At 42.2% G+C, this 144179-nt stretch overlaps 2 protein-coding genes across 7 annotated transcripts; both read left to right on the top strand.

The window, feature by feature from the left end:
* Nucleotides 1-72154: 72154 nt before the first annotated feature.
* On the top strand, nucleotides 72155-72310 carry LOC114096814 (large ribosomal subunit protein eL39). Its single transcript, XM_027940396.1, has one exon. The coding sequence runs from the start codon at nucleotides 72155-72157 to the stop codon at nucleotides 72308-72310; it is 156 nt and encodes a 51-aa protein (XP_027796197.1).
* Nucleotides 72311-82312: 10002 nt separating this feature from the next.
* Atf7ip2 (activating transcription factor 7 interacting protein 2) lies at nucleotides 82313-130568 on the top strand. 6 transcript variants are annotated; one of them, XM_071605309.1, is made up of 14 exons: nucleotides 82313-82382; nucleotides 96705-96781; nucleotides 101389-102221; nucleotides 103162-103242; nucleotides 103845-103969; nucleotides 107832-107966; nucleotides 110332-110430; nucleotides 112989-113149; nucleotides 120791-120864; nucleotides 121993-122054; nucleotides 122764-122830; nucleotides 128258-128343; nucleotides 128935-129110; nucleotides 130528-130565. In XM_071605309.1, exons 3-14 carry the CDS (start codon nucleotides 101399-101401, stop codon nucleotides 130556-130558), a joined length of 1920 nt encoding a protein of 639 aa, XP_071461410.1. In that variant the 5' UTR covers nucleotides 82313-82382; nucleotides 96705-96781; nucleotides 101389-101398; the 3' UTR covers nucleotides 130559-130565. The 6 variants fall into 6 exon arrangements, with proteins under 6 accessions (XP_071461410.1, XP_071461411.1, XP_071461407.1 ...); XM_071605310.1 differs by lacking the exon at nucleotides 128935-129110 and having other exon boundaries at nucleotides 130528-130568; XM_071605306.1 differs by lacking the exon at nucleotides 130528-130565 and having other exon boundaries at nucleotides 128935-129926.
* The last annotated feature ends 13611 nt before the right edge of the window (nucleotides 130569-144179 follow it).

Below are 144179 nucleotides of genomic sequence, written 5' to 3'. Positions count from 1 at the left end.
GGCCTGGGGCAGAGGGCGTGCAGGGCTTCCGTGCCCTCTTCGGGAACACTGCTTTCTCAGCACCTGGGTGGGTTCACCAACCAGGACTTCCCAAACCTCATGGTTCAAGAGTTTCTAGAGTTCAATCTCCAGCTCTCTCTCCCCTCCAGGGAGGCCAGTGGTAGCACCTCTGACCACTTGTTCTTCCTGACGACCAGCCCATCCTGACACGGTCCTGGGGACCTACCACAAACCACTTCATTAGCCTAAACCACTGGATGTGGGGACAGCAAGGACTCTCCTATTCCTTACCTAGGATATTCCAAGGGTTTTAGGAGCACTGTCCTGGGAACTGGGGACAAAACCCAAGTATATTTCTTATTGTACCACACGTTGCCTGTTTTTCTTCCCCACCAGATGTTGAGTGGTCAATGGATGGGGCTCGGCGCTTTGAATTCCCTCTGCCTGGTATACAGTAGGGGTCAAAACATGGTCCTGGTGTTACTCTCTTCCCATCATGGTGGCTCTGTGGTTGCCATCCTAATGTCCACCTCTGAGCTGTCTAGCTCCTTCAGTGGCGCGAATCATTGAGCAGGTGATTTAATGGACACTTTCAGTCCCCTTCTCCCTAGGTGCAGAGAAGGCCCCTGACCTGCCCACAGCCTCCTAACGCTTCAGAATAGGGTCCGAATGTCCCCGTGATGGAATTCTCTTTCCACTGCATCCTCAAGGACACCCAAAGGACCTGGTGGATGAGGTGAAATCTCCCAGCCTGGAGGCAGACCCCAACTCTGGCTCCCAGGCTCCTCTAATGCCACCTTCTCTGGCACCCCTTGCCCCGGGGCTGTGTGAGACGGGTTGGATCCTGTGGATCCAGTCATGCGCTCTGCTCCTCTCTGTTATGGGGGGACTTCTGGGAAACTGAGGCAGAGCAAAGGCCGGCCTTCAAGCCCCGGTTCCTGGGACCGAGTGTGGAAGATCACAGGCTCGTGGCTCAGAATAACAGGCATGAGTGATTAGAAGGGGTAGGAAAGGGGAAGGGGACACTCTAAAGGGACAGAGTGGGTCTCTCAGAGAAGAGAGGGACGGTGTACCTCTCCTGCCCTCCAGTTCCATTGGAGATCCCAGAAAAGTTTCCAAAGGTCCATATTTTGATGTTTTGGTGGCAGCGGACTTTCAGGTCTGCACTGTGCATGACAGCTCCAGGTCACTTTGAGTCCTGATGACGGACTCTAATTGGAACTTTCTTACGGATTTTGTGGTTAAAGGGAATTATCCTTATCTCCCTGAGTTCCAGGATCTGGTCTGTGTAAGGGTCACAAAAGTACCCCCCATACACTTCGGGGTAACTTGTGTCTTCTCACGGGCGTTTCACCTGTCGATAAAAGTGGTTTGGAGGAATGCAGCCTATCCATGGACTTGAGCCAGGCGGCGCTGCAGGTGAACTGCCTTTTCAGAGTAAAAGCATGTGGACCAGCACAGTGGGCCTGGTTCATTATCCTCTCAGCCTTATGCTCCCACCTCTCACGTCTGTCTGTCCCCTGTCATCTCCACTGGGGTTAGAAGCAGCCTCAAATCAGCCAAAGACAAAATCAGTCAGAGCACTGGGCTTCTCCTTATAAAAGAAAACCAAAAATACCCCAATAGCCCCCAAGGTCAATGAGATGTGGAAGAGCAGGGCAGACATAGATAAATGTCCCTGAGGATGAGGGATCTTTTTTTAAATGTGGGAAGAATAAAGCAAAGGAAAAGGCACCATCTGTCTCACCTCAACCTCTTCTGTTTTAATGGATGAAGAATCTGGAGTTTTGGGTCAAACCTCTCTCTTTAGAGCAGGTGGCCTCTACGGGACAGGGGACTCTAAGAGCAGAGACCCTGCAGGGCCCGGAGCCTCTCCCAGCTCAGCACCAACAGGAGAGGCCCAGGGAGCAGAGGCCGGCACCCGGGTTCTGCCGAACACTAGCAAGTGCTGCCCACCTCCCACACGGGAGCACATCGCACACCCCTGCAAGGCACGTCCTCCTGACACTGCCATGTCCACGGCACTGATGAGGCCACAGGAGCAGGGCCAACTTGTCTTGATCAGATCATTTGTGGGAGAATCAGGGCTTCAATCCTGAGGGGCTCATTCCGAGCCCTCTGCTCTGCAACGTTGTGGTGGCTGGGGGTTTTGATTGGTTTTTGATTGTCCTTTGTTTTGTTGTTGTTTCAACTGAGAAATTGTTTTAGATTTACAGGAAAGTTGCAAAGATAGTACTGAGAATGCCCATGTACCTTTCACCTGGCCAAGTCCTACAGAGCTATTCTGGCATGATCGAAACCAGAAAATTAGCCCAGAACAGTTCACTATAGACATTATTCAGTGTTTCTGCTAATGTCCCTTTCTACCATCTAAGATTAAAAAAATGTCCTTTATTCTCAGGTTCAGTGACCAGGAGCCTGCATATAAAACTGATAAGAGAAAAATTAGCAAGAGAAAAGCTAGATTTTTTGATCACATGTATATGTATAAACATGAGTGTTCACAGATAAAAGTGTGACTCAGAGGGGTGGCTGGGATTGGGGGCTGCACACCATCTTATAGGTGAAGGGTGAGAGGAAAAAGGGCACTTGTAGGAAACCAAGGACTTTTTTGGAAAGATAAATGGAAGATATGATATTTATTTATTTTTTTTTTTTATTTTTTATGGTGCTGGGCATTGCTCTAAAACACACGTGCCAAGCACAGTGACACGTGCCTGTCATCCCAGTGACTCAGGAGGCTGAGGCAGGAGAATTACAAGCTAGAGGCCAGCTTGGGCAATTTAGCAAGACCCTGTTTCAGGATAAAAATAGGAAGGGCTCAGTGGTAGAGGAACCCTGGGTTCCAGCCTCAGCCCTGGGGAAAAGAATACAAAAAGATGGACACTCATCAGCACCCGTTTTGGTCTTCACCCAGCCATCCGAGGGAGGTGCTATTGCAATTCTGTCATCCCTATTTTACCCAGGTGAGGACACTGAGGTCCAGGGAGATTTTCAATGTGCTCAAAGAATTAGCATGAGGCAGAGGCACCACTTGAGCACAGCTGTCATGCTCCAGGGTTCTCGGTGATTTCTCCACTGTGGGTGGCCTTCCACCATGTCCTGTGCTCAATGTCCAGGGCATACAGACTTCCAGGGGCTCCCAGGAGGTAGTTGTGGTGATTGCAGCCTCCAGCGAGTGCTACTAGGTTTCCTCACACTTATGTTTATCTTAGTGTTAATACTGATCATAGCTATCAACAATAGTCAGTTCAGTGGGAGAGCACTGGCCTCCTGTGTGTGTGTGTGTCCCTGAGTTCCATCCACAGCACTGCAAAAATATAAAATAATGGCAAGGCACGGTGGCGCACACCTGTAATCCCAGCAGCTGGGGAGGCTGAGAAAAAAAGATCACAAGTTTGAGACCAGCCTCTGTAACTTAGAAAAAAACCTGTCTCAAAACTTAAAAAAGTGGGGCTGGGGATGTGGCTCAAGCGGTAGCGCGCTCGCCTGGCATGCATGCGGCCCGGGTTCCATCGTCAGCACCACATACAAACAAAGTTGTTGTGTCCGCCGAAAACTAAAAAATAAATATTAAAAAATTCTCTCTCTCTCTCTCTTAAAAAAAAAAAAAAAACTTAAAAAAGTGAAAAGAGCCAGGGATGTGGCTCAGTGGTTAAATACCCCTGGGTTCATTCCTGGTATCATACTAGTAACAATAAAATAAAGTAACTAGCCGGGCACCAGTACTATGGCGCACACCTGTAATCCCAGCATCTCAGGAGGCTGAGACTGGAGGATTGTGAATTCAAAGCCAGCCTTGGCAATGGTGCTAAGCAACTCAGTGAGACCCTGTCTCTAAATAAAATACAAAATAGGGCTAGGGATGGGGTTCAGTGGTTAAGTGCCCCTGAGTTCAATCCCCAGTCCCATAAATTAATAAATAAAGTAACTGTTTTGTATCCCATATATATTTACAATTATGTGTCAAGTAAGAAGGAATTTAAAATATAATAGCCAACATTTATTAAATGTATTACCTGTTGGGAAATAAGTGTCATCTATGTATTTATAAATTTTGTTTACTTTTATTTGTGAACCAGGTCCTCGTGCATGTTCGGCAAATGCTTTACCACTAAGCTACGCCCCAGCCCTAGACATGGGTTTCAACATTACTCAGTACCTATATTTCATAATGCCACACTCATTCTTGGAAAATATATTCATTCACGATTCAATGAAATGTTTATTGACCAAACCAACCGCCCTCTACATCTTCCCTGTTTTCATGAAATTACAAACTATGACTCTCATCTCCTAAATGGCAAAGTTGACTATTTTTAAATATCCGTGAGTCCATGCTGACATAAATAAGTGATTGAATAAATAAGAGGGGACAAATGGAAAACATATCCTATGCAGGAGAATTCCAGTAAATCATGCACACACTCCCCCCTTAAAGGACACGGAACATTGCCCCCCCCCCACCCCACTGTAAGTGTGGGTTCTGCAGTGACTATCCTCCAAACAGCACAGCATGAAGAGGGGGAGAAAGTAAGGAACACACTACCTCAACCCAGCGATTAAGACCAATGTTGACCATGACATGTCATGTCAATAATATGTACCTTTGACACAAGACAACGAGAATGGCCCTTTTACCTATATTTGCACTATAACCAAAGTCTACTCATGAGAAAAACACCAAATTCCAATAGAGAAACATTCTACAAATTACCTGACGAACACTTCTTAAAACTGCCATCAAAAACAAAGTCTGAGCCAGGTGTGGTGGCACACACCTGCAACCCATAAACTTGGGAGGCTAAGGGAGGAGGATTGCAAGTTTGAGGACAGTCTCAGCAACTTAGTGAGACCCTATCTCAAAATAAAATGAAAAAAGGGCATGGAGGTGGCTTGGGAGGCTGAGTTAGGATGATTGCAAGTTCAAAGCCAGCCTCAGCAACTTAGCAAGGTCCTAAGCAATTTAGCAAGACCCTGTCTCAAAATAAAAAGAAATTAAAAGGGCTAGGGATGGGTCTCAATGGTTAAGTGCCCCTTTGTTCAATCTCTGGTACCCATAAAGGTGGGAGAAGGGATAACTGGGGATGTATCTCAGTGGCAAAGCACTTCTAACTTCAATCCTCAGAATTAGAAAAGGGGGGGAAGATAATAATAGAGGAAAATGGGTGCTGGGTATATGTTTCCTCTCCTCTCTTCAGACTTTTTCTTTAAATCTAAAACTCTTCTTAAAAAATAAAGTTTATTTCCAAAATTGGCCATTTTTGAATCTCAAACATAGGACATTAATGTAAAATATTCCTTAAAATATTTGCATTCAAGAAGGAGCTTCAGAATAGACCACATGACTAAAATATAGCAAAAGATTCAGAGAAAACTGATTTTGTTGCAGAGTAAGAAAATAATACCCTGTATCTATTCAAAGATACCAGGAATCAAGGAGGAGCATTCTGAGGAGAGGAAGATTGTTTCAATCAGTCTCCTGCTGCAGAAACCATGAACATAAAAATGCAGCGATGCTATGAATCTCTCTTAGAGAAAGGAGAAGTGATCGATAGTTTTCTGACTAGCTGCTCTGCCCGGCTGAAATGACGCTCATTCCAAGGGGTGGAGGGAATGAGCGGCCAATGAGAAATCTCAGGAATGACTGAGAGAGCCGTCATCTGGGGAACTTCCAAATCAGGTTTGACTGCTGGTCGATATGGGGAACAGTTGTTATATGTCATTTCTTCCCCAGAAGATGGAGCTTTGGTCTAAAATATGGATGTAAGACAAGTCGGCAAGCTGGGCCCAGAATGATAACGTTCAAAGGAAATGCATCAAATGTGGTCTAGATCAAGGAAGATTTCAAAAGCATTTTAAATCTCCTTGGAGATGAGTTCCTTTGACCTGATTCTGTACCCGTCATCAACATTCATTGCTTCAACTGTTTTTATCCAGGCAAAAAGAACATTTCCGTGGGAGTCATAAAAATGATCATGTATCATCTTATTTTTATATGGCATCTCTCTTCCCAGAAGCCCAAAGGCTCCCTATTAACTTGTTCTGTGGTTTGTATGTTGAAAGAGGTGACATTTAAGTTCACTGTTCCAATGGATTTATTATGCAGATATGAATTGTATGCATTTCCTCCAAAATATCCAGATGCAAAATTCATCTCCTGTGTGTTATTCTAAGGGACCAACATGACTCAGCCCTAACCTCAGCCACATCTTTCTCATGTGAATAAAACTCTAGGGAGGATCCTGATTGGAGTACCTTGATTTCACATGCTCATCTTTGAGCTCACCATAGTGGTCATGGGGCAGTCTCATCAAAACGCTGGACCATATGCAGAGCCAGCAACGTCACTAGTCACTACCTACCTTCTGTAAGGTCAAGGAATCTCAACAAAATTGAATTCTGTTAGACAGGAAGACAGGAGAGAAATTGAGGTTTTTAGGCAATATACAGTATCTTCCATGTTACCTGTATCAGCTATCACTGCGTAACAAACTACCTCGAAACTCAGTGACCTCAAATGGCATGCATTTAGCATCTATAGGTCAACTGGATGATTCAGAGGGACTCAGCTGGCCTCCCCATACATCTATGAGTGTAACAGGGGCTCACTTTTATGCTTGGCTAGTGGCTGCTCTACCAATGTAATTGATTTTTTAAAAGGACATGTTTCTTTCTCTTCCTCTCTCCCTGCTCCTCCCTAATTTCTCCCCCTCCCTAATCTCAGGGGAAGGAGGATCACCTTTCTTCTCCATCCTAGTTATCTGCCCCTGAGCACACAGCCACCAGAGGAATTTACTAATCCAGATTTGGGGGATGGTTGAGAAGATCTCAGAAATAACTATCTCCCAAATTAACAAAGGGATGAAAACTTCTACAGCCTTTGAATCACCTCTTTAAAAGCCCCCTGGCTCCTGCTGATGGGTAGAATCACAGCCTCTGGGACAGGAATCTCCTGTGTTTCTTCTTTGCTAGAAAAAGCAATAAACCTTGTTCCTTTTTCTCAAAACCGTGACCTCTTTATTGGGTTGCATTGGGGACAAGGACTGAGCCTTCAGCCACACACAGAGACACCAAAATTAACAAAAATCAATAGTTATGACCATTGTCAGTGCCCAGTTTTAGAGTCTCTGTGGAAACTCACGAAGAGACACAAATCTTGGCTTGCACCTTGGATTGCATTAATGACTACTTTAAAAGCACATTCTACAGAAAGGTTAAAATGGAAGGATATTCAACATCTTGAATTTTCAAAAATACTGAAAACCATTTTCCTTCCTCCCCTCCTCCTCCCTCCCTCCCCTCCTCCTTCCTCCCTCCCTCTCCCTCCTCTTTTTTTTTTGGTACTGAGGATGAAACCCAGAACTTTTCACATGCCCAGAACTTTTCACATGCTAGCCCAGCACTTCACCACTGAGTTATGTCCTCAGCCCACAGATGGTTTTTCAATAGCAGGGACAGAAGCACAAACCAGAGTAGCTTAAGCATTAAACACAGAAATTTCGACTCAAACAATCGGAAAGCTTAGAGGCACTGAATTCAAGCATAGTAGATCTAGGTGCTCAAATAATATGATCAAATGTCCCTTTTCTTCTCCTTTCAACCTCCTCAACCTCCGTCCTCCTTCTTCCTCCCACTCTCTTGGATAACCACTCGTATTTGCTAGCCTCTTGGGCAATTTCTGTGCTATTGACCCCTGGCAACCGTGTTTAGAGTCTAACAGTCTCCAGCTCCTGGAAAGAGCTCCCACTTGCTCAATCGTTCTGGACAACTCCTGAATTTACTGCCGTGGCTTCTGTCATGTGCCCATCAACTTGTGGCATGGGGCACAAGGGTCAGGAGGCAAAGTGGTCTGGATGGCTGCGCCTCATTCATGTTCTCATCCCAGAGAAAGATTGGGTGACGTAGTGTTCATTTCCACAACTGCATGATCCAGGAGTAGGAGGGAGATGGTTCATTATCTGGAGAAAATCCCAGTCTATTAGGGGACACAAGGCACGTTCACGTAAAAATATAATTATGAATGGGAACGTGCTCAGTGTCACAAGAAAGGGAAAGACCAAGTTAAGGATCTAAGAGTTCAAAGGAGGGTGTAATTACATTTGATTGGTATCACAAAGATGAACACCTTACCTTCCTGGAGGACTGGAATTAGCCAGAGATTTTCCTCAAGGACAGTTTCCTTTTTTTTTCTTTCTTTCTTTCTTTCTTTCTTTCTTTCTTTCTTTCTTTCTTTCTTTCTTCTCAGTAAGTGGAACATAATAAACACATGTGGATAACTCAGATAAGCCATGAAGTGGGAGCCTAATGACGTTTATCACCCACGACTTCTATGAATATCTGCTGAACCTAGATATGGTGGGCTCCAGGGACATTCCAATGGGGAAGACCGACAGCATCCCCACTTCCACGGAGCCCAATTCTGTTAGGAGCAAAGGACAATAAATCAGTGAATGGAGAGAAGCATAAGATGGCTATAATTTGTCGAAAAGAAATAAGAGGCTGACAGTTGAAGGGGCAGGGAGTGGAAGAGGACCTCTGGCCCTTGGTTGGCAGGGAAGGACTCTCTGTGAAAGTCCCGGAGGAGGGAAGTCAAACTTGGGAGGCTCTCACCTGGAGGAGGAGCATTCTAGACAGAGGGAAGGCAAAGAGGGTGACCTCTCCAGGGGTAAGAAAGGGAGGGACTGGCACAAGGTAAGACTGGCAAGAGAACCGAAGGCCAGGTTACGTCGCTAAGACCAACAGAGCTGGACAGCATGGATGGGGTGTGGCAGACAGAGGCGTGACGTGGGTGGGACAGAGATAGGTGGCCTAGGAAGCTGTGGGAGAGATGCCACGGAGCAGGAGGGACCTGCGGGCATCCCTGACTAATTACAAAGTGGACGGAGTCTGAATTCCACCCACCTCAGCTCGTCACCATGTTGGCCAGCCCAACAGATGACAGAACAGTTGTCTGTCTTACAAAGGGGAATGATCCTCATAGCAACAAAGAAAACACTTCCTGTCTGTAGGAATTGGCTTGACATGGCCTTGGCCGCGGCCGCCATCCCGCCAGCTCACCCCCTCCATTGCAAACTTAGAGGACCAGGGCTGGGGGTGGGGGTTGAGCTCACAGTCTCCTGCGCCCACTGCCGCCTGGACCGTCTAACTGACATCTGAGGTGGAAACAGGTTTCCAGAAGGCCCAGGCACACTCAGGCAGGAGGACCTTTGTAGCTCAGGTCTGAAGCCCTCCCTCCTGCTCTGGAGTGTGGTGTCCCTCTCTCCCTGCCGCAAGGCACCCTCAGTCTGCTGGTCCCTAAGGCCTAAGTGGGCCTCTCAGTCCTGGGCGCCCGGCCTCACCTGCCGACCCTCCTGCGGCCTCTTGTTAGGTGCCAGGTGATCCTGAAGCAGCCCCTCATCACACCCCTGTCAACAGGCCACCAAAGCATGTCCTTTATACAACCCTCTGCTCACAGTGTCCCTTGTTCCCCTTCATTGACTCGGTACAATGTGGCCATTTTTCATAATGTCGCGGGCCATTGTCTGAAGAGTTCAGGGTCCTAGGAAAAGCTACTTATTCTTTTGAGCAGAGCATGGAGCCTCTTTCTAATTATAGCCCTTCTGAATTCCTTGTCCTTTCCTTTAAATAAAGCGTCTGGCCATATGTTCAATGAGTAGTATTCTAAGTTTCATATCTTGCCTCGTTTTCTTTGGAATCTGTCAATGTCAGAGCTTTTTACAGTGTTACCGTAAAAATGTACTGAACTTTGGTTGAGAAAACTGGCTTTTCTGAAGATACAGTGACTTTAAAAGAGGCTGTGTGGGAGTCTGTCCTGTTTGCAAAAATAGCGAAATCAGGACTTTCGGCTAATTCCCTACTTAGAATTTAGCTAGCTATTCGTGCTACCTAGACTGCATTTTGTTTGCAGTTCAAACTCAACTCATACTTTCAAGAAGTAAGTTCATGGACTTTCTCACCACAGACAGCAGGAGTTGGAGAAAAGTAGGGTCTCAATTAAACAATGGAATATACAATATAAACATGGAAATGGACATAATTTCCTGAGATTACAGGACACTGGGTCCAAGAATTCGTTTCAACATTCTTATGTTAAATAATAGAGGAATCAGACATACCAGGCATGAAACACTTGGCTGCTTTCTCCAGGGAAGGCTTGCTTCTAGAAGGTAAACCTGTGAAGCCACTCAAATAGGTTCTGTTCAGATTAGCTCCAAGATTCAGGCACAGTAACGCATTCTGGTAATCCCAGCAGCTTGATGTATAGTGTGTGCATGAGGGGGTCACATAAGGGTAGAAAAATCCCACCGGAATTCAGAGGTCTAGGTGGCATGAGTGCATAAAACGTGGGGTTGCGTGATCCTGAAGATATTGAAATTCCCTTTCCTAGGGTCAATTTTTCCACTTCAGTTGTGATCCCTCCACATTTTTAAACATCATCTAGCCTTGTAAGCATGCTCAAAGCTTACTCTCTATGAAAGCTCATCATATGGCACCATTTGATTGCAAAAAATGACCATAATTTTTTTTTGGGGGGGGAGTTGGACAAAGGATTGAATTCAGGGGCTCTAAACCACTGAGCCACGTCCCCAGCCCTATTTTGTATTTCATTTAGAGACAGGGTCTCACTGAGTTGCTTAGTGCCTCACCATTGCTGAGGCTGGCTTTGAACTTGCAATCCTCCTGTCTCAACCTCCCAAGCGGCGTGCTCCACTGCACCCAGCTCAAAAATTGACCACAATTCATTGCTTCTCCAACTAATAATACCCTCTGCAATGTAATGTTCCAGCTCATCCCCAAAAGAGATGGAGTCAAGTTGAGAACTTCCCTTCAATCTGTATTGGCCAAAGAAATGAAGCAAATTGAGAATCCACTTGAGTTGGCCACTCCTAATAAGCCCAGGGTTGCTTGCAGGAGAAGAAGAGACTGTGGAGGCGTCATTCAAAGGCTACATTCCAAGTGGTCTCTGTCTGAGGTGTAATTCAAACGTTAATTTAGGAGACAGTCATTTCTGAGGTCTAGGTAGGATGGCCTTAGGCCTGAGCCTAAGCAACTCCATTTTAAAAACACCAGGCACACCCACGGAGCCCTCCAGTATGTCCACAAACAAGTCACTTCCCCTCACCCTAATAAACAGAGTGAAGCCCCTGGCAGGCTGTCCTCACCTGATAAGAGGAAGAGGCAAGAAGATCAGGGTGGAGACCAGGAGACCAGATGTCTCTGACCTCAGGGTAAACGATGTCACTGAGAAATCCAGTGGTAGCTGGTAAGGATTGAAAGGGAGGCCAAAAGCCCCCAAATTCATTATAAATAATAGAGCAAACAGGGATTCAGCAGCTGAAACAAGGATGCCCTCGGGCTGGAGAGCCTGCTGAGGACCTGACGTCCCATCACTTGTCATCATTTCCTGAGCCTCTGCGTGATCCCCACTGCTCTCAAGCTCTGCCCCCTCACCTGAACCCTGGTGACAGCCGCAACTTCTCCCTAGGACCCTCTCCTCAGAGGTCGTCCACTCCACACCAGGAAAAGCCTGCCTGGGTTCCGGACCTGATCACCGCGGTCTGAGTGAGTGGGCATCTGCTGGACATAAAGCCTAAGGCTGGAGACTTTTGAACTTCGCCTGCAGAGGGAATGTCTGTCCTTAGACTGTCATGATTAAGTGTGTTTGCAGTGCTTAGAATTAACCTAGAATTATTTGCTGTGAATTGCTTATGTCTATGGCAGTGCCTAGCATTAAGGATTGTCGTTTTCTTGATTAAGAACCTATAGAGTGGAATTGTATTGAGTAATTTGAGTGAATAAAACATTGAAAGGGGCAGAAGCGCATGGACATTTTTAATTTCTCCCCTCAACTGCATACCTCGCAATTTTGCCCCCTCGCGACAGGTCTTCTGGTACCATCCCCAAAGTCTGGATTACTTTGTTCCTCTGATGGGTGTGATCAAGGAGAGGTACTTCTGCCTAAAATGGGGAAAAAAGGTGATCCTATTTCCCTGGAGTTTAGTTGGGGGAGGGGGGTATTAGGGAGGAGCCAGGAGAGAGGAGGAGAAAGAAACATGTCCATTTTAAAGATACATTGCAGCCAGGGGCAGTGGCACACGCCTGAAATCCCAGCAGCATGGGAGGCTGAGGCAGGAGGATCATGAGTTCAAAGCCAGCCTCAGGAAAAGTGAGGTGCTAAGCCACTCAGTGAGACCCCGTCTCTAAATACAATACAAAATAGGGCTGGGATGTGGCTCAGTGCTCGAGTGCCCCTGAGTTCAGTCCCAAGTACTCCCCCCAAAATTTTTTTTTAAATCAGTTGCAGTGGCAGAGCAGCAAGGGCTATATTCCAGGCATAAAGTGGACCTCTGTTCTGTTCCCCACTATGGATTTCTACATTCCAATTCTATGGGAAAAATGGGCATGACATCTCCAAACTCCTTACTGCTGAAAGAAGGTAAAGTTGGGGGAAGTGACCCAAAGTCCTTGTTCTCTTTCAGATGGGATATGGACAGTTATGGGCATTCAGCATCAGAGCAGTCCAGAGGTCACCATGGCAGATGACAGGTGACTGGACAAGGCATATATAGGGCAGGGATCATGCTAAGCCAAAAATAAATAAGACAGCAAAACATTATGTTTTTGTAAACAATTAACACAAAAGTAATTAGTATTTCAGCCAGTCTCTGAAAACCATGAAGACAGTAACTCAGGTCTGGGTTTGTAGCTCAGTGGTAGAGCACTTGCCTTACGTGCGTTGAAAGGATAAAAGAAATTGAAGTTAGAATGTAAAGGACCAGGTATTGTAGTTTTAAGCTACACTCAAAGCCTGACATTCCTATGGCAGTTAAGACAATTCTCAGAACCGCCCATTAGGTGTGTGTCGGAAATCCCCCCCCTTGACTACCTAGTTGCTTAACAACCCGGACCCCCTGAGCATCTCAGCACCAATCAGTTTGAATGTATACCCCGCCTTAGGACTAACCTATCACCCCCGCCCGACCTGTTCCCGCCAATGAATGTACTAATCATGTTCGAGAGTTGTTTGATTTTCCTGCGGTGTATGGTGATTTGTTGAAGGGGACTGTGATGTATGTAAAGTCCCTGCCCTCCCTAAAAAATGTATGTAAAACCTGCTCAAGTTGTTCTCGGGGCTCTTGGCCGCTCTCCCTTCTTGAGTGAGCACGGAGCCCCAGCGCGCTGGATCCTCGATAAACCCCCTTTTGCGGTTGCATGAGTCGGTCTCTTGGTGGTCTCTTCCTCCGTCGTTCGCCGGTCCCTTACAGCGTGAGGCACTGGGTTTGATCCTCAGCAACACATAAAAATAAGTCAATAAAATGAATGTATTGTGTCTATCTAACTAAAAAAAATAAAGACTAACTCATAATCATATTGGTGAAAAAACGGATCAAGTTTATCAATGTAGGAGGATAGGAAGATTTTTAGGTCTATAAAATCAGGCTCAAATTAACTCAGGACAAACTTGTGACTCTAGAGTCATTTATGATCGTTGCTATTAGGCACTCTTACACAAGAATCCTACCTCTATAGCCACCAGCCTTACTTACTTTTGGTAGAACTGACTCAGTGTACACGTTAAGTTATGTTTTACAAAAGCATTGTTGTTTCTTTTACATGTCCATGTAGGAATGTGCTTGGGCTACTCTTTCCTGCCTAAACTTGGTTTAGGACCAAGTTGGTCAAAACTGACCTTGTTCCTATCTATTCTTAAAAGTCAGCTGAGATTCCTCAAAGATCACTCTTGGGGACATGTGTGAAGCCTCTTGGCTTCTTTAGCTTTCCTCTACCAGTGGTGCCACTTGCCAGGACAAGTTGGGCTCTGGCTGACCATATGTGACTTCTCTTGGAAGCACCAGGGACATTTTTCTCTCCAGTGACCCTCCTCTTTCAGAATGTGCACTGGTTGGCTCCCTGTTCACTAGGGTCCTCTTGATCTCCCTGATAGGCAGATCAGGTGACTTAACTTAGACTTTCACAACTTTACATCCTTAGTTTTGTCCTTTTTTATCTTGGTCTTTAGCCCAAGAATATTACCAGGCAAAATACTTTCTCACGCAGAAACATTTCATTTACCTTGTAATTTTCTGTACTAAAATATATTTCCATACTGGTAACTTTCTTTTAACTGTTCTAGTTTTGAACACTGCCTTAAATTCATATTCTGAAATAATCCTTATGAATGTTATGTGTGCATTTAATTTACACAACAAATTGCATCCCAGGAGAGGGATCAGACAGCCAGGCATATACAAGAACTGTGACTTAATCTTTTCTCTGCCAGGCAGCATTCACGGGGTTGGAACACAGGATATGTCTGAGCCTGACCTGTCTGCTCTATCACTCTCATGATGCCATCAACACTAAGTTGGAAAACTGTGGGAAACTGTCAGCCATACCCAGAGTCTTCTTGAAGATCCCTTTGCAGAGGCTGCCTACAAAACATGGTTTGGCCTTAGTTTCTGTCCCCACCACACACACACCCTGGGTACAACTACTTATTCTGCCAGTCTCCCCAGACATTTAGTTTGATGGGATACTATTATAGCAAGAACTGCTTTGTTTCAGTGATGGATATCCCCTGACCAAATGGAGTGTTCTGTCAGATCTTAAAAGGGGAGACTGACTATTCCTGTCCCCACGTCATAAACTAACAGTGCTGAAACCTACTGCCACATTCTTTGTGGCCAGCAGCCTCCAGCCTCCATGGGCAAAACAGGCTGGAAGGCAGGGCAGAGACCAAATTCTCTGGCCATTTTTCTACAGCCTAGGCAGATTTTCTGGGATTTTTCCCCCCAGTTTGGGACTAGTGTCCATGACCACAGTGAGATCATCTGCTGCTTCCACGGGGCCAGCCTAAGAAACAGTGCTGGGAGTGTCAGCACTGGGTTTAAAAGATTTAAATCTTTATTAACCCTTTCTTCTGGGGTCCGGGTATCCTTGCCCACCAGAGGCAGGGCCTTTTGACACCTTCAACTTAGTTCCTGATGGTTCAGATCCCTATCATGCAACTGCATAAAGGCGTGTACATAATCTCTCTAATGTGCTTTACCCCTGACAGACCAACTTCAACATCAGGATTGTACAATAGTCTAGCTATTGTGAGTTGAGCTGCTATAAACATTGGTGTGGCTGTGTCACTGTAGTATACTGATTTTAAGTCCTTTGGGTATAAACCGAGGAGTGGGTTAGCTGGGTCAAATGGTGGTTCCATTCCCAGTTTTCTGAGGAATCTCCATACTGCTTTCCCTAATGGTTACACCAATTTGCATTCCCACAAATGTATGAGTGTACCTTTTTCCCCACATCCAACATTTATTGTTGCTTTTATTTTTGATAATTGCCATTCTGACTAGAGTGAGATAAAATCTTAGAGTAGTGGAAACATCCTAAGTGCCCTTCAATAGATGAATGGATAAAGGATATATAATGGAATATTACTCAGCCTTAAAGAAGAATGAAATTATGGCATCTGCCAGTAGATGGATGGAGCTGCATAATATCATGCTACACGAAATAAGCGAATCCCAAAAACCTAAATCCAAATGTTTTCTCTGATATGTGGATGTTAATTCACAATAAGAGGAGGGTGACTAGGGAAGAATAGAGGTACTTTAGATTAGATAGAGGGGATTGAAGGGAGGGGAGGGGGAGGGGGTAGGAAGGATAGTAGAATGAATCAGACATTATTATCCTATGTACATATGTAACTATACAACTGGTGGGATTCTACATCATGTACAACCAGAAGAATAAGAAATTATTCTTCATCTATGCATGATACATCAAGTGCATTCTACTCTCATGTTTAGCTAATTAGAACAAATTTTAAAAAGAGTTCTAAAGAAAGATTGTATAATAATCCAGAAAACCCATTCAAAGGCCAGATTGCATTGCAATGATTCTCTTAGACGGGCTTATGCCTACAGGTGGCCCATTCAGCCAAGAACCCTCTGCTCAAGAGACGACTGGTAAGATCAGTACAGAGTGACCCGTATCTTAAAGGGCCAATAACAGATAAAAGAAAAAAAAAAAAAATAACAGATGAGAGAGGATAAAAGAAACCAGGGCTGACAGACAGGGACCTTTAAAACACACAGACCTGCACAGAGAATTGCTTCCACTTACTTTGCCTTTGAAATATCAACTCCAACTGCAAAATTGTATAATAATCCAGACAGCTATTTGAAAGCCAGATCGTTACCGTAAAACACTATCGTAGACAGGCTTATACCTATAGGTGGCTCTGACAGACCAACTCCAATTGCAAGATTGTACAAAAAAGAAACAGAGAGAGAGAGACAAGCAGAGAGGATCCCCAAAACCATGACCAACAGACAGGAACCTTTAAATTGACCAGCCAAGATTTTTCCCAAGAAACTACCTATAGAATCAATGCAGTATCGGCCGCGTCTTAAAAGGGGCAGTAACAGATACAAACAAAACAGAAACAGATAATCAGGGGGAATTGCCAAACCAAAGATGAGGTCCTAGAACACATCCGAAGGGAGTGAATATCCCTAGGGTCTTGAGTCCGGCTTCGCCACGACTCCTACACCAGTAGTGCCACAGTGCCCCAGAAAGAAGGATGAGATGTTCCCAACAGAAGGAACAAATGTGTGGAACCAAAGGTCTCGGCCTGCACCTGGTGGGGACTTACCAAATGGCCAATGGTGTCACGATGTTACTGAGTTCTGTTTCCTTATTCTCAAAGTGGACCACCATGGAGCAAACTTATCATCCAGGGAGAGAATGGCAAGAGTTCCCCAAAGCTCGAGGACCTCGGGCAGGGATGGCCCCTCAGGCACTCCCTTTACTCAGCCCGAGGCAAACTCACCATCAGCTAACTCTCCTGCAGCTGGCTCTCAACAAGTTCCCCAGCCACGCTGCATCCTCAGCATGGAAGTGGGGTTCTTTGAGTCACCAAATTTGTTTCCAAAAGCTCAGTCCTTGTCCCCAGTGACAATCCAATAATGGTTTTGAGAAAAGGGGAAAAATGAAGTTTTATTGCTTTGCTAGCAAAGGAGAAACACAGGGGACCCCTGTCTCAGAGACTGTGATTCTGCCCATCAGCAGGAACAGGGGTATTTTAAAGAGGTGATTCAAAGGCTACAGTCCACATGCTCTCGGCTGGAGTTGAAATCCACTTGTTCACTTGGGAGACAGTCATTTCTGAGATCTTCTGGTGCCATCCCCAAACTGGATTACTTTCTTCCTGTGGTGGGTGTGTACTCCAGGAGAGAGGAACCTGCCTGACATGGGGAAGAAAGGTAATCCTGTTTCCCCTGAGATTGGGAAGAGGGAGAGATTAGGGAGGAGCAGGGAGAGAGGAAGGGAAAGGTCCATTTAAAAAATATATTTTAATTGTAGAAGACACTTTTATTATCTATCGATCTATCTATTTATATGTGGTGCTGAGGATCGAACCCAGTGCCTCACATGTGCTAGGCAAGTGCTCTACCACTGAGCTACAGCCTCAGAACCAAAACATGTTCATTTTAAAATCTGCAAGTAATTTCCAAGGGCTGGCCTCACATACACAAGGCCCTGGGTTCAACCCCCAGCACCACAAAAAATAAAACATTTTTTTAAAAAGTAAGTTGCAGTGGCAGAGCAGCAAGGGCTATCTGCACAGCACACAGTGGACCACTGCTGCAGGTGCAGATAAGATAAAAACAGGGGTATGTGGAGGGTGGGTGGCAGACAGCTTTGGGACTGGGGGGAAAAAACCTGTGACACTATCAGCCAGGAAAATTTGAAAAAGGATATATGGAGTTGTTATAAGTCCTTGACTTTCCTCAAAACTGACCGCAGACTTTGAAGTCTTATAAAAAATAGTTCTCGGCTTCCCACTTTCTCAGTTCTCCCTTCTCTCAAGCCTCTTTCTTTAAAGCTGCAAGAGAATTTAGTCATTTTATTCAGAGGCCAGCTGCTCTGCACAGGGAAAATGGTAACAAGCACATCTCTGAGGATAAGGACTATGGCTGGCCTTGGGGAGAAGGAGGTGGGGAAGATGAAGGTCCTTGAAAGAAGAATAAGGAGCTGAAAATGATTGTGTCTCTTTGGGGAATAAAGAGCTCATTCTAGAACAAGGGAAGTAAACACACAGAGCCTGGATTTGCACAGAAAACAGCAGACACCAGTCCTGGAACAGGGAAAGGAGGAGGTGGGGGCAGCTCCTTAGAGAGGGAGAGGGCAGGGACATGAGCTTGTGAGCAGCTGCCTCTTATAACTGGACCTGTCACCCCTTATCAGTTGAGAAATTGACGGTAGAGCTAAGACATAAAGTGCTTACCGTGCATCAGGTGTGATTGCAAGTGCCTTTCCCATATAGCCCCTTTAACACTGTCAGAGAAAACCTGACCTGGACAGCTGTTGAAGCAGCAAGACCAGATTTTTATTCAGGAACTGTTGCAATGGGGAGAAAAGAAATGGGCTCGATTTCTGAATATTACTAGGACAAGTGAAAATGGACACCTAAGACACCACATGGGAGTCAGTGGATGGAAAATTCCTGACTGGACCCGCTAACAGGATTCCTGCTGTATGCAGGCCAGGGTGATGGGAGATGGCATGCACCACGGTGGGGGATGAGGAATGTGATCAGATCTGGAGGGTGGGGGATTCTGGCCCAGCTGACTTTGTAGGATTCTTGCTAAAATCGGGTGATGCAAAGAACAAGCGAGTCCAAAAGTTGAGAGCTGCTTGGGAAGGTTCTGAACAACCCGACGAAAGTTTGGACAAGGAGAGATTCTTTGTCAATCATTAAAATGATTCTGTGATATAAATTGTATTTACTCCTGAAATAAGAAGGTCAAGGAGCGGAGAGGCCACCTAACTGAGGCACTCCACGGCACACCATCCTTGGGCAGTACTGGGCCCGGAGGGAACGGCAGGTGTGGGTCAATCTTCTCTGCACCTGGCCACTTAAGCCAGCCAAAGGTCACGTGGTGTCCTCCCTGAACCTCGGTTTCAACCATTTGGAGCATGACTAGCTGTGACAAGGAGTTAAGAATTCTCACCTCTATCCACAAGGGTTCAACGGGTGGCTACAAACAGGATTAAAGAGTTCGCATCTCTGCCTCCATTTGCCTCTGACTGCTTTGCTCCTAGTTGCCTTGGATTCCAGGAAGAAGGTCTGATCCAGTGTACATCTTGTGACGAGTGGAAGCTCCCCGCCGGGAACAGAGACCCTCTTGTCGGCCCACAAGACAGACTCTGAGATACTTATGGAGCACAGACCACACAGACCAAGGTCACCTGCTCTGGTAGCTGGGCAAACCTCAGGTGATGCAGGCCCCACCTCTGCCTTCCTTCTCCTCTTTATAAAGCCTCAAACTCATCTCAGCCCATCCAAAACAGGGCTGAGGACCTGGGTCTCGTGTCCTCCTGGTGTAGCTACACCGTTTAAAGTTCCTGTCATGCTTGTCACCATTACCTTTTCTTTTTTTCTTTTTTTTGGGTGGGGGGAGCAGCTAGAGCCCATTAGTTGACTCCTCAGAGTCAGGTCTCTGGTCTACAATGCAGCATGGCCTAAAGTCCCTATGGGGGAAGAGGAATGCCTTTCCTCAGCCACCTCAAGGGTCATGCCAACTGTTCAGTCACCTTTTTCTCTGCTGTGACCAAAGACCCCACAATTAGAGGAGAAAAGGTTTATTCAGGGGATCATGGTTTGGTTTCGGAGGTCTCAGTCCGTAGATGGCTGACTCCATTCTTCGGGCCTGAGGTGAGGCTGAACATCATGGTAGAAGGGTGTGGTAGAGGAAAGCAGCTCAAGACACTGCACCAAGAAGGAGAGAAGGAGAGGAGGAGGCATGGGGAGACAGGGAGGCAAAGACAGAGAGACAGAGAGGGAGCTCTCACCACCAGCACAAAATGCAAACCCGAAAGGCACACCCTCAAGACCAGCCTGCTCCAGCCACAGCCTGTGTGTTCTCAGTTACCATTCAGTTAATTCCTGTCCAGAGACTGATTCACGGACTGGATTAAGGCTCTCATAACCCAACCATTTTACCTCTTAACCTTGCATTGCCTCACCCATGAGATTTTGGGGATACCTCCTGTAGAAGCAACAACACCGGCTTTCCCATAACAAGGCAGGTAAGCATGAGAAAAGTGTAACGATTTATTTAACAGGTTAACATGACACCAGAACCTTCAGAAATGAAGACCTGAAGACCCAGGGAAAGACTTAGGAAAAAACTGCTCTATTATGCCCAGGTTCAACGCAGCGTAGACTGAGGAGTGGAAGTGTGACTGGACAGTTGGCCATGACCCGATGGTGCCCAGCAAGGCCTGTCTATTCATACTCTTCTCGGCCTCCAGGTATAGGGCAGGCACCTTGGGAATGAGAACCCTCTGAACTACTTGTTGGCAGTGTCGACTGGAGAATTACTTTATGGCCCGTGTCACATGGAAAGGGCAAACGTCCACATGGACTTCTTCCTCCAGAGACTCTCAATGCCAATGTGCCATATGTTGGGATACTGTGTTCGGAGCCCTGACATGGGTACCTGCTGCACAGCCACCTAAAGTGAAATCCACAGACTCCTGATTGCCTGTTGTATTAGCTATCTTTCCATGACTGTGAGATAACACTTGAGATAAACAACTTTAAAAAAGGAAAGATTTATTTTGGCTCATGGTTTCAGAAGTTTCAGTCCAAGGTCACATGGCCCCATCACTGTGGACCCGTGGTGACACAGAGAACATCATGGTGAGGAGAAGGTGGCCAAGCAGAGCTGTTTACCTCGGAGTGGCCAGGAGGGAAAGGGGAATGGAGAGGGGGAGTGAGAAAGAGGAAACAGAGCTGGAGACAAAATATTCCCTGCAAAGACACAAGCCCCTCCCGAGGCTTCTACCCCCACCCACCAGGTGGGAACCAAGCCTTCCACATATGAGCCCTTGGGGGACATTCCAGATCCACCTGTATGTAACTAAAACACCTGCCATTTAAGTGGAGAGCTCAGGAAAAACCATCTCAAAATATGCTACTCTGACCTACGAATTATTTTGAGCTGAAGACACTTGAGTTCCTGGAATCCCTTCTCTATCAAGAAGCAGAACTTTCCAAAAGAACTCAAAAGAGCTCAGTTGTCATGAGGACCCTCCCAGGAGCAATTGTATCTCCTCAAAGAAGAGAAGTTGTCAGCACAACCCAACAGATGTTTGCTCAGACTCTCTTATTCATCATCTATCTTCTTAAGGACCCATTTATCCTTCTAAACAGTCATTTGATCTTCTCCACTCCCTTCCCTTCCTTTTCCTCCACTGCATTAGACAGACCTCAAAATTATCCACCCCTTGAGTTACTCATCTCTGGGAACTTCTTTTTTGTTTGTTTTGTTGTGTTTTGGAAGGGTGCTGGAGATGAAATCTAGGGCTTCACACATGTTAGGCAAGTACTCTACCACCGCACAGCCCACCCCCACTGCTCCGTCTCTGAAAGCAGTTGCCTCCATCTTGGGACACCTCCATTGTCGTCTTGGGTTAGCTCCACTGGTGCCATCGCCATCTTTAGTTGGGGCAGCTTCCATCTTGGGACACCTCCATTGCCATCTTGGGTTACCTCCACTGGTGCCATCGCCATCTTTAGTTGGGGCAGCTTCCATCTTGGGACATCAGCAGGGGCCTGGAAAGCCCAACATCAAAGTACCTACAGGTTTGCCACTGCTGCTGCCACCAACTAGGGACATGGCCACTTCCATCTAGGGACAACAGCCAGGGCCTGGAAGATCATCACCAAGGTCCTTGCAGGCTTGGTGACACCTGAGGTCTCCCTGCTAAGTGTGCTAGTAGCCACCAACTAACTGAAGAGGCAGGAGAGAGCCTTGCATGGGGTCTGTAGGTTGGAAGAAGGTGTGAGGGCATATAGATCCCAGCTTACCCATCAACTAGCCCACTACCTGTGCGTGGGGTTCCCACGGCCAACTCGGCCAGCTCTTGCTGAGACCCGACACCAGCCTGGTCCCCAACTCCCTCCCTAATCCGGCATCCACTTATCACCTGGTCCCGTCAGTTTGGCAATCAACAGGGCTCTTGAGCTCCTGAATCTCCAGTATCCCAACTGTACCCCCCTCACCCCAGCCATCAACCTGGCCCAGCACTCACAGCTACTTGGCTGGCCCGCAGCTTAACACCTGGTCCTGATCTACCCGATACAGAACAGCTCTATATTACAGGTGCATAGGTCCAGGAGCTCAGCCCTCAGGACCTCCAGAGAGACAGGTTCCTGATTGGGAAGTCAAAAGGGCAGGGACAGAAGAGATACAGTTTAGAGACTAAATTAGAGACCAGGAATTGTTGGGTCCACAGGTATTGTAAGGGGCTAAAACCAGGCTCCTACAACACATGGGTGGACTCCACAGGAACTTCCTCAGGTGCAGAATTCCATCAGGGACTGGCAATTACTAGACCCCACCTCCAAGAGTTTTGTCTTCAAGACTAACCCTCCCATTCTAGACACCTTCAGCATCCTGAGGGTAGAGATACCAGCAAACTCCAGATAACCCCCTATTGAAAGGGAAGAAGAGAAGATATCAAACTCCAACAGAAACAATTATTCAATTTTCCTTTGACATTTTTATTCTTTCTTTTGCTGCTCTCATATATCCAACATTTGTGAAATCAAGAACTATTCATGCATCAGTGTGCGGAGGACCAGGATGTCTGAGTAGTATATTTTTTGTTGTTGTATATTCTTTTAGTTTTACATTTTTATTTTGCTTTTAAAGTTTTTTTATTTTTTGATATTTTTTCTTCTTATTTTGCTTTTCTTTATATATTTTAAAATTTTGTTTGCTTTTATTCTATGTACTTTCCTCTCACTTGTTGATTTCCCCAGAGTCTCTTTCTCTCTTTTCTCCTGCTAACATCTACTTTTTTTGATTCCTCTTTCATGCTTCTTTGATCTAACACCTCTATATTCTCACTTCCTACTTCATAAACATCACATTATACACCCCCACCCAGTTCTCTCTTTGTCCACCATTAGCAACCATAGAGCCTTTTGCAAATCTACTGTTTATATTGTAGATAATAATTGAACACATCATTTCTGCTTAATGTGGAAAAAAATACTGCAAACATCTTAATAGGAGCTATTTGGTTTAAGACTGCATATTGTTTGTACCGGAGTGGCATTAATATTGATTTCTCCCTTAAAGGTGAGGTATTTATGGAGGGACACTATAAGTCTATAGGGTAGAAACTGTAATACCTGAGATTCACACTGCTACAGAGGAAGACAAATGAGAAAACAAGGGAAGAAAATACCTCAAACAATATAAGATGCTACAATAATAGAATCCATTTGACAACACAGTAGAAGAAACATCAGAGAAGGAGTTCAGAATGTACGTTACAAAATGATCCGCAAAGTAAAGGATGATATAAGAGAGCAAATGCAGGCAGCAAAAGATCACATCAATAAAGAGATAGAGATTCTGGTGGGGGCAAGTCAAACAAAAATCCTTGAAATCAAGAGAACAATGAACAAAATTAAAAATTCGATAAAAAGTATCACCAACAGACTAGATCACTTGGAAGACAGAACCTCAGGCAATGAAGACAAAATATATAGTCATGAAAATACAGTTGACCACACAGTGAAAGTGGTAAGAAACCATTAACAGAACTTCCAAGAATTATGAGATAACATGAAAAGACCAAATTTAATATTTATGGGGATAGAGGAAGGTATAGAGTTACAAACCAAAGGAATGAACAAACTTTTTGATGAAATAACATCAGAAAATTTCCCAAACCTGAAGAATGAAATGGAAAATCAAATACAAGAGGCTTACAGGACACAAAATGTACAAAATTACTACAGATCCACACCAAGGCACATTGTAATGAAAATTCCTAGCATTTAGAATAAGGAGAGAATTTTAAATGCCACAAAGGAACAATATCAGGTAACGTATAGGGGAAAACCAATTCAGACCAAATCTTCACTTTGTCCTCTTAGGACCTGTCTTCTTATACAACTCCTAAATCACAAGGAATAAACTCAAGAATTAATAAATGGAATAGATTCAAACTAAAAAGCTTCTTCTGAGCAAAGAAAACAATCAATAATATGAAGAGAGAGCCTATAGAAAGGGAGAAAATATTTACTATATGCACATTAGATATAGCACTGAACTCCAGGATATACAAAGAACTAAAAAAAAAAAAAAAAACCTTTCTTTCTTTCTTTTTTTTTTTTTTTTTTTTGTGGTGCTGGGGGTTGAACCCAGGGCCTTGTGCATGTTAGGCAAGCACTCTACCAAATGAGCTATATCCCCAGCCACTAAAAAAACTTAACACCAAAATACCAAATAACCCAATCAATAAATGTGCTAAGGAACTGAGCAGACACTTCACAGAAGAAGATATACAATTGATTATAAATATGTGAAAAAAATTTCAACATCTCTAACAATTAGAGAAATGCAAATCAAAACTACTCTAAGATTTCATCTCACCCTGGTCAGAATGGTAATTATCAAGAGTACAAGCAATAGTAAGTGTTGGCAAGGATGTGGGGAAAAAGGCACACTCATACATTGCTGGTGGTACTGCAAATTGGTGCAACCAATCTAGAAAGCAGTATGGAGATTCCTTGGAAAACCTGAAATGGAACCACAATTTGACCCAGCTATCCCACTACTCAGTCTATATCCAAAGGACTTAAAATCAGCATACTATAATGATGCAGCCATATCAATGTTTATAGTGGCTCAGTTCACAATAACTACACTGTGGAACCAACTTAGACACCCTTCAATAGATGAATGGATAAAGAAACTGTGGTATATGCCCAATGGGATATTATTCAGCTGTGCAGAAGAATAAAATTATGGCATTTGAAGGAAAATGAATGGAGCTAGAGAATATCATGCTAAGCAAAATAAGCCAATCCCCAAAAACCAAAGCCCAAATGTTTGTTTGTTTGTTTTCTGATATGAAGATGCTGATCCATAATGGGTATGGGAAGTTAGCAAGGGAAGACTGGAAGAACTTTGGATTGAGCAGAGCGGAGTGAGGGGAGGGGAGAGGGCATGAGAGTGGGAAGGATGGTGGAATGAGAAGATGTTATCACCCTATGTACATGTACACATTGTTTGCACTGGGCCCACGGTTTGCTGAGTCCATTGCTCTGGGCCCTTGTGAGGCAGAACATCATGTCTGAAGGGAAGCTGATCAGAACATGGTGCCAGGAAGCGGAGAAAGAAAGGGGAAGAGGCCTCAGGGAGGATTAACCCTCCCAGGGCACACCCCCTGACACACCTGCTTTAGCCATGTCCTACCTGCCCACAGTTAACCACTGGGTCCATTCAAACTAGGATGGGATTATTAGGTTACAGCTCTCACAATCCAATCATTTCACCTCAGAACATTCCTGTGTTAACACAGGAGCTTTGGGGGGCAGCTTATATCCAAACCATAGCAATATCACAAGAATGAGGAGAAAATACTGTCTTATGTTTAATACCTATTGCTTCTCATATCCTCTAGAATAAATATGAGTGTAATAAAACAAAAGTCTCTCTCTCTCTCTTTTTTTTTTTTTTTTTTGGTACCAGGGATTGAACCTGGGGCACTCAGGCTCTGAGCCCTGTTCCCAGCTTTATTTTTTATTTATTTTTTGTTTGTTTGTTTGTTTGTTTTTTAGAGACAGGGTCTCACTGATTTGCTTAGCACCTCACCATTGCTGAGGCTGGCTTTGAACTTATGATCCTCCTGCCTCAGCCTCCCAAGCCCTGGAATTACAGGCCTGCAGCACCATGCTGGAAAACAACAGTCTTTTCTTTATTAATTTATCAAATGACTCAGTGTAATGGTTAATTTGAATTGTCAACTTGATTGGATTAAGAGATACTGATGATTTAGAGGTTTCTGGGTGTGTCAATGAGTGTGAGTGTCTAGGAATGATTGGCATGTGGGATAGCCAACTGAAATGGAGACACTCCCTAAGCTTGGGCAGCAAGGATAATGGCTTGAATGGAATAAAAGTTGCAGCAAATGTGAGCTCAATTCTTCTTGAACAGCTTGTTGATTTGTGGACTATCCAGCTCCTGGTCACATAAGCCAACCTAATAAGTCCTCTTTTTATAATCCTACTACTTCCTATTGATTCTGTTCCTGTAGAGAACCCTGACTAATACACCCAGATAGCCCAGTGTCCTTTTTCTCTGTAAAATTTGTTTGGATGCCACACAGCCATAGGAGTTTCACTGTTTTTCTACTTCACTAATTTGAGAAAACATCTCAGATCTTTTCTCATTCACAAGAGAGTTATGTGGGTCTTGACTAGCGTGGGACACTGGGAATTCAGAATGAAGGTGAGAAAAGAGTGAATAAGAGGGGTGGCTAAAAGCACCAAGCCTAGAACAGTGTTTGTCAAGAGGATAATAGAAACAGGGCTATGCTTGTGTGTGGCCCCACCCAACCCCAGTGCCCATTGCCATACGGGGCAGAACACAGATGTAACAGAATCAGATAGGAGTCAGAGATGAAGCCTGTGGGTTTGCCAGATCTTTGCTAGAGACTGTAGCATCCTGACCTTGACATGACCAGGGGCTGCACACCAGGCCTTGCCTACACGGGCACCGGGTATGGCTTACCACCTTCTCCCTGTTCCTCTGCATCAGCATCCCACCAAGATGTTTATGCTCTTCATTCTCAGCCTTCACCCGTTTCTGTAACCCAGACAGACCACACAGGAAGACAGCATCCTCCAGGGGAGGCCAGTCTGCAGGACAGCAATGTCCACAAGGAGCCAGTACCTGCTGCACGCTAGGGATTATGAGGTGAGTTTTCAGCATCATCGTAGGAAAGACTCTGAAGGATGATTACAATAAAGGGTAGAAAATGGAAGTCCATTAGTCACACCTGAAGCTCTCCCAATAAACCCAGAAGAGATAAGAAGAGACATTCCTGGGATGCTGATGGAGGCCCCTTAGTCAACCATTTCACAGGATTCTGATCTACTTTGTCACCATTATTAACCCAAACACAACAGAGATCACCCAGGATACAGTCCACCCCTTGATTGGCTAAAAAGATGGAAATGAACAGTTCTGTTGCCTAAGATTCCTCGGAACAGGGCATCCTGGCTGGTCTGCTAAGACACCAAGACTTCAACTGTTTCATTACTGGATTGGGGTTAATGAACCAAATATGAATTGCAGTACCTATGACACTGTAGTTATCATGTGCGGTGTGTGGCAACCACTTCCAGGCACGAGAATGGTTTTGGATCCTGGATGGGGACCCCAGAAAACTCAGAATATCCTGGTAGCCAACCCAGGATGAAGATGGCTTTCACTGAAGACAGATTGGAGGAGGCTAACTGGACTAGACTGGAGGGATAGCCCAAGGACACATGGTCCTTCCAGAAAGTGTCATTCATGGTCATAGTCAAAGGTGGTTTTCTACATTGGTGGACAAAAGCTTTGAATGTCACTGAAGATGGAGCTGAATGTGACAGTGTCACGGGGGAGTACGTGTGGCCTGGAGAAAAACTGGACCCCCTGTAGGACCCACTAGGCCCCAGGTCCTGGGTCTATTCTTGCTGGTTTCAGCAGCAGACACTGGAACATGTGGAACATGTCATAAGGAAAGTGCTGGGAGAAGACCCTAAATGGTGATCAGCTGTCCCCCTGCACATCTGGTTTCAGTCTGCCTTGCAGTTGGCTGGCATGGCTTTTTTTCAATACAATCAACACACCAGTCTTTTCCAAAGATTTAGAACATATAATGCTTCCTAGATGTGAGATGAAGTGTTGGAGCATGCCCAACAGCAACCATTTCTGTTCACATACTGGAATCCCATTCAGGGTAATCAGATGCTCATTCTATGACAGGCACTGGAGGAGTCAGGTTGGCAGAGCAGTCGACTCTGGCCTCAGCTGAGGCTGGGATGGGAGAGAGATGTCAAAGAAAAGAAAATTCATGACACTTGTTAAAGCATGGTGTCAGCGCTGGGGATGTGGCTCAAGCAGTAGCGCGCTCGCCTGGCATGCGTGCGACCCGGGTTCGATCCTCAGCACCACATACAAACAAAGATGTTGTGCCCGCCGAAAACTAAAAAATAAATGTTAAAAAATTCTCTCTCTCACTCTCTCTGTCTCTCACTCTCTCTTAAAATAAATAAATAAATAAATAAAAATAAAGCATGGTGTCAAATTGTTCTTGTTTTGTTTTGGTACCAGGGATTGAACTTAGGAACACTTAACCACTGAGCCACATTCCCAGTCTTTTTTATCTTTTATTTTGAGATAAAGTTTTGTAAGTTGCTTAGAGCCTCACTAAGTTGCTGAGGCTGGCTTTGAACTTGTGATCCTCCTGCCTCAGCCTCCTGAGTTGCTGGGATCACAGGCGTGCACCAACATGCCCAGTCATTACAATTAATCTTGTAGCAATGATATATTTCTTAGAACATCCTACATATAGTAAGAAAGAGATTACTCAAGGGGAAGGGGCATCATGGTGGATGTAGGGATCACCACAATGGACTTCTGCAGTTAGGGAGTGTTATGCTGGAATTTGGGACCCCCAAAAGACCACCAGAGACCAAGATCGATGTAAGCAGCAAAGAGGTGTTTATTGTGAGCTAGCTCGGTCCTCCGAGCGCACACACAGCAACTGGTGACGCTGAGAGGCCCTGAGCCCAGGGTTTGCAGCAGTTTTATACATTCTTTGGAGAAGGCAGGGACCCCCACATACATCATAGCATCTCTTAGCAAATCATCACACACCGCGGGAAAATCAAATAACAACTCCAAAACATGATTAGCACATTCACTGGTGGGAACAAGTTGTTAGGGGTGATTGGTTATTACAAGAAGGGGATTCGTTTGAACTGATTGGTTTAAGCCAAGAGGGGTGTATGTGCTGAACTACATGGTTTCCCAACACGTTATCAACCACCATAAACTACTGGGAGGGTCATCTGGCATCCCAGGTATTTCCCTGTCTCATGCTGATTGGTGGCTGCTAGGGGGTTGCTATGGATCCCCACCTGACTGAGTCAGGGACACCTGGCGCAGCAGATCTCATTTGTAGATAAACCACTTAGCAGGGTGGGAATGTGCCTAGGAGTGCTCTGTGGGTCTTTCCAAGGACAAAGGTGATGTCCCTTCCTTGGACAGGCTTTGCTCTGAGGTAGAGGCTGGTTTTTCAGGAGAAAGACTGGACTTAATTTTGAATACATGAGCAAGTGGACATTTACTGCCAAGGAGCACAGAGGTGGGTCATTGAATGCAAAACCACGAAGGTCAGCTTCCGGCAAAACCAACCTAACAGGACTCTTGCTGAAGGACAGCCAGGTAATCAGACATTGTCTCGGGAATGAAGGATAAAGAACTCAATCGGATATTCTAGAAATAGGAATAACAAACAGCTTCTTTCATGCTGTCACGCATCACTTAACAATGGGTAAGTGGTCTGAGATATTGCTCCTGTGTACAATGTACTCTCCTCCTGATGACATGAAGCCAATAAGCACAACCAGAAAAAATAAAGGAATGAACAAAGATTTAATACTGCAACAAGTAAAGGTACTAAAAACCCGAGTTTGTGTTGAAACTAGACTTCCAACTTCTGTTGGTGGATGGGGTCTGTGCAGGCTGCAGGCCTCTACAGGCGAGAAAGCCCCTTTTAGTGTCAGCAGCTAGGCACAGCAGGTGATCCTTCCGACATCAGCCCAGAGGGTCACAGTGGGCAAAACCACATTCTTCCCCATTATTACCCAGCAGCTCCTAGTGCCACAGCAAACCCCAGGACTCACTGCCAATTTCCTGTTGGGTTCCTGTCTGCAACTTTGAAGAAGAAAGCCACAGACAACAACAGAAGGCAAGAGTGAGTGGAGGAGGATTTATTAGAGAAGACATAGAACCCCAGTGGGGCGGGAGGGGATCTGATATCGGGACACCATTTGGGTGTGCTCGCCTAGGGGCTTATATAGTTTTCGGGAGTGAGCATTGGCCAAAATCCATGTTACGCAGACATTGAAAAAGCATCAAGGCTACTGGCTGCATCCTTTAGCCTTTGAGTTTGAGTCCTTCCTGTAACTCCCATTTGGGTACATCCCCACCTTTCATTTTCTGGGACAAAGGAGTGACAGCAATGCTCCCAACAGCTCGTCCATGGTGTATTCTTTACATGGGGGCCCATGACCCTGACGGCCTAACCATTTGACTATCTGTTCTATATACTGGGATTTTTGCAAGGCAGCGCTCTCCCTAAACCAACAGAAGCATGGGAATTTTACCAGGGGAGCCTATTCATATCCCTAGGAAAGCACAGGCAGGGGTGGACACATTTTTTAACATGCTCCATTTAAGGTGTGCTTTTTTGAGCACAATCAGTTTAAAGTCACAGATCACACGTTATAAATGGAGAGATAACAGACACATTTCTCCCCCCCACACACACACTACTGGGGACTGATCCCACCTTTTGCATTTTTTATTTTGAGACAGGCTCTTGCTAAATTGCTGAGGCTGGTCTAGAACTAGCAACACTCCTGCTTGAGTCTCCTGAGTCCCTGGGGTTACAGGTGTGTCCCCGCACACCTGGCTAGAAGAACAACATTGAATGTACACTAACAGTCTTTTAAAGGCCCATTAGCTTTCTCCCCTGAAGTACAGGCGTTTACCCATAAAGTTACGAGCCTCACTTAGTATCTAAAAATATGTAGGGCTGGGGACATAGCTCAGTTGGTAGAGTGCTTGTCTCACATGCATAAGGCTATGGGTTCAATCCCCAGCACCACAATAAATAAATAAAAATAAAAATATGTATAATTAGGTGGTTTTGTCATTATGTGAGCATCACACAGAGTACTTACACACTACGTCTCCAGGCTACTACACACCCAGGATGTGTGATGTGTATATGTGAACAGTGTAGTATATAGCCTGTTGCAAGTAGATTCATAATGAACAAAACACAAGGGAAAATCAGACATAAGAGAAAACAAGGAAGTTAAGAGAGGGAAACACAAGATACCTGGCTGGGCCCAGTGGTGCACGCCTGTAATTACAGCAGCTTGGGAAGCTGAGGCAGGAGGATGACAAGTTCTCAGCCAGCCTCAGCAATTTAGCAAGGCCCCGAGTGACTTGGTGAAACCCTGTTTCAAAATAAAAAATAAAAAGGTCTGGGAATGTGGTTTTGTGGTTAAGCACCCCTGGGTTCAATCCCTCTTACCAAAAAGAGAGAGAGAGAGAGAGAGAAAAGAAGAGAGAGAAATGAAGGTAGGGGGTGGTATTTCCCTGGAAGAATGCGTAAGGCCCTTCCATGTGAGGGCCTGGGTTCAATCCCCAGTACTGGGGAGGGAGGGAGGGAGGGAGAGAGAGAGAGAGAGGAGAGAGCGAGCTGCTAATACAGCATATTGTTTTATGGTCAACATATTTTTATAAATTGGATCATGCTTTCAAATAATAACAAAGCATTACACATAAACCAGGAAGACGGTCATTGCAATCACCATCACATATCACATGCATCATTGCATTTACCATTGTTGCAGAGTTCTCTTAGAGAGAGGGGAGACACTGAGGCTGACAGCCAGGAGGTGGTGTGTGTGAGTGGGCACTGACTAGTTCCCCTTTACACGTGAACCCCTTGTCTCCCCTACATGGGAACATAGGTTCTGAGTGGGAATTCTTTATTATAAAGTTGGAAAGGAGTTGCAACGGAGTCCTAACAGAGTTGCATAATGGAGTTGCCACAGAGTTAGGAACGCACACATGGGTGCTGAGTGTCCCACCTCGCCCTCCCTTTCTTCTTTTCCTTTGTTCTCTCCCTTTCATCTGGGAGGACTCTCACCAGATGTCTAGAAATGGAGTAGGCACATTAAATGAGCATCGTCACCAAGTCACCAACGTGGGTGCAGCACCTGGTGCTGTGGCATTGCAATGGCTCTGACATCAGCAGGCTGTAGGGATTTCTCAGCTTCATCCTAATCTTACGGAAACCACCCTGTGTATGTGGCCCATCCTTTACATCAAACGTCATTCTGCATCACACGACAGCATTTCACAACATCACAGATATACAAGGGGTTAGATATCAATACAGGGGATTCTAAGTTGGGTATGGTGACACTGCCTGCAATCCCAGCTACTCAGGAGGATCCCAAGTTCAAGGCCAGCCCCCAGAAACTCAGCAAGACCCTACCTCAAAATAAAATAAAAAGGGCTGGAGTGTACCTTAGTGGTTATGTGCCACTGAGTTGAGTTCCCAGTACAAAAAAAAAAAAAAAGAATAAATAAAGAAAGAAAAGCCAAGCAATACAATTTTATTAAAAGTGAAATTTAGACTAAACAAAGAACACACTAAAGAGAGAGAGAGAGAGAGAGAGAGAGAGAGAGAGAGAGAGAGAGAGAGAGAGAGAACGAGAACGTGGGTAGTCTCTGAACAGGGAATGGCAAAGCAAACTTAATGTCATGTCCAAATTTATTACTTGTGAACGTCTAGAGCGTTCGGGTCCCTGGGTAAGGGTCGCAAAATAACCAGGACACAGGGGATGCAGAGCCAAGGCAGCAATCGCAACTGCATGCTGAAGTTTATTTGCAAGTTCCTTTTATTCACTTCTTCTAACAAAGCAAGCAATTCTTCAATAACACTTTACCCACATTGTCCAAATATCATGCCTCAGCAGATACACAGAGCTAGATTCAAATTGTTCCTGTTTGTTTGATAAGTACCCTCCTAAAGTTCTTTGTAGACATTATCTACTCCTCTGAGGATGCATTTGTTTCTTCAGAATGTACTGTTCCCAGGATAAGTATGCAGGAAGCTTCTTCCTCTTGGCCAAACCATGCAGAACTTGTGACTTTCGATAAGGGGAAGAGAACTTTTCCTCCTCCTAGCTGAGGTTTGCCTCAGCTGACCTAAATCACAGCCACAGCTCTTGCAAAATGTCAGGCCTGAGGGAGCTAAACTCTGCACACTTAAACCCCAACAATTCCTTCTTTTTTCTTTTGCTTTTCTAAAACAGCTTTCCACAAAGTTAATATAGCGTTTTGAGATGGTCTTATGCACATACAATATATAATTATAAACAGGATAATAACTAAGCATAACACTATTCCCACTCCTCCAGCCATATGGGTAAGACTTTGAGCAATTCCTTTGGGATCTAATCCCTCTAACTGTTTTAAAAACAATTCAGCTATTTGTGCAGCATCATCATGTTGAAACCCTTTTCCAAAAATTTCAAATATATCCTTTTGTAAAGAATCGATCATTAATTGAGCTGTTTCATTACCATCGAGATAATTTTGTATGATACTCCATTTGTGTAAGCTTTGATTATATTGTACATTAGTTATACAGAAAGAAGTTGAATTCCAGTCACATTTTAATCTAATTTCTTGTTCTAAAGTGAGTATCTTTTTTCCTAACCAATTAACTGTCTGTTTTAAAATATCTATTTGAGTTTGAAGTCTAGAATCAATTTGAGTCTGGGATAGCCATAACTCATGCGAATCTTTATGCCATTCCTCAACAAATGGTTTTGTTTGTAAAGAAGTATGTAAAGCTATCCCTGAAACTGTAGCAACTGTAGTCACTGCAATAAGACTTAGAGTTACAGCAACAACAACTCCCACAAACCGTTTAGTACGTTTTAACAATTGTCTAAAAAATTCCAGAACCATCTTGGGACCATGGTCTTTGTAAATTTACAGGAAGCCAAATGTGAGAGCGCTGTTGTAACAGCACAATGGAATAACCAGGAGGAATAGAAACAGATGTATTAATACAGGTATACAATTTACAATTAAAGCATAAAATTCCCTCATCAAAAGTAACATTTCCAATTAAGAACAGGTATGGCATGGGCACACATGTGGTTATATTATATTCTTTAAATACAGTAAAATTATAAGAAGCAGCAGATTGACTAGTCCCAGAAAAAGAGCCATTAGACAAAATTACAGGTTTAGTTGCAGCAGCAATTTTCCATAAATGTGTTTGTAAATGATGAGGGTACTGCACTGAAGCCAAGCGTGGATCAGCAATTCCGTCATCACCCCAGGCCATCAATTTGTCGTTCCGAATGGTTTCATTCCATCTCTCTTTCGGTGGGATTCTGTATGTAAAAGATAAATCACAAGCAGTAATATTCCATTCTGAACAATTTTTTAAGAACATCCCGTAAGGACCCCACATGATAATATTCTGAAATATCTTTCCAAATTTGCCTAAACATTTCTGCCATATGAAAGGGGAGTATCTCAAGTCCTGATAAGTAAAATCGGGGCACTCGGGGAACATAGGGTATTTTTGTTTAGTTATATTATCCCAGGTCATATTGACGGACCATGCAGACAACTGTTGTAAACGTGTTCGAGAACTATTACTCCAATTTCCAACTAGTATCCAATGTTGCCAATCTAATTGCAAGCAAGGAGGAACACCCAAGCATATAGGTTTACTGTTATTATTCTTATAAGTAAAATTAAATGGTGTTCCATCATTAATATTCATATATGTTAAATTGTTCCAAGGGGGAGATAAAAGAGCAGGAGAAGTATATAAGGTAATATCCATGTCTCCCCAAGTAACAGGTTCCAGCAAAGGTGGATTGGGAATATAGGCCCAATAGTGAGTATTATTATTTTGTACCTCAGAAGCAGAAGACACTGTCAATAATGCACACATGGCCAGAAATAAATTTTCTGGGGTGCAACTCTTCCCTGTTCGTTGCAGCACCTTTTGCCCTTCCCCACTCAGCTTTTTAATTTGACCCCACGTAGGTAAGGGAGAGAAATTAGGACGTCGACGACGTCGGGCCCCCAAGATGAAGACGTGCCATTGCTGCCACCGGAACATCAAGCTCAGGATCTTGATTCCTCGGCTGGGGTAGTGGAGAGGGTGCCCCCCTTGGTGCCGTTCTGATTGTGACGGGTCTGGATCCACTGCCCTGGGAGCCACTGCCGGTGTCCATTTTCTGTTGAAACATAAGCATAGCCCTTTCCTCTATAAAGTAAAATCCCTGGCTGCCATTCAGCATCTGCCGCAATTTTTATCCAAATTGATTCATGAACTGTTTCTAAGGTTTTTTGCTCAAAATGTCGTTCTGCTCTTGTCAATATTTCTCCTTGTGGAAGATTAAGAAAATTTAAAATAAATAAGGCTTGATGTAACAATGCTTTAGGTTGATTTTGTAAATGTCTAAACAAGTGCATATTTAAATCTGTCATTTTCCTCCTTTTTAATTTTTTAATTTGTGTTTTAAGCGTAGCATGTACACGTTCTACTAAAGCTTGTCCTTGTGGATTATATTCTATTCCAGTTAGATGAACAAAATCATATAATTTGCAAAAATCTTTAAAATTTTTACTAGTATAAGCTGGACAATTATCAGTTTTAATCATAGCGGGAATTCCCATAATAGCAAATGTTTCCACTAAGTGTTGAATAACATGACGGGTGGTTTCTCCAATTTGAGCCGTAGCCCACAAAAATTTAGAGTATGTGTCAATAGTAACATGAACACAAGAATAATGTCCAAACAAGGGAACATGTGTAACATCCATTTGCCATAATTCGTTAGGTTGAATCCCTCTAGGTTTACTCCAGAAGGTACAATCCTAAGATGTAAAGGTCGACAAACTGGGCAATTTTTAATAATTTGTTTTGCTTTTTTATGTGGAATCTTATATTTAATGTGTAAATGTCCGGCATTAGAATGAAACAGATTATGTTCTTCTTGGGGAGTTTTCAACATCACTAATTTGTCTACCTGAGCATTACCATATGTCAAAAATCCTGGTAATTTAGAGTGTGATCTAATATGATCTATAAATATGCGAGTATTACGAGCTTGTAAAAGTTTTTGTAAAGTAAGAAAAAGATTTTGTAGAGTAGGTTTATTAGAATAGGCTACTGCAGTAAATATATTTTTAACTACTCCCATCGTGTATGCAGAGTCAGTAAGAATGTTAATGTCTTGATTATCAAAATCATTTAAAACTTGAATGACTGCAAATAATTCATTTTGTTGAACAGATTGATAGTTTGTTATTTGAACCCAATATTGATTCTCTGTCCAATAAGCACTTTTAGTTTTTGATCCATCAGTAAACACAGTAACAACATTGTCTAAAGGATATTCACTAATAATATTATTGATTACAAAATGTTGACGTTTTAACATGTCCCATAATTTGCCCTTGGGGAAATTATAGGAAATACCTCCGGTATATTCAGCCAATGCTATTTGTAGCATTTCAGTCATTTGTACCAAGTAAGTCCATTGGTCTTTAGGTAATGGGGTAATTATGTGAGAAATGTCATTGCCCGTCAAAGTTATACTTCTCTGTCTTCCTTGTTCAATTAATAATGTGATCTGGTCAGCATATGGCATAATATTTTTGGAGAATCTATGTTTTGTATGTAGAAAAGTGTTAGAGTTAAACATTTAACTTAACAAAAATAAGAAACATTTTTGATTCCTCTGTTAGATGTAGATTGTTTCTCCTTTTGCTAATGAATGTTTTTTAGCTGCAATATCACTGAGCTGAACAAATAAATCACCTTGAGTACATAAGGAAAAATAAACACATGCTAAATGGATAAACTACATCTTTATTAGATTATTTTTATCTCTAATACTTCAGAAGCTTAGAGATTTAGAGTATTCTTACATTAACTGCAAGAAAAATTAAAGGAGAAATTTTTTTTGAGATCATAACTATGAAGTCATGTGGTTATAAAATTCTGCATTTGTGTGCAAAATATAAATCACATTTACCTTTATTCTCTCTATTTAGTCTTGTCAATCACCTAGCAGGACTTAATAGATACCTTTCAAAGAAACAGAGATTGAGATGTGTTTATATAACTTCAATAACCTCATCACTATAGTAATGAGATGTAGTATCCTTTTGCTATGGTTCAAGACAACAGGGAAGGAGAGATCACAAGAAAGAGAAATCAAAATTATTACAACTGAGAAACTACTTCTCATTAAGTTTTACCATGGTGCCACCTTTATTTTTACATAAGCATGGTGGCATAATTCAAGCTCAATAAATCGGAAATCTTAATATTTAAAATTTATTTTGACTTTCATTTATCACCATATTAACAACCAAAAGAATTAGATAAAACACATAGGAAAGGGTAATATTAAACCCACCTTGTTGAGTTGATTTATTGACACATTAACTCATTTTTATATATAAAAGGGATAGTGCATCTCAGTTTGCTTACAAGCTAGGAGATCACTTAAAATTTTGCATTTCCTAACTGCAAACAGAATATAGCACTTACAACAGGTTATAAATAAACTGGTTTTCAAGCATAGAGTTAGCCCCAACGATAATACACTATTTAACAAGACCTAAGGCAATGAATTCCATTTCCAATGAAAAAAAGAACTGTGCAAACAAGCTTAAAATTACTTTTTTTGTGCCAGTGTTATAAAATGTAGCTTTTAATAAAACCTTGACCCAAATGCCATTAACTTCAGAAAAAAATTTGGTGGAGAGAAGAATGTTATTTCATTTAGGAAAAATAACCATTATCTTTTTTCCTAATCTTTAATACACACAATTTAAATATATACAGTTGCTTTAACATTTTGTATAATTCCTATGTACTGGAGCAATAACAAGGTCTAATTTTGTCCCAAGCTTCTAAAGTTATTTCCTTCAATTGCTCATGAATCTCAGGAGGAATATTAATTTGATGTTGAATGTCATCATACATACCAGTGCCAGATAACATAGGGTATCCTATGGCACGAATAACAGGGTTTTGACTGTTACCATTTTCTCTAGCCTTAGTGGCACATCTTTCTAAAAACCACATGTGCCATTGAAGATATTCAGGTTCCTGTGAAAGAGCATGGCTCACAATCTTCCAATCCTCAGGAGCAAAATTATTGTAATGAGTAGCAAAAGCATTAAGCAATGCTTTTACATAATGAGATTGAGGTCCGTACATTGTCACTGCCTTTTTTAATCTGCTAATATGATCAATATCAATCCCCTCATACCGAGGTGGATGTGCCATTCCATTAGCTGGATCAGGCCTGATTATAGGAAAAGCAAAGAAAGGAGTTTCGTCCTCATCGTCAGAAGGTTTTGAGTCCATTTCAAGGACAGCCTTTAAAGAAGCTGCCAAAAAAAGATTGGTGGCCGGAGGGGCAGAGGGCCTGGTTCCCGATAAAGGCTTAGGGTCTATTTTAGCTTCTAATTTAATAAGACGTCCCAAAACCTCCTCCATAACAAGTTTGAATTGCTCCGAAACGGAGCGATCATCAATCATCGTTTTTACTTTCATTTTCTTTTCCGTAGCAGTACCAATTAAATCAGCAGAATTTTGTGAAGAATTATGAGTCAATTGTTGCGTATCTTTTACTACCTCTTCTTTTTCACTAACATCCAGAGGGAGATCTAGAATAGAGGGAGCTAACTCCTTTTGTAAGTTGCCAATCAACCTTTCTTCCTCCATAGCTTTAAACATTGTATATAAAATAGACCAGATAGACCAAAACCGAATTGGAATTTTTTCACCTTGCCTCATGGCCTTTTCAACATTGTGACGGACCCATTTCCAATTATCTACATCCATAGATCCTTCCTCCGGGAACCAGGGATTCCATTCCCTGACCACCTTAAGACACATCTCTATAACAGAATGGGAAATGTTAATACCATAGACAGCAAGTGAATGCCTAAGAATACGTAAAAAAGGAGAAGATGAAGATTGTCCCATCACCCTGTAATATAAAGAAAAATAACTTAACCCTTCCTGACAATCCAACAGGGTCCCTGTTCGGGCGCCAATTGTGAATGTCTAGAGCATTCGGGTCCCTGGGTAAGGGTCGCAAAATAACCAGGACACAGGGGATGCAGAGCCAAGGCAGCAATCGCAACTGCATGCTGAAGTTTATTTGCAAGTTCCTTTTATTCACTTCTTCTAACAAAGCAAGCAATTCTTCAATAACACTTTACCCACATTGTCCAAATATCATGCCTCAGCGGATACACAGAGCTAGATTCAAATTGTTCCTGTTTGTTTGATAAGTACCCTCCTAAAGTTCTTTGTAGACATTATCTACTCCTCTGAGGATGCATTTGTTTCTTCAGAATGTACTGTTCCCAGGATAAGTATGCAGGAAGCTTCTTCCTCTTGGCCAAACCATGCAGAACTTGTGACTTTCGATAAGGGGAAGAGAACTTTTCCTCCTCCTAGCTGAGGTTTGCCTCAGCTGACCTAAATCACAGCCACAGCTCTTGCAAAATGTCAGGCCTGAGGGAGCTAAACTCTGCACACTTAAACACCAACAATTACTGTTTGAAGTTTGCCAGAACTGGCTTCCGCCTTCTGCAGTCTTCAACAATCTGACCTGAACTCCTCCTTCACAATAGACAGGGGAGTTTTGACCCAAGTTGGTCCTTTCGGGAACTGTCATGGCAACCATCTCATTGAGCTCAGCTTGCTCTGCAAGTCAATACTATGTTTCACTGGGCAAACTTTATCTTATTGTGCCTTTATTACTAATGAAATTTCCCTTCTGATTTACCCTGAGAAATCTATGGGTCCTGAATTCTACCTTAACAATAACCCCAGTAGACCCTGTCAGCCGTTAGCCCCATTGATCTTTCTTTCTTGAAGTATTTCATAATTGGCTAGCTTTGTTTCTGTTTGTTTTTAGAGTTAGCGCCACTGATGGTTTTTGTACAAGTTACTGAATCATTCATTAGTGTCAGAAGCTACTTAAAGAAACCCGGTGACCAGGATCACATTTCACGGCTCGTTTGTAACTACTACCTAACATGATTAAACTGACAGCAGAATTCATGAGGAAGGGGTTGAGGCAGGGCAGGGGAGAATAGAGGTACTTTGGATTAGACAAGGTGGATTGAAGAGAGGGAAGGGGATCTGGGGTAGGAATGATAATAGAATGAATCGGACACTATTACCCTATGTGCATATAGGATTACTGGATCTGTGTAACTCTACATCATGCACAACCAGAAGATCGAGAAGTTACACCCCATCTATGTAGGATGCGTTAAAAGGCAATCTGCTATGTATAACTAATTAGAACAAAATTTCAAAAGACGGTGGGGAGGTGGGAAAGAATAACTATAGAAAAAAAATTGACTTAGCAGAAGTCTTGCTAAGATTGGACAATAAAGCCATGAGCACAGAAGTCCAAAAGCGGAAAGCTGCCCTGTTGTGGAAATCACACTCAGCAAGAGTCCAGGCATCGCTGGGAGGGCTGCAGAACTCAGGTTTATGACTCCCGTGGACGCAGATGAGCTAGAGCTCTGAGACCCTGAGACAGGATTTTTATAGGGCAGTTCAAGAGATCAGGTTTGCAAGGGTGGTACTGGTTGCTCATAGGTGGGTTTGAAATTGGAGGTTGCTCAAGAAAGAACAGTAGATAGATAGGACAGGGCAAGAATTATTGTGCAGGAATTCTTGGGATAAGCAGTTGACCCAAGCAGAACAAAGGCAGAAACTATCTGCAAGTGGTATCGGGAAGTGGCCTTTATCATAGGCAGCAGTTTCTCAAGATAATCACAGAATGGCTGGGGATGTGGCTCAAGCGGTAGCGCGCTCGCCTCGCCCGGGTTCGATCCTCAGCACCACATACAAAACAAAGATGTTGTGTCCACCAATAACTAAAAAATAAATATTAAAAAATTCTCTGTCTCTCTCTTTCCCTCTAAAAAAAAAAAAAAAAGATAATCACAGACTTACCCTCCTAAGAACTGGCATTCAAACATAGAAATATCACAATTTAAACCAGTATACTCTTGAGACCAGTAATTAAGTAACACTCTTACAAAGACCAAAGCTTATTACAAGGTAATATTTCCCTCTTCAACTTGAAAAAAGGATCAAGGAGTGTGAGTTGTCCAGGAGAGAATGGTGGTACAGAATCATGGGTCAGTTACAGTATTCTGTTTCTTCCAAACCCAGTTCACTTAAATTAAATATTCTTTTTGGGGGGAGGAGGGATGTGGGTACCTGGGATTAAACTCAAGGGCACTTGACCACTGAGCCCATCCCCAGCCATTTTTTGTATTTTATTTTGAGACCATGTCCCCCTGCATTGCTTAGCGCCTCACTAAGTTGCTGAGGCTGGCTTTGAACTTGAAATCCTCCTGCCTCAGCCTCTGGAGCCACTGGATTACAGGGCTAAGCCACTGAACCAGGCTCTCGAATATTCTTCACATGACTTTTCCTGACATTCTTGCTTCTGTTTAAGTAACTTATTTTATGTTTTGTCCGTCAGGTAGTTGGGGAAATAACTCTGGCAGGGAAAGACGTTCCACACCAATATGAGAACAGTGTTACTTACATGCATGGACGTGAAGGCAGCAGAAAGCGACTGCAAAGTCTGAACAGAATTTTATATAGAAAGTGGCAAAGAGAATAATTAAAACATCTCTTAACTCTGTGACTGTGTCCCAGGTGGGATTTCTAGGACAGCCTTGGAAGGATGTGTCTACAGTTACAAGAATACAAAGTCCACAATTTGCATTGTGTAACCAAGAGGCTAGAACTCTGTGGTTTTCCTTCAGCACTGAGGATGGAACAAAGGGGCACTCTGTCAATGAGCTAAATGCCAGCTCTTTTTATTTTGCGACAGGGTCTCACTCAGTTGCCCAGGCTGGCCTCAGACTTGCCAAAGTGACCTTGTACTTCCAACCCTCCTGCCACAACCTCTCAAGTAGTTCAGAAAACAGGCATGTGCCACTGGCACACACGCCCCCCCCACCCCCGCAGAGCCGAACCTCTTGATGCATCTCCTTGGGAGGAAAGGGAGGGGAGGCAATCACCTCCGTCCCCATCCTCACCGGAAAGCTTGCTCCCCTCACCCTCACTGTGTGGTACTCCCAAGCCATCTTCTCCCTGGGTTTCCAAACACCCCACTCAGACCTGAATCAAGAAAGTTACCCAGGGCAAGTATAGGAATAGAAAGAAGGTCAGGAAGGACTGAGGGGACCTGTACATGTCATCAGTGCGCAGAGTACAAGGTACTTGCTTAGGATCTGGGCGGTCATCGGCCATCATAAGTGACAGCCACTTTTTTTTTGAGAGAGAGAGAGAGAATTTTTTTTTTTAAATATTTTTTAGTCATTGCTGGACCTTTATTTAATTTATTTATTTGTATGTGGTGCTGAGAATTGAACCCAGGGCCTCACATGTGCCAGGTAAGCACTCTACCTCTGAGCTACCACTCCAGCCCCAGATAATTTTTTTGTAATATTTATTTTTTAGTTTTCGGCAGACACAACATCTTTGTTTGTATGTGGTGCTGAGGATCGAACCCGGGCCGCACGCATGCCAGGCGAGTGAGCTACCACTTGAACCACATCCCCAGCCCAACAGCCACCATTTTAAAGAAAAGGTTTTGCTTTCCCACCCAAGGGCATTTCTGAAAAAGGCTCACCACTCCCTCATACCCACTCCACCCTTAACCATCTGCATTAGGACCCACCTGGCTCTGATTCCTGAGCAGTCCCCATAAGTGTCCCAGAACTCAAGCCTGTCCTGCCTCTCTCTCCTACAGACAGATGGCCTTTATGTGACAGCGCTGACAAATACACTCTCGTGCGGATCTCTGTCTGGTCTCGTCTTTCACTTCTCATCCATGTCTCATTCCTCGCTTTCCCTTCATTTTGGTGCTGAAACCCAGGATCAGGTTCCCCAGAGTGCCCGCTCCTCTCTTTGAGGGTCACTGAGCATCCCCTGGCCCCAGTCTGGATTCCATCGTAGTACCAGGCCCTCCATTCTGACGAACACCCTCTCTGCACCCACCACCGGACATTTCAGGTAAGACCCCTGTCTCCAGTCAATCTAAATGACTTACGGATCCTGGGAAGTGACCACTGATTGTCCAGCACTCCCAGGGTTACCAGGTGGTCGGGGACAACCCTCACCACAGGTTCACAGCTACGGCTGATCCCTACTATCAACTGAATCCATAGGTGGTCTTCTATTTGGGTCCTGGGTTTTGAGGAAAAAACACTGAGGATGATTGGGAGTTGTTCCTGGTGAGATGGCCTCTCGTCCTTGGGTTCATCTCCATGGGCTTCTGCCCCTACTATGTCGTCCCTGTCAGGCACCCAAGTGCCTCTACAGGCTCCTGCCCTGATGCTTACCCAGCGGTGGTGACGAGTCCCTGAGTGTAACCGTCCTCTCGAATGGGTAATACCATGGACTGGGGGACACCCCACCTCTAAACTCACCTCCTACGTCTGACCGCGGGCAGCTCCTCATCCATTCACGCCCACCGTCCCCTAGGCAACATACACAGGGTCCACAGATGGCTCTTCCTTCCTTCAGGAGGGAGGGAGTTCATGGGCAGGGTATGCCATAGTCTCTCTAACTTCAGTTGTGGAAGGGGCTCTCCTCCCCAGTAACACATCCACTCAGCAGGCTGAACTGGTGCCCTCATCAGAGCCTTCACTGTGGCAAAGGAAGCCTCCCTCATCATCTACACTGACTCTAAAGACGCTTTCCACATACCTCTCTCCCACTGTGCTATTTGGCAGGAGCGCAGATTCCTTACCACCCAGGGAACTTCAATTACTAGTGCCCCCTTAATCTCTGACCTCCTTCAGGCCTCAAAGGTTCCCACTGCCATTGGAATCTCACATTGTAAGTCCCACCAGACAGACACCTCCCCTGTGACACTCAGCAACAACAAGGCAGACTCTTGAGGCGAGGGCCAGGCCCTCCCACATCTGTTCCACCTGCGGTCCTCTGCCTTGCTAGTCCCCAGAAGGACTCTTGCCCACCTGGTACTCAACAGATGCTCACCTTCCTTCACACCCTTCATCACCCCAACACCACATCTTTAAAATGCTTTCTCACTTCCCACCTTAAACTCTCTCCAGAGGACCCCAAATTTCTCTCTACCCTCTCTGCCTCCTGTGAAATCTGCCAAAAAACCAACCCCACCTCCAGTCCCCGCCCACCTGCCTTCCCTTTACACTGAGCAAGAGGATATCTCCCTGGCTCTGATTGGCAGCTGGATCTCACCCATATGTCGCGGGTCAGCAGTACAAATTTCTCTTGGTACTTGCCAACATCTTCTCAGGATGGGTAGAGGCTTTTCCTACCACCAATAAATGTGCCCTGATGGTGGCCAACATTCTCTCTGAACACATTCTTACCCAATTCAGCCTCCCCTCCCCCTCCTCGTTGCATTCTGATAATGGTCCTGAATTTACTTCCCATGTTTCACGGTCTGTAGCTAAGGCACTCAACGTCTCCTATAATTTTCACATCCCCTACCATCTCCAGTCCTCTGGCAAGGTTGGACGTACCAACTGGACCTTGAAGAACATTCTCACTAAACTATCCCTTGAATTACATTTAGACTGGACTAAACTCCTTCCCTTGGCTCTTCTTAGGTTATGAGCCCTCCCAAAGAAGCCACTCACCTTCTCCCTTTTGAGCTTCTATATGGATACCTATCTCCCTCCTCAGCTCTCCACCCTGATTCTCCACTGCCCCTTGCTCCTCATCTTTTCTGGCCCCTTCTTGCATACATTAGGAACCTTCTTTGGCAATACAGTGATGCTGTTCTGGCAAAGCCTAGTTCTGCCTCTTCCCCTTCTCCCATTCTGTCTCCTGATGACCTGGTACTTTTTAACCCCCCAACAGGCCCCCTCCTCCTCTCAACTCTCCAAAAAATGGACTGGACCCTGGAGTCATTCTTACCACTCCCTCCGCATCCTGCCTTGAGGGCATCCCATACTGGGCTCATAACTCCCAATTAAAATGGCTTTCTCCACCCCTTTATACAGTGACACTCACAGGCGCTCTCAAGCTGCGTCTCTGCGAGCCCGGAACCCCCAACCTTCCTTTGGTTTCTGAGGACCAGGAGGACACTGCAGAACCAGGAGTACCGTCCTTCCCTTTTCCATTTTTGCCCTCTTCCCTCATTCTGTACTCATGATGATGAACCCAGCCTAATTCCATGTTAAGACTGGGAGCCATCTCTACACAAAGTCATGAAAAGTTAATTTCTATTTCACTATAAATGACTGAGATTTCTAAGCTTGTTTGGAATTCCTGCCAGTACCTCGAACTCACCCATCCTGGCCAGGTAATAACCCTCTCTACAACTTTAGTGGTGCCTCATAAATCCTGGCTCCCCCTGACCAGATAATGACCATCTTGGAAACCTCAGTGGTGCCTCATAAATTCTTATATTGAGATCTGAATTTATTCCCTACCTTGAAATGTTAAGCCATGTAGATCATTAGCCTACTATCTGCCTTTGTATTATGCTTGTCAAAATCCTGTTAGCTGTAAGTTCTCAAGACAACCCCCACCCTTTTGCAACTTTTTGTGCTATAAAACCTTTCTCCTGGAGATCTGGGGGGCTGGTCTCTAGCCCAGCTTAGGGAGAGATAGTCCTGGTCAGCTTCCTTTGTGTACACAATATAAGCTTGCTTCAATTTGATTTAAAATTAGAGTCGGTGGTCTTTTCTTTGCATCCTGATTCAACAACCTCCCATGGGTAACATTACCAGGAATTACCATTCCAATTTCTAGGAGACTTACAGCAACTTGCTCAAACCATACTAATCATATAACCCCAGCTTGATCCTTTAGCTACTGTGTTTCTGCAGAATTGAAGGGGCCTTTTATGCTCAAATTCGGGACCCCCCAAAGACCACCAGAGACCCAAGATCGATGTAAGCAGCAAAGAGGTGTTTATTGTGAGCTAGCTCGGTCCTCCGCGCGCACACACAGCAACTGGTGATGCTGAGAGGCCCGGAGCCGAGGGTTTGCAGCACTTTTATACAATCTTTGGAGAAGGCAGGGACCCCCACATACATCATAGCATCTCTTAGCAAATCATCACACACCACGGGAAAATCAAATAACAACTCTAAAACATGATTAGCATATTCACTGGCAGGAACAAGTTGGGGAGGGGTGATTGGTTACTACAAGAGGGGGATTCATTTGAACTGATTGGTTTAAGCCAAGAGGGGTGTATGTGCTGAACTACATGGTTTCCCAACATGTTATCAACCACCATAAACTACTGGGAGGGTCATCTGGCATCCCAGGTATTTCCCTGTCTCATGCTGATTGGTGGTTGCTAGGGGGTTGCTATGGATCCCCACCTAGCCTGACTGAGTCAGGGACACCTGGCGCAGCAGATCTCTCTAGTTATTTGTAGATAAAAAACTTAGCAGGGTGGGAATGTGCCTAGGAGTTCTCTGTGGGTCTTTCCAAGGACAAAGGTGATGTCCCTTCCTTGGACAGGCTTTGCTCTGAGGTAGAGGCTGGTTTTTCAGGCCTTGATCTTTTTATGGCCAAAAAAACATAGTAGTCTTTGTCTGTACCTACAGGAGGAATGCTATTTTTATGTCAATCAATCTGGTATAGTAAAGGACAAGATAAAACAAGTCCATCAGGACCTCGAACATGGGAAACAAGAGCTCTCCTCTACTGAAGGACGGCAGCTAATAACCCCCTTCTCCAGTGGGCACTCTGTTCCTGACCCCTCTCCTTGACACAGGCCTTCTGTTAATGCTTGCCCCCTGCGTCAGGGATTGGTTCAAGATCAGATCCAAAAAATCTCTAATCAAACTATAAACCAGCTTTTGTTACAGGAATACCAACCCCTCATCAAAAATTGGGGCACTGGGGACAGCATTCCACCACCACTCAACCTCTGTCATCATTCCAATGACATCCCACCCCCTAATGAGGAATTCCAGTGCTGCCCCTTCCCAGCAGGAGGCAGTTTATAGAAGATTGACCTATATCTCTGTTCCCCAAAGGGCCCAATAAAAACAAAAAGGGGGGAACATATGGTCCTTGCCTTCCACCTCAATGGCCATCTTAAGTGACAGTCACCATTTTAAGCAAAAAGTTTCACTTTCCCACCAAAGGGCCTTTCTGAGAAAGGTTCACCACTCCCTCATACCAACTCCACCCTTAACCACTTGCTGTAGGACCCATCTGGCTCGGGTTCCTGAGCCTCCCCCATAAATGTCCAGAACCCAAGCCTGTTTTGCCTCTCTCTCCTATAGAGAGATGGCCTTTATTTGTCAGCTCTGACAAACGAACTCTGTGTCTATCTCTGCCTGGTTTCTTGCTTACCCATCTCTCATTCCTAGCTTTTCCTTCACTGAGTCCAAATATTCAGTAATTATTACAATAGCAATGATTATTACTCATGCTCTGGGGCAAAATGTAAGAGTACTGCTAGAAAATTTGTTGTAAAATATATATTTTATATATTCCCAGAAGTAATACATGAATACATTTTTATTTTACTGTTCCCCAAAATCTATCCAGAACACACCCTCCTTCCCCCCATCCCCCACATCCTACAAAAGGGACTCTGACCTTTGTCTTTTTATAATGCAGTTAGGAAACAATGACCTACCCATTTCCTGGGTCTTTTGCATCTCAAAGATTGGCATCTGGCTCAAAGCCCTAGAGGCAGGATGGATGTCTCCTCCCCCCTTAGCTTTCCAGCCCCTCCTCCTGTCACTAGAAGCATTCTTTCAGGGCTTCCAGAGACACCTTCCCCATAAGGATGCTCAACTTCCCTCTCCACCCTCTTTTATTTGCCTAAAGGCAGGACACAGATCAGAAAAACAACAGGCATTCTGCCCCACCCCACAGGGGGAGCAAAGGTTAATGGCAGACCCTTAAGGAGGTCTTTGGATGCTTGTTTCCCTGGAGAAGAGAGCAGGGAGGGTCTACTTTAACAAGCCTCAGTAACTAGCCTTTACCTACTAGGCATTGCCTTTCCCCAAATTGCACCCCTAGGAATTCAAAAGACCTTTTCTTTTTGTAACAAGGATTTAGAGAGGAAGTTGCCTCTAAAAGCCGTGATTCTCAGGCCTGCAGATGCCCTAAGGGTAACTAAAAGCAAGCTAAAGCTTGGCATCTCTGACTTCATTTTCTCTTTTTTTCTTTATTACCTTAAACTTTGGGTCACGTCCCTGCTTAGCTCTGCACAGAGGTATGTTCATCTTTTAAGGAGTGTGTAGTGGGAAAGGAGGGTCAGGACTGGAGATCTAGAAGCAACATTTTATTAGTGATGCCACAGCCCAGAAGGATAATTCCCAAAGTTTGAACCTTGAGGGCAGCAAGTTTGGGGTACATCAAGGCAAGGGAGTTGCTGCGATCTTCTTGGAGGGAGCATTCTACATTCCTTACAAGAGAACAAGCTTGTCAACAGTCTAGGGACTCTCCTACAGTTTAGGGACTTTTATTGCACTAAGCCTAAAGGGGGATAGTTCTGTCCCTGCGACCCTTGTTCCCTACTTCAACTACTGCCATTATCTTGTTACAAGGACCCAGCAGCTGTGCTAGCCTCTAAGGTTAGTGTCAGTAAGCAGAGCTGCAGTGGGTCAGCCCATCAGCTTTAGAGCTGCTCTGTTAGGTCATATTGTAAGGGTAAAAGAAATTGAAGTTAAAGCATAAAAGTTAAAGGGTAAAAGACCGGGTGTTGTAAAGTTTCTAAGCTGCAAGGTCTGAGTTAAAATGTAAAGGATTAGGTATTGTTAGGTTTCTATGCTACCTGCAAAACCTGAAATTTCTGTAGCTGTTAAGACAATGCTTAGAACCGCCCAGTAAACATTTCCCCTGGCTGTTTGGTTGTTTAATAACTGATGGGCTCTGTGTAACTGGTCACGTGGTCCTTTAGGCCCTAAAACCAATCAGTTTGAATGTGTACCCCATTTAGAAATGACCTATCACTCCAGCCTGACCTGTTCCCGCCAATGAATGAACTAATCATGTTTAGGAGCTGTTGTTCAATTTTCCGGCGCCTCATGATGATTTGTTCTGATGTATACAAAGCCCTCCGCCCTCCCCAAGAAGTGTACTTAAGCAGTGCTCAGCCCCTGCTCGGGGCTCTGGGCTGCTTTCCCTTCTTGAGTGGGCACGGAGCCCCAGCATGCTGGTTCAATAAATCCCCTTCTGCCAATTGCATGAGTGGTCACTTGGTGGTCTCTTTCTCCGACGCTTCACCTGACCCTTACAATATTGCAAACCTTGCTAAGGTTTCCATTTTGCTCTACCCCAAGTGTTGACCTAAAAACTAACAATACAAAGTTTATTAGTGGGCTGGGGATGTGGCTCAAGCGGTAGCGCGCTCGCCTGGCATGCGTGCAGCCTGGGTTCGATCCTCAAGCACCACATACCAACAAAGATGTTGTGTCCACCGAAAACTAAAATAAATAAATAAATATTAAAATTAAAAAAAAAAAAAGTTTATTAGTCCTAAATTTACCAAACCCATCTCACACCCCCCTTAAAGACTGGGGCAAGATTTGCAGCACCCTGTTTCAAAACCTTGGAGTCAGCCTCCAAGTCTCCAGGTATCACCCCCTTCCAGGATCACAGGTCTAACAGACAAACACCCAAAGCAACAAGTGAAACTTGCCCACTCAGGGGATAAGGACGACTCAAGAACCACATGTAGAACCAGAATGGAGAGAATAACCACCAGACTACAGCTTGACCAAGGCTGCTTGACTCCTCTATTTAAACCTAAGCTCCTGTCCACACTGTTGTAGGGACAGAAGAGGCAGGGCACCAAAGACGGCAGGAAACAGTTTTATTTGGCTACAGTCAGGTTCAGAGGGCACAGCATTTGCTATAATCAATTAATCCCCTGAAGCCCGAGTTCAGGGAGTTTCAGAGTTTTATACCCAGCATATAAGGGGAGGGGCTCAGAAGTTCACAGTCTGCAGAAGGTCACATAAAAGCAGCTTTTTCTTTCACTGTTCTGGGCAAGTTAACCCTTCAAGGACAGCACCTGAGAAGGAGAGAGCTTCTTCTCCTCTCTCTTTCCTCCCCCACCAGCTGATACCATGGGCCCATTTGTAACTTATCTTAAAAATGTAGACATCTCTGTGAAGCCCAGCTCAAGGCCAGAGGCCTGGTTTGCATACTTCTTCAAAGAACTATATGGGAGAGATGTTTGTGAAAACCTAGTAAGGAGTGTCCAGCACCTGGAGAGCTGGTATCTTCTCGGCCAGTGGCCAAGTAAAACAGGCAACACGAAAATAGGAAGTTTATCTACATTGGACTCTTTTGCAGAGACTCTATTGATGACAGTCCTAAAGTCAGTCTGGGTGAAGATTTCTGAGAGGCCCAGTTAAGACTTTTCAGTGAAGAAAGGGGGTGCCACTTCAACTCTTCAAAGACAGGTCTGAGATTGTCACAGGAGGAGAAATGTCTCTGGAGGAGAGTTGCAGTGTAACAGGAGTGCACTTTATGCTTTGAATATAGCCCTTGCTGCTTTGCCACTGCAATTGACTTATGTGTGGTGCTGGGGATTGAGCCCAGGGCCTTGTGCAGGTGAGGCAAGCACTATACTAACTGAGCCATATCCCCAGCCACAACTGATTTTTTTTTAAATGGACTTGTTTCTTTCTCTTCCTCTCTCCATCTACCTCCCTAATCTCTCCCCCTCCCTAATATCATGGAAATGGGATCACCTTCCTTTCCCATCCTAGGCTGAGCTCTCTGTCCCCAAGTACACACATCACCCCTACCCAACTTGTTCCCGCCAGTGAATGTGCTAATCATGTTTTAGAGTTGTTATTTGATTTTCCCGCGGTGTGTGATGATTTGCTATGATGTATGTGAAGTCCCTGCCCTCTCCAAAGAATGTATAAAACTGCTGCAAACCCTGGGCTCCGGGCCTCTCATCAATCTTGGGTCTCTGGTGGTCTTTGGGGGTCCCGAATTCGAGCATAACATTAGAGGAGGGAAAATTTTCTTCACCTCACTGTTTCTGTGATTAAAAGATGATGAAATGACCTGATATGAGACCAGAAATATTATAGGATTATTAACTGTTGACAATATTAACTAATGAATATGTATTGGTTGGATAGTGAATGTTCCCATGACATAATGTGAACTGCAGAACTCAGACTTAGTTACTGACATAAGAGTCTACACCAGGGCGTGCACCCCAGGCCTCACCCAGTTATCACCTGCAAGCCCAACTGAACTAGGACTTAAAAACTTGACTTCTGGGGCCTGTTGGGACTAACAGGACCCAGACAGAGAGACCAAGACCTCTGTTGCTATTGTCCCCCCTGCAACAGACACCTCTGGCCCAGATCAAGTGGTAGCAGCCAGAGCATAGGACATGTCACACGTGAGCATCTGGGACCTTGAGTGTAGACTCAGTTAGGATTTAGAATTAGGATGTGTGTCTGAAGTGTGATGAGCATTAACAAAATAGATTTGATTGAATCTAACTGCACCTCAGACTGAGTCTATAGAAATGGCTTGTGACATGGCCCCATTGATTTGGGTCCGGAATGAGGTAGAACATCATGGTGGAAGGGCATGGCAGAGGGAAGCTGCTCAGGACATGGCCTCTGGGAAGCAGAAAGAGAAAGGTGGAAGAATGGCGGGAAGATGTGCCCTTCTAGGACATGTTCCCAGTGACCCACCTCCTCTGGTCACCACCCAGTTAGTCCATTCCAACTAGGATGGACTTATTGGGTGTAACAGCTCTTGTGATCTAATCACGTCACCTCCAAACATTCCAGCATTGACACATGAGCTTTTGGGGAACCTCATGTCCAAAACCTAACACCTTGCCTCCCTTTCCCTCTTCACATCTGTCCCCTCCCCTACCTCCTGGGCAGGCCAGCAGACAGAATGCATCCCTGGATTGCATTCCCAAAGTCCCAATCTTTTTCTTCTTTGGCAAATCACTTGGTAGCAAAAGCTGACTATGGTCACCTCAGGGAAACCTCAACTCGAGGGTCCCGACATGGTCCCACAAAGGAACTTAAGTATGTGTCAAAGTGATGCACAGAGTGATTTTATTAAGAGGAAGCAGATGTACATACTGTGAGAGACGGGGAGAGAACAGATGCTGGAGAGGAATGGTCTGGCTTCCCCTTAGCAAGGTATATTTGTACATGTAGAATCTGAAGCAAAGAGGCTCTGAGAGCATGTCTTGTTCTCCATCGCGTTGGTCACTTGGTGTATTAACCACTACCCACTAGGGGTTCTGTGTTTGTGTCTCTATGACCAAAAGACCAACAAGAACATCAGAGAGGAAGGAAAGTTCATTTTGGCTCACATTTCAGAGGTCCAGTACATGGTGGGCCCACTCCACTGCTCTGGGCCCAAGGTGAGGCAGCGCATCTCAACAAAATGGTATGGTATGGGAGCCCTAGTCACCTCCTGGAGCCAGGAAGCAGATAGGGAAGGGAGAAGGGTACAGGTAAGATGCATCCTTCCAGAACAGCCACCCCATGGCTCTTCAACCACCCTCCTGACTATGGTTACCACCCACTCAGTCCACTCAAACTAGGATGGACTGATTAGGTTATGGTAGTCATAATTCAATCATTTCACCTCTGAACATTTCCACATTGACACAAGAGCTTTTGGGAGACCCCTCATATCCAATCCATAGAAGATTGCTTTCTTTCTTCCTTGTTTTTGATGAAAAGTTTTATTAATTTCCCCATCTTAAAGGAGTAGGGGGAGATGTTCATCATTCTTATAACTTAAAATGAAGTAATAATATCCTAAAAATATAAATTACAGAAAAAATCTATCTGTTGAGCAAAATAATTCTTGGAATTGTTTTTCTTTAGATCAGGCAATAGGTTTTTGTGAACTTGTGGATAAGGTCTGATAATTGATTTAACAGTGTTGTTTTGAGAAACTGATGTGACTCCATTTTTAAAAAACCAGCTTCTACTTCAAGGCCTGTCCAAAGGGAAGGGCTGTGACCCTTGTCCTTGGAAAACCCACTGAGCACTCCAAGGCACATAGCCACCCTGCTGAGTTGTTCATAAATAACAGAAGAGACCTGTGGCACCAGGTGTCCCTGACTCAGTTATGCTAGTTCCTGAAAAGACCAAAGAATGTTTGTAGCCTAATGCCTGACCCTGAAGATCCATAGCAATCCCTAGCAACCACCAATCAGCCTGAGACAGGGAAAATACCTGGAATGTCAGGTACACCCCCCCAGTAGTCTCAGTGATTGATAACATGTTTGGAAACCAGGGAGTTTAGCACATACACCCCTCACAGATTAAACCAATCAGTTCAACCTAAGCCCCCTCTTGTACTAACCAGTCACCCCTACCCAATTTGTTCCCGCCAATGAATGTGCTAATCAATGTTGAGTTGTTGTTTGATTTTTCCCGTGGTGTGAAATGATTTGCTGTGTGATGTTGTGAGGCATAGAGTATCCCCAAAAACCTATAAAATCTCACTGAACAAGGACCAGGACTCACTCCTCAGGACCACTGCGTTTGAAATGGTTGTGAGTCCAGGCTTGAGTTTGCAATAAAGACTCTGTGTGATTGCATCAGATTTGGCTCCTGGAGGTCTATTAGGGTCCCATGAATGTAGCATAACAGTTTATAACCAATGTATGTCAAAGTGGAATTTAAATCTGGATTTTGTGAGGAGTTCTGGGGGTTGACCCAAACTACCAAGCAATGTTCCCAATCTTGAATTTTAACATATGTATTTTTAAAAAATAATTTTTAGTTGTACATGGACAATGTTATGCTCGAATTCAGGACCCCCAAGAGACCAAGATCAATGTAAACAGCAAAGAGGTGTTTATTGTGAGCTAGATCAGTCCTCCGAGCGCACACACAGCAACTGGTGACGCTGAGAGGCCCTGAGCCCAGGGTTTGCAGCAGTTTTATACATTCTTTGGAGAAGGCAGGGACCCCCACATACATCATAGCATCTCTTAGCAAATCATCACACACCACGGGAAAATCAAATAACAACTCTAAAACATGATTAGCATATTCACTGGCAGGAACAAGTTGGGGAGGGGTGATTGGTTACTACAAGAGGGGGAGTCATTTGAACTGATTGGTTTGAGCCAAGAGGGGTGTATGTGCTGAACTACATGGTTTCCCAACAGGTTATCAACCACCATAAACTACTGGGAGGGTCATCTGGCATCCCAGGTATTTCCCTGTCTCATGCTGATTGGTGGCTGCTATGGATCCCCACCTAGCCTGAGTCAGGGACACCTGGCACAGCAGATCTCTCCTGTTATATGTAGATAAACAACTTAGCAAGGTGGGAGTGTGCCTGGGAATGCTCTGTGGGTTTTTCCAAGGACGAAGGTGATGTCAGTTCCTTGGACAGGCTTTGCTCTGAGGTAGAGGCTGGTTTTTCAACACAACATCTTTATTTTATTTTTTTATTTCTATGTGGTGCTGAGGATCAAATCCAGTGCCTCACATATGCTGGCAAGTACTCTATCACTGAGCTACAACCCAGCCCTTAATATACGTATTTTTTGAGACAGGGTCTCACTAAGTTGCTGAGACTGGCCCTGAACTTGTGATCCTGCCTCAGCTTCCCAAGCCACTGAGATTATAGATGTGTGCCAACATGCCCAGCCTATCTGTGTGTCTTCTATCCTACTTCAAATATAGGAGACAGCAAAAGAACTTAAGTGATTAAAGTTAGAGGCTTATCACAAGTTCAAAGCCAGCCTCAGCAACTTAGGGAGGCCCTAAGCAACTCAATGAGATCCTGTCTCTAAATGAAATACAAAAAGGGCTGGGGATGAGGCTCAGTGGTTAAGCCCCCCCAGGGTTCAATCCCCAGTACCAAAAAGGAAAAAAAAAGGCATATTATCCCATTATGTAAGGCAGAGGAAATCACAAAATTGGAAAACCAAAAACACCAAATGCATTTTGAGGCAGGAGTATAGGGTTAAAGTTTAAGTCAGTGACAGATGATAGAAAAGAACTGCATGCTCATGTCTGAGACAAAAGGCAGGAAAACCTCCCCAACCACATCCATTGCTTATGACAAACAATACGCATGGAACTGGTACAAGAGCTCTGACCACTGCAAGCCCAACAGGAACAGGAGACCTTCACTCAGATGAATTTACAAGCTGAAGGACATGCCCAGCAGAGACCCAACCCAATTTTAGGTACAAGGTGATGAGATTGTAGTGGAATGGGAATGTGTGAGGGTGGCCTTACCTAAGAAAGGCCTTAGCCTAAGTAACTCCATTTCAAAACAAAACTGCAGTCCCACCAAGCACACCAGGCCCTCCAATAGGGTCATCAGGCACAGCTGATAAAAGCAAGTCACTCTTCACAACCCTGATAAAACCAGATAAAGGCAAGAGGTGAGAAATCAGGGCAGAAACCACTAGACCAGATGCCTTAACCTCAGGATGAATGAGGTCACTAAGAACTCCAGTAATAGCTGATAGAGATCAAAAGGGCGGTCAGAACCCCCAAAATCTAGTATAAATGGTGGAACAAATGAACAGAGATTCAGCCAGCCGACACTGACGCCCACATGCCGGAGAGCCTGGTAAGGACCTGGGCTGGCATCCAAGTCTTCTCACCATCTGCCTGATCTCTGCATCATCCTCACCACTCTCAAACTCCACAGCCACATCTTTTTTTTTTTTTCTAATATTTATTTTTTAGTTGTAGTTGGACACAATACCTTTATTTATTTATTTATATGTGGTGCTGAGGATCGAACCCAGGACCTCACATGTGCTAGGCCAGTGTTCTACTGCTGAGCCACAACCCCAGTACAGCCACATCTGGACCCTGGTGAGAAAGGTGAATTCTCCATAGGACCCTCTCCCCAGGCACCGTGAGCTCCACTCCAGGAGAAGCCTCCTTCGGTTCCTGACCTGATCGCTGTGGTCTGAGTAACTATGCATCTGCTGGACTTAAGGCCTTTAGATCTGGCACTTGAGCCTAGCATGCAGAGGGAATGTCTGTCATGACCCTGTCATGATTAAGTGTGTTTGCACTGCTTAGAATTAACCTAGAATTTTTTGCTGTGAATTTATTGTGACTATCGCAGCATTAAGGATTATCATTTTCTTGATTAAGAACCTATAAAGTTGTATTGAGTGATTTGAGTGAATAAAGCATTGAAAAGGGCAGAAGCATGTGGACATTCTTTATTTCTCCCCCTCAACTGCATAAGTTGCACCTTTGCCCATCACCACAGAATAGTACTGTTCTGTATGTATTAAGAGTGTTCAATATAACTGCATTTGAAATGCATCTCTAGCCTAGTTCCTCTGACACAGTTCAAGACACCAAGTATTTGGGAAGCTGAGGTAGGAGTATTCAAAATTCAAGGTCAGACATTTAATGAGATCCTGCCTCAAAAAAAAAGAAAAAAGAAAAAGAAGGGGGTGGGGGGCCCATGTGCAGTGGCACACACCTGTAATCCCAGTGGCTTGGGAGGCTGAGACAGGAGGATCCCGAGTTTAAAGCCAGCCTCAGCAATGGTGAGGCTCTTAGCAGCAACTCAGTGATTGAGTGCCCCTGAGTTCAATCCCCAGTACCAAAAAAAAAAAAAAAAAAGTAGTGGCAGAGTGCTTGCCTAGCATGTGGAAAGTCTGCTTTTAATCCCCACTACTGCAAAATAAACAGGGTGTGGTGGGCACACCTGTCATCCTGTTAGGGGACAGACAGATGAGGATGTGGAAGAGGCAAGGACAGAGGTGAGGCCTTAGTATGAGTCCCATAGGGTTGGGAAGCTGGAAGCTGGTTCCAGGGGGAATGGAAGGTTAATACCTGCAGGATACCCCCCATGCAAGGACAAAGACACCTGCTTCTCTGTTATTGGAATGTTAATACATTCAGAACACATTCCCCTCCCCTAACCTACAACCAAAAAGTCCCCAGCCACCAGGGAGATTGTCCCTCCCAGCAGAGAATTATTAATGAGTACTCCCTGAGTGGCTCCCCTGATTGCCCCTAACCGCATTTCCCCACCCGGCAGGAAAAAGGGAGGGGACAAGAGAAAAAACCCGGAAATTATAAAAAAGACAAGATTCACCCCCTCCCACAGACACCCAGCTCTGGGCCCCCTTCTCGGAGACATCTGTGTTACTATTCTTTTAATAAAACTTGTCTTCCGTGTTCGCCTTGGCTTCCCCATGTGTCAATCTTCACACCTGGGAAAGTGGAACTCAGTAATAGGAGCACAAGGTGAGGAGAATAACTCTATAAAATGGGTCTATGGTGCTGACCCCACATGCTTTCTTTACCAATTTACCTGAAGCCCTGCCTGGCCTAAATGGACAGGACCTGTCACACTCCTCTGCAAACTACAGGTTATCTGCATGTAAATGCAGGCTGGAAATAACGTTGATAAGAGGAACCCAAGTTACCTTGAAGGGAGAGACATTGTGACCCTTTCCATTTCCAGAACCTGGAAGATAGGAAATTCCTCCTAACCATAAAACCTGCAAAAAATGAGCAAGAATCCAGTTAGAAGCATTCGGCATGGGCCAAGGTGACAGCTGTCATGGCACTGTGGACTTGAGAGTCCAATGTCACCCTGCTGTAAGTCAAGTCAAGAGGTATATCTGGGCTGGATTCTCTGGAAACATCCCTGGGATCCCCAATAAAACTGTAGTGCAGGAGAGGCACACTGTCCCTGCCCTGAGAGGAACCACTCCCTCCCTTAAGAGTGTCCCCTTTCCCTATCCCTTTGTAAACATATTCTTGTCACTCTGAGCAACATGTCTGAACTCTTAGACTTGATCACAAGAATGCGGGTCTGAGGGGGGTTGTGTTGCCTCAGTTTCCCTGAAGGTCCCAGCTCCGTAAAAATCCAGAGTCTCAGGAGACTGAGACAGGAGGATCAGATAGAAAGTCCAAATCCAGCCTCGGCAACTTAAGAAGGCCCAAGCAACTCAGTGAGACCCCATCTCAAAATAAAAATTTCAGGAATGTAGATCAAGCCCTCTTGGGATATATCCCCATACCAAAAAAAAAGGAGAGAGAGAGAAAGCCCACAGATAAATGAATAAAATAAGGGAATAGTTGGCCATAAATTACTCCATTCCGAGTAAAAGTATATGGTACAAGGACTCTGTATCTTGTTTGTACAACTAAACACCATCCATCTGCTCAGCCCACCGTAAGGCAGAAATTAATAATTTATTCATGCCAATTTATCAAATTAAATTGGGAGCAGATGGGCACAGGCATAGCAAATCACATCAGAAACACCCACACAGGAGCTTACCAATCTCACCAGATGGAATCCCCGTATCTATGACCCCCAAGTGAGGAGCAGCACAAGACGAGACACTGCAGTACACTGACCCCATCACAAACCTTGCATGGAGAAAGCCACCACAGTGACAAACTTCAGACACTCTCACCCCAGCTTCAGCTCAGCAAAGAGGCAAGGTCCCTTCGAATCTTCCTGCCAGGCACACCCTTCCACACCTGGACTCTAATTGGATATTCAAACTCGCCTCCGACTCCCTGCAGTGGCTCTTTGCATCTGTTTGGGCTCTCTGCTCTGGGCAGAGTTATTTGAAATTCTAAGGCCACCTTGACCCTTTCTTAGCATTCTTGGAAACCGGGATCCACATTATGCTTTGAATGTAGCCCTTGCTGCTCGGTCACTGCAACTGATTTTTTTTAAAGGGACATGTTTCTTTCCCTTCCTCTCTCCCTGCTCCTCTCTCATCTCTGCCCCTCCTCAATCTCAGGAGAAACAGGATTACCTTTCTTCCTTGTTTTAGGTGGATTTATCTGTCCTTGAGCACCCACAAACCATAGGGATTTAGTAATCCAGATTTTGGGGATGCTACCAGAAGATCTCAGAAATGACCATATCCCAAATTAACAAGCGAATTACAACTCCAACCAAGGACATGTGGAATGTATCCAGCCTTTGAATCCCCTCTTTAAAAGCTTTCTGTTCCTGCTGATGGGCAGAATCACAGCTTTCAGGATAGGTGTCCCCTGTGTTTCTCCTTCACTAACAAAACAATAAACCTTCTTATTGGCATCAGATCTGCCATTTTAGGTTGGGAGCCATTTTTATCTAGAGACTCCTAAGTTTTGATTTAGGAGCTATTTTATTCAGGGACTCCCAGGCTCGCCTGCTGAAAGGTCAACCCCACCCCAGCCCATGACTTAACCCCTAAGCAGCTTGTGAAGGTCCTCTTGTGAGCGATAAGGCTGTTCTGTGTGCATTCTCCTCCACGGGACAGCCTTGTGGGTTTGCTCCATGCTACTGACAACAAATCCCTCAAGTGGGATTCCAGTGCGTGGTGTGCTTCTTGGACTTTTTGCAAGTGTCCTTTCACTTCTTCCTTTTTCTCAAAACCATGTCCTCATTGTTGGATTAGCATTAGGGACAAGTGTAACTGAAAGCTCAGTCCCTGTCTCCAATGCCAATCAATGCCAATTTAATAATGAGAAAACAGTTTTGAGAAAAATGAAAAAAAAAAAAAAAAGATTTACTGCTTTGCTAGCAAATGAGAAACACAGGGAACTCCAGTCCCAAAGGCTGCGACTCTCCCAGTCAGGAGGGGAAGGTAAAGACATTTTTCAAGGGTTACTAACATTCCCTTACCTCTTACATTCCAGTAGGGCAGTTAACTAGGGGAAGAAAAGATAAGTCTGTCTCCCTAATCTTCGTAGTGAGGAGGAGAGGAGAGAGAGAGAGAAAAAAAAAAAAAACATTAAAAAATAAATAAAATAAACCTTAGAGCAATGAGGCTACATTCAGAAGGTGAAGGGACAATCTGAAACCTTTCTTAGCTTTCTTAAACCTGTATCATGTGGGACACACGCTGTGTGACCAAGTGTGAGTCTTACAGATAATAGTAATTATGGTGGGAATGGACACCTACTGAACCATGAGTGATTTGGCCACATGGTGGAAGGACACACTCACCACACTACTTATGGGGTAGTCTTTCTGCTGTGTGAATCAATACAGTAGGTAATCCTTTATAGCTTTCTCTGCATTAGCCTTGGATTTCCATTCTGCAGGAGCTAAAGGGCAGGTAGAGCCAACAAAAGATCAGTGACAACTGACATTCATTTACAATAAAATAGAAACCATTTAGTTGGGAGCCTGGCCAGAGTTGCCCGGTGAGAAGCAGTCCAGGAGAAGGACTCTGCAGTAATTCAATGCCTGCAGGGGGTGTCTGTCAGTGGAGAAGTTTCGACTGGGAGTTTCCTGGGGGGTGGGGGTGAGGCCAGGTTTCAACTCCTTCACTGATCCCCAGAGAATGAAGCAGGCACCAAGCGCTGGCCCAGCATCCTGAGCCCCAGCAATTCTGGTTTTTATCCTTACCCAGTAACCCACAAAGGCCTCCTTCATGGACAGTTTTTGGTTAAATAATTAAATTTCTTTTCTTTTCTCATTTTTTTTTAAAGGATTGAACCCAGGGACAGTCTACCACTGAGCCCTTTTAATTTTCTTATTTCGAGATAGAGTGTAAGTTGTCCAGGCCAGCCTCAAACTAGTGAACCTCCGGCTTCAGCCTCACACATAACTGGGATCACAAGTGTGTGCTGTAATGCCAGATTCATGGGACCCCAATAGACCTCCAGGAGCCGAATCCGATGCAATCACACAAGAGTCTTTATTGCAAGCTGAGCCTGGACTCACAACCGTTTCCGACGCAGCGGTCCCAAGGAGTGAGACCTGACCCTTAGTTCAGTGAGGATTTTTAGGTTTTGGGGGGATATTCTATGCCTCACATCACACAGCAAATCATTTCATACCGAGGGAAAGTCAAACAACAACTCTTAACATTGATTAGCACATTCACTGGTGGGAACAAGCTGGGTAAGGGTGATTGGTTAAAGTGGTGGATACATTTGAACTGATTGGTTTAGGCCAAGAGGGGTTGCAAGAGTGTATACGCTGAACTGCAGGGTGGCCTAATCATGTTATCAATCATGGAAACTACTGGGAGGGTCCCCTGGCATTTCAGATATTTTCTCTGTCTCATGCTGATTAGTGATTGCTAGGGGGTTGCTATGGGTCCTCACCTAGGGCAACTGAGTCAGGGACACCTGGTGCCACAGATCTCTCCAGTTAAACAACTCAGCAGGGTGGCTATGTGCCTAGGAGGTTCTCTGGGTTTTTCCAAGGACAAGGGTCACGCCCCCTCCCTCTGAACAGGCCTTGAGGTAGAAGCTGGTTTCACATCAGTTTCTCAGTGCCACCATGCAGTTAAGTTCAGCATTTTGAATCTTCCTACACTTTTCCAGTAAGTATTCTTTGGTGTCTGGCATTTTTTTGGTTGAACCCAATGGTTTGTGTCCATGTTCCTGCAGCTCCTCTTTATTCTGAATGCACCATTTCAGGGAAAAAGGCCCCTCTACTGCCCCTCAACTTTAATGTGGGTTCCCCAGCTCAGTCTAGGAATAATACAGGGCACATTTACAATAAAAGCATACAAGGTTTTTTATTATTATTATTTTACTTGAGGATCTTGACAAAACAGTAAAGTCCAGAGAAGTGATGTGTTAATAGGTTTTATACAAAGAATGATAGACTTGTGGGAAGAAATGTGCCACGAGTGGATCTCTGGACTAGGTGAGTAATCCCAGGGAGGCTGCTGAGAGGTTCACAGGTGGTGTCAAGCTAGAGGAAGACAAGGTACAGCGACAGGTTCACACGGCTGATTACAGCCCCAATTGGCAGTCCTTCACCACGAAGTCTGTTTTCTTGTAACAGGAGGTCTACTTCATGCTTTGAACATAACGTTTTGCTCTGCCACTGTGGTTTATTTTTAAACTGATGTTTTTTGTCTTTCTCTTCTCCTTCTCCCCCCCCCCCCAACCTTGGTGAAAGCAAGATTACCCTTCTTCTCATCCTAGGCTGAGTTATCTGTTCTTGAGCAAAAACACCACTGGAATGAAGTGATTCAGACTTGAGGGATGGTGCCAGAAGACTAAGAAGTGGTTCTTCCCTCCAGTCTACAGGAGTACCTGACAAGGTACACCTGGAATCTAGCCTTTGGATCACCTCTTTAAGCCCTGTTTCCCTTAACCATCAGAATCACAGCCTCTGGGATAAAAGTCCCCTGAATTTCTCCTTTGGTAGCACAATAATAAACCTTCTTTTTCCTTCTTCTCAAAACCATGTCTTCTTTATTGGATTAGCATCAGGGCCAAGAACTGAAATTTGGCAACATTCTCACCCTGGCATGAGAAGGAGATTCCTGCCCAAAGTACCTGTGATGTTAAAGCATTCATTCTGTGTGTGGAGCTGCTGAATTTGGTAGGTCAATGGGGAGACAACAAGGATGCTCTCTGGGGCTGGGGCTGTAGCTCGGGCAGAGCGCTTGCCTAGCATGTCTGAGGTACTGGGTTCCATCCTCAGCACCACGTAGACAAACAAATAAAAATGCTCTCCTTATTCAAGGTAGTTTTTTTTGTTTTGTTTTGGTAACAAGAATGGAACTCAGGGGCACTTGACCACTGAGTCACATCCCAAGCCCATTTTTGTATTTTATTTAGAGACAGGGTCTCACTGACTTGCTTAGCACCTCATGAAAGAGGTGGAAGATCGAGATGCTGTCTTCCTTGATGAATACATTTCAAAGAGATGGCTCCCAAGTCCTTAAGAAAAAACATTAATGGTTTTATATACAGTATAACAAAGTTATATGAAATGCACGTGACATACTTGGAAATGGGTGAGCTGAAATCTTAATAGTACACATTAGCAAGACACTTGGAATTTCTTAAGTCCAATCTCCCTTCTGAATACCAGTAGGAACTAGGGGAGCTGAGTTGTAGAGTGCGTGACCAGCAACCAGGAGATTGCCCCAGCATCACATAAAAACTTAAAAAAAAAAAATTTTTTTTTTTTTTTTTTTAAAGTTTCTGGCCTACTGAAAGACCTAAGCCACCTCATTCTACTTAGGACCTCATTTTGCTCTGAAACTTAACCCCTGACCTACTGCAGACCTAAAGTCAGGAAATACCACAGAAAGCTCTGCACAATGCAGATGGTGATTGCCTAAGGTAGGCCAGATATCGAAATATCTGAAATTCCAGACAGCCCCCACCTAGGTGTGGTGACCAATATCTAAACCAGAAGCCCTGCAGCTTGGCACATACCCCAGCTTGTGACACCCTCGACACCCTCGCCATTTAAACCAATCACTTTTAAGTGCGTCAACCCCTTGAACTAACCAATAATCCTTTCCAGATTCTTTCCTGCCACTTGATACGCTAATCATGTCTCAGAGTTGTTTTATGATTTTCCCGCGGTGTGTGATGATTTGCTGAGATGCTATGATGTATGTGGGTCCCTGCCTTCCCCAGAGAGTGTATAAAACTGCTGCAAACCCTGGGCTTGGGCCTCTCAGCTTCACCAGTTGCTGTGTGCACGGAGAGGACCGAGCTAGCTCGCAATAAATGCCTCTTATGTCAATCTTGGTCTCTGGTGGTCTTTTGGAGGGTCCCAAACTCGAGCATACCACTACTACTCCTTTGCCTTCTCTTTGTAGTCTATAATAATGCTCAATTCTTCAGGAGATAGCCTTATACTGGGAATTTCAATGCAAAATATACAAAACACATTATTTTAACAACTATACTTTTGTCATACACCGGCAAATTCTTTAATCTCTAGAAAGACCAATGCTGAAAAACGAGAACTGCTTGTCCACTATAGGTACTATTAAATACACAGTAACCCCAGCGTAGGAACATAAAGGATGATGGCTCCTCTTACCTAATGTTCAGTCTCAGGCCTGCAAATGCCCCAAGTGTACCCTTTACCAATCCCACGGAAAGAACTTGGGGGACTCCATCCTAAGGCAGCAGGCCAGGATGAAATGGAGGGCAACATGGGCTAGTGCATGCCTACCTCACAGGGGGGGACTTCATCAGGTGTTTGTATGAGTCCATTGTTTTACTTTACCACCCTGGTGGGTCTGCTCTGATTCTCACCTAGAGATTGGAGATAAGGGGAGAGGCCAGCTCCTTCTCCATTTCCTTTGTTATCACATTCTTTAGAGTCCTTATCTCACTGCAAACTTCCCTAGAGTAGTGTTAACTGATTAGTGTTTAACCCAACACCTAAGGATAAACACACTGGCACAGAGCTCTTCGCATTTCTCTCCTCTCTTCTGGAACCACACACAGTATGCTCAGAGAAGTGGCTTGGCCATCCCCAAACAAAACACTTCTCATGAATTTCTTTCTGTTTTTCTTTTTCTTTTTTTAAAGATACTTCCAGAATGTGTTATTTTACCATTTCTACATTTAATACACCAGGCGCTTCAGAATAACTGAAAAGACCCTGTAGTTCCAGGAAGTTTTTTATATCGTCCCCCAGGACTACAGTGAGGAGTCACATGCACACAGGGAACAGCAGTTGCGATGCGATGCCCCGGCTCAGAGCTGCCTTTTCTTAGCCTTCTGCTCCAGGCCTCCCAACCAAATGCACCTGCCTGGCATCTTCTAGAGGTTATCTAACAACTCCATCCCAAGAAGTCATTTCTGGAACACACTTGTTTTCTACAATGCTTTTTCCTTCTTTGCCGTTGAAACCCAGCACCTGTCCCATGCTGCGCAAGTGTCCTACCACTGAGCAGTATCACGGCACTTTTTACTTACCTATGTTTATTTACTGATGTTTAAATTTTGGTACCTTGGATGGAACCCAGGGGCACTTATCCACTGACCCACATCCGCAGCCCTTTTTATTTCTTGATTTTGAGACAGGGTCTAAGTTGCTTATGGCGTTGCTAAGTTGCTGAGGCTGGCTTCAAACTTGCAATCCTCCAGCCTCAGCCTCCTAAATCGCTGGGATACACGGATATGCAGCATCGCCCAAGTTCAAGTCGTCTTTTAAAAGAAGCAAGGGGGAGTGGACAGCAGTCCGTGGGTTGTTTCCGCTGCACAGCCGCCCCAGGGCCAGCCGCGCACCCGCCCCAGGGCCAGCTGCCACGTTCTAAGGGCCTGCAGAAGTTCTTCCGCTTCCGGCCTCCCAGGTCAAGACCCGCGGCCCTGTGGCCACCACCAGCCCTAAGGCCCTGGGACGCCGGCTTCCGGCCTGAAGGCGGCTGTGCCCTGCGGAAACACCCGGGTGGGGCCGCGCTGCCACCCGCTCAGGTTCCAGGACCGCGCATAACCCGGCACGAAACGCGAGCCCTAGGCTTGGGCCAACTTCCGGTGAGGCCTGGCGCTCTTCCGGCAGCCGCCCTTGTCCCCGCTGGCCACTCCTGCGGCCCAGAGACCCCGAGGCCTCGGCCTTGAGGCCGTCGGCCTGACCCAGGTGGGTGGACTCGGCCGGGGGCAGCCAGTGGGGCGGGACTCCCCGGGTGTGGACCGGCCCTGGGTGCAGGCGCCATGCCCTCGTCGTGTCTCTTTTACAGTTGTCGCCGCCCACGGAGTCGCCGGCCGCCGAGTAGCCCTGCGTCCGCACCCACCTTCTCGACCTCGGCCACCCTGCAGGTGAGAGGGCGCGCCCTGCGCAGGCCCGCGGCGCCCCAGGCCTCCCTCCGGTTCCCGGGTGTTTTCCCCTCTCGCGGCCGGAGCTCGAGGCCGCGGCCTCCCTGCGGCCATGATGGGCGCCGAGGCGCGAGGTGCGACCCTCTGGCCCCGAGCTGCGGAGCTGTCGCCTGCCCGGCCTCGCCCCAGCCCAGGTTCTGTAAACCTGGGAGGTGGCTCTGGGAGGGGAGGCCCCGTGCAGGACCCCGCATCCCACTGTCCGGCCCTCAGAAGGCCCCTTTGAGACCTGGGGATTGAGTCCCTGTGTCCTTTGGACAGATGTAGAGGAGGGCTTTTTGTTTCCCCTTGTCTGGTCGCGGACCCACCCAGGACCTTGAAGGTGCTAGGCCTGCACTCCACCCTGACCCACCAGCTCCCCTTCTCCGTTACCTTGCAGTGATGGAATGTAGGTGGGAAGGCCCCAAAGGTGGGGGCAGGTGGGCTGCTGCAGAATGTGGGCAGGAAGGGATTAGCACCTCCCTGTTTGCTGAGAGCTGCTTCATTAACAGTTCCTGAGGATGGGCTCCAGCCCTTGGGGACATTAACATTTCAATTTCCCCAAGTGCTGCTCTGGTTTCCTGGATTCCATTCTCAATAATGGCCTCCATTTTATTTAGCTTACTCCATATTAGACCCCCGATTTACCTAACTACACTAGTACCTATCTGTAAATCTGGCTTCATTAGGAGCTACTTATTTAGGTTACTTTTGGTTACTTGCCAAACATCCTAAGTTAAAATAGACAATAAAAGTCTGTCCTTCTTCCAGATCATGTGTTTGATAGCAATTTCCCCTTTATCTGCCAACTACCAGTTCCCATTAATTTGGAAGGGTGCAGTAGGAGGACTCATTATTTAACTACTGAGCCATTCCCCAGGGCTTGGATAAATTGCTGAGGCTGGTCTCAAACTTGGCATCTTCCTACCTCAGGCTTTAAGAGTTACTGGGATTATAGGCATGTACCACCACACCCGGCCACTATTAAATTTTAATATTCACATACCCTTTAACCCAGCACCTTTTCTCCACACTTTTGGCTCAATAATTTGTAGAACTAGGAGATAACCAAAAAGCTTTTACCAGAATAATGCTATCAATAGAATAAAGGAGGGAGCGCATCACCTATGCTTTTCTGTTTAGAATAGGTCAAATGAATTACTGTGTGTCAACACAGTAAAATATAGCGCAGCCTTTATACAAAATGGACTAGCTCTGACGTGGAAAGAGCTTCTGGATATACCATGTCTTAGTTGATAAGTAGGATGGAAGGATAAGCCCATTTGTGTAGTTTGTATGTACATATGGATAGTCCTCCTTCCCCTCCCTCCCTCTTATTCTGCTTTCTCTCATCCACCTCCCTCACCATCCCCACTCTGTGATATATGTATATAGATGTTTAGGGAAAAGTTGGTAAACTCTTCTTAGGAAGGTTGGAGTGGAAATGTGGGTAAGTTTAGTTACAAAGAGGCATTTTAATTTTTACTATATAAAATATGCTTCTGTGGGGCTGGGGATGTGGCTCAAGTGGTAGCGCGCTCGCCTGGCATGCATACGGCCCGGGTTCGATCCTCAGCACCACATACAAACAAACATGTTGTGTCTGCCGAAAACTAAAAAATAAGTATTAAAAAAATTCTCTCTCACTCTCTCTTTAAAAAAAAAAAAAAAAGCTTCTGTGTTGTTAGAGCTTCATAAGGTTGCATACAGATAACTGGGCACCTTAAAAAAAAAAAAAAAATCATGCAGTGGCACACACATATAATCCAGCAACTCTGGAGGCTGAAGCAAGAGGGTCACAAGTTTGAGGCCAACCTTGGCAATTTAGAACCCGGACTAAAAATAAAAAAATAAAAATGCAGCAGTAACACAGTGGTAGAGCACCCCTGGGTCCAATCCAAAGTGTGTGTGTGTGTGTGTCCCCCTTTATTTATTTATTTGCAGTTCTATATAGCCACAAACTCTGGGTTACTTCTCCACATAAGAAGTGGAACTGAGCAGGCATTGTTGCACATGCCCTTAATCCCAGGGCCTTAGAAGGGTGAGACAAAGTTCAATGCCAGCCACTGCAGTTTAGCGAACCTAACAAACTTAGTGAGACCCTGTCTCAAACATAAAAAAGGCTGGGTGTGTGGCTCTGTGGTTAAGTGCCCCAGGATTCAAAACCCAGTACCAAAAAAAAAAAAAAAAAAAGTGAAACTTAAATCCCTTCCTCTTCAGTTGTGGGGTGTTCCATAACAATTTGTCCTCTCCTTTCTTGGATCTAGAATCAGTTATTTCTCTAAGTAGCTGTTTTCTTACAGTAGGAAATAATACTTAAATGAAACACTGGGACAGTTTATGTTATTAGATTGGTCATTGTTCCCTGCCTTTTTCAGTGGGGAAAGGTAGGAAATAAGTATTTCCTTGTTTCAAAAGATAAAATAGATCCTGAGTTCCCAGGATTTGGAGAAAGACTTCTTTGGAAGGAGGTGCCTTTGTGATGTAGATGAATGTGCAGTTCCCCATTCTCCTTTCTTCAATTACCTTTTTAAAGTTTAGTTGCAAGTACATACCGTTAAATAATTCTTTCATAATAAATCTTATTTTAATTGGAACAAGAGACAATTATACTTTCTTTTTCTAATATAGTTACCTGTGTATGAATCATTCAAATTAAATTGAGCCCTTGCATGACCAATGTTACTACGTTTTCTTGGTCTAGTTAAATATTTTAAAAATAATTTTTATTCAGAAAAGCAAACAAATTATCATTAAAATATTTAGCAAAAATTCTACACATATAGGAAAAATAATACTGTTTGAGAAAGGATTTAAAATGAAAGACTGAGGTCGTGAAATTCTTTCACTTAGGGAAAACTTGAGGCATGAGAGTTGGCAGGTCATTCTGACCTCTCAGGGCCAACTCCCTCACATGGAGATAAGTCCTCCTAGTAAAAGCTTTTCTTTACAGAGATTCTTTCCTAGAATTAATAACCTGAGCAATGACCATTCAACAAGCTGTGCTATTCTTGTTGACCAGTATAATTATAAGAACCAAGTTGCTGTAATTCCCTTTTTATTTTTTATCTGTAAAATCAGATCCTTTGTATGCCATTTGGCTTGAATAATAGGGTCTTTGTTTTCAATTTTGTTGTGCCTCAAACTGCCTTTTGTTTTGGGATGTAGTAAGAGGGAGAGGGTTCCCTTCCACTTCCCTGTTAGTTCTTTTGTGAGTCCTTTGGCTGAATCTAGGAGCCCCATTAATGTAAGAGCTGCTTAGCAAGAAAATAATAAGTTTTTAAGAATTAATGTGGGGATATTCATAACAGAATGAAGTCTTAAGAAATGACCAAAGCATGATGCTTATTTTAGACAAATAACAGTATATTTGTAAAGGAATCATCTTAGGATAAATGGATGTCTGGACTAGGGTCGTAAATTCTAGGGATGTTACTGAGAAGTACATGGGGGAGAATAGATGCATGTGGAAGGTAAGGGTTAAAGCATTTATTCAGGTTGCAGCCCTAATAAACAGTCTGCTGTTTCCCAGCCTTGGTATGTGAAGGACATCCCTCCCAAGAGAACTCTTGTGACTTGGTGCATGTAGGAAAAGATAGGCTGAATATCCCGTTCCTCAGTGATTTTTAGCTTGAAATAATTAATATACCAATTTGCTATATTTTTTTTTAAAGAGAGAGAGAGAGAGAATTTTAATATTTATTTATTCATTTTTTTTTAGTTTTTGGCGGACACAACATCTTTGTTTGTATGTGGTGCTGAGAATCAAACCCGGGCTGCACGCATGCCAGGCGAGCGTGCTACCGCTTGAGCCACATCCCCAGCCCAATTTGCCGTATTTTGGTTTTTGTAGTTGGTGTTTTTGTGGTGCATGCTACTAGGGAAATGCTCAACCACTGAGCTACACCACAGCATTTTTCTTTGTGTGTGTGTGAGGATTGAACCTAAGGCCTTGTGCACCTTAGGCAAGCACTCTACCAGCTGAGCTGTGTCCCCAGCCCTGATAGTGTGACTTTTTAAAAATTCCTTTCTCCTTTCCTTTTCTATGAAAAAAAAAAAAAAAAAAAAAAAACCAACTATGGTTTATTTTCTCAGTGATTACAAAGGGATCACAACTAGACTCTATTTTTCAGCGCTAACCGTTGAACCCAGGGCTTTGTACATACCAGGCAAGCACTCTCCTGCTGAGGTACGTCTCCAGGTACCTTAGCTTCAATAATATGCAGGAACTATGCTCTTACACATTTCCTTCCTTCCCCACTTTCCCCTATTGAATCCAGAACCTGGAGCATGCTACAAAAGTACTCTACCACTGAAGTACATGCCCAGACTTAAAATTTTTATTTCAAGACAGGGTCTTAGCTGGGCACAGTGGTGCACGCCTATAATCCCAGTGGCTCTGGAGGCTGAGGCAGGAGGATCACAAGTTCAAAGCCAGCCTCAGCAACAGTGAGGCACTAAGCAACTTGGTGACACCTGTCTCTAAATAAAATACAAAAAATAAGGCTGGGGATGTTGCTCATTGGTGGAGTGCCCCTGATTTCAATCCCTGGTACCAAAGAAAAAAACAAGACAAGGTCTTGCTGGGTTTCCCAGGCTTGCCTCAAACTTTCAGCCTCTTGAGTAGCACACAATACCCTACTTCTGCATTAAATTGCTGAGGCTGGCCTCCAGCTTGCAATTCTCCTGCCTCAGCCTCCCAAATTGCTGGAATTATAAGCATATGCCACCATGCCTGGCTCTTTCACCACTTTTAATATGTCATCCTGTTAGGTAGGAGTTCCGGATGCCAAGATGGTGTCAGTAGGGTACAAGAAAAATGCGACGTGGAAGACAGAACAGGGAGTTGAGTCATCACATCCCTGTTGACAATGTTCTGGTAACATAGCGACTCCTGCCACTGAGGATTTATTGCCCATGATAACTCCCACCACAGACTTGGAATTCTAAACTCACCAGCAAATGCGGGGAGCTCTCTATTAGGTCCGCACACGGAAGAACGCCTCGCAGCTCAACATAGTAGGAGGCAAGAACTTCCAGACATTCTTGTTTTGGCCACTCTGCTGTACCTGACTGAATGCCACTTTCGTCTTCACCGTCAACAAACTGTTCCTTACCTGTTACTTCTGCATGACTTGCTCACTTCTTTGTTACACCTGGAGACCCCAGCCGTACAAATCCCATTGCTCTCTTTTTTTTTTTCTTTTTCACCTGGGATTGAACCCAGGGGTGCTTAACCAGAGCTACATCTCCAGCCCTTTTAATTTTTTATTTTGAGACAAGGCCTCACCGAAGCAGGCCTTGAATAAGAAATCTTCCTGCCTCAGCCTTCGGAGCCACTGGGATCACAGACATGCCCCACCGTGCCTGGCACAATTCCATGCTTTCTGACCTCCTTGATTTCAGCTGGGAAATTGGCTGTTCACCTCTCGGAGGATCCCTGTACATGATGGGGTGCTTCTCTCTCGCTGCTTTAAAGATTCTCTTTATGTCTTTGGTTTTTGACACTTTGACTATATCATATTTGATTATATTATGTCAGCATATGGCTCATTTGTTTATCTTTGTCGGATTTCTTAGAGATTCTTGGATGCATAGATTTATATCTTTGATCAAATTTTGGAGGTTTTCAGCATTGATTTTTTCTTTTTTTTTTTTTAGAGAGAGAGAGGATTTTAATCTTTTTGTTGTTGTTGTTGTTTTTAGTTTTCGGCGGGCACAACATCTTTGTTTGTATGTGGTGCTGAGGATCGAACCCGGGCCGCACGCATGCCAGGCGAACGCGCTACCGCTTGAGCCACATCCCCAGCCCAGCATTTATTTTTTCAAGTATTCTTTCTTTCCCTTTTTTCTATTTCTTTCCGGAGACTCCCACTGTTTCTTCTGTCTGTTCCTCTGACTTTACAATTTCAGTTGACCTACACTGAAGTTCACTTGTTCTTTCTTCTGACTGCTCAAGTCAGCTGTTGCAATGTCTAGTGAGCTGAGTACAATAGCACTCCCTATAATCCCAGTGACTTGGGAGGCTGAGGCAGGGGGATCATGAGTTCAAAGCCAGCCTCAGCAACTCAGTGAGGCATTTAGCAACTCAGCCAGACCCTGTCTCAAAATAAAAAATAAAAAGGACTTGGGATGTAGCTCAGTGGTTAGGCAACCCTGGGTTCAATCCCTGGTACACAAAATAAAAACAAAAAAGAATTTTTGACTTTATTGTTATTAGTTTTATCAGTTTTAATCAAATGTGCCAATTGTTCTGGAGTCTTTAAGATCAGGTTCCAGGGCTGATTTTGGTTTTATCCCTGTTGGGATTCATGTTGTTCCATGGATCTATGCCATCGCCATCTCCCCATTCTGGGACCCTTTTTGTACATGGCTTTTACACTTTACACTTCCTCTGTGTGCTTAACTTTCCACCTTTCCTATCGCTCTTTAGTCCCTGAGTCTTGTCTTCTGTGTCCCATTTTCCAGGAGACCCATCTGTGGCCACCTATTCTGTTCTTACGTCCAACACAGTCGTGGCCTGGTGGTTCTTGCGACAGGAGCATGCTGTGTTGCCCAGGCTGGCCCCCCACTCCTGGTCCCTGTGGTCCTCTTGCCTCAGCCTCAGCTGCTCCCCAGCTGGCAGTTGGTTTATTGTTTAACACATTCTAAGTCTGAGGAATAGTCTCTATTATTTATCTAACCTATTTGCTGTTTCTACTCATAATTACAGTCATTTTTAAAGTCCTTATCTTTAACCCTAATTTATTTCATTTGTTGCTGTGATTCACTTAAGTGTATTCTTTGGATCACCTTTTTTTCCTTTTTCTTTTGTTCCTTAATGCTTAGAAATTTTTGGCTCTCTCCTTCCAACATCGTGGTATGCTCAGTGGACTCCATTCCTTACCATGTCTTCTCACAAGACTTTCAGGATCAAGCAATTCCTCGCCAAGAAACAAAAGCAAAATCGTCCCATTCCCCAGTGGGTTCAGATGAAAACTGGTAACAAAATCAGGTACAACTCCAAGAGGAGACACTGGAGACGAACCAAGCTGGGCCTTTAAAGAATTGCATGTAACATAGCTTACATGTTTATGCTTTGTCAGGGCCATTGTCACCTGCCGTATCAAGCTGAAAATGTTACTTATGTCTGAATAATTGGGCATGTTTAATTGGAATATGATTTTTCGCTTTGTTTCTAGTCTCTGCACTAATAATTAATAATAAATTTTAAAAAACCATTTTGTTTGAAAATAAAATGATTATTCTGGATGTATTCCAGAATTTAACAAGTGTTTGCTGTTGTCCCTGGTGTGTTCTGTGCTGGTGGGAATCAATCACAGGGTGTGCTACACTCACATACATTTCCATTCCATAATAAATGTGTTAAGAAGAAACCTATGTGTGTCACTGTCAGAATATTCCAGTCTTTACTTTTGCCAGAACATTTCCACATGACTGTTAAACTCCATTGGTTTTCTTTTCCCAGCCATATGTATTGGATCATTTTCCTATAAATTTATGGGGACAAGATGTCCTAGATCAATTAGGTTTGACATTAACAAATAACATCAATCCAAATATGCCCACTATTAGGGCTAGACAAGGTTTTAGGAAACGAAAAAGATTAGGAGAAAAAGAACAAGGTATAGCAGCACCAATACAAATAGATCAAGGAACAGACAGACATGGATTGGGTTTTCAGGAGGGGTCACTGAGACAATAAAAATTACTTGGAAATCAGAAAGACCAGTATGGGTTCCTCAGTGGCCCCTGACTAAAGAAAAGAAACAAGCAGCCCATGACCTGGTCAAACAACAGTTAGCGGAGGGACATATACAACCTTCCGTATCTCCCCATAATACTCCCATTTTTGTCATCAAAAAGAAATCTGGTAAATGGAGATTATTGCAAGATTTAAGAGCCATTAATAATGAGATGGTTATTATGGGACCTGCTCAATCAGGGATTCCTCAGTTGTCTGCTTTGCCAAAAACCTGGTATGTTTTAGTTATAGATATTAAAGATTGGGTTTTTTTTCAATTCCAATTCATCCTGAGGATACTCCATGTTTTGCATTTACTGTCCCTGCATTGAATCATGAAGGTCCTGATCAGAGATATGAACGGAAAGTACTCCCTCAAGGGATGGCTAACACGAAGATAAAAACACATTGCTGGAATGTTATGCCACACTTACAAACTTATTAAAAAATTATAATCTAGAGATAGCAATAGATAAAGTACAATTAAATCTTCCAATTAATTATTTAGGAGTTCTATTATTCTCAACCATGGTCTGTCCACTAAAAATTCAAATATGAGTAGATCCACTCAAATCACTTAACAACTTTCAAAAGTTATTAGGAGACATAAATTGGATAAGGCCTTATCTAGGCATACCAACAGCAGAGTTGGAACCTTTATTTGATATCCTAAAAGGTCCATCAGATCCAAATTCACCCGAATGTTAACGCCTGAAGCAAGAAAGGCATTAAAAATCATTGAAACGTATATGGAAAATATGCATTTGGATAGAATTGATATGTTTGCCTTTATTATTTATTGTACTACCAACAAAAAATATTCCTACAGGAGTATTTTGGCAAGAAGGTCCATTATTATGGATACATTTATCTTATTCTCCTAACACTATTCTTACTAGGTATCCTGAGGCTGTAGGACAATTAATACTCAAAGGAATAAAAGGAGCAAAGGGAGTGTTTGGAATTTCTCCCAATAAAATGATTACTCCATATACTATGGATCAAATTGATGAGTTAGCTAATGAGTTAAATACTTGGGCAATAATCATGTGCAAATCTAATGTTTCATTTGATAACCACTTACCATCTAGTCCTTTATTGTCTTTTTGGTCTTCTCATCCTGTAGTTTTTCCAAAAATGACAAGAAAAACACCTATCATGAATGCTCCAAATATATTCACTGATGGGTCAAATAATGGTACAGCAGCAGTAGTTACCCCTGATCAAACTTTTACATTTTTAGTACCCAAACAATCAGCTCAAAAGGTAGAGCTTAATGCAGTATTACAAGCTTTTGTGATGTTTAAAGATTCTGTATTTAATTTATTTTCTGATAGTCAGTGTATAGTTAATGCTATAGTATCCCTTGAAGATGCTGGTAGGATTTCTCCTTCCTCTACAGTTTTCTCTTTGCTTTCCACTATACAAAGTCTAATCTGGGACATAAAAGATCCATTCTTTATAGGACATATTAGGGCACATACAGGATTGCCTGGAGCCCTTAGTTTGGGCAATGATTTAGCAGATAAAACTACACATGGCATACATATTTTCTCTACGCTAGAAGAAGCTACAAATTTTCATAAATCCTTCCATGTCAATGCAAATACTTTAAAAAAGCATTTTAAAATAACTAAAGAACAAGCTAGACAAATAATAAAACAATGTCAAAATTGTGTGACCTTTTTACTCTTGGAATCAATCCTAGAGGACTGATACCTAACCATATTTGGCAGATGGACGTCACACACTTGCCAGAATTTGGAAAATTAAAATATTTGCATGTTACAGTTGATACTTCTTCCGGATTTTTGATGGCTCCCTTCATTCCGGAGAAAAAACTAAAGATATTATAGCTCATTGCTTACAAAATTTTGCCACTGTGGGCGTTCCAAAACAGTTAAAAACAGATAATGGCCCTGGGTATACCTCTACCTCTTTTAAGCAATTTTGCTCATCATTTGGCATTACTCATATAACAGGAATCCCATACAATCCACAGGGACAAGGCATAGTTGAAAGAGCTCATCAAACTATTAAAATGTACTCATTAAAGCAAAAAGAGGGAATTGGGAAGGGGTATATATCCCCCAAAGATAAACTTAAAATAACCCTTTTTACTCTAAACTTTTAAAATTTGGATTCATCAGGGCTTAGTGCTGCGGAAAGGCACATGTGTCCAAAAAATGTACATAAGCCCAAGGTACTTTGGAAGGATATTCTAACAGGACAATGGAAAGGTCCTGACCCAGTGATTGTCTGGAGTCGGGGGTCTGTTTGTGTGTTTCCACACGGAGAACAGCAGCCTATTTGGATTCCAGAGAGACTAACTAAATGAATTCTACAGACCAAAAAGAAGATGATTTGGCTCAAATCCATAACGGCTGATATCCAGAACTCCAGTTTGGCTATCCGTACATCTGTGACAGTGGTTCTCCCACACCTGGAGGCTAATGAATAATGAACACCATTAAGGCCTATTTCAAATGTAAAAAACCTTGGGGCTTGCTTGTGGGAATACCTTCAGACCCATATGCAAGTTACAGGAAAAAGGATGGGATATCCAAAGAAGAGTCAAACCCAGGTGGTAACCAGGATGCTTTTTTCTTTTTTTTAAATTTTTTTTTTTTTCAATATTTTTTAGTTTTTAGTTTTCGGCGGACACAACATCTTTGTTTGTATGTGGTGCTGAGGATCGAACCCGGGCCGCACGCATGCCAGGCGAGTGTGCTACCACTTGAGCCACATCCCCAGCCCCTAGGATGCTTTTTTCAATATCTATTTTATTGCCCTTTCCCACATCATGAAGTTCTATTTTATTTTTTGAGCTCATACACACCTAGGTTAATGTTTTTCTGATTAGTTCTATTTTTGATTGTGGAGTTTTTAAACATCGCAATGGAGATTTCACCTGTGAAAAGTTACATTGCCTTTAGTATTGTCTTATGTGTTGTATGTTATGTGTGCACACTTGTGTTATGTGTTGTATGTCTGTATGTGCGTATGTCTATGTATCATATATGAGGAGCGCTTATGAAAAAATGGATCCAAATTTTTTTTATTATTCACGTGATTTAAATGGTTTAATTTAAATTGGGGAAACAGCTGTTGAGGATTGTTTTAATATGTGAACAAAAAAGGAGGTTAACAGATCTGTTTGTTTACTTTCACCTTTCCTTTTCATTATATATAATTCTGTTCAGGATAATGTAAATTGCTCAGAAAATTGTTTTCTTAGTGCCTGCTGGAATGCTACATAATTTTTTTAGCCATCATTGCCAGAATTCCTATCTTCATCCCAGTGCCGGTGAAGACAAAGATAAAACGAAACTACAGCTTCTGCGATAGCTATCACAACAAACTGTATAAATCGATGCATCAATGAATAATGTAACTCAACAAGTGATGCTCAATCAAGAAGTCGATTTGCTTTGGGAGGAAATGGACATATTGATGGATTCGTCTGCTTTGAACTGCTTGGAGAACTTGCCTGGACTATGTATCACTTGTATGCATTGAACTCTCTGTTGGTGCAGTGACTTGTGGTAGTGCCAGGGTATTTTTGCTGATGGTGTCATCAGTGGTACAATTTTTCCAAAAGGAGTGGTCAATTGGCTTGGTGTCGTAGCATTTTGTATCCTCCTCCCTTCTGCTTGTGATGGTCGTTCAGCTAAAATTTCGGGGCCAACAGAGGTGAGGCAAAGAATCTCACCCCCCCACTGGTACAAAGGCCTATCCAAAAGTATGGCTGTATGCTGGACCGGTAGTCAGTAAGATACAATTGCAATGATACCAACCTAAGACAGCAGGCTGACGCCTTGAGGTCAGCTCGTCCGATGATGGGTAAGGACCATATGTAGTATTGGACAACCTAAGACAGGCACGGTCCCTAAGACACATGCTTGTTGTTTAATTAAACAGAAGGGGGGAGATGTTGAGAGCCACAGCCAGTTGGGATGGCGCCTGGCATTTTGCCAGAAGGAGTGGTTGAGAGGTGATGCCAGGGAGCCATTAAGATGAGGATAATTAAGTTAAGCTGTGTATAATTGCTGTGCCTGGATGGTGCTGGATTGAAATAGGCTGTGTATTCAGTTGTATATAGACCCCTGCTGTCCAGCAATAGGGCGGCTCCTGCTGCCTCAGAGCCAGCTCCTTTGGAGTTCTCTCAGAGTTCCTGTTGAGTTCTCAGGGAGCCTGGTGGAGGGAGAGAGAGTTCCCGGGGAGTGCGCGTGGAGTGCCGGTGGTGGAGTTCGGACAATAAAGGAGTTCCTGTTTTGACTTGTAGGCAAGTCCCTCATGGTGGCTCAGTTATTTGTGCCCAGCCAGACTGCAGCATATGCTTGTGGACATGATATAATAATCTGTTCACTAACTTTCTGGGTGCATTTATTTAATTTATGAACTTTTATTTGTCATCTATTATGCATCAGACAATGAAAATGGATATATAATGGTCATAAGAGGGTGGTGGGGTTATGCATATCACACTCAGCAAGAAACCAGCACCACTCAGAGGGTGGGAGCTCAGGTTTATTTCATCAGAGGACCAGATGACCTAGAGCTCTGAAATTCTGGGGCCCAAGCTGATGTCATAAGAGTGCTGTCACAAGGGGCTCTTTATAGGAAATTTTACATCATTTCTTAACTATTACAAAATTGGTGGGTTTGAATTCTTGACTTACATGACCAGGACCATGTGGAGAGATTTCAGGATAAGTAGTTCACAGGTGCAGACAGAGACTTGCCTGTGTTATCCTAACTGGCCCTTACCAAGGCAGAAGTAGCTCAAGATGGCTTGAGTTGACCTTCCTAAGAGCTATATTTCTAAGAACTAAGCCTATGAAGTTACAGTTCAGACAGCAGTTAATTGGCCTAGCAATTAAACAATGTAGCTACATTTTTACAGAGTTCAGAAAGTTAAAGAAGAAACAACTTTTCTTTCTTTCTTTCTTTCTTTTTTTTTTTTTTTTTTTTGAGGCATCTGTTGAGTCTCTGGCTTGAAGCTTGAAAGCCTGGCACAGGGCGTTTACATTTACATTTCAAGAGAGAGTAGTCAGCCTCCCAAGCCAGTTATTTACCACCCAATAGGTAGGAACCCTTGGTTAATTGGGTTCCTAGAAGAAACCAGGTCTGGATTTTCCAATGAGTGCTGATATAATACTTGTACCTTTTTACTAAGCACTTTCTGTGGAACAGACACCCTTTAAGTACTTTACCCATATTATTCTCATAGTACCTCAAAGACAAGTCCCACTCAAGATGCTCATGAGCAGTAGGAAGAGACAAGCGGAAGAGGGACAATAGTATAATAAGCATGGGACAGGGTTTACGGGTAGAGTCGTTTCAATTTAAGAAGCATTAACCAGGTGACAAAAAGGGAAATGCTTCTCCAAATATTGGAGCCACAAATGCCAACTGCCAAAGTCTTAAAATAACAGGGCATCTTCTGGAGAAGCTGGAAATCAAGAGACTGGAAATGAGAAGGGGCAGCCAGTAGGGGCAACAGTCCACAACGCTACCCAGGAGTAGATTTGCTCTCTGCAACCGCTGTATTTCCAGACTTCTCTCATGGCTTTTGAAAGAGATCCAGTAGAAACCAGGAGAGCTGGGCAGTGGTGCATGTCTGTCATCCCAGCAGCTGGGGAGGCTGAGATAGGAGGATCAAGGGTTCAAAGCCAGCCTCAGCAAAATGAGGCATAAAAAGCTCAGTAAGACCCTGACTCTAATAAAATTCAAAAATAGGGCTGGAGATGTGGGTTAGTGGTTGAATGTCCCTGAGTTCAATCCCTAGTATTAAAAACAAACAAACAAAAAACAAAACAACAACAAAAACAAAAAACAGGTACAAAATAAATTACCTAAGCCTGGAGTTTATTTTCATAGTTCACAGTGTAGAGAACCATGTAGAATCCTGACTTCTTTTGTTATAGAGTATCTTGTGACTTCTGGAATTCAATAGATAAAGCAGTGGCAATATGTGGGTTTTTTTGGGTTTTTGTTGTTGTTGTTTTTGGTACTGCTGATTGAACCTAGAGCGCTTTAACCACTGACCCACATCCCCAGCCCTTTTAATTTTTTATTTTGAGACATTGTCTCACTAAATTGCTGAGGCTCTTACTAAATTGCTGAGGCTGGCTTGAACTTGAGATCTTCCTGCCTCAGCCTCCTGACTCAATGGGATTACAGGCATGTTCCACCTTACCTAGCTATGTGTGTGCATTTTCAAGGAAGAAATATTGATAATAAGTTAGGGAAAAGGTAGAATAAACTTGCAGTTGGTAGTGCCAATTTGGTGATCTTATGAATAGCCCTTTTTTAAAAAAGAAAGTAAACACTGAGCACCTATTATGTGTTCAGCACTCTGTTGAACACTTTATGTGGCGTTAGTCTTTAGGATTCAATCCATGCAATCCAAGGGCTTAGTTTTTACTGTGGCAGGCATCACTTCTAATTTTACTTTACAGATGAGGAAGTAGAACTGAGAAGTTTATCAGTCAAGGTTCAGACATAAAGAACCACTTGAGATCTTAAATCTCGTGGTACTAAGCACAGAGAATTCAGTCTTACAAGACACTGGAAGGGCTGGAGAAGCCATTGTCACATGGTTTTCATCTGCACCTTGGCTTCTGTGGTGAAGAAAACAGGCAGCTGCTGCAGCTGCGACCCAAAGGCCTAAATAGTTCAGAAAAAGCACTCTTGATGAGCCAGTGGCCTGAGGCCACAGAGACACAGGGGCAAGGAAGAGAGCCAAAGAAATGGAACAACCATAACAAAGAGCCTCTTACAGTAATGCCTTTCCTCTCCTTTCCAGAACTCTGAAGTGCCTCTCCTTCAGAAAAATGTAAAGGAATCCAGGATCCTCGGGGCAAAAATGTGTGGGGAATGTCCTTCCCAGGACTGCAGCCTGCCCTCTGGGAGAACCGCCCATTGCAGGGAAAGGAATGCTTACTGCCATAAAACAACCAGAAACCACTTGTTATTTAACAGAAACACAGGAGGCTCCACTGGGAACTCTGGCCAGGGTCTCAGAAGGCTCAAATCCAGGCGTTAGCCAGCAAGGCTTGAGAAGGATGTGCCTCCAGTCTCCTTCAGGTTATTTGTGAATTTACTTCCTCCTCCCGTTGCCCTGTGGTCCCTCTATCTTTCAGGTGGCACCTATGGGATGAGTCTTTCTTATGCTTGTGCCTTGAGGAGTTCAAGGGATCACACTGTACTTCCCTGCAAAATCCAGACTAATCTCCATTTTAATGTCAGCAGATTAGTATCCTTAATTACATTTCCAAAATTCCTTTTACCCTGTAACTGAACAAGCAGAAGAGGCATACTAGGGGACCAAGTTCAGGGTGGTCCAAATTCAGCCTATCTAGTTCTCACTGGAAGAAAGCAAATGAACTTCCAATTTGAAAAGGTAAAAGATTTGCTCAAGGTCACTTATGTGCTCCGCATTATAAATTTTAATACTAAACATTATCATCAAATGTCTGCTATCACATTAAGAAATGTACCAAAAGCTGTGTCTCTGTTATCCCACGTGTTTCTTTAATTAACTGGAGTATTTTTGTGGTCCTCTCTGTCCGATTGAAGCCAGGGCTTTCCACATGATAGGCAAGCACCCTACCACTGAGCTACATCTTTAGCCCTTTTTACTTTTTATTCTGAGATAGGGTCTAACTAAGTTGCTCAGGCTGACCTTCAACTTGTGGTCCTCTGGCCTCAGCTCGCTGAGTAGCTGGGATTGCTGGTTTGCCCTACCACAAGTGCTTCCCTGTGGTACTCTCATAAAGGAGGGTGTAGCTCAGAGGTAGAAGATTTGGTGAGCATGCACCCTACGTTTGCAAATTGAGACTTTATAGTAAGTGTCTTGAGTACTGAGAATTAACTTAAATAATAATGGATAAGTGCTTCCTGGAGGGCCTGAAATCATTAAGAACACAATAAACCATCTATTATTGTTTTGGTTGTTCCCAGTTTAGAAAAAAAATCAACAGTGACTCTGAAAAGACATCCAACTTGCTCAAGACCATGTTCTTAATAAGTGACTCATCATGGCTTTGAATGCAGATTGTCCAAAGGTAGAAATAAAGGGGGGGGGGGGGAAATTGCATCATAGACTTAATTAACATAATGTCCAATAAATAATAAAAATGACCAGGGTGGGGTGTACTGAGTGGTAGAGTGCTGGCCCTGCATGTGTGAGGTCCCGGGTTCAATCCTCCATATAACAGGACCCTCTAGATAACCTTTTACCCTAAGTAGACATACTACTACTCCTAAAGGCTACTCCTTGTTGACTGAGTAAGTCGGAACTCCTTGTCTGGTGGCGATTTCTCCTCCTTAGGCAGTGTGACATATATATATTAGTACGTGGTTGTAGGTGGACACGATGTCTTCATCTTATATTCACGTGGTGCTGAGGATGGGACCTAGTGCCGGGTGCGTGCGAGGCGCGCGCCCTACCGCTGAGCCGACGCATTTGGGGCCATTTCTGCAGTGAGTGGGGAAGGCGACGGTGCCCTGCGGCTTCTGCATCAGTCTGCTCCAGCACACACTGCACTCTTCCAGAAGGTCCAAGGGAATCCCGCCTGACTGCGAAACCTGAAAACATACAGCATCTTCATGCACAGGGAGATGAAAAGCCCCTGCCACGTTGGTTCCCTCTGTTGGGGGAGCCTTCTTACCCACCTGGTGCTCCCTGATGCAGGCCGTCGGTCACTCTCTTGAGTCACAGGGAGGGGCAGTAAGAGAGACAAATGACATTCCTACATTTTTTGCTTGTTGGCATGCTGGGAGTTGCACCCCAGTCACGCGCTTGGCCACTGAGCTCTATGGCTGCCCTTCTTATCTCTATTCTGAGACAGGGTCTTGCTAAATTAAATCGCTGAGGCTGGCCTCGAACTTGAGATCCTTCTCCCTCAGCCTCCCAGGTGCCTGGGATCACAGGCCTGCGCCACCCTGCGCCTTTAGGAAATCGATATTTTAGAGCGAAGCTTAAAGCCTTCTAATCTGCACAGCGCTGGTTTGCGCGGCCGCGGCTGTTGGACCGGGGTGGGCCAGCGGCGCTGGGGACGCTGCGCAGCGGCCCGGGCCTGGCGCCGAGCCCGCGGGGGGCCGGGAAGCGGCGTTCTGGCCGGCGAGCCTCGGCTCCCGGCAGCCCACTTCCAGTTCCCGCCTCGACTCTTCCACCCCGCCCACCTTGCCCGGCCGCCTGTGATTGGCGGAGCCGCCGCCCGCTCGCGCTGCCATTGGCCAGGAGTCAGGCGTGGGCGGGCACAGGAGATGCCCCCCGCCAGCCGCCGCGCCGGGGTCATTCCGCTCGGCGGTTGAGGTCGCAGAGGGAGCCGGAGGTCCGCGGGGACGCTGCGCCGCTCTAGGTACGTGGCGCCCGAGGCGAGAGGCCCGCGCGGGTGGCGGTTGGCGCGGCGGCGGCTTCCCGGGCCCCGCGGAGGTACCAGTCGCGAGACCGGAGCAACGGGCGGTGGCGGCGGGGCCGCTGGGGCAGAAAGGTGTCCGCGGGGGGCCGGCGGGTCCGCACCGCCTGCGAGCGGGACGCGGGCAGTGGGCAGGAGCGCGGGGCCCGTCCGAGTGCTTTGCGAGTCATCCGCGCAGCCCGGCCACCTCGGGCTCGTGTGGTCGCCGCTGGCCGCGCCGGGCCCTCCCGCGGTCGGTACGTGGTTACGGGGTGCGTGGAGGCCGGAGGTGACCGGAGCACCTGGAGCACAGGCCGAGGGGCCCCTGCCGAGCTCCGCCGCCGGGACGCGGGGACGCGGGGAGCCCTGGCGCGCACGTGCGTTTTTGCGGATCACGGAGCCACCCGACTCGGTTCCCGGCGGCCCGGCCAGTCCTGGGAGGCGAGCCCAAGAATGGGTCTGCCCCAGGCCCACGACGCCGCTCCGTCTTCCTTCAGAAAACTCCCGGGCGGCCCAGTGGTGCCGACGTGGAGGGCGCACCTTCTCTCTCCGTAAGACGACACGAGTTGTGAGCTTTCACTCCCTGCAGGTGTATGTGCGATCCCAGGTGCTCCCGAGGCGGAGGCAGGAGGATCACACTGCAGGGCAGCCGCGGCAGTAGGGCGAGGCCCCGAGCCATGTAGGACCCCTGTCTCGGAATCTTAAAAATGAACAAAAAGTCTGGGTATGTGGCTCCATGGCTAAGCGCCCCTGGGATCAATCCATGGTGGAAAAAAAAATTTCTTGGTATTGTTAATATCAAGAAAAAGACGATTTTATTAAATGATTTATATACAAATTGTCCTAGCAATTTAATGGACTTATTCTAAATCAGAACTTCATGTTTAATTCCAAACTTTCGATTCTGTTGATATTTCAACAAAATGGACAATGGGTGCATTCAGATAGGTTGGAGCTGGGCATGGCATGATGGCTCACTCCTGTAATTCCAGCGATTTTGGAGGCTGAGGCAGGATTCAAGTTCCCGGGCAGTCTAGGCAACGTGGCAAAAACCTGTCTCAAAAACAATTTAAAAAACAGGGCAGGCTGGGCGCGATGACTCACACCTATAATCCCAAGGGCTCAGGAGACTGAGGCAGGAGGATGGCCGAGTTCAAAGCCAGCCTCAGCAATTTAGTGAGACCCAGTCTCAAAAAAGTTAAAAAGGGTTGGTCATGTACCTCAGTGGTTAAGCACTCCTGAGTTCAGTTCCTGGTTGAAAAAAAAGGGTGGGAGTGGGGAGCCTGCAGGCTGGAGATGTGTATTCTGGGGTAAAATGCCCTTGGGTTCAATCCCCAGTGCCCAAGTAAATAACTTGGAAATCATAATCTATAGAGTTTTTATACATAAGCTTATGATTATTATAGTATAATGTAACTATTATATATTATGTCATCTTATGCCATTGTTAAGTTTTTATAAGTGTTCAACATCTGGGACAATGAGACAAAATTGGCTAAGACTATGCTCATGATTTTTGCACATCTACTTGTAGCTGGTAAATGACCTACAACATAAATGTTTGCAAAACCGGTGGTGAAAATATAAAGATAAGTATAAATAACAGGAAAGCTATTGTGAATGAAAGACGAATTAAACTGATCAGCTTTTGTGAAGTATGCCTTTCATCTTAGCTTGTTTATTCCTCAGATCCTTTTACAAGTGTTGTATCCAAAGTTAATCAAATTAATCTACTTAACCCCGAGTCTCATTTGCAGATAATATTCAGATATAATCCTAAGATTGACTTTTGCCTCAGTGAAATTCATGAGCAGTGCTTAGCTGCAAATGATGTGTGTACTTAAAATTTTTTTTCTTTAAATGTTTTTTAGTTGATGTACTTTTCTTATTATTTTTTAAAATTTATATGTGGTGCTGAGATCGAACTCAGTGCCTCACACATGCCAGGCAAGTGCTCTGCAACTGAGCCACAACCCCAGCCCCTTGTACTTTAAATTCAAGATTGTCCTGCTAGAGTCTTGGTGTAGTCTTGAAATTTTTGCTCGGCTTACCTTATTGACACTCTGCTTCATCTCAACCTTCAATTCTACTATATTTTCTTATTAATATTATGAAGTTTGGCATGGAACTGGGGATCAAACCTGGGGCCTTACATGTGTTAGGCAAGTGCTTTGTCACAAGTTACATATCCAGCCCTTCAGATGTATATCATTTGATGTAATAAACTTTTAATATAATGGATAGTTAAAATAAAATAACTTTCTAACTGTAAGTGTGTATTAGATTAGTTCTCACAAGGTTGAATAATATAAAATATTAAGATCCAAATTCTTCAATCTCATTCCCTCTCTCTTCCTCCGTGTGTGTGTGTGTGTGTGTGTGTGTGTGTGTACTAGGTATTGAACCCAGGGTGCTCTACGTCCCCATCCCCCATTTACTTTTGAAACAGGGTGTCACAACATTGCTCAGCCGGTCTTGGACTTTGAATCACCCTGCCTTAGCCTCTTGAGGCTTTGGGATCACAGGTATGCTGTACTGCATGTTTCAGCCTTGGTTGGACACATTGTCGTCAGGTGATATCTAGAGAGAATGAATTCTTAAGAGTGAGGGGAGGTAATTAGAGATGACTTTGATTTTTGAATTTCTGATCAAGCATTTATACTAAATTTAACCATTAATTATATACAGGCACTTTTTAAGTGTGGCAATTTCTATTAATATATTTATGAGGCTCTACTGTGTATGGTGCTGTTGATGTGAAAAATCTTTTTTTGAATTTTAATATTTTATTTTTTAGTTTTCGGCGGACACAGCATCTTTGTTTGTATGTGGTGCTGAGGATCGAACCCTGGCCGCATGCATGCCAGGCTTGAGCCACATCCCCAGCCCATGAAAAATCTTATGTGATAAAAATGACAAGTTGCTAAGGCCTGTTCTGGTATTCTTTATTAAGGAGAGGCCCTGGGTTCAATCACCAGTACTGGGGTGGAGTGGGAGGAAGGAAAAAATAAATAACTCTAGGTGGTTTTCTACAGGTTCATTTTTATAAGTAAATATTTATTAAACATCATTTTAATACTTTGTGAGCCTAGTGCTATAGTATACACCTGTAATCCCAGATACTCCTGTATCTGGGATTACAAATTTAAGGTCAGCCTCAGCAACTTGGCAAGATTCTGTCTTAAAGCACCTGGGATATAGCTCAGTGGTAAAGCACCCCTGGGTTCAATCCCTAGAATCCACCCCACCCCCAAAATCATTGTGAAATGTTTTTCACTGAGGATATAAAGACACATCTCTGCCCTGAAAGCTTGTGAATAAAAATGCATTTGTAACAGGAAATTTAGATAAGGAAGTAGTCCTCTTGGGGAAGACATTTTTGAAGGGTCTTAAACTTGACCATTAAAGGAGTGTAGCATAGGGGGACGTGTTAATATGTGACAATTCTGATCAGTTTAGAAGAAAAGGAAGATTTGGTCAGTTCCAGGAAAAATGAAATATTATGTAAGAAATAAAATGCAATCATGATATTGTCTGGTTTTATAAAAAATAATTTACCGTAATAAGTATGGATGCATCTGAAAGTGTGATAAGCTGTAACAGGCATGTGGAGTATAGAAAAGAACTAAATCATCAATTTGTCATTGGATTAGTTCCATAGTTTTGGTGGTAGTTTGGTTATCAGACTCCCACACAAATACTCAAATCTGCAAATGCTCAAGTCCTTTAAATAAACATGGTGAAGTATTTGCATATAACTTACACACATCTTCCTGTATGCTTTAAATCACCTCTAGATGTCTTATCTAATACTATATAAGTGCTATATAAATAGTTGTTATACTAAGGGACTGTGGCAGAAGAAGGACTGCTTACATTCTGCACATGTGCAATTATTTTCCATCCATGATTGGTTGAAACTATGGATATAGAACCTACAGATATGGAGAACTGGCTGTATTTAGAAGTAGGTAAATTTTTAACTCAAGAAATTTGAATGTGAACATATTTAAATCAGATTTTAAAAATAAGTTGTTAAAATTAATTGAAAGTGATTGCCATTAGGCATTAAGGTTATGCTAGCAAACAAATGCTTTGTTTATTTTTTAGTAGCTGGGTTGAACCCAGTGGCACTGAGCCACATCCCCATCCTTTTTTTGTATTTTAGTTGGAGACAGGCTCTCACTGAGTTGCTTAGGTCCTCACTAAGTTGCTGAAGCTGGCCTTGAACTTGCAATCCTCTAGCCTCAGCCTCCTGAGATGCTGGGATTACAGACATGTGTGACCATGCCCAGCTTACAAATGCTTCATTTTGTCATGAGCATTTTATACTAATTAATTTAATACTATTACATTGATAAAATTTAGCAGAAAAGGAACAATTCTGCTAGTGCTCAGGTGACACCAATGCTACAATTCTATGGACCACACATAGTGTAGAAAGAAATAGCCTGTGCTCATGAGAATAGGAGTAGGTCATACTCATGAATGTCCCCTGGCACAAGTTGACCCCTAAAAGGAGCTTTGTCATTTTGTTGACTCCCTATTAATGCAGTCCTGTATCTTAACAATACCTTATGTGGTTAGATTAGTTGGGTTTGTTTTTTTTTTTTAGCTTTTACTTTTAAAAATTAGGAAAAAGGTAGATTATTGCCAGGTGTGGTTAATTTATGGAATTTTCCATTTAAACTTACTGGACCAGGGACAAGAAAGGGACTGTTGTATAGATCCATCTCTCTTGTTAGCGTTATATAAAAATTCTAAACAAAATATTAGCAAATCAAAGACATTATGATCAAGTGAGGTTTATACCAGAAATTAACTAGAATTAATATTTTAATATATTAATCAGTATAATACAAATTAGTGAAGAAGTGAAATCTATGGATCCATCTCAGTAGATATGGAAAAGCATCTGATAAAATTGAACCTGCATTTATAATAAATTCTTAGCTAGAAATAGAAGGATAATTCATTAATACAAACCATCTAGAGAAAGACAAGCAAAAAGTGTAGCAGAACAATGAAAACCATATATCTTGTCTATGGTTGGCAATGAGAGAGGGATAACCATATCAGATTGGAGGTTCTAATGCAATATGACAAGAAAAAAATGAATGGGAGGATTGGCAAGAAAACGTCATGGTTTTCGACATATATGATTCATTTGTTTAATAAGTGAATTTAATGTATTTGTTGAAGATGTGATTAATACAAAAAGCCCTGATTACATTTGATCACATTACATGTATATAAAGTTTTAAAGTTAAACAGCAGTGAAAGAAAAAGAACTCAGTGAGGCATGTTAAACTAAAAGTAAAACGAGTCGAAGCCAGGCACTATAGCACACGTTTCTAAACTCAGTAACTCCGGAAACCAAAGTAGGAGGGTCGCAAGTTTAAGGCCGGCCTCAGCAACTTAGTGTGATCTTATCTCAAAATAAAAGTTATGAAAAGGGCTAGAGATGTGGCTCAGTGGCAAAGTGCCCCTGGGTTTAATTCCTAGTACTGTATTTTAAGAAAAGTACACTAGAAGACATGAATGCAGTTATCAATAATGTCAAATATAAATGAATTAAACAATCCAGTCAAATAGAAGAAATTGTCATACTGGAGGAAAAAATGGCATCCAACTATATACTGTCTAAAGGAAACCCATTTTAGATTCAGAGTTACAAAAATTGTAAGTAAAGTGACAAAGATGTGTTATCAGCGACCATTAGAAAGCTAGAAAGGCTGTACTAATATTAAAGTAGATTTTAAAAAGTATTTCTAGTGACATAAAGAGGGACCTTTTATAATAAGAATGTTCTTCAGGAAAGTGTCATGATAATGTATGCACCTAATAAGAGCACCACAATATATATAAAGCAGCTGTTGGTGGAATTTAAGGGAGAAATACACAATTTAACATTTTCGTAGTGGAATGGAAATCTAAATCTATCAGCAAGAAAAGAGAAGAATTGAACAACACTGAACCAACTAGAATCAAGTGACATCTTTTGAGCACTCAACGCCTTTAACAGTAAAATACACATTCTTTTCAAGAATACACAGAATTTTCTCCATTATAGCCATGCTAGGCCATGAAACCAAGAAATTTGAAAAGAATACAGTGAAAAAAATAAAGTGCATTATTTGACCACAATGGAATGGATTTATAAAATAGTGCCAAAAGGAATTTGAGAAATTGACAAATGTGTAGAAATTTACAGACTTCAATCCCTAGGGGAATTAGAGAATACTATGAGATGAATGAGGATGAAGACACAAAAGACTCAGGAGTGCAATGTGACAATCCTTAGGAAATTTACAGTGACAAATGCCTACATTACAAAAGAAGAAAAATCTCAAATTAAGACCTGTTTTTAACCTATAATTCAGAAATAGGAGAGAAAACATCCTTGACTCAGCAGCACAAAGAAAAAAAATCAAAGATTAGAACAAAACAATAAAATAGAAAATAGGAAAAATAAAGGAAACTTAAAGCTGTGTTTGGGAAAGATCAACAAAATAAACCTTTAGCTATACTGATCAAGAAATCATTAGGGAGAGTAGATTTAAATTACTAAAATGAAAAAATGAGAAGACGATGCTACTGATTTTCTAGTTCTTAGAATTGTTGACAAAGGAATAATACAAGGGGCTGGGGTTGTGGCTCAGGTAGAGCGTTCGCCTAGCACGGACAAGGCCCTGGGTTCGATCCTCAGCACCACATAAAAATAAATTAATTAATTAAAGATATTGTATCCACTTTTTGAAGGGCAAGAAACTGGCAAAAAAGAAACAATCGAGGAATGAGAAAAACCTTGGCAACTTTTGACAGCTTGTTCTAAATAAAAAAATAAAATAACTCTTTATCAAGTCCACTTTACCAAAACAGCAGCATTGTTATTACTCCCAGGAACTGTATTGTATCCTAGTGACTACCTGATTTTACCCCCACAATTAAAGTTGAAGGAATTCTGAACAGTTTATAAAAAAAAAAAAAAAAAAAAAAAAAAGATATTGTATCCAACTACAACTAAAAAATAAATATATATAAAAAAGGAATAATACGAAATGATGCAGTTATATGCCAGGCCATTAGATTAGTGAAACAGACAAATCCTAAAAATACACAAGCTACCCAAACTGACTGCAAAAGAACATGTGAGCCAGGCATGATGGCATTGCTTGTAGTTCCAGCTATTTGAGGCTCAGGTAGGAGTATCACAAGTTTTGAGGCCAGCCTGGGCAACACAGTCATGCCCTGTCTCAAAAATGACTGTGGATATGGCTCAGTGGTAGAGCATGCTGGGTTTAATCCCCAGTAAACTACCCCCAGACACACAAGGATGATAAAGAAAATATGAATTGAGCAGGCCTATAGAAAGTGATGAGATTGGATTAAGACACAAAAGCCTAAATCAGTTAGGCTTAATTTAGAGATTCTGGTTCTTCACAAATTCAAAAGAGTAGGTATGGAACTACCATATAACCTGGTTATCCCACTCTTGGTATCTTAGATAAAGAACTAAAATCTGCATTTTATAGTGATACATGTATGGATACCAATATTTTTAGCAGCACAATTCAATAGCCAGGTTATGGAACCAGCCTGGGTGCTTCTCAACCAACAAATGGATAAAGTAAATATGATACACACAAGCGGAAGTTTTACTCAGCCTTAAAGAAGAATGAAATTATCATTTGCTGATACATGGGTAGAACTGGAGAATATCATGCTAAATAATAAACCAGACTCAGGAAGTCAGGGTGAATGTTTTTTTCTCATTTGCAGAAGCTCAAGAGAGAAAATCAGGAATAAACAAAAAGTGGGTATCATGAAAAATAGCAGAGAAGACCAACAGAGTAATGGAAGGGGGGAATCACGAGGGAAGGAGGAGGAAGGGCATGGGGAAGTACTGGGGAATGCAATCTAGCAAATGATGCTGTGTTTACGTACAGATGTCACACACAGACACACACGCACATGTATGTATAACATGTACTGGTTAATAATAACAGGGAGATCAGTGGAGCAAGCGGATCAGGGAGAGGGAATCGGGGGCGGGGGGAAAAGGGAAGGTACAGGGAAAGCAGATTGAGGCAATTATGTGCATGAATGAATATGACATGAATCCCACTCTTATGTATAATCATAATGCATGAAAATAAGTATTTAAAAATTAAGGACTACTTGCCATCCCATCAAGTTTATCCCAAGAATGCAAGGTTAGTTTCACATTCAAGAATCTCCTAATGTAATGAACCATGAAGCCACAAAACATTTTTTAAATACCAGATCTTGTATGTCTTCATGATGATAAACACTCAAAAGTAAGAAAGGTAAGTTGTAGGTCAAGAAAATCAGTGTACAAAAACCTATCATTATTGCATATATTAGTAGCATTCTACTTATAGTAATCCAACAATGATTTTGTTTTTATTTCTGGTTGTCAATGGATCCTTATTTATATGTGGTGCTGAGAATCGAACCCAGTGTCTCATACATGCTAGGCAAGCTCTCTACCATGGAGCCACAACCCCAGCCCCCAACAATGATTTTCTGACTTCATAATGAGTTTATTGGAAAGAACCTCATAGAAAGTAAGCATCTATCTACAGTTTTTCAAGTTATATAGTTGAAATATTATGTAATTATAATGTAATATAATGATATAAGTTTTTAAAATTATAGCAGGTTTATCAAAGTATTAAATGTGTTTTCTATTTACAAGTGGTTTATCAGAATGTCCCATTGTGAGTGGGGACCATCTGTACAATGAATAAAAATGATATTAAAACAGTTGGATTTATAATACTATTAAAAGGAAGTGTAAAACATTCTGAATACTATAAAATGTTACTGAAATATTAATTTTTTTTTGGTACCAGGAATTGAACCCAGAGGCATTTCATCACTGAGTCACATCCACGGCCCTATATTGTATTTTTTATTAGAGACAGGCTCTCACTGAGTTGCTTAGCACGTTGCTCTTGCTGAGCTGGCTTTGAACTCTCCATCCTCCTGCTTCAGCCTCCTGAGCTGCTGTGATTACAGGTGCATTGCACTGCCCTCAGCTAAAATTTTTTAAAAATGAATGACACACCATGTTTAAGATCAGCAGACTAGAGAGTATTAAGATAACTATATTCCCTTATGTGCTGAACATTAACTCCTTATCAGATACGTGGTTTTGAATATTTTTTCCCATTTCATAGCTTGTCACATCACTCTGTTGGTTGTTTGCTTTGTTGAAGCATTTTGATTGATGTCATGCCTTTGTCTATTTGTGGTTTTGTTGCCTGTGTTTGGGATCCTATAAAAAAATCATTGCTCAGACTAATGCCATGGAGTCCTCCTCCACTTTTTTCTAGTAGTTTTACAGCTTGAGGTCTTAACATTTAAGGTTTCTTGTTTTTTTCCTCCCCATCCCTCTCTGTACTGGATTGACATCAGAGGCTCTTTACCACTGAGCTATGGTTGCTCCTTTCTGGTTTTTGAGATAAGGTCTCCATGACTTTCCCACGCCAACCTTGAACTTGTGATTCTCCTGCTTTCGCCTCACAAGTAGCTGGGATTACAGGGATGTGCCATCACACTTGACAGTTGATGTATGTGTATGATAAATTGATAAATTGATGTATGTGTGTCGTATGAGAAGATAGCATAATTCTGTTTGTGGATTGTCTATTTTTACCAATGCTTAGTGAAGAGATTGCACTTTGTCCATTGTGCGTTATTGCCTACTTGTCAAATTTGTTGTTTACTGTCCATGTGTGGATTTATTTTGGGGTTTTCTATTCCATTTCATTGGTCTGTGTGTCTGTTCTTTACTGCAGTGCCATACTGTTGATTACTATGGCTTTGTTGTATGTTTTGGAATTAGTGTGATGCCTTTGGCTTTGTTTTTGTTTAGGATGCCTTTGAGTATTTAGGATTTTTAAAAAGACTTCTGTGAAAAAATGTCATTGGAAGTTTTGAAAGGCTGCATTGATTCAGGAGATCACTTTGGACAATAATTTTAACATTTATTATTCCAAAAATTTATAAGGAACTGAAAAAACTCAGTTGAGAGAACAAAAAACCCAAATAACCTGAATAAAAAATGACTAAGGGACTTGAATAGACATCTTTTCAAAGAAGACATATAAATAACAATAGGTCTATGAAAAGCCCTCAACATCACTAGTCATGAGGGTAAGAAAGGAAAACCACAATGGGATATCACCCATACCTTTTATTTTGGGTATTATCAAAATGATAAAGGATGAACTTGGTCAGGGTGTTTACAACGTGGAACCCTGAACAGCACTGATAGGACTGTAAATTGGTTTAGCCATCATAGAAAGAAATATGAAATTTCCTCAAAAAAATCAAAAGTAGAACTACTACTATATTAACCCTATAATCCCACTAATTGCTATACATCCAAAGGATGTGAAAAAGAAATAACTATACTTTTGTGTTCATTGCAGCAATAACAATAGACAAGATATGGAATCAGCGTTAAGTGTCCATCAGTAGATGAGTGGATAAAGAAAACCTGAGCCAGCAGTAGTGGTGCATGCTGTAATTCAGCTACTCAGGAGGCTGGGGCAGGAAGATCACAAGTTTGAGGCCAGTGCTGGTAATCTATTTAGACCCTGTTTCAGAAAATAAAAAGGGCTGGAAATACAGCTCTGTGGTAGAGAACCATTAGGTTCAGTGCTAAGTTACTAGTAAGAAAATAGAGAAAGAAAGAAAATTTGGGGGATGTGTTAGTGTATATATTTATTACACAGAACATATAAACATAAATTTAATGCAATATAAATATACATATGAATACATATACCACTGTTAAAAAAAAGAGAAGGAAATCTTATTATTTGTGACAACATGGATGAGCCAATAGGACCTTGTGTTAAGTGAAATACGCTATATGTATACAAATACTGTACGATCTAGCTTACATATGGACTCTAAAAATGTTTAACTCAAAAGCAAAGAGAAGGTTATGAGGGGCTGTGGGAGAGGACAAAGTGGATGATGTGGGTGAGAAGATATATCATTAAACTTAGGAGGAATAAGTTCAAAGGCTAGGTACAGTGGCAAGCATCTGTAGTCCCAGTGTCTCTTTGGAGGCTAAGGCAGGAATTTACTTATAGTTTGAGACTAGTCTGGGAAACAGCTAGACACTGTCTCAAAGAGAGAGAATGGGAATTTCAAGATCTATTTTATAACACGATGTTACAAGTTAAAAACAATGCATTCTTGGGTCAAAAAATAAACAAAGGGAATTAATGATAAAATTCACAAATAGCGAAATTTTTTTGTATGTGTTTGTGTATGTGTGTATTTGTGTATGTGTATATGTTGCTGGGGACCGAACCCAGGGCCTTGTGCACACAAGGCAAACACTCTACCAACTGAGCTATATCCCCAGCCCACAAATAGCGAAATGTTAATTGAAATAAAAATATAATACTCCTAAATTGTTTTACAAATTTAACATAGTTCTTTGTTCTTTATCTTCCAGTGTTACTGAGGATTGAATCCTGGGACTCAAACATGCTAAGCAAACTCTCTATAACTGAGCCACATCCTCAACCCTTTTTATTTTCTTTTTGAGAAATTGCTGGGTTTGGCCTTTAATATTACATCTGCCTACTCACCCTCCCGAGTAGCTGGGATTGCAGATGCGCACCTGACCTCAGTACAATTCTTACCAAAATCTTACCTGTCTGTGGGCCCAGTGGTGTATGCCCGTAATCCCAGCAGCTCTGGAGGCTGAGACAGGAGAATTGGAAGTTCAAAGCCAGCCTCAGCAGTGGCAAGGTACAAAGCAACTCAGTGAGACCCTGTCTCTAAATACAAAATAGAGTTTGGGAATATGGCTCAGTGGTTGAATGCCCATAAGTTCAATCCCCAGTACCTCCACTCTAAAAAATCCTACCTATCTTTGCAGAAAATGATAATCTGGTCCCAATTTTTTTATGGGAACATAAAACAATTCTAAAAAGAATAAAACGTTAAGAGAACACACAGAGATCTTGAATTCAAAACTTAGCACACAGCTGCAGAAACCAAGACTGTCCAGTAAGTATAAGGACAATCCAGAAACAAACTTGCACATTTATGGACAATTTGTTTTTGTGCAAGAGTATCCAAACAGTTCAATTGGGGAAGGAATGCCCTTTCCAAATTGTGCTGAAACAACTTGCTGTTCACATTGCAAAAGAATGAATGTGGACCACTACCTCACACCATATACAAAAATTAACCCAAAATGCATAACAGATCTATACATAAGAGCTAAAAGTATAGGCTGGGCGTGGTGGCACCTGCATGTAGTCCCAGCGGCTCGGGAAGCTGAGACAGGAGGAACAAGAGTTCAAAGCCAGCCTCAGCAATGGTGAGGCGCTAAGCAACTCAGTGAGACCCTGTCTCTAAATAAAATATAAAATAGGGCTGGGGATGTGGCTCAGTGGTTGAATGCCCCTGAGTTCAATTCTGGTTCCAAAAATAAAAAGTAGAAGGTATAAAAAAAAATGGGCAAATTATCACGATCTTGGATTAAACAGTGATTTTTTTTTAGATATGACACCAAAAAAAGTACAACCAACATGAAAAAAGATGAACTTGTATCAAAGTTTAGAAGTTTAGCCTGTGCTGCTGGTGGGAGGTGGTGGAACTCTTAGGAGGTGGGGTTTAGGGGAAGGAATTTAGGTCATTTGGATGTGCCCTTGAAAAGGACATTGGGACCTTAGCCTGTTCCTGTCTGTGTCTTTGCTTCCTGGATGCCATGAGGTGAGCACTTTGCTCCACCAAGTTCCCCCTGCCATCATGTTCTGCCTTGGTACCAGCCCAAAACAATGGCACCAAACAGCCATGAAACTGTGAGCCAAAATAAAACCTTTCCTCCTTTTAAGTTGTTTATATGAGGTATTTGGCCACAAAGACAGAAAGCTAATAACATCAGTAGCCATCAGAGAAATGCGGATCATAATGACATTGAGGCCCCACACCGATTTCACTAGGATGGCTATACGAGAAAGATAAATCTTGGTGAAGAAATGTTAAAACTGGAACTTTCGATCACGTCTAGGATAAATGCAGATTGATCGAAATGCTTGGAAATGTACTCCTGTGGTAAATGCAGATTGATCCAAATGCTTGGAAAAAGGGGAGGGGCATGGGGGCAGGAACGATGGTGGAGTGAGATGAGCTTATTACTCTAGGTGCATGTATGACTGCACATGTGGTGCGATTCTACACTGTGTACAACCAGAGGAATGAAAAGTTGTGCTCCATTTGTGTACGTCTGCTCTCATGTATAACTAACTAGAACAAATTTAAAAATGCTTTGAAAAACATTCTGGCTATTCTCAAAAGGCTAAATATAGAGGCACCATAGTAGGTGAATGGGTTAATAAGTTGTTTTCTCAGGATTGGGTTTGCTGTAAAAGCCTGTTGGGCTGGGTCTCACATTGATTCCCTGTCTCTTGCCACTTAATAACCTGCAGCACCTTGGGATTCCAACAGCTACAAGGACTCTTGACCTTGTATCATAACTGTGAGCCAAAATAAACCTGATTATAGTTTGTGCAGTCTGTGGTATTTTGTTATTATCAGCAGAAAATGTAACAAAGAGAATATATAAATTATGAAGTATAATAACATTAAAATCTTTGAACCAAAAATGTAGAATACTACCAATCACTTGAATTTGCCTTCTTGTTTCTCCATACCATGCTTCCTATACCTCTTTGCCATATTGCATTGATTTTTTTTTTTTTAATATTTATTTTTTAGTTTTAGGCGGACACAACATCTTTGTTTGTATGTGGTGCTGAGGATCGAACCCGGGCCGCACGCATGCCAGGCGAGCGCGCTACCGCTTGAGCCACATCCCCAACCATTGCATTGATTTTTTTAATAAAGAGTAATTTTATTATAAATGTCACATATAACATTGTTTAATTGTATTTATGAGTTAAATATAGTTTTCTAATAATTTTTTTCATAAATATTTCCAAAATTTATCCATGTGGTTTTGTATAGTAATAATTGATTCATTTTCATGGCATTGTACTGATCCATTGGATTAATATACCAAAGTTTGTTTATCTGATTGTATCTAAAGTTTGTTTGCATAATGTGCAGTTTTTGTTGTTGTTGTTGTTATTGCTGCTGTTGAACTGTTTTTTTTGTTTGTTTGTTTTTGTTTTGATTTTTGCCCCTTATAGTAATGGGGATTGAACCTAGGGGCATTCTGCCCCTGAGCTATCCCCCATCCCTTTTTATTTTTTGAGACAGGGTCTTGCTAAGTTGCCCAGGCTGACCTCCAACTCATGATTCTCCTGCCTCAGCTTCCTGAGTTGCTGGGATTACAGGTGAGCAACACCACACCCAACTGAACATTTTTGTGTTAAGGTACATAAGTATAAGCTTTTGTTGTGTGGGTTTGTTGGGCATCAATAAGGTATACAATGCTCAACTTTTTAAGATAGCCAAATTGTTTTCTGAATTAGTTTTTTTCCAGTTCACACCGTAAAAAAACAACGTGTAAGAATTACCACTGATCCATACCCTCTTGTTACCACTGATCCATACCCTCTTGAGCTTCCGTACTAACCATATTGGGTTTTACCAGTTTATCTATTTGGATATAGAATTATATCGGTCTTAATTTGCCCTTCCCTAGTTCATGGCATGTCTTCATTTATTTTTTGTCTATATGTTTGTATTTCTATAAAACTTCCTGCTATGTCTTGTTCATTTTATCTTGAGTTGTCTTTTCTCATTTATTATTTGATTGGTTAGCAAACAGATTAACCCAGGCCTAGCACATGCTAGAAAAGCACTGGACTGCATCCCCAGCCCTTTTTATTTTGAGACAGGGTCGTACTGAGTTGCCAAGTCTGGCCTCAAACTTTTGATCGTCCTGTTTCAGCCTACGGTGTTGCTGGGATTACAGGCAAGCACCACCACACCCCCTCACCCCACCCCAGGACTCACACATTAGGCAAGTACTTTACCCCTGAGCAACCCCCCACTCCCAGCTCTCTCATTTATTTTTAAACAATACTTAATGAACAGGAATTACAGGTATCTCTGTGCATTTTTGGTTTCTCTTTGCTCTTCCTAACTTCAGTATTGTCAAATTTATTCTCTATCTCTCTTCCTCTCAATGCTTGTTTTTCTTACCACATTATGACCTGTGAAGTATTCAGGCTTGCTGTTGGTACAGAAGCACTTACTGATCTGGTTTATCTGAGGTTATGTTGCTATATATCATGGCTGTGCAATGACAAAAATATATAGTAATGCAGAATGTCTGCTAACTTATAGTTAGGCCAAAGTTCACAAACAACGTGAAATAACTAATCATTAATGTGTTTATACTTGATAGTTGATCAAATTTAGGGCATTGAGGAGAGAGGTAAGTCACTTGGAAAATTTTGTGCATGAGATTGCTTACAGAAGATAAGCAAAACTGCCAGTAAAAGCATAGGGAATGTAAATATTGGTAACTGTTGCATAACATTTAGTAAAATTCAGCTTATTTCTGGAAGAATAAAAATCAACTAGTTGGTCTAATTTTGCACATCACCAGAATTTCTGATTCTTTTCAGCCAGCTTAAATCCTTTGCTGTCACATAAGCCACATTTTCGGAGATCTTTGGAATCAGGATACTCTTCATTTGGTACTTGGTGTAAAAGATAAATTTCCCATATTTTTTCTTCAAGTTTAAGAGGTTTGTCTTAATCATCTAAGAATTCATTTTAGCATGTAGAAAGAGGAAGGGATCTAGTTTCATTTTTCCCCTTAGGTGTGTAATTGTTTTGCTGTATTCTGTTTGTTTGTTTTTGTTTTGATATTGGGAATTGAATCCAGGGATGCTTTAGCCCTGAGCTACATCCCAGCCCTTCTTTGAGACAGTATCTCACTAAATAGCTGAGGACCTTGCTAAATTAATGCAGTCCAGAAGACGCCTACCACAATCATAACAAGTTTCTCTCCTTGTAAGCAAGATTGATAAACCAAAAACAAAACAAAGAATATCAACAGGATTTTTGCAGAGAACTCATTGTGGATTGAAGCTTCCTCTTTTTTGTAAAAGCTTTCCCTTTCTATTTTCCTTGGTAGAAATTTGTGAAACCTCTGTCCAATCTAAGAATATGGAACAAAGAATCGCTGTTATGTAACCAACCCCTAAGTATAAATGTCAAAGAATTTCCAGACTCTGGGTCCATAGATTTTTTTTGGCAGCAGCCCCACTGGAACACTGCAGCATAATTAAGCCTGCTTCTTGAAAGTTCCTTGGGAATCCAGCTGCTGGGTTTCTGTTCTCTCTCCAGGTAAACTGGGGTGGCTGGGCTACACGAAATAACCACACAAGAGACACAGATACCTTTTTCTTTGGGGTCGCTGTGACGGCTCCTCTGACTTTAAGGGTCCACAGAAAGAGAGACAGAGCAAGAGCACGCACCGACCCCTATTTAAATGAGGCAAGGGGTCAGATTTCAGGGGGCTGAGTCTATCTTCATGATGTCCACTGTCAGCAGTTGACTGACACCTGGGTAGGCCACACCCAAGGGCGGAGTAAGAGAAGGGGACACACACAAGGCACTTCCATGGAAGATTCTATCCTAAACAGGGCAAGGGGTTATATTACAAACGAACAGGTGAGCCTAGCTTCACCCATGGGGCTGTAGCAAGACACACCCATGCACCCTCGAACCCAAGTAGGGTGGGGAAAGCTCTGCCACATTTCTGTGACTGAGCGCCTCAGCACCCAGCCGGGGAGTATGACTCAGTCACATGTAAGGTTGGTCTCCCACATCCAGCCCTATCTGTCCTGCATCAGAATGACTGAGGCTGGCTGCAAATTTGTGATCCTCCCACCTTAGCCTTCTGAGTTGCTGGGATTACAGATGTGTGCCACTGATTCAGCTTCACCATTCATTTAAAATTTTAAAAACATAAAGTAATATTAATTAATTTTGTTTTATCTGCTGAATATTAATATTACCCATCCTTTTACCTTTTAACATTTTTATCAGTTTGCTCTTTTAGCTGTCTTTTGTAAACAATACGAATACTTTAACCTCATGTTTTTTAGTAGAATTTAACCCATTTACATTTATTAGAAATGACAAAATCTTCATCTTTGATTTTTATGCCTTCTGAGTTTTATTCACTGTTATTGTTTTGTTTTACTTTTTTCAATTGTTTTTATGTTAATTTCTCTATTACCTAATACAATAGTGCCATTTATGTGTTTATTCATTCATTTATTTGTTTATAAAGGCATAGACAACAGTTTATTTAAGAAAGTAGGTCTATATTCAAGGGAGAATGAGGGAAGTCCCAGGATATGCCTTTAGGGTAAAGCAAGGAGTAGATATTCAAGAGAGAATGTTTGCTCTCTCCAAAGGGGGAGAGCAAATGAGGCAAGGGGTCAAGGAGTAGATATTCAAGGGAGAATGTTTGCTCTCTCCAAAGGGGGAGAGAGCAACTCTGTGGTGTGTGGCCTCAGTGTTATAGAGATAGTTGTTGGGGTTGCTGTGACGACCCCAACACTAGAGGTGGATGCAGGGTGGAGCTACACAATATAATATCATGCCAGTTTTCCCTGGACTTGAGCTTTATCCTGTGTTACAAGGGTGTGGGCAAGGGCATGTGGATCAGGGGGTGGGCAATTGTTCCCAGGTACTTTTGCATCTCAGTGGTTCATGGGTTTTTCATTTGAGACTCAGTATCTTTTTCTTTATTCTCAAATTCCTATCCCATTCGTACCTCTCAGACATTTATCCCTTTATCTTAAGGGTTGTTGAGGGGTGAAGATTTATTTACTATGGGAACTTGAGACTGGCATGGGACAATGACCCTGCTTAGTGTAAAATGTTTCATTTTGACTTATCTAAAGGAGGTAGACATTGCTCTCAGCTGTGTGGATGGATTGTAATTCTTGGGTTGCCATCCACTTAATGTAGAATTTGTAATCTGGAAGATATAAACCCTGTCTCTAAGTAAGAATAAAAAGGGTTGTAGCTCAGTGATAGAGTGCCTGTGGGTTCAATCCCCAATGTGAGGCAGGGGGAGATTTCCTAAAAGCATTCTTTGAGAGCATTTCGCTAATGATTGGGGTCAAGAGTGAAACAGTATCATCTGACTGTATCCTTATATGAAGTAAAGAAAGCTACCTTTTCCTTACTTTCAACCTTATCCTTTTTTTGCATCTTTGTTCATTTAATTTAGAATTTTCTGCCCCAGATTTTACCTTACTTTTATATTACATACACATTCAAGAATAGCTTTGGACATATTTAATTCTGCTGTAGAGCCAAGTCTACAATTATTTTGATATGTGTTTTAAGTCGCTTCAGAGCAAACTATCAGATTTTCTTTTTCTTAAATGTTGTACATAATAAGAAAGTACACAAATTCTCATTGTGTTTGATAATTTTCACAAACTGAACACATTCATAAAACCTGCACCTATATCAACAAACAAATTTTCCCAAAACTTAAAGAGGTCTAGCTGGTTCTCTTTCTGGTCGATATTCACTTTGATTTTTTTTTTTTAACACAACACGGTAATTGTTCTTGATCTTTGTTAAGATGAAATTGGACAGTGCACACTGGTCTAACTCATTTAAACTCTAGGGTTTTGCAACTCATACTATTGTATATAACGAAAGAGCAGTTATTGTTGATTATACTTCACTGTGCAACTATCCTATACATCAGTGTTCCAGTGTGCTACTGATTGGCATGTGGATTCTTTCTATTAATGGGGTGTTATAATGTTGCCAAAGAAAACTCATACTTGTTTTTTGGACTGTAAATAAATATTGAAATCATTTTTTTGTTTTCATTGACAGATGAAAATGTAATTAATTAAATCTGTAGAGATAGTCTTTTAACACTATTTTAATATTGTAAATAAACTTAGTGGAGAAATGCATTTGAATATGATATCTTAAATTCTAGGATATGAAAGATGGCAAGTCCAGATAGAAGTAAACGGAAAATATTAAAAGCCAAAAAAACAATGCCTACAAGTTGCCGGAAGCAAGTAGAGATCTTGAATAAGTCTAAGAATGTTGAAGCTCTGAGAACAGCAGAAATTGGGAGTAATGTTCCGAGTGGTAGTCAGAATTTAAGTACTGGGGTTTTAACTGGCAAGTGTAAACATTCTGAAAATGTTGATTCCTCACTCAATTCTAACAAAAATTCAGTGTTCTCACAGAAAAGTATAGTGGTTCCTAAGAATTTAGTAAAACCAGTAGAAGAAATTGTTGATTCAAAAACCAGACTGGAACATAATGATGAACAAGTTGTGTGTCATTACCAAAAGCCAAGAAGAACATTAGATTCTCCCAGCAGATTGTTTATACAAAGGGCAGAAGATTCCCAGAACACTTCTGAAACTCATCTTGAATACCAGACAAAAGTAAAAGGATCTTTTTTTGAACTGGAAGAGAATTATAATCTAAAACCTATTTGCTGCCCGCCCGACTTATTGAGTGATGTAGTTCAAAATACCTTGAATGATAAGAGAATCGATAAGATGGTTTCCAATTTAGAAGCAAACTCCAATTCAGAGTCACTTGATAAGAGGCAAAATGACATCTTAAGTCCAAACTCACATTTTCTGCCTGTTGAGAAAACATCTTGCATGGTAAATTTAGTTAATTCCTCCAGCTGTATTGCTGACATTTTGAAAACAGAAGAATCCAGTAGAACCTGTCATTCCAGCATTTCATATTGTGAAAGTACAGACTCAAAGTGGCAGTCATTACTCGACACTGATGGTAATAACAGTAAGTGTATATTTTTGCCTCTTTTATAGAAATTAATTTTTCTTTGGGGATTTTAAAACCTCAAATATACAAATCGGTGAGTTTGTATATACTATATTTAAAGAAAAAGTGAATGATGACTATAATTATTTCAGAGTAACTTGTTTATGAACTCTTTTTGGTGGGGAGGAGGAAGAGTAAGAGTATTGTGAAAAGAGACTATTTCAACAAATCTAGCTTTGCTGTTGCTAATTGGCTTTATTTCCAGTTCTTGAATTAGGCAGCAGTCAGGACCAAAAATGTTTCAAGAAGCTCTTTCCCACTACACAACAGGTTGTATTTATAGCCAAAGAAAAGGCAGCAACATACAGAAAAGGAAGTGAGGTACAAGAGACAGCCTGATCTGATTGCTTATATCTCATTTCCAGTTTTGATCAGGTGGCCACTTCTGGTTTCCAGACAGGTACTTTTTACATGAGTAGGTTGCAGAGTATTCAACACATCAAGTTAGGTTGTAATTCACTGCACATCCAAAAATGTTCAGGCCATCTTTTAACTACACAAGTGGCTTTAGACCAAAGTTGATTCATTTTAACTGTATATAAAGGAAGTTATTTTTGCTGAGCATGTTCTGCTGGGCGAGTTGGCTCAAGCCTGTAATCCCAGCGGTTTGGGAGACTGAGACAGGAGGATTGCAAGTTCAAAGCCAGCCTCAGCAATAGTGAGGCACTAAGCAACTCAATGAGATAATATATCTAAACAAAATATAAAATAGGGCTGGGGATATGGCTCAGTGGTCAAGTGCCTGTGAGTTCAATCCCTGGTACCAAAAAAAAAAAAAAAAAAAGGAAGTTACTCCTGACAAGGAAGGAATCATTTTCCTGTGAGAGCAAACAATCTGAAAATGTGGCTTATGGCAGTTGTTTGGTTCATTTCAATCATGTCTCTTGTTATTTTGAAGTTTTGTTTATTAGAAAGAGTGGATTTTCAAAATTGTTGGTGAACTCATTTCCTTCCATGGACTTGGCCTGTGAATTACATGGTAGGTAAAAGATGATAGATAACGTTATATACACACATACATATATATGCTTGTGTCTGTGTGTGGAGAGAGGAGAGAAACACCAAATACTTAACAAATGAAGTCCTAGGTTGTAAAACTATTCAAACAGCAAAAGTAAACTTGAATATTTATGTTGGTTATTGAAATATAAGAAAATACTTACAGAATTTCGAGATTTTTTTTCTAGTCTCAGAGTAATAATTTAAAGGATGAATTTAAAATTGTTTAAAAATGATAGGTTCGCCTGTTAAAAAATATATAATTAAGTAATTGTAAAAGTAATGTTGGATCACTGAATTAGCTAAGCAAAGGATTAAATGATGTAGTTTGACTGGTTTTTGTTGGTATATGTGTATTACATAAGTCTGGAGTGGGAGTGTATCTGAGATCAGAACCATACTTTATCAAAATAGTCTTTTTTTTTTAAACAAGTTTGTGGGAACATTTTTATGCATCAAATTTTCTTAAAAATTTTGTTACATTTTAGTTTTTCCATTTGCTTAGAGTGTCCCCAAATTAGGGATTCCCGTTTTCTTCTCAAGAAAGAATATTTTTATTTCTAATCTTTCCATCTCCCCAAGGCCATAATCAAAAGAAGAGGACGCTTTCAGAAAACAAAGAAAATGTTAAACGCATGAAAACTTCAGAGCCAATTAATGAAAACATTTGTGTAGCTCTGGAAAAGCAAACAGCAGTACTGGAACAGGTAAAATATTGGGGTTTAAATATTTGCCTCAAAAACATTTTTTGATTAGTTAAAAAAACATTAAATAAATAAATTTTTAAAAATATTCAATGTTAACTAACTTCTCTTCACAGTGACATGGTACAGATGATTTTCACTTGATGCAAAGCTGGTGCATGAAAATCAAATGAGCAGGCAGATTAATTATGTCCCTTACCAAAATATTTCTAGGTTCTTGAAAGTGGGGGAATTGTGTAGATAGTCTAGTTGTAGGAAAAAATTCTTTTTTAGTCAACCTTACAGTCAGATATGTGTGAGTCTGACATTGAACAATCTTGAACTCTGCGAAACAACGGGAGCTTTTCTGCTGGTTATGGGCTCCTTGGTGGCAGGTGGCTGTTTGTAGACTTCATCATGATTGTTCAGTTGAGATCAGACTGTCCAGAGTCCATTGCAGAGTTCTTCTGAATTCAGGTTCACTTACTCAGACTTCCACAGCAACGTGGATGTGCTGCTCTCATTTCTGCTCCACTCATCTCATTGTTTTGTGGCCTCCACACGTCTTCTCAGCTCTGAAATGAGGTTCATTGAGCTCCGATTCTGTGGCTGTAATGAGATCCTGTTTTGATGATCCGGCTTTGCTTTTTCACTATCACTGGCATCTTATCACTATCAGAAAGTATGTGGTGGAGCAGATGTTTCAGCCATAGTGGGCCAGAATTTTCCACACCACGTGATCGGTGTGTTTCAGGCGGGGGAAAAATATATATTATATATTTTATCTCAATAAGCACTACTGCATTCTAAAACGGACCATCACAATTATATCGCTATATGTCCTAGGACCATGTATTACCTATTAAAGGAAAACTTTTTTAAAAGATTGATGCAGAACCAGCTTCAAAGGTAAGTTAGCAGTTTTCCTCTTTCTATCTCCTATTTTCTTCCAAGAAGATCAAAGTAGACACTAATTTTAAAAAGTATGCAATAGCTGGGCAAGGTGGTCCACTCCTAAAATCCCAGCTATTGGGAGTCTGATACAGGAGGATCACAAGTTTGAGGCCAATGTAGATAACTTAGCAAGACCATGGATATACCTTAGTATCAAAGCACTTCTGGGCTCAAGCACCAGGAACATCAAAAGAAAAAAAAAGGTGATTGTTCTTTTGCTGGCAGAGAAGGGCAATCAAACCTAAGGACCATGTTATCAGGAAGAAGACTGAGGCTTCCCAGTGATGGGTGGCTGCATTCAGAAACAGTGGGAATGGACAAAATGTATCCTAGACTTTGGACATTTTAATTTCACTGGCATAGAGCTGTCAGTACCCTTGTCTACTTCACAAAACGGTTCTTCTCAGTGAGTTGAAGGCATCTGGTTTCTTTACATTCTCCAGAGAAAACTTGGATTTAGCAGTCCTCTTTTCCTAGGTCAAAACAGCTAGCTTTCCCCTCGTGTTATTCCTGTCCAGACATTTCTCTCTCTAAGCCTGTCTCTATGTTTATCTTGTTTGAATCTCATAGATATAAGGCCTTCCCATCCTGACATTCTTTTTCCCTGTTGAGAGTCCTAGAGCTGTTGTCTCCTGAGATCTAGGAAGGATCTGGACCTAGCTGACTCTGTTAGGTTAGAGACTTGGAAGGTTTTTCCTCCAGAGTCTAACTGCCCTCTTTAAAAAAGTGAGGGCAGATTGTAAATTTACATTTTCTACAAACTTGTGGCCAATTTGGTTGCCACTGCAGGTAGACCTTCCACCAGATTCCATAATGGTGCATACCTTACCATTGGTAAAACACATTTAATAGGCATTTTATGGAATCCATTGTGCCTTCCATCTGTATAATAAACATCACAAAGTGAGGACAAAAGTTCACTCTAAAAAGAATTACCCCTTAGTGGGCAAGTCATCAAGTTTAAGGGTCTCCCTCAGATAGACGTTTTTTGAGCTCATTAATAGTTGAAGATCATTGTTTTCGCTTACGTAGCCAGGATGAATCATTGGTGGTGCCTGTTAATTGTACAACTTTCTAAGCCTCTTTCCTGGGATTCTATTTGGATCCAGGATGAGGCCAAGTAGTTGTGATTTAAACATATATTCCATTTGATTCTTCCTTTCCAAGGAAGTTTTTCAGAAACACATGTTCAAAGCATTTAGATATGTTTCTCTTAAGATTTATCTGAGCATGACCTTCACATATTACCCCAGCCAATGAACTGGCAAGCACATAGTAACCCACACTGTCAGTAAAAATAGTATGTGTTTCTGAGCATTTTTTTTACAATTATATTTTGAGTGATATGTGTGTGGATAGACATATATATATATATATATATATATATATATATATATATATATATACATATGTATATATACATATATATATATATATATATATATATATACATATATACATATGTATGTGTACGTATATGTGTGTGTGTGTGTGTTTAGTAAGCACTACGGAAAAGACCAAGCAGACATAGACAATGTTGAATAATGAAAACAATTGAAAATAAAAACGAAAAATCTTGGAAATAATCAAATAAAATTATAGACTAAAACTAATCATCAGGTGAATAGCAATATAAAAGAATTCAACCTGTGAACTATGCATTTCAGTTGAGCACCATGTAGCAAGATATTGGGGGCAAGATATAATTATCGCTAATAAACACCTTAAATGTATCGTGACTGGTGTCTTTATTAAGAGAGTCTACCTACTTTGTAATGAAATTTGTTTACAGGAGAATATACACTGAAAAACTGCAGTGTTTGTGAATGTATTGTGCAGATCAGTGGCCATTGAGATTAATTATGCGTCCTGAAAATAGGCCAATCTATTTTTTTTTATTGAAAGTGCAGATTATATAAAGTGCATTAATCTTTCATGTAATAGCTACTACAAAGTGTTAGAATAGCATTCATTTTTCCAGATAGTGTGAGTCATTGCATATTTGTCCCTGGCTTTTTTCCATTTTATCATAACAAAGCTATCCCCTAAAATACTATGGAAATAATGGTGAATTTTTTGCATATTTATTCTCTCATTTCAGTATGGAACTACTTCACATGTTATCTTATTTTGTTCCTATAAAATCCTTTAAGTATCCCTTATTCAGCAAACATTTTTCTATGTCCTCTATCCATTTTGGACAGAGAAAACGAAGCCCAGAGGTGTTGTGACTTGTCAAAGACCATATGGCTTGTTAATCACAGGGTCAAGTTTCAAACTTGGGCAATTTGTTCTGTATCTACTGTAGACCACCCAACCATTTTCATCAGGCTCTGGTTTTCAGATAAGTAGAGCTGCTTTTTATGGACTACGAACTTGTAAGTTTGATAATTAAAAATCTAAATGGAGCCGGGTGCTGAGGCACAAGATCTTGAGTTCAGAGCCAGCCTCAGCAAAATCGAGGCGCCAAGAAACTCTTTGAGACCCTGTCTTAGGACTGGGGATGTGGCTTCATGGTCGAGTGCCCCTGAGTTCAATTCTTGGTCCCCCCAACCTCCGAAAAAGTGTGTTTGTGTGTGTGTGTGTGTGTAATATAGCTCTGTAATTGTTTCTACAATGGATATTATAGAATAATAATCAACTGGAACTACAAGAAGCTAAAATTAGCAATTTGAGAATAAATTTAATTTCTAACACCTTTATATATTGTATATGGTATTTTTTTATTCTAATTAGTTATACATGACAGTAGAGTGCTGGATATGTTCTATTGAGATTAATATTCAAGTTTTATATAACTTATTGCTACAGTAATATAAATGGAAACATTAAAAAGTTAATCCAGAAAAAGAGCAAAGCTATTTTTAAAAAGTAAAAAAGTTATTTGAAATTTGAAATCTGAGATGTTTTTGTTTTTATTTTAAAATTCTAGGTCAGACATTTGATTCGTCATGAGATATGTAGTATAAATCACAAACTATTTGATAAAAAACTGAAAGAATTGAACGAACGCATTGGGAAGATGCAGTGCAGGAATAAGCATGAAGCAACAGCTGATGAACTCTTCGTAAGTTTTATTTCATTTGAGTCCTTTTAAAACAGTGAAATTTGGTGCTCTTATGTGTTAGAAAAGGCAAACAGTGAAGGAAGAAGACCCAAATTTGATTCCTGGCCACAAGCCTATTTAGGACTATGGCATACAAAAGATGAAAGAACTTATACTTTTCAGCAGTATTGGCCTTGGAGAAGTACTGAGAGCCATCAACATCCTGGGTTGCTTTATGGCTTAGTTCTTAGGCACTGTTTCTTTTCATTTTAAGTATGTTCTGTGTTAGAGTTAAACAGCCTATTTCATCCTCTTGGAATCCCCCCGCCCCAGGGTCACTTGCTGATTGGTGTTTTTATCAGCATCAGTTTTATAGTGGACCAGTGAAAAGACTGATTGTTGGGAGTCTCCCTGGCTCCAAAGACTGACTTCCTCATCCCCCCCAGAAGAGCCACCCAGTGGTGAGCCCTGCTGACTCACATGATCCTTACCCACCAATCAGAAGGCACCCCGTGCCAACTGTCAAACCATTAAACCGTTAAAACTGTCATAACTGTCAAACCACCCCCTGCTCTATAAATATGCAGAGCTGTTCCTCAGTAATCCGGCACTTGTTCTGAACCTGGGAGGGGGAATGCCTCACTGCTTGAGGGCCCCTCTCTCAAGGCTGGCCGTCCTCATCCACTCTTTCGAGCGCTGCTACTCGCACAACAGCGGCTCTTCAGTAGGTGAGTTCCCCTATCGGGTATCCAACTTCAGATGGGCTATGCAGGGGCTTTGACTGTGAACGTCCAGCAAAACTCTGACACCCAATCTGGAACCCAGTCGCAATTCTCCGAGATCTGTTTAACTTCTGCAAGCACTCGAAAAAGTGGAAGGAGATCCCCTATGTTGAGGCTTCTTCTCTTCTTCGTTCTCACCCCGACCTATCCGGTAGAGGAACCCCCTTCCCTACTGACTCCCCCGTCGGTTCTGTCCAGCCCCTCAGGTGCTCCCCCTGACTAGGCCGACACCTTTAGTCTCCCCAGACTAGGTCCCGCTCCCTAGTCCTACAAACCAGTGCCCCCTTAAGAGAGGTTGCTGGACCTGAGGGCATTCTCTGGGTAGTGACCTCACACAGCCCGAGCGAAGGTTGGGCTCATTCACCACAGATCCCACCACTTACATAAGAGAGTTTCAATGGGTCCTCCAGGCTTATAGCCTCACTCACCGTGAGATTATATATATATATATATATATATATATATATATATATATATATATATAAAATGTATATATATATGTATATGTATATATATATGTATATATATATATGTGTGTGTGTGTGTATATATATATATATATATATATATATATATATATGTATATATATGTTATTGGCTAATAGTCTTCTTCCTGAGGAACGTACCAGAGTCTGGGAACTTGCCAGAGCCCATGCGGATGAAACTCACCAAGTTAATTCCAATCACCCCCTGGGGCCACTTGCTGCCCCAGATCAAACTCCCGACTGGGATTATGATACACAAGCTGGCATACAGAGTAGGGACCGATTCTCTGCATTTATTATTGCTGGGCTCAAAACAGCGGCACGTAAGGCCATCAGTTTCCAAAAATTACAAGAGATTATTCAAAAGCGAGAGGAGACCCCATTGGAATTTCTGCTTTGGCTTACAAAAGCCCTTCAGCAGTATACTAACCTAGATCCCGAAACCCCAGATGGCCATCATGTCATTATGACATATCTCCTCTCGCAGAGCTACCCTGACAGCCGGGCCAAGTAAAAAAGCTCAAACACAGCGCTGCCACCCCCAAGACTGAGCTCTTGGCGGTAGCCTTTCAGGCTTTTCACAAGGCTGAACACAATGATTTCAGATGCTCACCCAGGCCCTGAAGGGAGCTTCCTCGGGTCGCCGCCCCTCACAGCAGGTCAAACCCCACCCCACCCCTGCGCACCTGCTTCAAGTGTGGCAATGAGGGACGTTGGGCCAGGGCATGCCCCGCACCAGGCATTCCCGCGTACCCCATGCCCTAAATCAACAACATGGTCATTGGGGCTCTGAGTATCCTAGATCCCGTAGGAGGCCTATGGCCAGGGAACCCTCTGACCTTCTGGGCATGTCAATCAATTGACGGAACCTTGGGTCATAGCCCCCGACCTTAATGATCAATAGACAGGAACCCTGGGTGTGGATTCAGGTGGATGGATGCAAGTTTGACTTTCTCCTTGACACCGGGGCTCGGACCAATTCCATGATACCAGGGGATAACTAAATAAGAACTTCTTATTTGATTATATGCCTAAGTCTCACAAGACTACTTTGAATGATTTTTCTATATATTATCTTAGCTCTTTCGTTTGGTATTTACTTATTTTTCTTTCTTCCAGGCAAAAATAACAAAACTTCAAAGACGTATTAGAACAGTATTATTATCTCAAAGGAAAGCTTTGGAACCAAATACATTATCTAATAATATAGCCTGTCAGGTTGGTATAAACACACAGGAGTTTTAATAACCTAGATGACTCCTATAAGTAGTTGGACTGTAAGAAATGAATTTATTTCCTAACTTGGACATAGATTAATTTATACTTAGAATGTTCTTATGAATTGTCACTTGCATTTCTTTAGTTTGAAAAGGGTCCATATATACAGCAAAGTTGAAAGAATTTTACAGTGAGTATTCATATACCGAACACCTAGATTTTAACTTTAATATTTTGCTAACTTAGTCTTGTCATTTATATTCATCCCCAGTAAGCTAGGTATATTTGATACTTTCAGAATGCCAATATATTTTGTATCAAAATAAACATACATTTCAAAATATTACATATAAAATGATTAAGTACAATTTAGTGGCTATTTTTGTGTGTATTTATTTGGGGAGCAGATACTAGGAATTGAGTCCAAAGGAGGCTTTACACTGACACATCCCAGCTCTTTCAGTTTTTATTTAGAGGCAGAGTTCATTAAGTTGCTTAGTGCTTAATGAACTAAGTGCTGAGGCTAGCCTCAGCCTCCCAACATGTTTGTACCACCGTGCCCAGCTAGCTGTTTATATTTTATATACAACTTATAATTTGTGCATGTACCCTGAATTATTTTTTTTTTATAATGTATGTTAGTATTTGGCTTCATTTCTGATATGGTTAATCTGCTTTTTTTCTTGACGAGTCTAGAGCTTTTGGATTTTTACTCTTTCATTTTTCTCATTGATTTCTGTTCTTCATTCTTTCTTTACATACATTAGATTTCTGCCCTTTTTTTGTGTGGGCATGTGTGGTACTGGGAGTTGAACCCAGGGGTGCTCTACCATTGAGCTACATCCCCAGACATTTTTTTATATTTTTATTTTGAGTTAAGATCTCACTAAGTTTCTGAGACTAGCCTTGAACTTTCTGTCCTCCTACGTTCAGCCTCCTGAGTGGCGAGGATGATAAGTGTGCACCACTGCAGCCTGCTTAGGGGATTGTTTTTTTATATATAAGGTCAGGGTGTAGCTGAATAGTCTACAGTTGTCATGGGGAACCAAAGTTGTACGCAGTGGACTTTGATGTTTTTTTAAAGTTGGACCCAGCACATGTATTCATTTACTTATGTGGTGCTGAGGATCGAACTCAGTACCTCACACGTGCTAGGCAAGCAATCTACCACTGAGCCAAAACCCCAGCCCCCTGGACTTGGATTTTTATTAGGTTGACAAGATTTCTGAGCAAGTGTTGAAGGAAAGTTTTGTGTATTTCTTCTTGCTTCTATTAAAGTACAACATGAAAGAAACAATTGTAAGGAGAAAGTGCTGCACACTGGAAAATTTTCAACCTATCCAGATCGCAACAGATCCTAAAATTAGGAAAGTTTATTGGCAAAAAAGCATGCTCTGAAGAAAAAACCAAGGACATGGTTGGACAACCTTTTGCTTCTCCCAGAGGAGCAAAACGTGACAGTGTTCAGCCAAACCAAGGGCTCTTTGAAGAGATGTGCCATGTAACTTTTCAGCCAAACCAAGGGTTCTTTGAAGAGATGTGGCATGTAACTTTTCAGTAGGCAGTTCCCTTTTAGGTTTAGTGAGTAGGTCCTGCTCTCCTGTCTTAAGCTGTATTTCAGATAACAGTGTTTTTTCCCAGAGATTTTGTGTGCTGTTTGCGTTGCCTTCATTCCTGTGGCTCCCCTGGGTGTCTGTTCATTTCGTACGGGTTCCCAGTGCTGTTGGATGGAAGTTCAGGAGATGTTGGCCCATGGACCCTGTCAGGCAGTGCCCTGGGCGTGCTGTTGCCTGGGCGGGGAGCAGGGGTGATGTTGGTGTGTGAGTAATGCAGGCCCTATTACTGTCCCTCGTGTGGTGCGCTGACCATCCAGACATTGAAGTGGATTGGGCCACCTTTTCCTGATTTGTAATGTTGTTTAAAACTACTCTTTACATAAAGTCTGTTCATTTAATAACAATAATATTGCAGAATTGTGCTTTAGTGTATCTGCATTTTTTGTGTGCATACTGTACCAGAGAATGGTTCCTGAGTTAGACAATCAGTTGAGCCTTTCCTATTGGGTAATATGCAGACATATTATAAATGCTTCAAGTTCTCAAGCCAGAACGCAGACTAAATGTTTCAACTCCAAGTTTTAAACAGATTCACCACTTGAAAAAGTGAGTTTGCAATCTGATTTATTTCTGGTCTTTATTAGAAATATGGCAGTAGTAAAAAGTTATTTTTTTTAGTTTCTAAAACTTCAGCTGGTAGAAATAAAATGTTGTCTACAGTACCTAAGTATTTAATATCCCTCCTTGTCATCCAACCTAGGAAGTTGAATGCTGTATGGTAACATTATCCTTATTTCCTTGAAGTTCTGTTTTTTTTTCCCTCAACGTTTTTAAAAGTTTATTTTGGCAGAGAAATCACAATCGTGGTCATCAGTTGTTGAAATACAGATTATCTAATACGTTTTGTCATGTGAGAATATTTTGAAAATAGTTTTAAGTGAAATTTTGACTGACATAAATTTTACCCACTCCTCAACTGTTTTTTCCTCACCCATTTAACAGATCACAAATTCAGAGACCATGAATTTTGGTAGGAATCAAGAATCAATTAATAATCCAAACGAAAGAGTAACTTCCGTGAACTCTGAATCTTCTAACCCCTTCAAGAAAGCAAATGAAAACATTAATTTGTCACCAGATTGTGTTGAGTTTGTTTCTGAAAGGTAGGTGTTTCTACAAAAATGAGCAAACTTTCTTGTCTAAACAAATACTTTGTAAAAATATACCCTTTTCTCAATTAAGCATAAAATAACTTGTAACTTCATACATGAAGACTTTGTCCATTATGAAATAACAGGATTGGTCTCTAAAGCTTTTTTGACTTAGAATTGGTTTGGCTCTTCTGTGTCTTTTATTCTTCCAAATGAATTTTAAGACTGTTTTTTCTAGTTCCTTGAAGGATGCCATTGATATTTTGATAGGGATTACACTGAATCGGGGTATTGATTGTATAACATGACCATTTTAACAATCCTGCCTATTCATGAACATGGGACGTCTTTTCATCTTTGTGTCTTCTTCAGTTCCTTTCTTCAGTGTTCTATAGAGATCTGTCACCTCCTTGGGTAGATTTCATTCCCAGGTGTTTTTATTTTTTTGAGGCTATTGTAAATAGTATTTTTTTCTTGATTTCTTTCTCACACTTTTGTGTATGGAAAAGCTATTGATACTTGTATGTTGGTTTCGTAACCTGATATTTTGCTGAATTTGTTTATTAGCTCTAGAAGTCTTGCTTTTTGGATCTTCTCTGTAATTTTTATTTGAAATATTAAATTTTAAATCTTTGAAGAACACCACTTTTTCCAACTAATTGCTATTCATATTTAAGTTTGCTATAAAACAAAGGAGAATGGCTGGGGTTGTGGCTCAGTGGTAGAGCGCTTGCCTAGTATGTGTGAGGCACTGGTGTTTGAGTCTCAGCACCATATGTAAATAAATAAAGTCCATTGACAAGATAAAAAAAAATATTAAACAAAGGAGAAAAACAAATACCATTACTGACAGCACTAATTCACTTCTAGGGCATCAGAAAACAACAATTATATAAACTCCTGGCTTGGGCCGGGGTCGTGGCTCAGTGGTAAAGCGCTTGCCTAGCACGAGCGAGGCCCTGGGTTCAATCCTCAGCACCACATAAAAATAAATGAATAAAATAAAGGTACTGTGTCCAACTACAACTACAAAATAACTATTTAAAAAAATAAAATAAAATGTCCTGGCTTTCTCTAGCATCAGGATAATAATGAGGAACCATGCATTTCTTTTTTCACTTTCTTTTTAAAGAATTCCTTTATTTCTTAAATCCTTTAAGAAATAAGTTATGTGTGTGCAAAGTATATGAACTGATATGTAGAAAAACTATGATGGAGGCTTCACACTCCAACAACTTTGAAAAGCTGTATTTAGAATCATTTTTTTTTTCCCCCAGTAAGGAAAGAAAGAAAAATTTTTTAAATCATCCTGGTTTCTGAAAGCCAGGAGGTTTTAAAATTGTTGATTTCTGATGCCCTAGAATTGAATCAGAGGTGTTAGTAATGATATTTGTTTTTATGGTATCTTTTAGATTTAGAAGTTTGAGCACTTTTCATTTTATAATGTGAAGAAAATTGAAAAGACAGTAACAACTGACCTGTAGAAGCTTGTAGAACAGAAGGCTTATGACTGTAATATCTATTTGATAAAGAAGAATCTTGCTTCAAAATAGGACGAGAAGGGCTTTATGTACAGTCCTTTCCAAAAATGAAGATAAAACATGAAGGACTACAGTACCCAAGAACAGACCACTTAACAAATGCTGATTAAACAAAATGTCAATACTGCCCAAAATGTCTTAGATTGAATTTCATACGAATAAGTGTTTACAGAGACACAAAGGGGGAAAACAAGTTACTGGCTAATAGTAGTCTAGAGAAATGGGCATGTGTTTCATCCTACTTATTCTTTGTTGAAATTCATCTCATCTTAATAATAAATTTATGTCTTTTCTAGTCAAAGCCAAAGCAGAGTTTTTGCTCCAAAATACTCAGCTAGTAAATGGCATAATCAGAACTTAGATCCAGCCATTGTCTCCAGAATTCATCATTCTTTTTTTTTTTTTTTAAAGAGAGAGAGAGAGAATTTTTAATATTTATTTTTTAGTTTTCGTTGGACACAACATCTTTGTGTATGGTGCTGAGGATCGAACCCGGGCCGCATGCATGCCAGGCGAGTGCGCTACCGCTTGAGCCACATCCCCAGCCCCAAGAACTCAGCATTCTTAACTGGTCTATCATTACCTGAATTATTAATTTTATATGCAAAAATTTTCTCCAGATAAAATCTAAGCAGAAATCATGAATAGACTTCACTTTTCAGAAGGCTCAGGAGATCACAAGTTTGAGTCCAGCCTTGACAACTTAGTGAGACCCTGTCTCCAAATAAAATCAAAAGGGCCAGGGATGTTCCTAGGGTAGCGAACTTGCCTAGCCTGTATGAGGCCCTGTGTTGATTCTCAGCATTGGGAAAATCATTACACACATTTGCACTACGATGACAATCATCAGTTTATCCAATTTCCTTCCAATATGGTCTATGAAAAAAGAGATGTTGTTAGTAGGAGTGAGTAGAGCAGTTTCATAAAAGTTGCATATCATTAAGTGAATTAAAGTGAGATACCAAAAGTCCTTTCATTTTCAGATTTACGGATGGATTTCTTAGGATAAGCATTAATAGCTTTATAGATTCAACTGTCATAACTATATAGGCAGCCGCCTCCTCTGTTTCATTGTTTCTGCCTGCTTTTCACAGTTACATATGTGGAATCAGACTTGGGCAACTTTTGTGTGTTGTTGCTTTTGCCTACATTGTTTTGTGAGACCCACCCGCTGTTGCCTGGCAGCAGTAGTTCGCTCGTTCTCGTGGATGTCTTATGTACGTTATATCATATGCCACAATCAACCCATTCTGTCCATGGGCACTGGAATTGCTTTCAGGTGGGGAAATTATAAGCAGTGGTGCTACAAACATTATTTTGCATGTCTTTTCATGAATACACATATATACACACATCAGACATATTCATGGAGGCTAGGGGATACATGTATTTCTAGATTAAATAGATATTACAACCAAAGCAGTTGCATCAAGTTGTACTCCCACAGCAGGTGTGTGCGATTTTTGTTACCACATGTTCTTGCCAACACTTGGTATTATCTGTCTCTGATTTTAGATATCCTACTGAATGGTATCACAATAAGGTTTTAGTTTGTTTTTCCTTCTAAGAATGAAGCCAAGTACACAGGCTCATATTTGTTAGCCACTTGTATGTCCCTCATGAAGTGTAAGACCTGGGATTGAACCTAGGGCTTTTTGTATGCTAGGCAAGCTCTCTACCACTGAGCTACATCCCCACCCCTTTTTATTTTGAGACAGGGCTTTACTAAGTTGTTCAGGCTGGCCTTGAACTTCTGATCTTCCTGCCTTAGCCTCAGTAGTTGGGATTGTAAGTATGTACCACCATACCTGGCTTCCCTCCATTTTCTTAATACTGGTAATCATAGTTATTTGAATGCCTTTGTTTTATAACTTCCGTATTTGGATCACCTGTGTATCTGTTTCTATTCTTTTTCTGTCAATTTCCAGTCATTTAGTCTGTCTGTTGGCATATTGATAATCCCTGAAAAATTGTTAAGGCTCTAAATAATATTATTTTGGTGTACACACATTCATCCTTTCTTCTGCTTGTCAGATAAACTGGTCTAATCCCCTCGTCTGTTGAAGAGTAGTATGACTTGAGGCTTGTTGTGATCTGAGTAAGTCTCTTCCTCTTTCTCATTCTCCATGGTTCCTGAGACTTGGACTTTTTTTTTTTAAACCATTTTTTTTAAGAGAGAGAGAGAAGCTTTTAATATTTAATTTTCAGTATTCGGTGGACACAACATCTTTATTTTTATGTGGTGCTGAGGATCAAACCAGTGCCCCACGCATGCCAGGCGAGCGCGTTACTGCTTGAGCCACCTCCCCAGCCGGAGACTTGGTCTTTCATAGATTCCCCCTGAAAGCTTGGCGGTTCACCGCGACTCCCTGACCTTCATGGGTGTCAGTGTTGATACTTAGCTCCTACATACAGGGTCTTTCTGCCTTTAGTTTCTCATACACCTAAATAGCATTATAGTTGAAGTACTATATTACCAAGTAAAGAAAACTTTACTGAAGAATTTTGAGATGGATAAGGGATTTTGACTATAGTGTAATGAACCTGAGAAGATCTACTTGAAATTTAGATAAGAATGTTAATTTTCTTTCTTACAAATAATAGTAAACACTAGAATCCCTCATTGATAAATTAGACATAAAATTCTTAAGTCCACATTTTAAAATGTGCATAAAAACAGTTCATTTCACAGAATGAAAATAAATATGTAGAAAGTTCTGCTTCTGCCCATGAAACATTATGGTAAAAGCTCAGTTCCTGTAGCTGTTAAATACTTTGAAAAGCAGTCTAAAAACGGGGAGTCTGTGGGGACACACTGTCCAGTAGGGACCTCAGGGCAACAGTGAGGAACCCTACACAGGCCTACTGCCTGGAGGCTCTTTCCAGGGGGAAGAGCAGAGAGGGGAGTCACACAGAGCTGGGTGGTCCTGCTGAGGTGCACCAGAGACGGAGAGTTGGTAGAATTTGTGGCTTAGAACAGCCAAGAGAAGAAAGTGCGAAGACAGCGCTCTGAAGGTCCATGAAGGACATTTCTTGAATCATTGCCTAAAAATGGATCCATGTACATAAGACGGAAGCAACCTGAGGCCAAAGAGAGAACCACTGGAAAGAAGACCAAACAATTTCTGAACGTCCAACATTTTGATTTCCCACTAAGATGAATAGACTTAAGAAGCCATTGGTAAAGTCCAGAGATGGCTATGTCTCACTGGGGCTAAGTTAGTCCTAGACTAAAGACTGCAAAGGACCTCACACTAAAAAGCTAAAAGCAAGTTTCAAAAGATTCGCCATAATCCCCCAAAGTTTAATTGCCTGCCAGAAGAAAATCCAGTGCTGAGGAATGAAACAACATCCCCCGCTCAATAGCACACAGCTACTAAAAACATGGCCAGGAATGCAAAGCTGCAGAAGTGGGACCCATTAACAAGCAGGAACATGAGTGACCGACCTGAGCCACTGCACATGGTGCGTTGAGCAGACAGACAGCGCCACAGCAGAGCCCTCAGTTTGCTCTCCACACTCGACAGTGTAGAGGGGAACGTGAAGATGTGAGAAATGGACGAAAGACACAGAACCCAGCCGAATTCTCAGAAATGAAAAAGACAGTGAGTCAAAAAGTAGACTGGATAGAATTAACATCAGAGTAGTTAATTATTGTTTCTAAAAATCAATGAAATAGGAATGGAAACTGTTCAAACTAAGGTGCAGAAGGAATGAACCAATGACCCATGCGAACAGCACAGTTCTAGTAAAAAAATTGCCCAAAATGTAAAGCTGCAGAAATGAGACCCATTCATGAGGAGGAACATGAGTGGTAGACCTAGAACCAGTGCATGTGACGGATTCAGAAGATGGTGCAGAGTCAGAGAAGAAAAAGACCAGAAAAGCCATGAACAGCGCTTCAGAGAGCTGTGGACAAGAGTCCGCCACCGCCTCTGTGTACATGTGTTTGGAGTATCACTAAGGAGGGGCAGAAAAGGCAGTAGAGCATACAGTGTCTGGTGGAAACTTTAAACAACCAAAAAGCTTAACAGACCCCAAGCGGAAGAAATGTGAAACCACACAGTGACAACCTGTCGCATATTTCAGATGGCTGGAACTCTGTTAAGAGAAAACGTTAAAAAGCAACCAGCGATAAAAGACATCACATAGAAAGGAACAAAGATTTACAGTGGCAGCTGACTTCAAACTAGAAGACATCTATAAAATGTTGATATGGAGAAGTATCTTAAAAATCTTGGGGCTGGGGTTGTAGCTCAGTGGTAGAGCACTCATCTGGCACATGTGAGGCCTTAGGTTTGTTCCCCAGCACCACATAAATATAAATGAAATAAAGGTATTGTGTCCAACTACACCAAAAAATAAATATTAAAAATAAAATATTTATATCCAGCAAAAATAGAAGCATAGGGGAAAAACAGACATTTTTAAACTAAAAAAGTTGGGAGAATAGATCATCAGCAGCCCTGGACTAATGGAAATTTTAAAGGAAGTTCTTCAGGCAGTAGGAAAATAGTACTGGAGAGAAATTTAAATCTATGTAAAGTAATATAAACTTCCAGAAATAGTAAATATGGGTAAGTAAAAGTATCTTTCTGTTTCTATATATGTATTTCTCTCAAGTATTTCTTTATACAGACAATTAACAATGGGGATTTAGAATATCATCAAAGAATGTGATATACTTGGTAAACCAAAATATGTATAAAACCTAACTTAAGACTACAAAGTGGGCTGGGGATGTTGCCTACTGGTAGAGTGCTTGCCTACCATGTGCAAGAGAGGCCCAGAGACTATAAAATATTGCTGAAAATTTTTAAGGAAGATGTAAACAAATGGTGGGATATACTACATTTTTGGAATCATTATTAAGAGAATCCATTATAAAGATGATACTCCCACCCACCACAAGTTGTTCTGTACATTGAATGCAATCCAAAACTCCCAGGAACCTTTATTCTATAAAGTAACAAACTGGTTAAAAACATACATGAAAATGCAAAAACCCAGATGAGTAACAGTGTTATTAAAAAAAAAGTTGGAAGACTCAACTACCTGAGTTCCTGACCTGCTGTAAAGCTGCAGTATTTAGACAGCGGTATTGGTCTAGGCTAAGTTTGTAAATCAACAGACAGACTGAAGAACATATACAGACGTCATCCGTTGGTTTAGTGGAAAGGTGTCAAGAGAATAGGGAAAAGATTTTATTTTCCACAGATATGTCTGGATAACGAGGGGGGACAGAATAAACCTCAACTCTTCACACCATATATAAAAATTAACTTAAAATGAATTCTAGACCTAAACACAAATGTTAAAAATACAAGACATGTACAAGAGAATGGTATAATTCTGCTGGAAAATTCCTTTAGCATTTAATTAACTTAATGCAATTTGCCTCAAGGTTTTCTTAAGAAAATTCTGATGTAAAATGTGGAACTCATAAAATTGGAGTGAAAAGGGCAGAAAAAGATGTTCTGGCTGAGATATTCTCTAACCATAAACATCAGTCACTATCCTTGCCGGAGTTTAGAACATTTTTTGGTAAATTATGGCTTAATATAGAGTTGTTGCTGTTATTTTAAAAATAATATTATTTATTATAGTCCTGCATCTTCAAAAGTCTGAAGTGTCTTTATGAGTCTTAATGGGGTTCGTTTAGTTATGTGTTTTCATTTTTAAGAAAGTACCTACATGTCTAGAGTGATAATTACATATTCATGTAGAGCGTATCTTTATGTAGTCTACTTATATATATATATTTGGAGTCATTTTGAAAAGATCTCAAAAGTTTATTTGTTCAACCCAATGGCACTTAACCACTGAGCCACATCCCCAAACCTTTTTTATTTAGAGGCAGGGTCTCACTGAGCTGCTAGACCCATAAAACTTATTATGGGTCTATTGTATTGAAGTTCTATGTCCTTTTGTTTATATAAATGAATTGGAAATCTTGGGTTCCTTAAGTATTTCATTTTTATCTCCTCCATCCAATGGTTGGTCACTTAAAACATGTTATGAAATAATAACTTAAAGGAATTCTAACCACTAATTGCATGCTTAAGCCTGGTAATGCATGTTTAGTTTATTTTTAATTTTTTTATCATTTTAGTAACAATGATGATGTTATGTTGATTTCTGTGGAAAGTCCTAATTTGACAACTCCAGTTACATCAAATCCAACAGGTATCTTAACATGATTAGAATATGATCTATCAAATTAGAAAGCTTAAAATAGATATTTGTTTAAAATAAAGAACTGAATAATACCTTTTTCTAAAATAAAAAATGTGTCTACTCTGGAAATGTTTTGATTTCTGTGATTAATAATAAATAAATACATGATTCTTTCATTTAATTGATGTTTCTTTTTAATCTTGTATTTTATCAATTTCTATCCTTTTGTTTCTTTACTGTGTTTATCTAATGATTTTCAAGTTAAAAAATTACATATAATTTTTTAAATCGTTTGCCTTGACCTTCTGTTGGTGCTGGTGGTGTTTTATTTCTTGCCTTTTTACCTATTAAGTTGTCTTACACTTTATTTTACATTTAAAGTTTGTCAGCTTTGTTTTTTAACACTTTTTTATTAGTTTAAATTTCTCTAAACATAGCCATATTTTTCAGCCCATAAGTTCTTATCCAAAATTCCTGTTTTTACTTTATTAGAGTAGTGAATCTTAATTTAAAAAAACTTTGCCTCCATTTATGAAGCTACTTAATTGTGTCCACAGTTTGTAAATCAAAGAGCTACAAAAGATGCTAAGTACTATAATTGAGTCTTCCAACTGGTTCCAGGAAGAATGCCTTTCAGCCATCTGGGCAATCTATTTTAACAATATCATGAATTTAAAAACAGTTGCAGCTGAGTGTGGTGGCACACACCTGTAATCCCAGCTCCTTGGTAGGCTGAGACAGGAAGATGGCAAGTTCCAGGCCAGCCTGGACAAAATTAAAAATCTGTAAAGAGGGTCTGGGGTGTAGCGAGCTCTCGCATAACTTGTGTATGAGGTTCTGGGTTCGATCCCCATGTTAAACAATAAATAGTTACATAGTCAAGTGTAGGGTTTCAAATGCTGAAATAATTTTCAGAGCTACTATTATGTTGTAGAGTTACAGAAAGAAAAGATTCTTTTAACACCCAATTAACTTTTTTAACTAGATTATCAGTTTTGGGAATAGGTAAAGTCAATACTTACTTTTTATGATTACTTAATTAAAAGTTAATCAGTGTCCCCATTATTATTGTTTCATAATTCACATATTATAAAGATACATGTGTAATAGCTTAAAAATATAATAATTTTCTTTCAGATATTAGAAAAACAGCATCAAGAAATTTCAACAATTCACCTAATGCTACACCAGAAGTCAGGGTAGGTAATAATCATTGTCTTAGATTATTCACTTAAATTATAATTTGTTCTAGGATCTTCAGTGTTGCTCTGTGTTGGATACCTTAGTGTTTGTCATTGATTCTTGTGCAAAGTTGATGGGAATGTGGTAGTATATCCCATGTACCCTCCCCCTACACCACCTCCACGTATGTGTGTGTGTGTGTGTGTGTGTGTGTGTATGAGAGAGAGAGAGAGAGAAAGAAAGACAGACACACAAATCAATATCCAAGTAGTTCTTATAGTCAGGTTCCAGGCCAGCTTGTACTTTGTATTAGTGTCTAACTAACTAGCCTAACCAGGTTCCAGTACAGCTCACACACTGAATAACAGACGGCTAGTGATAAACATATTTCCTGACCATACCCATTTACCCATTTACCAGTGCATGTGGATTCTTAATCATATTCTCAGAAACCATGCAGTATTTTATAAGGGCTTCTCTTTTATTGTGTATTTAAGTTAAACCATAAGAAACTCAGAGAATGTTCAGTTTCTAGCTTCTAGATGATAATTTAGGTCTTTGGGTACACCTCATCGTAGGATACTTCCAACATGCCCAGACCTTTCCATCTCCTGCACTGCCAAAAGGTGGGGAAACATTAGTTTAAAATTTTGTTTGATCTTTTAAAAATGATTCTCTGCTTTTAAAGCAAAACCTTACTTATTTTTTTTAACAATGACTTTTCAGAGTGTAAAGAAGAAACTTGATTTTGTTATTGATTTGACCAAAGAAGCCCTGTCCAACTTCAACACAGGTAAAGGTTTTTTGTTTTTCTTAAGAAAGTGGGAAGCATAACTCAAAATGTCCTTTTGAAACTTATGAAGTTTGTTTTAGTGTGTTAATGTACATATATTTGTAGTTTTATACAGTTTATCACATGTGTAAATTTGTATAATTGTCACCATCAGACTTCCTCATGGTCCTTTTTATAGTCACACCTGCCTCTTGCCCATAGTCCCTAACCCTGGCAACCACTTCATGACTGTAATTGTCTTTTCACAAATGTTATGAAAATATGGTAGAATCTATGTCCTTCTGAGACTGACTTCGACTTAGCACAGTTCCCTCTTGAGTGCTGCTCATGTTGTTGTATATCGGTAGTGTGTTCCTTCTGTGGCCAAGTAGTAGCCCATGACATGGGTGTATCACAGCTTGTTCATCCATCCACCCTTTGAAAGACATCTGCGTTGTTGGCGGCCATTATGGATCTCTTCTCATGGCACATACCTTTTCCCTGACCCTGACAGCAGGGGTTGGAAAGTCATAACACAGCAGGAAATGAATGTGGAAACTTAGGGAGAGTGACAGCAGTGCCCTTTTTCTCCAGCTTAAGCAAAAAAAAGTGAATCTGGGGCTGGGAATTAGTGTTATTTTAGTAAGCATGAGTCACAAGCCCAGGAAGTTCCAAAGAAGATAAACATCAAGAAAACCATACCACTGAGCCCGGGGACACAGGCCTGTAATCCCAGCCGCTCAAGGCTGAGACAGGAGATTAAGCGTTCAAAGCCAGCCTCAGCAAAATGAGGTGCCAAGCAACACAGTGAGACCCTGTCTCTAAATAAAATCAAATGGCATCATTAAAAGACCAGGGAAAATCACTGTCCACTTGAAATTCTGTATCTAGCATATATCTTTCAAAAATTGAAGGAAAATTAAGTTTGTGTGTGTGTTCATTTATAGATCAACACAGTACATTATTTTATTTATTTATATGTGGTGCTGAGGATCGAACCCAGTGCCTCACACATGCCAGGCGAGCCCTCTACCACTGAGCCCCAGCCCCAGCTCAAGTTGACTAAAATATGTGGCCAGCAGATTTTCACTATCAGAAATAAAATTCTCCAAGTAAAAAGAAAATTATATGAGATGGAAAGTGGAGCTATGCTAAGAAATGTAACACCATTTTGTGGAGTTCTATCATATATGCCGAGGTTAATATATGATAACCACAGCGCAAAAGACTGCTAGAGGCGTGCGGGGTGCTAGGTGAAGGCCGAGCACTATGTGAGTGGAACCGAGTTACTTAAAGATGGATTATGATTTAAGATACATATGGTAATGCCTAGAGTAGCAGAGCAAATAACCCAACAGTGGAGATCGAGTTCTAAAGTAAGAGAAGCCACAAAAAAGCATACAAAGAATAAACAAGATTAATAAAGGAGAGAAGGCAGAATGGTAGATTTAAAGCTCTGTTGATAATAAATGGTCTACACACTCTATGAAAGAGCAAATGCTGTCAGACTAAATAACAAATGACTCATCTATTGTAGTCATGAGAGTTGCAGTTTGTATATAAACAGATATGTTAGAGGTAAGAGGGTGGAGGGTGAGCCATGGGAGAGCATGGAAGGGCTAGTCCTAAGAATGCTGGGGTGGTGGTGCTGTTATGGGCAAGTAGGTAAGGGCTGCTACCAGTGAGGAGGAAGGCTGCTTGCTGATCATTGTAAGTATGCACACCCCTTGCCTGAGGAACAAAAGCATAAATAGGAAATGAACAATAATGATTATAGAGATTTCAACAGTCCTCAGTAATCAATATGTAGAAAGAAAGTAAGGCTTTAGAGAAACCTAAACTGTCAACATTTCTACAATATTTAACCCAATCCAGAAATACACATACTCTGTGTGTGCAGGGGTACTGGGTAGCCGAAACCCAGGGCCTCACACATGCTAGGTAAGTACTCCTCAATCACAGAGCTACTTTCCTGGCCTTTTACAAATTTGTTACTTTATTTTGAGACAGGATCTTGCTGTGTTTCCCAGGTTGGTCTAGAATATATGATCAAACACTCATTCTTTTAAGTGTATGTAACATGCATTAAGAGATCAGATTCTGAATCATAAATGAGAAGTAAATAAGTAATCTATAATGGAAATGTAGCTGGAAAATCCCTGAATATTTGGAAACTAAACAGACTTCAAATCTATGAGTAAAAGAAGAAACCTTAAAGGAATGTTATAAAATATTCTGAACTGGATGAAAATTAAAAGAGAGCATATTGGAATGTATGCAATACAGGTAAACAGTGCTGACAGGGGAAATTATTAGGATTAAATGTTCATATTAGAAAACATAAAAGGTCTAAAATGATGAACAATCTAAATACTTTTACCATAGATGCTGTGGGTAAGCAAGTATACTAAGAAGTAGTCAGGCAGTTTCTTGACCAACTATACTCTTATCATAACTCTGTTAATCCATTCTTTCACATATTTGCCAAGAGAAACAAAAACCTACATCCACACAAGTTATCACAGGAGCTTTATTCATATAGCCCAGAGCTAGAATCAGCCCAAATCCATCGACAGATGAATGCACAAATACGAGTTCACATCCATACAACTGAACACTCAACCAAAAACAAACAAAATATTGATATATTATTAGTGTATAAGTTTCAGAAAAACCAGGCTGGGTTAAAAGAATCCTATGTGCTATGTAAAATGCTAGAAAAGGCAACCTTAGTTTTTTTCTTGTTTAGTTGGTGGTGGAGATTGAACCCAGAGCCTCACAGATGCTAGGCAAGTGCTCTATCACTGAGCTTCATCCCTAGCCCCAGCCCTTTTTATTTTATTTAGAGACATGATCTCAATTAGTCTGGCCTTGAACTTGCTCCTGATCTTCCTGCCTCAGCCTCATGAATAGCTGGTGTTATAGCTGTACACCCGCATGACTGGCCCGAAACCTGATGTTCAGTGACACAAACCAGTGGTTTCTTGGGAACAGGTGTGGGAGGAGGATTGAGAAGGGATGCTAGGGGCTGGGCTGTAGCTTGGTTGGTAGAGTGCTTGCCTAGCATGCACAAGGCCCTGGGTTCCGTCCCTAAAACCGCAACAAAGAGGCGGGCGAAGGGTTACTGAGGAACCTTTGGGTGTTTGAGTGATACAGTATTGTGTCTTGATTTTGGTGATGGTTTATTAAGTGCATACATTTGTCAAAACTTGAGAAATATGCTTAAAAAGGATAGATTTTACTGTTTGTAAAACTATATTTCTCGAGAGCTTGTTTGGAGGTTCTAGCAGGGGAGCGCAGCTACTCGTATACCCTTGACCGAAGAACGGTCCTCCTCTATCGGGGAAGGTCGTCCTCTTCGACCCAGCGCGCAGCTTCGGAAGGGACGCACATGGAGCGGTGAGGGAGGAAGGGGACACCCGCCTAGCCAGTCAGATCAGCCGAATCAACCCTGGCGATCAATGGGGTGACAGATGTCGCAGCCAGATCGCGCTCACATCCTATATTTCTCAATCGGTCATTTCAATTTAAAATAGAAACTTTAAAAATCTTTTTTTTTTAAAGGAGAGAGAATTTTTTGATTTTTGTTGTTGTTGTTGTTGTTTTTGTTTTTGGCGGACACAACATCTTTGTTTGTATGTGGTGCCGAGGATCGAACCCGGGCCGCACACATGCCAGGCGAGCGCGCTTGAGCCACATCCCCAGCCCTAAAAATGATTCTTACAGTGTAAGTAATAATGTGGGTGGGGATGTGGCTAAATCGGTAGCGTGCTTGCCTGGCATGCGTTCGGCCCGGGTTGGATTCTCAGCACCACATACAAAGATGTTGTGTCCACCGAAAACTAAAAAATAAATATTAAAAAAAAAAATGTGGGTGGATGTGCGTATCCACATAGGTACCTAATGCAGTAGAGGATCCGGCAGTCAAACAGTTGAAAGCAGAGGCCAGTTTTCCCCTCGCACTTTAATGGGTTTCTAGTCCTGAAGATCCCATTAGTTTTTCATGATAAGAATGAAAGCTGGAGAGTGTATGACATCAATACTGGTCTCACTTAGGACATCAGCGGGATTGGGATAAAAGTCCTTTTTGTTTTTTATCTACACAAAGTTGAGAGTCTGTTTTAATTTGATAAGGACTTCTTGACTTATTTTCCTGAAGGAAGTGATATCATGCATGGTAAATTGTGTCTCTTAAAATCTTTTCTTCTTGTTAAGTTGTTTCCTTGGAAATTTAAAGGAGGTTGGTGTTTCACCTCTTACCTGTTGACTGATCTGCAGATTATGTTCTCACAAACCTAGTTCTGTTTGATTAAGTCAGTGTAAAGTCTGTGCAGACTCACTTAGCATTCAGACCATAAAGCCATTACCTATTCCCAAAAGGTTTTTAACACCAGTAAAAAGAAGGGACTAATAAATGAACTTTGAAATGTAGTGCAGAGTTTTATTCTTTAAATTAAAGAAAATAGTGATTTCATTTGGAGGATTCATTAAGTATATTACACAATTATACCATGGACACAACAGACTTAAGTGGTTAGAACTCTTAGACACGCAGCCCTAATGCTCCAGTGTGGGCCCCTTTTCTTCCACTCCCCCAGGTGTTCTTTTTCACTCTCACACCCACCACACCCTTCCCTTCACCCCATCTCCTCAGTCCCCTCCCGCCCTCTTCCCGCCCTCTTCTTCCTCTCCTCCCTCTTTCTCCATTCCACAGTTTATAACTGATTTCTTTCAGTTCAACACAGACCTCATTGGTAGAGATTCCTCTAATCCCAGCCTCGGAGATCTTTTAATTTGGATCCCCAGGCCTGGTGGGTCTTACATACTCAGTGTTCACAAAGAGCTCTAGGTTTGCGGACATCCTTGTCCAACATCATCCCTCACAGCCATCCCTCTCCCCTGTGGAAATGTACCTGCCTCCAGGCACAAAGCGGGTGTCCCTCAGGAGGGACATTTTGAAGCTGGGTGTGATGGTGAGCTCCGTTTTTCTGGATGGTGGGAGGAGCATTTGAGCCCCCAAGTCCAGATTCAGCCTGAGCTTCATACATAGCAAGACCCTGTGTTAAAAAAAAATAGTGGAAATATTTGTCAACGGAAAATTATATTGGTACTTTTGAATCCTGAACTTATATCAGAAGTCTCTTCATATTTCACAGTTTTATAATTTTAATTCATATTTACCACCTAAAATGTAAACTGCTTAAAAGCCACGGAATTGATAATTGCAGGTAAAATTTTTTTTTTTCTTGTAATTCTGGGGATCAAACCCAGGTCCTCACACATGTGAGGCAAGCTCTCTCCTTCTGATCTACTCGCCCAGTTATAAACTTCACTTGGTGTAGGGGGGCAGTATTGCTGGGGCTTGAACCCAGGGCCTCACATATATCAGGCAGATTTTCTACCAACCAACCTAAATATTTCTTCTTTTAAACCTTGTGTTGTTCACAGAAATTCCAGCACCTACCCAGGAGTCACGTTGGAAAGCTGCTTTAAATTCAAAAGAAATAATCCCAGTGGCAGAAAATACAGCTGAGGTACTAATATAAAATGCTCTGTCAGGGACTTTCCTTCCAAATTGAGTGGGAAGTATCTGTTTTACTCTTGAAGAAACATGTGGCTCACATTTCAACTTAGATAACATTTCAGTGGGCTTTTAAAATGTGCTATCATGAGTCTACTTATTTACTTAATTAAAATAATTCAGTTAAATTTTACAGAAACTATAGATATTAAAATCCTTTTTTCATCTAACAAATTAAGAAAGAATTGTTTTGTCATAGCCATTGTTGAAAAGGGTTGAGGCTAATTGGTTTTCTCATACTAATACTTTCATGTAAATCAGTTCAGTGTTTGGAAACAAGATGTGATATTTATCCAGAATGTTTGAGACCTATCCCATTCTGGATCAGTGATATTCCAGAATGTAGACATCTTAACTGCAAAAGAGCCTCATGCTTAAAAAGACTGGATTTAGCCTCACATATTCTTGAAATATCCTGTTTGTTATTTCGATAAAAGGAGTGAAGAATGGGAAATATATATTTGAACAGCTGCAGTAGACCACTTTAAAATAGTCAGTTCCCAGCCAACTGGCTTGCTAAACTTTTTTACAAATATGCTTTTAGGATTTTGATTCCTTTGAGCACCTGCCACCTCTCCCAGAACCACCACCACTACTCCCTGAACTGGTGGACAAAATCCAGGACACACTCCCTCCCCAGAAGCCAGAGCTCAAAGTGAAGCGTGTGCTGAGACCCATGGGCATCGCCCTGACTTGGAACATCAGCGAGGTCAACCCTAGGTGTGCTCCTGTGGAGAGCTACCACCTCTTCCTGGGCCACGAGAACTCAACTACCAAATTGATTTGGAAGAAAATTGGAGGAATCAAAGCTTTTCCACTCCCAATGGCCTGTACTCTATCTCAGTTATTGACTTCCGACAAGTATTATTTTACTATCCAGTCGAAAGACATTTTTGGGCGATATGGACCATTTTCTGACATAAAATCTGTCCCTGGGTTTTCTACAAATCTTACCTAAAAGAAAAATCTTCAAAAACTTTGTTGTATAGTACATATTTTCCCCCGTATTTGAGTTGGTTTACAATGTTACCCTTAACACTATTTGCCATTTTATGTGGCCATTTCAGATTGTGAATCCTTTTGTATGGGGACAGTTCTCTCTTATGTATTTGTAAGTGGCTTATAGCTTCACTAATTTTCTATTTGCATTCAGTGTGTTCTTTGTATGTGTTCTCAAACATACACTATGGTGGACCCATTTTGCTAAGGTGTGTTATGAACAATTCCTTTGGAGACTGGAGCTGCTGCTTTTATCAGAAGCTCTATAGCACAAGTGATCACCATTTCCTCTATTGACAATCAAGTCTGATGACTTGCTTGGGTCATTTTAGGTACAGAAAAAATTGGCCCTTTATTGAGGCCAGATCATCTTTGGGGCATATCCCCGCTAAGGTTTCATAAAAAATAAATGTCTTTCCATTCTGTTTAAATTCTAAGGGCTATGAATTTGTGCCCCTTGTATTTTATTTTATTTTATTTTATTGACTATGTTAGTCTTTTGGAGAAATAGTCTGGAGGTTTTCCCTAAGTGTATTTGTATACTTATATACATAAAATGTGTTAAACATTGTGTGCTGTGTACACAAAATCATACAACATCTCTTATAAAAAAAAACATTGTCTAACCACACTGGTTCAGTTGTGGAGTTGTCCACTGCAGACTAAGGCTTTAATTTGCTGATTCCCCAAATGCTGCCCTTACTACTCAGAGGACATAACACCAAAGCCCTAATGGCTAGGTCTCCTTGTGCTTGTCCCCAAGGGCATACAAGCACCCCTGAGATGGACTGAGAGAACAGACTTGAGAAGTGGAATTCAGGCTCAAGGGAGACCGACCTTGTGGACAGCTAATAACCGGGATGTCGGGAAAACAGGAAGATCGTCTGAAAGAGAGGCATTCTTTCCTGGCAAATAGTCAAAAGTTCCAAAAGTAAATAACTGAACAGGGCAGCAGGCTGAGCAGGAGAATCACAGGTTTCAGGCCAGCCTGGGGAACTTAGCAAGGCCCCATCTCAAAAATGGAGGGCCTGTGGGTTCCATTGCTAGTACTTTGTTTTAAAAACACAAACAGGTCATGGTTTCCTTGGCATTTTGTGGATGATGCCCATCTTCAGTAATATCCTGTTGTGTTTTTCAGTTGCCTGTGTCTTAACAAAACATTACAGTAGAAAGAGCCACATTCTGAAGTGCATCTCACTGGACGAGCTGCTCGCTGAGAGGTCCGTTTAGAACTCAGCAGCAAAGGATGTCCTGCAGCACAGAACAAGGAGCTCGCCCCACGTGAATCTGTCACCCTCAGGTCGATGGAAACTAGATGTTCGCTGGTAAGTGAAGCCCAAAGACTTGACGTCCTATCAAGATTCTGGCGCTCTTCGCCAACGTGAAACTGCATGCCCCTGCAGCAGGCCATCTGGAAAGTGGGGTGTGCAGGCTCCAGCAGAGAGCGTCAGGCGTCAGGACCAGCAGGGAGGCTGATGTGGAAGCAGACATCTGAATGTGAGTGGCTCAGACAGCGTTGGTATTTCTTGCCTTTTGCAGAGGCAGGGACAAAATTCTCAGCTGTCAGTGACACCAGAAGATAGCCAGCCCAAGGGCAAGGAAGTCCTGCCGCCCAGCACAGTCACCCCACAAGGTGCCACCTGGGCTTGCAGATTAGTGGGAAGCTTTATGCCTCCATCAAGTTACAGGAGGAAACATACGCCAGCATCAGATGTGACTCACCTGGCTCGTGGAATCCCCAGGAGTCCCAGAGATCTGGGCTTGGGGACCGGGCAGGCGTAATTCACAACGACCTTGGCATTCTGCCTCACAATGAAGCAATACTTTAACAATGCATTTTAATACATTTAAGAAAATAATGCTTTTAAGAAAATAATGCTCTTAATAAAATACTTTTAATAAACTTTAAAGATGGGGAAGTAGGCCCAAGGAGCTTATAAGACTTTCCCAAGGTCACCAAGACCCAAAGAATAAGTGGGGCTGGAATTCAAATCTAGTTCTTGGTTCTGGGGTCCATGTTCTTCCTGTGGGGACTAGGTGGACACGGCAGAGTGTCCACTGTCCCCGCTGCCTTGGGTCTCCGTGGAAAGCCCTGGCTCACAAGGTGAACTAGGGAAGCAAACCTTTCATTTGTCCTCAGTTAAAGGTGGGTGACTGAAACATCTTTTGCTGCCTGCAGCTCCTGTAGCAGACTTTAGCCACAAGAGGAATAGGCACAGCGTGGGCAGCTCCGTGCTCAGCCATGTGTCTGATGGGAGTGGTGTCAGGGACGGATTGAGAGCCGCTCTCTAAGCGAGCTCTTTGCGGCTCCCTTCGGGTATACCTGGCAGGTGAGGCATGGAGGAGGGAGCACAGCCATGGGAGAAATGAGAAGCACTTTATTACTCACAGGTCCACAAGAGAAGAGGCTGAGCACAAGGGCCAGTGAGAAATCCAGACTGCAGGGTGCTCAGCCAGTGCTTGGGAGTAAGAGCAAAGGACCTTTGGGCCTAACGTATCTAACGGGGTCCAGTACATTTACCTAAGGAGGTCCCTTGAGGGCCTCTGATTGGTGGCTCCTTTGCTTTCTTGCTCCCCGTCACTGGTTGAGCACCCTGTAGACTCTGCATTTCACACTGGCCCCATAGTCACCCCTCTTGTCTTGTGGACCTATAAGTAATAAAGTGCTTCTAATTTCTCCTGTGGCTGTGCTGCACCTGTGCCTCACCTGTGGGGACTAGATGGACACAACAGAGTGTCCCTCTGCCCAGTCAGGGCTCTCCTAGAGACCAAGTCTCATGGAAGGAATCCTAGCAGGTCAGACAAGAGCTGTAGGATGCCTGGGAGAGGGACGCTTGGTCACGGTTTGGACACTACCAGTCAGCTCTTGGTTGCTATGACAAAATGCCTTAAAACTTTAAAAAAGGAAAGATTGACTTTGTCTCATCGTTTTGAGGGTTTTTGTCCATGGTCCTTCTCCACTGTTTTGGGCCTGTGACAAGACATCATTATGGTGGAAGCACATGGCAGAGGACACTGCTCACCGCATGGGCCCCACTGTCCCCCTTCCTGTCACCCTCAGTGACCTCACTTCCTTCATTAGGGCACATCTCCTAAAGGTTCCACCACTTCCCAGTAGCGCATGGGTTGGGGACCAGGCGTTCAGTAGTTGGGCCTTCAGGGACATTCCAGATCTAAACCAGTCCAGACAGTCAGGCACCGGGCTGTCCTGTGAAGGGCACAGCAAAAATCTACAGGCACCTCTGTGGGCCGCTGAGGCCTGGGCTGGGGTTTAGCCACTCTCCTTTGAGGGAGACCTCAAGACCGAATTAGAGAAAATTGCAACAGTGAGATAATGTGAAATACCCAGGACAAGCAAGTCCTTATTGGTAAGTGATGAAAACCAGTAATGACAATAAAAGCAAGCATAGAAAACAGTGACTAAGGATTAGAAGTACCTTGTTTCCTAACTGCTAATTCACTGCGAAAAGATGGTCACCAGATGTGTCACTCAGATATCCATGGAAATAAAAAATATCCTTTAAAACTATGTTAACAAATTCCCAGTAGAAAAGTATAAACAAGGCACAAATCAAAAATTTCTTTTTACCACCCACTCTCTCTCCTTGCAGAGGAGGTAATCACTGTTAGCGGATTAATGTATTTCCTTCAAGACTCTTACAATGCATGTGTCTATAGGGTCCTGACAAATGGCCCTCAAAGCTGCGCCACCCACATTCCACTAACAGTATGGAGTACACCCTCCCCAACACTGGTCTTTAATTGTAAGGTGATCCAGAAATTCTGGAGCTTCTCAAGACTTGTGTTTTGTTTTTTTTTTATTTATTTAATTGCATAATAATTGTACATATATGGGATTCAGCATAATCTGACGCATGCATATAATGTGCAATAATCAAATCAGGATAATTAACAATTTATCCATTTCTTTATGATGGGAACCTTGGCAATCCTCCCTTCTAATTCTTTATAAAATGCATGGTAAGTTGTGAAGAATCGTCGTCCTACTGGCTACAGAGTAATCTGGTGTTCTGTCCAAGCCCTCTCCTCCCTGCTCCCTTCCTCAACTCTAGTGACTACTCTTCTACTTGGCACTTCTGTGACGTCAACTTTTTTGGCTTGCACATAGGAGTGACCAAATGGGATATTAATCCCCTGAACTAATGTCCTGCTGTTGATAAGTTGGGACTCACAGGTTCGGGGGGCGGGGGTGTCAGTTTGGATTGGGAGAGCTGGTTTTCAGTCTTCCTCGTATCATTTAATATGTATCCATAAGTAGGTGGCTTTACCTTTCTTTTTAGTACAGGGGATCTAAGCCAGGGGCAATTTACCACTGAGCCACATCCCCAGCCCTTTTTATATTTTAGTTTGAGACAAGGTCTTGCTGACTTGCTGGTACTGGTGGCTTTACCTTTCTGAATGTGTCTCCTCAACTAAAATGAGAGAATTTATTTAGTCAGATCTCTAAAGTCAGTAAGCCGTCTCTCAAGAAAAGGAGGACAGTAAAACCCCATCCCCACCTCTGTTAAGGGGATGGTGAAAGCAAGCCTGGTGCAGTTTTCCAGATAAATATTATCTTGAAAGACACTGGCTTGCTCACATGTGCTGGGAACGAGGGCAAATTGGTGCTGTCTGCAGAAAGCTGCTCTCTTGCTCACATAGCAGGACTGCTGCTCACACAGGGAACAAAGCAAACTGATGACATCACTGCTCCTGTAGCCTAGCTTATAAAACCCCACCCCTGTGGTCACTCGTGTGGAGTTGAGGACACTGTACAGGATGAGTAACACTTGTCCAGCTGCACACCACTCGACAGGGTGCCATCAGGGATGGAAGCACTATTTCTGGCATTCACCATGACAGCAAAGGTGCTATTTGTCCGACGTGTCACCACTGGACTTTCTGGAGTGGCATCATGAGGGATGCTGGTGCTATCCGGACCTTTCCATATTTTTCAATAAATCCTAACTCACATGCCATCTCCAGGGGTTTTCTTTGGCTTCTCAACAAACTAGCCCACTGTCCAAGCACAATTGGATTGTGGACACAACTTTCAACCCTCAAAAATTACAAAACATAAAAATTATATCAGAATTGGAAGACTCAGAATGTGATTTGGAAACTGAGGTTCTTAGGGTCTGCTTCACAATTCACTGATTTCAGTCTAATAGGATGGATCCTGCGAGTGTCTGTTTATGGAGGTTGCTGGAGTGTGCAGCATGGAGACTCATGTGAGCCACACTATTTGTATTTTTTGTATTTATTACCCTTTTTGATGGTTCATTTTTGTCTTTGCCTTCCTTCTGCTGGAATTCTGCTTATCTGAGCAATTGGTTGTTTCTCTGTTCTTTTAGTGACTCCTCAAATGTCAACATATATTACATTAAAACTTTTCATTATGGAAATTTCCAAACATACAAAAGCGGAAGGATTGATACAATAAAATCCATGTTATCTGTCAAATAAAAATCAAATCTAGCCTCAGGTAAGAAGAGAACCTATTAAAAAGTACTCACTATAACAGGGAGAGGCCACAACCACAAGGTCTGCAAGGCCCTCAGAATAAGGGCTGGAATGGTTTTCTCTTACAGGGAGAAGTAAAGCAAGTCTAGAAATAACTGGGCCTGGGGGTGAGGTGATTCAGCACTTGACAAAAAAGGTTTCCACTCATGGCTTTTTCCGAGGTGTTGGCAGGGGAGGGACCCCATAGTCCACTGCTTGGTTAAAGACCCAATTCTCACTGAAATTCTCTGGGAGAGAGGCCAGACTACAGCATGCCAAGTCCTGTCAGCCGGCGGTTTGTCTGGACTGGCCAGTGGACACACTTCACTTATCATTTGTGGGATGGAAATCTGGGTAATTGGAGGGTCTGCGTCTGGCCTTGTCACAGGTCACCAAATTGACCTCAGTCTCCCCTAAGGGACACAAGAAGGGTTTTTCTGCAGCCAGCAATATCAAAAGAGCATTTCCAGAAAGTTCAAGAGACTTGAGGTATGGGAGGGGTGGGTGGTAGGAACCATTATGGAAATCAGAGTTGCCAACTAAGCCCAATCTAGATTACAGCCTCTTAAAACACCAAGAGTTTGTGGCAGAGCCTGGGGGAAAGGTGGCGGGAGCCTGGTGTCAGGAAACCAGAGGCGGGCACTGGTCCTTGGCTACGAGATGAAGACCCCTTCTGGGAGTGGCTGAAGGACACTGGTGCCAACGCCAAGCAATCCGACATGCCTGCGGGTGCCCTGGGAGTAGTGTGGTCTCTGTGACGTCCTCTGGGGCCCTCAGTCCCAGCCCCGTGTCCGTCCCCTCCCAGGCCTCTAACCTCTAGAAGGTCGCTGTGGGCCTGCTCCCCTCTGCTGTGCTCTGGGGTCCTCACCATTTCAGCTTCTGGGGACTCTCCCTCTTGGATGCATCTCCCTCTTCCTTCCCCTGCCAGTTCCTTGGGCACAGTTGCCATCTTTCCTGCATGGATTCCTGGCTCCTTCCCTCACCCACCTCCACTTCTGGTCTGCGTGATGCCATGTGGCTCCTTTTGGGCAGAACAGACACTTCCTTGTAAAGTTTTTAGCAATGATGTCCGTGGCCTTCGTGGCATTAAAAGAGCATCTCATAATGATCTCATAATGGAATCGAGGCCATTAAAGGGCCAGGACTTGGGCACCTTCTGAGCTGCAGCCTGGGAATGTGGGATTTTGCACTGGCCAGGGGAATGTGACCTTTTGAACCCAGACAAGTCTGCAAAGGCCATGACCTTATGGTGAAAGGTGCAGCTGGCTCTGACTGCTCCTAGAGAGTCCTGGCAATCCGTCAGGTTCAGCCTCTGTCAAGATAACTTACTGCACCTGTTCCATTCCTGTCCATGCAGTTTGTGGAATTTTGTCTTCTCCTTCTCCTGCCCTTCAAAAGCCCTGTCCAGTCTGACCTGCTGGGCAGCAGTTATTGAGAGCTCACTGCATCTCTATTTTCTGAATTGCAATTTCTAAGACCAAAATAAAACTTCTGAGCTTGAGTCGATGAACCCCAGGTAAAGCTCAATGTTGACAGCACCCCTCCCCGTTAACAGATCCCAGCTCATCTCACCCTGCATGAAACTCAGCTCAAAGTGCATCAAAGACTTAGGCACTAGACCAGAGAGACCCTGCGCCTAATAGAAGGAAAAGTAGGCCCAAATCTTCACCATGTCGGCTTAGGACCTGACTTCCTAACAAGACTCCTCAAGCACAAGAACGAAAATCAAGAATCAATAAATGGGATGGATTCAAACTAAAAACTTCTTCTCAGCAAAGGAAATAACAAAGAGAGATTCTACAGAATCCGAGAAAATCTTTGCCAAATGCACCTCAGAACACTAATCTCCAGGATATATGAAGAACTCAAAAACTTAACACACACTCACACACACACACACACACACACAAAAAAAAAAAACCCAAATAATAAATGGGCTAAAGAACTGAACAGACACTTCACAGAAATAAAGTTGATCAACAAACATGAAAAAATGTTCATCATCTTTAACAGTTAGAGAAATGCAAATCAAAACTACTCTAAGATTTCATCTCACTCCAGTCAGAATGGCAATTATCAATTAGACAAGCAATAATAAGTGTTGGCGAGGATGTCGGGGAAATGGTACATTTAATACATTGCTGGTGGGACTGCAAATTGGTGCAGCCACTCTGAAAAGCAGTGTGGAAACTCTTCAGAAAACTTAGAATGGAAACACCATTTGACCCAGCTCTCCCACTCCTCAGTCTATACTCAAAGGATTTAAAATAAACATACTACAGTGACATAGTCACATCAGTGTTTACAGCAGCTCAATTCACAGTAGTTAAACTATAGAACCAACCTAGATGCCCTTCAACAGAAGAATGGATAAAGAAAATGTGGTACATATACACAATAGAATATTACTCAGCCTTAAAGAAGAATGAAATTATGGCATTTGCAGGTAAATGCATGGAACTAGGAAATATGCTAAGTGAAATAAACCAGTCCCAAAAAACTAAAGGCCAAATGTTTTCTCTGATAATTGGATGCTGAACCATAATGAAGTGGAGTAGTGAAAAATGAAGGCACTTTGGATTGTGCAGCAGGGAGGGTGGGGCTGTGGAGATGGGAAGGACAATAGAATGGACAGACATTATCATGCTATATCCATGCATGACCACACTACTGGTGTGACTCCACTTGTATACACAGTGTCAAAATGCATTCTATTGTCATGTAGAATTCATTGGAACAAAATTTTTAAAAAAATTCCAGAACGTGACCTCTTAAGAAATCCTATACTGAACATCAGAATAGCTGTTGACTTTTAAAGCAATTGAGCTTAATAATAAACCCATATAAATACAGTAAAAAAAAAAAAATTCCAGCTCATGCCAACCTCCTTTCATCTAATCTAAACTTCAGATAACTTCTTGAGCCCCCACTAGCTACACAATTATTGTGCTGCAGACCTGTGACATATAGTTTTATTCATAATATTTTAATATTGACATTTTTTCCAGCATTGACCAAAGTTTTTCAATATTTCTGTCATCTTTCCAAACAAGAAAAGTATAGCATGCCTTGACTTCAATTTCCTTACCCTAGATACATGGCCATATAGAGTTTTAGACCCACTTTCAAAAAACAAACAAAAACAGATAATTATGACTGTTTCCAGTGAGTATCTGTTTGATTTCCTGGCATTTTACCCAGTATCTGTCCTCACCATTTTTTCTTCTATTCCTCACTTTTCTTCTTTTGATTAGGGGATACCAGTATTTTATTCTCCCATAAGCCGTGTGTCTCAGACACCTTTACCACCCTGCTCTGGGTTGTGCTCAGCTCGGTATAACATGGCATATGGTAAATATTCCCACTAGAATTCTGGAGACACCATTTGTCGTCTGGCCTCAATTTATTAAAAAGAGGTGTGTTGGGAGTTTTTTTTTTTCACGTAAGTTATCTAATTTTTCCTACTTATAGCTTTTAATATCATCTCTTTAGTTAATCAGGGTGATGTAGTAAGAACCATGTAGCACCAATGACAAAGTAGTTTTGCCAAAATGTTCCATCTGGCTGGGTGTGGGGTTGCACGCCACGATTCCAGCCACTCGGGAGACGGGAGCTGGAGGATCACAAGGTCAAAGTCAGCAACATTTATTTATTTATTTATTTATTGGGTGATTCTCCTTAATGCTTTAAAACATTAGAAGAAATATATTGTATTAGATTGAGGACTACAGTATTGAATAATTAGGGAACCCCTATAGATTCAATATGAAAAACAATCTGTCAGATCAAGATGACATTAGAACTATTTGTGGTTTTCTGTGTTGAGCTTTTTGAGGTGGTGAGATTCCTTATTGAGTCTTCCTGGTTTGGTTTCATCAGGATCTGGGACCTTCAGAGGATGCCCAGGGCTTTCTGCTTCCCTCTAAGTTTCTGTGGGTGTGGAGGTAGTGATCACACTAGCACATGTTGGGAAAATTCTCTATTGTGCTCAGACACCTACTAGATTTCTGGTGGATCCCAGGAGCTAATCCCTGACCCTGCAGCCAGGTCTCTCCCGGTGAGGTGGACAGTCTCTTGTGCTTTTCTGAAGGGAAGTTCCATGTACCCGAGATGTCAAATCTGGTTTGGTCCCTGTGTGCAGGGAGTCGTCCTCAGCAGTTCTGTGAGACCCTCAACAACTTAGTGAGAAAGTCTTTGTCTCAAAATGAAAGAAATATAAATAAAAAGGACAGGGGCTATAGCTCAGTGGTTAAGGTCTGTCCTCAGTACCCCTCACCCCTGATTACACCTGATCCTGGTAGGCCTTCAGACAACTACAGGGGCTGGGGAGGTGCTCAAGTGGGAGCACGCTCTCCTGGCATGTGCGGGGCACTGGGTTCCATCCTCAGCACCACATACAAATGAAATAAAGATGTTGTGTCCACAAGATAACTAAAATAAATATTAAAAATTCTCTCTCTCTCTCTTTAAAAAAAATAAACGTGACTACAGGTTTACAGGTGACATGGGGGCTAGAGGGACACTCTACACAACAGCTCAGGGACTCAGTCAAATCCAGAGTGTGTGGAATTCTATATAATAAATTACTCAGTTTCTCAACAAATAAAAAGGGAAGGGACTTTTGTAAACATTTTTAAACACCATAAGAGACTTATATACTAAAAGCATAAAGCAAAAAGGGTTTTGTTTAGATCTTGATTCCAACAACCTGATAAGACTTCTGTGAGACAGTTGGGGAAATCTGAACATTGAATAGGTATTTGTTTTGTGTTTAAGGAATCATGGTTTAGATTTTAAGAACTCATTATTGATCTTTTTAGGTATGTGCTACAGTTTGGATCCGGAATGTTCCCCAAAGGTTCATATATTAAAGGCTTAGCCCCAGACTTGGTGCTATTGAGAGACAGTGGAAACTCTTAGGAGATGGGGTCTAGTGGGACATCTTAGGTGATTGGAAGCATGCCCTTGAAGGGAATTGTGGGACCCCGATCTCTCCCTCTCCCAGTTTGCTTCTCAGCCACCGTGAGGAGAGTGGCTTTTGATGCCATGTACCCTTGCCATGATACACTGCTCACTACGGGCTAAAAAGCAACAGGGCCAATCAAACTTGGCCTGAAAACTCCAAAAGTATAAGTCAAAATGAAACTTTCTTCCTTTTAAGTTGATTGTCTGTGGTATTTTGTTATAGTAACAGAAAACTAACTAGCATAGTATAATGGTATTTTGGATATGTTTGTTAAACTTACATATATATCTATATCTATCTATCTATCTATATTATCTCCTCCCTTAGGATAAAAGGAGATGACTGTACTGTAGATGACTGTACTATTACTGGATAAAATATCATATCTAAAAATTATTTTAAAATACACTGGGATGAAAAGAGAATCAGTAAGAGAGGCATGTTGAAATCACCTGTATCATTGTACTGTGGTCTATTTGAGTCCTTTTGTTGAGGAGGGTCTGTCTTATGTAATTAGATACACCAACATTTGGGGCATAAATATTTACATTTGTTATGTCTTTTGTTGGATTATTCCCTTTACTCTTATGAAGTGATCTTCTTTGCCTCTTCTGATTAACTTTGGCATGAAGTCTACTTTGTTAGTAGAAGTCCATTCCTGGTTGTTTGTAAATACATTTTGTCCGTCTCTTTTAATTGGAGAATTGAGATAATTTGGCTTCAGTGTTACTGTAGAGTGATGTTTATTAATTCCTGCCATTTTGATTTACTTGTAAAGTTTGATTTGGTCCCTTTCTCATTGTTTAGCTGCTCTTCAAATGAGATTTGTTCATCTGTGTGCTTTGGGATTTGTTTTATTTCTTCTGTGGATTTCTAAGGATTTTCTGTAGTATCAGCTTAGTAGTCTTTAATTCTTTCAGTTTCTGTTTATCTTGGAAGGTTTTATTTCTTCTTTGATTCTGAAGGATAGCTTTGCTGGAATAGCAGCAGTCTTGGTTGACAGTTATTTGAAGCCTTCCTGGATTTTAGTGTTTGTGTAGAGAAATCAGAAGTAATTCTAATTTGCTGCCTAAATGTGACCTGATATTTTTCTCTTGAGTCTCTTAGAACCCTATTTTTGTTCTGTACATTAGGCATTTAAACTATAATACGACATGGAGAGGCTCTTTCCCTACCTTGTCTATTTGGGGTTCTGAATGCTTCCTATATCTGGACGTCCATCTCACTCCAAGTTTTGAAAAATTTTCTTTATTTCCTTGAAGAGACCATCCATGTCATTAGCCTACATCTCAACTCTCTTTGATTCCAATGATTCTTTTTTTTGGAGGGCGAGGGGGGTACTGGGGATTGAACTCAGGGCCACTCAACCACTGAGCCCCATCCCAGCCCTATGTTGTATTGTATTTAGAGACAGGTCTCACTGAGTTGCTTAGGGCCTCGCTGTTGCTGAGGCTGGCTTTGAACTTGCGATCCTCCTGCCTCAGCCTCCTGAACCACTGGGATTACAGTCGTGCACCACTGCACCCGGCTCCAGTGATTTTTTTTTTTTTTAATATTTACTTTTTTGTAGTTGTACACAATAACTTTTATTTATTTTTATGTGGTGCTGAGGATTGAACCCAGGGCCTGGCACATGTGAGGCGAGCGTTCTACCGCTGAACCATCACCCCAGCCCGTCCAGTGATCCTTAAACTTGGTCTCTCTGTGTTTTCCCAGAATTCTTGTATCTTCTGGTCGTGGTTACTTAGTTTCTTTTCTTTAATGCTGTCTGAATGTTCAAGGCCAGCCACTGTGTTTTGCTCTGAGATTCTGTCTTCACCATCATCTACTCTCTTAGAGAGACTTTGAACTGACTTTTTAAAAAACTTTTCTTTTTCTAACACACACACACACACACACACACACACACAGTTGCAGATGGACACAAATACCTTATTTTATTTGTTTTTATTTTATGTGGTGCCGGGGATCAAGCCCAGTGCCTCACACATGCTAGGCGAGCATCTACCACTGAGCCCCAACATCCTGGCCCCTCAACTGACGTTTTATTTGATGTTTTTGTGTCTTTCTTTTCCAAGATTTCTGTTTGGTTCTTATCAGTCTCTTTCTCCTTATTGAATTTCTCATTCATATCCTGTACTGACTTCCTTAATCATTCAGTTTTACGGTGTTCTCTTGGAATTTATTAATCATTTTATAATTATTCTTTTGAATTCTTTATCTGGTATTTTACCACTTCAATCTCTTTGGAGCACTGGTGGTGACTCGTGGACTTTAGGAGGTGTCACGTCACCTTGCGTTTCCGTTTCTGTGTTCCTGCATTGGGTCTTCGGCCTCTGCCGGGATGCATCTCTCTTACTCAGATGCGTGGCCTTTGGGGCACAGGTGTCCCTTGCCATTTGTGCTTTGATATCAGGTGGTCCTGGTTCAGATAGGAGGTGTCACCGAAAAGCTCATGTGTGAGACGATCCTGAGAGGTGTGGCCTAGCCTGCACTGACCCACTGATGGGGTCAGCTAGGGGCAACGGGAGCAGGCAGGTGTGGCCAGAGGAGGCCAGTTGTGCCTCGAGGGCTTCACTTTCCCCCTGAAGCGGAGCCGGTCCCTCTTTCTTGTTGCCACGCACTGAGCTGCTTTCCTGACTCTGTCCTTCTGCCCAGATGTTCTACCTCAACTGGGGCCAGAGCAATGGACTTGGTGGCCTTGGACTGTGACCTCTGAAGCCGTGAGCCCCAGATGAATTTTTCCTCCTCTAAAATTGTTCTTATCAGCTCTTTTGGTCACAAAAATGAAAAAAACACAGGTTTTTGTGAATTTTTCAACATATTTAAAAAAAATTTTTTTGTACCAGGGATTAAACTCAGTCACTCAGCCACCGAACCACATCCTCAGCCTGCATCACCCCTAAAACCCTGGTTTTCATTTTATTTAGAGGCCGGGTCTCACTGAGTTGCTTAGCACCTCACTTTTGCTGAGGCTGACTTTGAACTCACGATCCTCCTGCCTCAGCCTCCCAAGCCTCTGGGATTACAGGCGAGCACCACTGCACCTGGCTCCAATGGGTTTTGTAGTGTAGTTTCCTTGCTAGTTCTTTGGTGATGGTTCGTGTATTTTGATACAGTTTATATTGTGTCAGAGCTTGAGATTCCACTTTCCCTGTAGGTCTCAAAGAGGAGGATCCTTCCTGTAGATCTGGGACTTGTGTTGTACACAGCAGAGGGTGTGGGGTGCACATTCTGTGACTGTTCTCCATTTACCAGCTCTGAATATTCTAAAGGGGTATGGGCGTAATCTAGATTGAGATTCCTCTCGGGTGAGGTGCCCACGTCTGTTAGTCCTCTCTGGTTTTGCTGTAGGAATGGATGTCCACAAGTGGAAATGCAGGCCCTCCGTAGCCGTTCCTACTTGGGATCTCGTTGGTAGTTAGTTTGGGGTGCACTGTCTCTTGACTGGGTTTAGCTCAGCAGCGGTCCCTACCCTGAGATGCGCTACTCTCACTGTTTGAGTTGTAAGGCACAGAACACCTGGAAATAGAGCCTTCCTCTAATCCACCATCTTGAGTTCCCTGGGGATCTTTAAAACACCAACATGTCTTGGACCGACTTTTAAAAATACCTCTGCAGCTTCAGGCATTCATGATTCACTTCTTCCTCTTGCCATTTTTATAAAAACTCTCAGCTTTAGAAATAATTCAGGAATATATTTTGGCTATATTTTGACATTGTGATTTATGTAATAGATGTAGAGATCTGAATGAAGTCAGCTTCTTACATAGTCCATTTGGGATGATGAGTGATGAAGGATTCTTGACTTCTGACCTGGCTTTTGCTAGAATCGACCACAAAACCAACTGTTAACCTAAAGCATATTGTACCAAGGAGGGTCCTTTGATTGCAAGCAAGTGTGTTGGGGAATGTTTTATAGGAAATCAATGGCTAATTCCCAGAAAGAAAAGAAAATCTGGGCAGAGTCTCTTTGGAATGCTTTCCTCCAAAGATACCAGATAATCTGTGGGGACTTACCTAAAGTTGAAATTCTCTGTTGATGGACTTTCCCTCTTGTCTGTCCTTGATTAGCAACTTGCTGTGGGATGGGATAATGTGATTGACGTTCCCACCAGGATTGTGTGAAATGTGGGAGTTCCCTCTAAGAAATGCTGGGTCCTGCTACCCAGGAGTGGGGAAGGAGATGCCAAGCAGGTAGGAACTCTCCCACTAAGCTCATCCCCAGCCATTTGTATTCTTTCTTTCTTTTGGGGGGTGGGTACCAGGGATTGAACTCGGGGGTACTCAACTACTGAGCCACATCCTCAGCCCAATTTTGT

Source organism: Marmota flaviventris, chromosome 19, assembly GCF_047511675.1.
Source record: "Marmota flaviventris isolate mMarFla1 chromosome 19, mMarFla1.hap1, whole genome shotgun sequence".
Classification (NCBI taxonomy): domain Eukaryota; kingdom Metazoa; phylum Chordata; class Mammalia; order Rodentia; family Sciuridae; genus Marmota; species Marmota flaviventris.
The sequence above is the reverse complement of the archived record's forward strand: the minus strand, read 5'-3'. Positions and strand labels throughout refer to the sequence as shown.

Excerpts from the sequence above, each read along its gene's own strand:
- LOC114096814 (XM_027940396.1), top strand. The coding sequence starts at position 72,155 with ATGTCTTCTCACAAGACTTTCAGGATCAAGCAATTCCTCGCCAAGAAA.
- Atf7ip2 (XM_071605306.1), top strand. The coding sequence starts at position 101,399 with ATGGCAAGTCCAGATAGAAGTAAACGGAAAATATTAAAAGCCAAAAAA. Across the intron at positions 103,970-107,831 it reads AAACAGCAGTACTGGAACAG|GTCAGACATTTGATTCGTCA; the intron begins GTAAAATATTGG and ends TTAAAATTCTAG. Across the intron at positions 120,865-121,992 it reads AGTTACATCAAATCCAACAG|ATATTAGAAAAACAGCATCA; the intron begins GTATCTTAACAT and ends ATTTTCTTTCAG.